This window comes from Myotis myotis, unplaced genomic scaffold (assembly GCF_014108235.1).
Source record: "Myotis myotis isolate mMyoMyo1 unplaced genomic scaffold, mMyoMyo1.p scaffold_m19_p_10, whole genome shotgun sequence".
NCBI lineage: Eukaryota > Metazoa > Chordata > Mammalia > Chiroptera > Vespertilionidae > Myotis > Myotis myotis.
The window spans coordinates 33,039,791-33,183,969 of NW_023416314.1; positions in this window are offsets into that span (position 1 = coordinate 33,039,791).

Genomic DNA, 144,179 nt, shown 5'->3' on the forward strand with positions numbered 1-144,179 from the left:
GACAACAAATAGGTAAATAATTAAAATGAATATTATGTTAGATAACTATGACTTTGAATGAAAACAATACATAAGAAAATAGTCATAGGAGATGTCATTGAGATGTTTAAATCACTGAGAAGGAGGCTTTTTAATTAAGACTGGAAGGAGGTGAGGGATGGAGCCTTGAGAATATCTGAAGGGGGACCATTTATTTATATTTTGAAGGGCAGAGAGAGTGCAGAGACCCTAAAGAGGATGGGGAGCATGCTAAGTGTTGTTGGAGGAAAAACAACTAGCCCAGAATGCCTGGAGCACATTAAATAAGGGGGAGGCCTAAGAGGTGAGGTGGGGAGGTAAAGGGGAGAAGGTCACCTACGATGTTGTGGGCCATAGGAGGACTCTGGCATGGAATTCAGCATTTACTTTAAATGAGACAGGAAGTTTTGAAGGGATGTGAGCAGATGAGACGTGAGCTGATTATAGGTTTTCCACCTCATTTAAGCTCAATATAAAAGCCTTTGTTGACTTTACAATGAGTCCTCTTATTGTGCTAGTATTTCACATCTACCCACTTACTTCTAACCTGAAAAACATTTTTTTTTAATAAAGAGAAGTAAAACTATTAAATAGATGAAGTATCTTCATGTGAAACTCATGTGTGGAACTGGCTATCTTCAGTTTCTACCTGACAGTTCAGTCTCTTCTTCAGCTACCTGCCAATCTCTATGTGTTTATTTTGAAGGCTATTATAATTTTTGTCATCATCACCATGATCATAATTGATTTATTTTCTTCTTTATTAATACTCACTTGAGGAAATGTTTTATTGATGACAGGAGAGAGAGAGAGAGAGAGAGAGAGAGAGAGAGAGAGAGAGAGAGAGAGAGAGAAGAAGAAGAAGAAGAAGAAGAAGAAGAAGAAGAAGAAGAAGAGAAGGAGGAGGAGGAGGAGGAGGAGGAGGAGGAGGAGGAGGAGGAGGAGGAGGAGGAGGAGGAGGAGGAGGAGGAAGGAGGAGGAGGAGGAGGAGGAGGAGGAGGAGGAGGAGGAGGAGGAGGAAGGAGGAGGAGGAGGAGGAGGAGGAGGAGGAGGAGGAGGAGGAGGAGGAGGAGGAGGAGGAGGAGGAGGAGGAGGAGGAGGAATGAGAAGAGAGGAGAGGAGAGGAGAGGAGAGGAGAGGAGAGGAGAGGAGAGGAGAGGAGAGAGGAGAGGAGGAGGGGAGGGGAGGGGAGGGGAGAGGAGGAGAGGAGGAGAGAAACATCAGCCAGTTGCCTCCCTAGGCAGCCCAACCAGGGAGCAAACCTACCCTGGGTATGTGCCTGACTGGGAATCAGACCCACAACCTTTCAGTGTGCTGATCTACCCTCCAACCAGCTGACCCACATTGGCTAGGGCTCAAATTATTTTAGTTAATCTAAAGGCTTGAGATAATTTGGGATGGGGTACAGTATGCTAAAAAATGAAGCTAAACTTCTATAACTGGGAAATACAACCTTAGCTGGTTTCCTCTCCTGTGTTTGGAATGATAAGCAATCTTAGAAATCTCCAAGTGAAAGAGAAAATAAGATGGAAGCACTAGTTTAAATATGATTATGGTGATTCAAATCCTCTGATATACTAGAGGATTATAGATATAGATATAGTAGCTACAGCTATAAATAGATCTGGACTAATACACAAGGTGATTTTTTTTCTTAATGAGGAAAGATATTAGTATTCAGTTTCTCTTACATGGAAGTCACTTGATATGTTTTATTATATTCCATTTCCCTACACATGTGTCAGATTTCAATTTGTTTTTCCATTTTATAAATGAGGAAAGAGGACCATGGAAACTAAATAAATTAACCAAGTGCTTTTACCACGTATGCTACCTGACTCTAAATGTAGTAGTATTCATTGCCTCTCACTTTCAGAAATATATGGCAGGTCTGCCAACCTGTGCTCCTTATTTCCTCTATTGAGTTTGCTAAATCTCAGCATTATTTCTATATATGCTGGATAGGGGTCTAGGATTTTTTCCATCTGTATTCTAGATGATGAATTATAGGTAGATGGAATCAGTCCATAGATGGAACCCATTTCCCAACTGTTCTTCTACTATCCCACACTGCTCTCCATTCTTATCTTTCAAATGGTGGGTAATTCCTCTATAAATAATTGTAGAATATAATATGATAGACCATCCTGTGGGTCATGACCCCTATGGGGGTCGAATGACCCTTTCACAGGGGTCGCCTAAATACACCCTGTATATCAGATATTTACATTACGATTCATAACAGTAGCAAAATTACAGTTATGAAGTAGCAACAAAAATAATTTTAAGGTTGGGGGCCACCACAACATGAGAAACTGTATTAAAGGGTTGCTGCATTAGGAAGGTTGAGAACTACTGTGATAAAGGCATAATATCACCTAGTAATTTCCTTAACGTCCATAAAAATGTGACCTTCTTTTTCAGGTAATTAACATCATCATCTACAATTTGCTAAAGCTAATAATTGAAGGATCCTCCTGGATTCCTTCCATTGCTTCATACAACATGTCCAATCCATAATAATGTTCTATCAGCTCTACTTCTAAAATATATTCTGAATGTGACCCGTCTCCCTGTCTCTCTGTTAATCCTATTTCAATATGGATATCTACCCTAGGTTAGTATCATATCTTGCTTAAATTACTTCATTAGTCCTATGCACCCATCTTTGCCTTTCTCTATAAAAGAAAGAAATAAAAGGAAAAGAGATTTGCATACCTAATAAGTAGATCAGTACATTTATAGACTGTGTAAGAGTACAAGAATATTGATTTCTATTTTATCAAGCAGAAATAATATTTCTTTTTACTGATATCAATTTTAGCAAGAAATTTCTATGTTCCAGGTCTTAGTTCACAGCCTAGAAGGGACTTTTGTATTTCAGTTATTTTAAGCTCTCTAACCTAATAGTCAATGAGCATCTTATTGACTATTTAATTGATTACGACTCTCAATATGACCGCTGTTTTATGGGCCCACTTTGGATAAAAATGCAACTGAATTATTTAGTAGAACAATAGTGGTTGATATTGAAATCAATATGGTTGAAGATGATGGTAATCAAGAAATTCCTGTTTCTACCTAAGGGTTTTTTTTTCCTTTTTATTTAAGGAAATTGCTTTCTGTTTAGATGCTACCTGTTTGTCTCATTGTTTAAAATTCTTTCTTTTGCAAAGTGCCTGACACATAGTGCTCATAAATATTTATTATTTTTGCCGTTGTTATTATTTCAAAGAAGGGTGACATATTTAAACAGAATAGTATTAAGAACCAGATGGCATTTTAAATTGTTTGAGCTGAAACGTGAAGGAAGATTGTTTGAGGATCATGAGAAATCCGGGCAGAAATGACAGTTACAGCAATGTTGGGAGCAATAGGAATAAAGGTAGAAATATTCAGGTGACTATTTAATAGATACAAGCAGAAAAGTTTAGCAAGGTTCAGATGAGTGAGTTTAATGTGACTCCTAGGTTTTCAGTTTGCACTACTGGCTTGGTAGGGGTAACTTTCACTTTAATGAACTGTAAGATGTGAAATAATAAGCTCAATTGTGTAGGTATTGGATTTGTGATATCTGTGGGACAGCCAGCTAAACATCTAATAGACAGCTACACATAAATATAAGCTAATAATGCAAATATAACTGGCAATTTGAGAAGTGGCTGCCTAATTCTGCAAAGGGAGGAATCATTGATATTTATAATGCCAGTAATGAGTAAGATAATGTTTATTTCCGTTAACTAAATTACTCAAGGTCATTCAGCTAGTAGGTTACAATCTTTCATTTAAAGTTAGGTCCATCTGACTACACCGCTCTTTCTGTAACAAGTTGTGGTCTCCCATTTGTAGCAGAGTGAAAGGAGATGACAGAGGAAATTTGACATCAGCAAGATTAGAGGACATAAGAGCCCATCCAACAAGCATGTTCTTAACATTTCACTAGTATATATGCCAGAGTGTGCTTAATGTTGGGATTATGGCAGCAAATGAGGCACAGTCTATTTGCCAGGGTGCATATATAGGTAACTTGCCAAGGTATGTAATCCTTAGAGGAGACTGTTAAAGTTTGAAAATAAGAATAAAAAAATGGAAAGAGTGTTTCCTGCCTTTTGTTTTTTTCTTTTGTTATACAGTGTCTTCCCTGCCTCTAGAACTGTTATCATCAATTCTTTCATTACTGAAGAAAATTACCAAACGGGAATGTTTCTTTGTCATATTCTGAAGATGTCGGGGAAATATAGTGTGCAGACTAGGAAGCTCTAGCAGTTCAATTCCCTCCAGATACTCCCTCTTGCAAGAGTGAACACCCAGATCTGTACTACTGTTCTGTATTTTGAGGTATTTTTACACTGAAATGTGTGAGCTATTTCACAGAAAGCTCTTTTACGCTTTTTTAAAAAATCTGTATTGTTGAAAGTATCCCATATGTCCCCTTCTTCCCTCCATTGACCTCTTCTAACCAGCCTCCACCCCCAGGACAGGCCTTCACCACCCTATTGTCTGTGTCCATGGGTTATACATATATGCATACAGGTTCTTTGATTGATCTCTTCCCACCCACCCACCCTCCCCTCCCGGCCTTCCCTCTGAGATCCATGGTCTTCTTTTATTCTTTTAATGACAGTTCAAAAATATATCTTCATTAGCTCTGAAGCTGAAGAAAAATAGGAAAAGAGGCATTTCAGAGCAAGGATTAGGAAGATTAAGTACAGAGTCAGTTCATAATTGAGTTTCTGCAATAGCCTCAACATAGTACTGGGTAATGGTAATAAAGAAGAACAAAAGAGGTATGTCCATTGAGTAACAGAACTATAGTAAATGCATTCATATTTTTAATGTACTCTAATCACAAGAGTCCCATAAAAAGGGCATTACTATCTCAATTTTAAAGATGAGGAAACTAAAATATTTGGAGATAGGTAAATTGCTTATCCTAGGTCATTCAAAATTTAGGCTGAGGGATGACCATATTTAATCTAAATAAAAAAAATGAAATATATTTGGGGAGTTGAAATGGCCACTCAAGCTGTTTCATGGCAAGTTGATAAATTATATGATTTATGATAAGTACTCTTAAAATAAAGGGAGGCCTAGGAGAGCACCAGGAATTAATGAGTGTTGGAGTCAGCAAATAAAGTATTGCTGACTTTTGAAAGTCAACATAGTATAGGAGGAAAAGGATATGGCAAGCATAGTATAGGTTATGTGCAGTGGTTGGGACATCAAGAGAGAATAAAGAGCATTGACCATGAGAATGGCATTATAGGTTGGAGAGATTTAGTCCTTTACTCAAGGTATTGACTCAAGAATCCAGGGTCATGATGAAATGAAGTTTCACATTGCTCTGTCCTTGAAAAACCTAGTTCTGTAGAGAAGAATGTTATGATGAGCTCCCTGATACAGACACCTTCTACCTCAACTATTGTCTGAGTCAATGTGTCTCTTAACCATTATCTAAACTAGGACTTTAAGGACTCCTGATCAATATGATTCTGTAGTATCATTAAACAACAAATTCAGTAGGAAACAGACCATTCTTTAAAGTAGAGAAAATTAGCTCTGCTTCCTGATGCATTACTATAATCATTCTTCAATAATTATTCATATATTTAGGAATGATTTAAAATGAACTTACCATTCCCATGTTAATTGTTGGCTATGGCAAAGCTCACTTTTTTTTTTTAATTATTGGGATCATACTGTGTTTATGGGTCCTGATGAGCTGTATTTTTTCCTAGATTAATGCATTGCAATTCTGCAAAAAGTTGCAAATTTTAATTGCAAATTGTTTTTAAGATAACATTAAAAAACCAAAATGCATTTTAGATAGTATAATGCTCTTGGGGAATAATATTGACTTGAAAGAAAGTGTCATAGAATATATATATATATATTTTCCATTTAACTGTAAATGCTAATGATGATGATTATTCACAAGTTAGTTATCTTCTAATTCTTACATACTATCTGCATTGTCAAATTAATTTTCAGAAATTGTTTTGATTCAAGATGTTATTGAACATTCATGTAATGCATTGTTAATGCTAAGAAAAACACCTCATAGATATGTGATGTTGAAAAAACAGTACATCTCTTCATATTTGTTTGACTATGTTTTCAGAATTGCCCTTTATTTGACTAGTTCTTCTGCTCTATTAAAATAAAGCAGAGGGGTGTAGCAATCAAATGAGAACTGGCTTCTGGCTTTCTATACTCATGGATAGATGTGCCAAATTAAGTTATATTCATTGACCTTGGTCAATGTTTCCAGGAGAATATGAAAGACTCCAGCTTTTTCAAAAATTGTACAAAAGCAGAAATCAACTTGAATCCAATACACAACATTCTTTCTCCTTCATGAAGGACTGTTAGTAATGGTTGTCAGGATGTTATCATGGAGAGAATTAGACCACTAAGTAAAAGAAATGTTACAACATTATTTTGCATCATCTTAGTTAATCATGTTGTTTAGGAGTCTCCTCCCTATTAATGCATATTTAACAAATACCTGAGATATGTAGCATGCATCTTCCTAGAGCTACAACACAAAATCACAACATGAAATCTGTGCCCAGTTGGTGTAGTTCAGTGTTTGTGTGTCAATGTTTCTCTCTTATCGATATTTCTATCTCTCTATCCCTCTCCCTTTATCCTCTAAAAATCAATAAAACATACTTTAAAAATTATTTAAAATATCTGAACTCTGCTTTCTGTGCCTTCAGATCATGCTGGCAATTGCTTATACTTGAGCTGGGATTTAAAATAAGAGTACTTTGGGGATGGGTAAAGAAATGGGCATGGTTATTGCAATAATTACAAGGGACTAGAGAAAGTAGTAAGAAAGATATTGATTGAAAATATTGCTTGTAGTCATACTTTACAGTATCTCAAATGTCATTTAAAGAATTTGGACTTGCCCTGACCGGTTTGGCTCAGTGGATAGAGTGTTGGCCTGCGGACTCAAGGGTTCCGGGTTCGATTCCAGTCAAGGGCATGTACCTTGGTTGCGGGCACATCCCCAATAAGGAGTGTGCAGGAGGCAGCTGATCGATGTTTCTCTCTCATCAATATTTCTAACTCCCTATGCCTCTCCCTTCCTCTCTGTAAAAAATCAATAAAATACATTTTTTTAAAAAGAATTTGGTCTTTATTTTCTAAAAATAGGGAGACAGAAATTTTTAAAGAGGTGAGGTAATTCTTCATAATAAATATCTTAAAAACTCAATATTTATGATCACCTATAATAAGTCAGGTCTGAGCTGGGCTCTGTCTGTATAAGATCCAAATCTTCAATGAGCTTATAATCTTATGTTGAAAGCATAGTATATACCAAATATTCAACCGCCCTCCATCTATATTTTCCCCTCCCCTAATTCCAAGATAGCACCATGTCCTATCGCTATTACAACCTCTTTCTGAATCTCTTTTCTTGTCATCTTTCTTGTCACCAATTTAATCATCACATAGCATTAATGTTATAAAACTATGATATTTATCTTGTGCTTAAACATATTGCCATGGCTTTATATTCCACTTTAAATTAAATTTAAATTTCTGGCCTACTTATGCGAGGTACCAAAATGTTTAGGACTTGTGAACTACTCCAGCCTCATAGTTTTAGCCACTATAACACTCACTCATGAGCTATAGCCTCACTGGCATCTCTCTCATTTCTCTAATAAATCAATCTATTTTCTGTCTTGACTTATTTGAACATGCTCCATTTCTGCATTGCCTTCTCTTTCCATTTTTTGCCCAGTTTTTACTTCTGTGTTCAGTATTAATTAAGAGCCACAGTTTCAGAGAACACTTCCTTACTTAACCCACAGATGTATTCCTACAGCGCTATTATTCTCTTTCTGAACCCGGTCCATTTCTGTGTGGTACCTATCCCCAGTGTATCCTTCTATATTTGTTTGTCTGATTGCTTAATGTTTACCTGCAACATAAACTTAATAAGATTCATAGTCATGAGCCTTTTCTCTTCGATTTTCCAATGTTTATCCAAAGTCAAGTACAATGGCAGAAAAATAGTAGATACTTAAATATTTGTTGAATTGATTATATAAAGTTGATGCCTTCATAAAAATGCCTTTTTACAGAATAAGAAAGCACAAGGCTCTGTTTGCTATATCAGCCAATTTATTCTCTTACTCCCATTTTCTTATTTTTCAACCTGAGGAAAAAAAACAGAGATCAGAAATGTATAAAGTTTGGGTCTTCCCTTTAACTAGATTTGAGAGAAGGGTCCAGGTAACACAGCATGTAGAACAGTGTTGCCTTATAGAAATATAACATTAGCAATATATGTAATTGTAATTTTTAATAGCCAGGTAAACAAAGGTAAAGTAAAATAGGATGAATTAATGTTAATAATATATTTAATTTATTGTTTACAAAATATAATTTTATCAGTATAAAATAACTAATGATATATTTTACATTTTTTCTCATTAAATCTTTCAAATCCTATATTTATTACATACTTATAATGCATTTCAATTTGTATGCTAAATTTTTATTGGGAAAACTTGATCTGCATCTAAATTTCATAAAATTTTCCATTAAAAAGTATATTTACATGTTCCAGTTGTTCCAAGTATGATTAAAATTTATTCAATAACTAATCAAGTATTAGACACATATGACTAACTACTTCCATATCTGGAAACAAGATTTGAGAGATAAAGGAGAGTGTGAATGTGTGTGTACATTTTTTTTCCCTGAATTTGTTGAGGGTGGGGCATTCTGATAAAAGATGTTTATCTTTTATACATTACAATAAAGGGGACAATTTTTTTTTTTTGGTAAATGCCCAGTGAAAGCAAACATGATGATGAGCCAGCATTCACTGAGTCATATTCATTTCAAACTAAGACGGCTCTCCTTGAAAAGACAATTGCATATTGATTGATTCCAACAAGATGCCTAAGCTTCTCAGAACCAGATGAGCATTGTCTGACTTACTGTTCCCTGAATGCTCTGCTGCTGTTGTCTGCTCAACTACCACTAAGTGTCACTGTGGGCTGAGAAGCCATCCAAAATCAACAAACAAGAGAGCTGCCTGAAATAAGTGAAGGGAAATGAATGATGATATATTGAATTCTCCTGGGTTTCTTTGCGTCTCTTTTCACTTCTGACACTAGTGCACTTCTAAATCCATAACAAGTACATGAGGAAAATCAAATCAAAGCATAAAGCCACTAACGAATAGCCCAGTAGATAAATATCACCTATCTTTGAGGAACCTGAAGTTGTCGTAATAGTCAATGCAGAGTTGATTAATGTCATGAAAATAAAATTTATTCTTGTGAGGCTATGTCATCAGCATCAAGGATAAAGCTTTGCCTTCGATGCCTTTTCTCCCATTAAATGGCTAATATTTTCATCTGTTTCCATTTAATTTGGTGGGATGGGAGTTTTTGTTTTTGCTTTTGTTGTTCTTTTTAAAATAATAATAATTTCTAAATAGCTTTTGGATAATATAAATTGAAGAGCATATATATTTTAAATACATCAAACAGAAGTTCAAGAAGTACTATAAATACTGGGAGGAATATATACATTTAATATAGGATAATATAAGAGTGAACATTATAATTCTGTAATTTATGCTAGTTTTGGTGACTATGAGAAAACAGAAATTTCTTAGTCAGCTGTTATTGGTAGACACCAATAACAAATATACACTAGTTTCAAAATAAATAATCATCTACTGGTAAGTTCAAACATGTTAGTAGTGGTATTTTTTAATGTGGGAACTTATATATTGAGCACATGGTCTTATAATGAAGAATGCCTGATAGTGGCTATAAGAAATATATGCTCCTCCAATGACATACTATTTAAAAGGCGAAAGATTTATGCGGTCTGAAGAGAAACCAGAGCATGATATACTATTTAAAATAAACCAAAATCATAACATTAAAATGAAGATCAGTTAAGGTGCTTCTGTGGGCACTGAAACCTGAAGGGTTTTTGTGTTTATTCATTTATTGTGTTTTATCAGAGTTTTGAATGTATACTTCTAGATGTTTTTAGGAATTACAAAATAAATAAATTAAAAAACATATATATATATATATATATATATATATATATATGTATATATATATATATATACAACATATGCCCTATCTAATAAAGAGGGAATGTGCTAATTGACTGCCCTGCCTTCAAAGATGGAGACACCCACAGCCAATAAGTAGGGAATGTGCTAATTGATTGTCACACCCTCAAAGATGGCGGCACCCACAGCCACTAGATGGCCGGCAGAGGAGGACAGTTGGGGGCAACCGGGCTGGCAGGGGAGGGCAGTTGGGAGCTACCGTGCCAGCAGGGGAGCAGTTAGGCATTGATCAGGCTGGCAGGGGAGTGGTTAGGGGGTGATCAGGCTGGCAGCCAGAAGTGGTTAGGGGCAATCAGGCAGGCAGGCAGATGAGTGGTTGGGAGCCAGCAGTCCCAGATTGTGGGAGGGACAACCAGCAGTCAGACATCCCCTGAGGGGTCCCAGATTAGAGAGAGTGCAGGCGGGGCTGAGGGACACGCCCCCCTGTGCACGAATTTCATGCACTGGGCCTCTAGTATATATATATATATATATATATATATATATAAAGCCCAGTGACCAGAACAGCAGAATAACCTGATCAACAGGAACAACTGGTGGCTGTGATGCACACTGCGGCAGCCTACCAGCCGGATCCGGGCCTCAGTCCCCTCTCCGTACCCCTGGCCAGCCTCACCCCCGATTGGTCCCAAACACCCTAATTGGGAGCAAGGCCAGCCAGCTAACCACCTACAGCCCCTCCCCACAGCAGGCCTAGCCCAATGGGCCCCCATCAGTGTGGGCCAGCCAGACCCCACCTGTGCATGAATTCGCGCACTGGGCTTCTAGTATTTACTTTATAAATATTGTAAAATTAAACTTACTATATAGAAAGCAACATCCAAGGTCTAACCATAAAGAGTTTTCAATAAAATTTATCATTGTTGTCTTAAACCACTTTTATTACATTGTCCTAAATTGACCTAATACTAAATACAAATACTTTAATTTAGATGTTACTAATCCATATCTAGTTTTATTTTACATTTAGAATGCAATAACTATATTTTGCTGAAAACATCTGTCTATTTATCTGTTTATCCATCATCCATCGTTCCCACCCCACCTACTTTTCTTTTTTTTTAATATATTTTTATTGATTTCAGAGATGAATGTAGAGAGTGAGATAGAAACATCAATGATGAGAGAGAATTATTGATCTGCTGCCTTCTGCACACCCCCTACTGGGTATCAAGCCTGAAATTAGGCATGTGCCCTTGACCAGAATCACATCCAGGACCCTTTAGTTGTTAGGCTGACACTCTATCCACTGAGCCAAACCAGCTAGGGTTTTGTTTTTTTCTTATTCTTTGTCTTCTTCTTTAGGATATTTTATAGGGTATTTCCTTTAGAGATTTAACAGTTTTCTAATAAAGGCTAGATTAGCTAAATTTGTTTATTTGTTTTTGTCTTAGGATTATGATTAAGAAAAAGCTAGAGCTGGTTGATGTATTGATGATAGCCATTCTGACAGGTGTGAGGTGATTTCCCAATAGAGTTTAAATTTGCATCTCTCTTTTTTTTAATTGTTTTATTGCTTAAAGTATTACAAAGGGTATTACATATGTGTCCTTTTTTTTTCCCCCGCCCTTGACAATCCCCTGGCCTCCCCTACCCCCCAGTGTCTTATGTCCATTGGTTATGCTTATATGCATGCATACAAGTCCTTTGGTTGATCTCTTACCCCCCTCCCTCCTGCCCTCCAACCCTCCCTGACCTTCCCGCTGCAGTTTGACAATCAGTTTGAGGCAGCTCTGCCTCTGTATCTATTATTGTTCATAAGTTTATAATGGTCTTTATTATCCATGAATGATTAGTGACCTTGAGTATTTTTTCAGATGACCATCTGTATCTTCTCTTTAGATATGTATCTATTCAGGTCCTTTGCCTATTTCTGGATTGGGTTGTTTATCTTCTTGGTGCTGAGTTTTATAAGTTCATTATAAATTTTGGATAGTAACTCCTTATCAGGTGTATCATTGATGAATATGTTCTCCCGTTTAGTGGGTTCCCTTTTTATTTTCTTGATGGTTTCTTTTGCTGTGCAAAAGATGGATGTGGGCAAAGGTATGGAGGGAGAAATAGGGATGGAAAGAGACTTCACTTAGGGCAGTGTGCAGATGATGTTTTGTTTAGTTGTACAATTGAAACTGGTATGATTTTGTGAACCAAAGTCATCCCAATAAATTCAATAAAAATAAAAATAAAAAGCTAGAGCTGATCATCTTTAAATATGGTGGAGATTAGAAGGAACTGGACAGTAATGAAGTGTCCATAGGATGCTGTGGAGTGCAGGAAATGGTGATTCTAAGATGAAATGGAGCGATTTTCCCACAGGGTTTTAGAGTGCTAGTGTTAAAATAACAAGACAATGAATGTCAAGGGATTAACAATGAAGTCCTCTCCATGAAAATGTTGAAGTTCTCATAGAACATGTTATATCATCTCAATGCTCAAGTTGCTTGTAATGTAGAACACATGGCAATGCAAATAAACATCAATCTGGATCAACAGTATACTGCAGTTTATATATTTAATATACATGGGGGGAGAAGGATGAAATATACTAGTAGATTTTGTTGAATAGTTTTCTGCAGAACCTGGTAATTAATATGGACTCTATAAATGTTAGTTCCCTTCCACTTACTACTCTGAATCACTCTACAAAATCAGCAGTACTAGCCTTGTTCTTTAGATGAGTGAACTAAAGATCAGAAAAATTAAAAGAACTTCAGATAGTCATATTAACTAGTATAAGGGTTAGAGTTTCAATATAGAGCTTTTCATTTATTTCTCTAGCATGTATTCTTTATATTCTACTAATGGTTTACAGATTTCTTTAGGTTCAGATACTTTTTATTTTTCAAATAAAAGCTTTCACAGAAGCCCACAGATAAAACAGGTTAAATCTGTGCTTCTCTGTTTGGTGCAGGTGTGAGGGTGACTATACTCTTAAACCCCTGTTTTCATCTCCACATGACTCCTGATACAAACTGTGGATATTCTTAGGCTTCTGTGGAGCACAGTTTGAAAACCAGAGCATCACACCATAGGTACTTGAGAACAGACCACAAATCCTGGAGTCCCTTTGCTTGCGTAGCCTGGTGGCATGAGATAATCATTTAATATCTTTACTATAAGAATTTCATTCTAAAAGACAATAATTTTTAAGTGGGAAAGAAGTAGCATAAATAATGAAAATCATCTTGCCTGATGGTGCACTTGAGATAAGGTAAAACTCGAGCTATCAGAGCTATCAAAGGCTTCTGGGTAGTTGTCTTTTGGGCCTAGTATAACAAAGTAATGAGCCTTTCTCTCTCTTTCATTAATAGTTCTTTTTACTTTAACAACTTTAAATAAACCTCCAAATATTTTTTCTAAAAATACATTTTTTAAAAAATGAGATATTTTTCCCTGTCCCCTCACAGCCCCCGTTTGAATCATGGAGACACCTAACATTACTTAATACTTTGATTTATAAAATGATACCTACTTTTTGCAAGTGGGTACATAGCTATTCTGTGAGGAGGAGAGCTGTGGCCCAGGCAGCTGCATCCCACTGCTCATCTCTGATCTGCACAGATTTCTTTTGCAGGCTGGAGAAAGGGAGAACTCTGGATGCCCTTTGTATCAAGAACAAAGGAGACAGCATGGGCATCTTCAAACAAGTTTCAAGTATAAATTTATGGGCTGCCCTTTCTCACCTCTGTCTTCTTCCCAGAGTGTTCAATGCTATTCCCAAAACATAAGCTCTGTTTGCTTCATTCTATTTGGCATATCATCTCTCTAATTACCAGGTACCCAAGAATGAATTGGGATCTGACTATACATGTCTCTTTAACAAAATATGTTTAAGTCAAAGGTTAACCAAATCACTTGCAGAAAGCATTCACTTTTTATTAAAATAACAAACAGTTATAATCTAACGAGGATCTCTGATACTTTTCTAGAGCAAATCAATTCTGGTCAGTGGAAGGAAAGTACAAGGATTGGTATATGTATTGATTAAAAAATAAACTATAAAGAGAGAGATAGAGGGGAAAAGAGAGAAAGCAAAGACCTAAACTATACTGAATGTCTATAATGCATTAAGCATTGTGCTGTAATAGCTCAAGAAAATGGAGAATGAGTTATGCCAATATGAGTACCATAAAATGTTGGACTTCTTATCCCCTATACTACCATAGGATCCCAGCCACATGTTTATGACAGCATCTAGTATGCTGAACCTTAAATTAATTCTTTCTATACATCTGAGACTATACTGTGATTTCTCAAGGACTTATCCACTTACATTAGCTAAAAACCTATCATTGTGCATTCTGTTAATCTAAGTGCTATCAGAAAGAAAATAGAGTTGTTTGAGTAACCTCCTTGCAGCATATCTTCTCCCATCACGAGCTACAAACCAGGTTAACATTTCATCACCATGATATGTCTAAATAATTTACATTTCAAATTAAGTCAACTGCACCCTTATCGACAATAGTGAATAGTCACTTTATATTAGTAATTAATAAGTTATTTCCTTAATTGGTCTAGATTTTCATCTGTAAAGTCAAATGTCTTGGTTCTTAACAAAAAATCTTATGGACACAAAATTATATAAAATTCTCTCTGTTTAAAATCATTCTACTATATTAAACTATACAATCATATTTGTAAATCCAGTTGTCAATAAAATGTTTTACATTTTAAAAATTATTTAGCTACTAGAGACCCGGTGCATGAAATTTATGCACTGGTGGGTGGGGGTTCCTCAGCCCAGTCTGCCCCCTCTCACAGTCCAAGAGCTCTCAGGGGATGTCCTACTGATGGCTGAGGCCTGCTCTCTAAGCCACAGTCTGGCCGTGGAGGCTCAGAGCAGGCACTGTGTGTGTGTGTGTGTGTGTGTGTGTGTGTGTGTGTGTGTCTGCTGGAGGCCTGCCCCCAGGTGTGTCAGAGGCTTGGAGCAGGTGCCCCTCTGTGTTGATCTCTCAGGCTCCAGGCCGTGTCTGTGTGTTGTTCTCTCAGGCTTGGGGCCACACCTGGCCCCTCCTCCTGAGCTGGCTGTGACCATTATGGAGTCCCAACCTCATTTGCATATTTCTTTATATATATATATATATATATATATATATATATATATATATATATATATATTATCAATTCAATAATAATTGGCTTTTAGTGCATAGTACTGTGATTCTGCTAAGCTTTAGGTGTGTGAGTAAAGTAAGCAAAGCCTAAAATCTTGATGAGTGAGTTATAGTCCAGTAAAATAACAATAACAAGATATCATGATAGTTTACAAAAACACTTGCTTTGGGGACACATAATAGAGGTGTCTAAATTAGACTAATAAATCTGGAAATGTCTTGAGTAGGTAAAACTTAAATTAAGCATAAGTTTTTAGTGGTAATTACATAGATGAATATAGTGAATAAAGGTGTCCTAACTAAATAAACTGTAATTTGTTTTGAATGGGTAGAACCAGGAATCATTGTTTTAGAGAAATGCTATTCTAATCATAAGGCTATACTTTCATAAAGATACTATTATCTTGGAATCGGATGTTATCAATTCTCCTTCAATAGCATATATTTTTAGTATTTGCCCCAAGAAATTAGAATGTAATACTCTTAGATAGTCAAACTCTTATCTGTTCACATACACATTTATCAGATATTCAGATAAAGATGTGTGATTTGGGACATGGGAGCACAGTTTGTTCTAGTTTGTTTTGCTTTAGTGCAAAGATGTCATGTTGATATGTAAATTCTGCAACGTATCTATGATCAAAGGATGTGTCTAACAAGGAGACAATCTCTTCAAATAAATTATATGGGTCTAACGCAAACAAACAAACAAACAAAAAACAATAACAGCATCTTAGCCAAAGTTCTTAAAATTTACAGAGAGTGTCTGGTCATTGTGGTTCATTAGTTGAGTGTCAACCTATGAACCAGAAGGTCTCGGTTTGATTCCCCATGAGAGCACATCACAGTAGGGGGCATGAAGGAGGCAGCCAATCAATGATTGTCTCTCATCACTCATGTTTCTATCCCATTCTCCCTCTCCCTCTCCCTTTCCCTTTGAAATCAATAATAATATATTAAAAATAAAAAAGAGGAAAAATGTAGAAAGAGAGACACCAATCAGCAATATGTAATTTCAAAAAAGAAAATGGCTTGTTTAGTTGCTTATAATTACTGTTTGTATTGTGTAATTGGCATGATATTGGGACCATGAAGACCAGTTTGTGACATCTGGTACAGCCCCTTACTCTCTTTGGGATCTCAGACTTATTACTTAACATCACTCAGCCTGTTTCCTCATCTGAATGATATCAAATATTTACATGAGCCACAGATTTATGAACATTAAATGCATGAGTCAATACTTAGTAAATCATAACGTGTAATTCAAATATTAGGTACCAAGGCATCAATGACTGTTCTGTTATTACAGTCAAGAAAGCAATTGTTTTACAGGTCCATCCACACTTGATATGGATAAAGTACATTAAAATTTTAAAAGATGATAATGATAATAATAATAACAATAATCACTACCCCTGCCACTATAGCAGACTCTCAATAAGTCATCTCGCAAATTAAAACTTATTCTCAGGGAAGTGTTATGTACTAGTTATAAGTTCATTACTCTTCAATATAAAGAAACTAATATGAATTTAATGTGCTCTGTGTAGCAACACAATTTTTGAGATCAGATTATGTTGGGAAATAATAATGCATCTCTTATTGCATACATATGTATATATGTATCAGAGAGAGCAAAGAAGAAGGAGCAGGACTGAAAAAGCTAATATAAATATGATTAACACAGCGCCAGCTAAATAGGACATGTTAAATACATGTTAGTTTCTGCCTATCCTCAGAAAATCTCAGTGTTGTCCAAGTCACCTTTCCTTGTTAAGAACAACTATATTTTAGTTGTCTAAGGCATGTTCCTTAAAATACTCCAAACTCTCTTATACAAGCTTAACCAAGACAGAAAAACAAATAAGCAATTTTTTGAGCCTTTGGAAGGATATAGAATATCTCTAAGACTGAGGGAGGACAGAAAGTCTCTCAGGATGGCTCCTGATTAACTTAGAATAATTTTGTTTCCAGGTGGCATCAGTATTGGTAGCCACTTCTCCAACCCAACCCAAGCAAATAATTGACATAAAAGATATATTGGCCCTAAAATTTTCTCCCAAATGCCTTTGTTTCAAAACATAGTCATTTATTTCAAGGAATTGGGAAAGAAATCCTGGTGTTTGTTTGTTTGTTTGCTTGCTTGTTGGTCTTGTTTGGTTAGTCCTCACTCGAGGATATTTTTCTATTGATTTTTAGAGAGAGTGGAGAGAAGAGACAGAGAAACATCTGAGAGAGAGAGAGAGAGAGAGAGAGAGAGAGAGAGAGAGAGAGAGAGAGAGAGAAATTGATTAGTTACCTCCTACACTGACCCTGACCAGGCCGGGGATGGAGCCTGCAACCAAGGTACATGCCCTTCAGTCCAAGGGAAGACACTCTATCCACCGAGCCAAACCAGCCAGGGCAAATGTCCTGTTTTTTTTACTTAAAAGACCCATCTTCAAGGGGCTTCCATACAAAGGCAAGAATGCCCACTTGGGCTCACTCACACCATCCCCTGAGCTGGCAGTCTTCCAGCCAGAACCCAAGTGCCTATAAGAACTGGATGGGTTGAACAGCTGATGTTTCTTTCCAGAGATCAATCTTAACTTTTATAGACTCCTTAGGCGAAGAGGTGCTCCTTTGCTTATTCTGAGTAAATGTCTGAAAGTTAAGATTTGGAAATTTAAAAACAGGGTCTTTAGAGTCAGTAGATTTAAGTTTAAATAAGGTTCTGCCATATCCTAGCTGTGTGTCCTAAAAGAAGTGATTCAAACCCTGTAAACTTTAATTTCTTTAGGTTTTAAATGGAAACAGTGTCTATCTCATGTGCCTCTAGAGAGAAATGACTGAATTTATGTAAAATATCTAGATGAATGCCTTGTATCTGGCAAAAAGTCAGAGCTCAAAAAGTTGTTTATTTTTTTAAAAAAATTATTAATAATAAAACTATGAAGTAACATTCAAACTCTTGGTATGTGCCAAAGACTGCGTTACCTACTTTCAGGTATAACTTACCTACTACTGTATTGGACTTCTACCACAGTGATTTCCAGCCTTTTTCATCTCATGGCACACATACCTAATTTCTTAAATTCTGCAGCAGACCAAAAATTCTATTTTTTGCCGATATGACAGAAAATAGGTATGATTTTGATTCATTCACACCGGATGGGAATTATGTCGGCTATTGTAATTTTTGTATTTGACAATCTAAGGGAAAAGAGGTCAGTGCCTCTGACTAAATGGTCAGGTATTTCACATTTTAAAAATTATTGTGGCCTACTTGTTGAAAATCGCTGTTGTTCTACAATGCAATACAGTGATTAAATACCCATCTCTGGAGGCTGGAAGCCTGGGTATGTATGGTATGTCTTCCTTTTGTACTTAATTTACCAAGTGATATAACCTGCCTAAATCTGTTCTCTCATCTATAAAATGAAAATGTTATCAGAACCAACTTCATACCATCGTTATAGACATTCAATATGATGGGTAAAGTGCTTGGCACATAACTGGCATGTGGCAAAGATTTAAACAATGGTGTTGTTATGTTATTATGATTGTAATGATTATTGTCATTGTCATGTTAAGTGATATGCTAAGATGCAGGCAGAGAAAGTGATTTATCTTCTATAATTATTCATTCCTATTAGGGAAAAAAGCAAAGTCCTGCTGTGAAACTGAGTTCTTCTGCATATCCTATTAGATCTTAGATAAATTTCTATTAATCATAAATTATTTGCTAAGCCTCAGAATCATCCTAGTAGTAACAAAATCTATTCATTTTATATGGCTGCTATAACCTGTTACCTCAAATCCAATTATTGAAAACAATACTTGCTTATGACCTCAACATTGCTATGGGTCACTTTTAAGGTCTGTGACCCAAATCCACAAAGGGCCATATAGCATAAGATATACACACTTTCTAAGGATGCTCACATAATTATCTTTGATGGACTATTCTGGCAACTATGGAATAATAGTTACCTTAAAGTGCACCATGATTAGTTAAGAGATACTATGTGTGAAATCATTTAACTCAATATCAATACAAAAATATTAATATTTAGCTTACTTTATGTTTACCTAGATTTCTAAAAAGATAGCTTCATGCTTCAACATGCAAGGTAACTTATATAAAAGTATTTTGAAGTTTTAGATCTATATGAATCAATATATTTATCATTATTGAACATATAAAGTCACATGCAACAATGACTGGATATTGCAAGATTCTGAGACAGACTAGTGCATGTAGATATTCTAAATGGAAAATTACCACTAGAAACCATAGATGGAGAGCTAGGTGACCTGGAGTTTATTTCACTATGTATTTGCCAATCATATCAACTAGAGGAGTATAGAGATGACTCAGTTTCTTTGTTTTTATGCTTTATTTTTTCCTTCCCCTATTAAACTGTACTTTTCAAATTTAGAACATTTTGACATATATTAGTTATTTTCTAAGAACAAAAAATATACTCACATTCATTAGGATTGTGCCTACATAGATAAATAAATAAGCAATAATTAATTGATGTATTTTATTAATTTCAGTATTAATATTAAGTACACAATATCTATATGACCAGAGTTAAATTTTTATCCATTCAGGGGGGGAAAAAAAGGAGTGTTTTTCTAAAAGTATTTTTTTATTTTAATGTCTTAAAGTAAGAGATAGTAAATGTATAATTTAAACTAAAAACTAAGGGAAACTAAAATTTACTATAATTTCTTCACCAAGGACAAAGATAGCCACACTTAACATGAGTTTATTTCATGGTTGTGATCACACTCTTTCACTTTCATACATAATTGTATTACTTTCTGCATATTCTCAAAATGTATGTGAATGAGCTTTGTATGCCTGCCCAATTTCCCACTGAACACATTTTATTTCAAAACTTTCAGCTAATAATCATTTCCTCAGTACCCGCGAAGTGCCTAGCACTGTGTCGAGACTGGGCTTAGGAAGATGGGAACGGTCTGTCCTCCAAAAGTGTTGTGTTTTGGGTAGGGGGAGCAGGAGAGAATTTACAAAGACCAAGAAAGAAGCACACTGTGGTCCATTTCCACATATCATTTAGGATAGCACTTTAAATGTATTTCTCTAACAAAATTCATATACATTTTGCAGATTGTCACTCTACACTCCAAATATGTTTCTAGCAGGCAAACCATTATTTTTCTTGAACTTGCAGCTTTATGGGCAATGCCAATAATTGTTATTAATTTAGCTGGGTTTATTATATTCAATTATCTTAGGACTTTCAAACAAGTCAAGAATTCTGAATCTTCAACCTGTTCTATATTGCCAGGGAGGTAATGACCATAAATAATAACCACCTTCTTTGTGGATACTATAATCTTAATTACATGTTTGCTTCATGCACTCATCTAACTAGAGTTATAATCCAAATGTGATTTACAGCTATATATTAAATAATTATCTGAGGGACTGCCAGGGCTACTAGGACTGGTGATGTGAAATCTGATTAATCTTGTGGAGTTTAATATCCCCTACCAATTGAAACCAGCTCAGAAATTCATAGCCTATTTTATTGTCTTCATTTAGATCAGGAAAGAAAAAAGAAAAAAGAAAGAAAGAAAGAAAGAAAATGTATTATCTGTCTCAAACCTGTGCCAACCAAGTGAAAAGATTTAGGAAGTCATAAAAATTACTCTAAAAAGAAGAGTATGGAAACAATTTGATCTGGGTGGTTTGGAAGAAATGGACCAGAATAACTCTTGTCCAGCAGCTCATGGAAATATCTGTATAGTATCGTACTTTTGCACAATTGCTGGGGAATCATATGTTACTTCAAATCTGTTAACAAATATTTTGAAATTCACTGTCCACTCCCACCCCCACTGCTCTCTCACCTTGTGCTTGAATTATTATAGTCATGGAGAGACAGAACAAATACTTTATATATATCCTATACTAAGAAAAGACAAAAATGCAAATTGACCATACATTTGCTACACCTTAAGCCAGGCCCACCAGCCAATCAGAGTGACTATATGCAAATTAACCCAACCACGATGGCTGCCGGCAGCCACGGAGCTGGAGCGAGCAGGAGACTTGCTCGCTCCAGTGATGGAGGAGCCAAGCTTCCCCTCTTGCCGCGGCCTGGCATTGAGCTCCACTGAAAGCAACAAAGTTTCAATTATAGAAGGTAAACAAATCCCAGATACCTGCTTTTAGCCAGCCGTAGCCACGGAGCTGGAGCGAGCAGGAGTGGGTTGCCCCTGGTGATGGAGGAAGCCAAGCTTTCCGCAGACCTCCACTAAAGGCAACAAAGTTTCAATTATAGAAGGTAAATAAATCCCAGAATTAAAAAAAAAAGAAAAGAAAAAAAGGAGAGGCTGGGAGTTTAGTTGCCAGGGTTCTTGGCCAGCCTGAAAACGGCCATCAGCCCCTCACCCAGGCTGGCCAAACCTCCATGGGGTGAGGGTCCCCACTGGGGTGGACATCCTCTGAGGGGTCCCATACTGCAAGAGGGCATAGGCCGGGCTGAGGGACCCCCTGAGTGCACAAATTTTTGTGCACCAGGCCTCTAATATATATATATATATATATATATATATATATTTTTTTTTTTTTTTCAAGAGCAAAGCAATGTGCTAACATTTTTTATAGAGACATGAGAGGTGCTTTAGGAACACAGAGGAAAGAGAATGCCATGTTGCTTAGGAGATCTTAGAGACTACCTATGGCCCAAATCCTCTCTTTTGAGAGTAAACCAAGGCTCAGTGTGATTGTGGCTTGCCCCAGGTGATTCTACTCAGGTGATGACACTTGACTATGCAACTGGATTCTGGATGCCATTTTCACTTGACTTTCTTTCTCCTCACTCTCTACCTCCCCTCTGCACCTTAGCTGAAAATTTACATATCTTCCCCTAAGAACATTTTGTCAACTGCCAATATCTATGCTCTGATCAAGAGAGAAGCTTGTCCTATATTACTTTTCCTATAATCATTCCTTACTTAATTTTTATATTGAAAATCCTATTAGAATATAGAGATGAACAAGAAGGTCAGCATTCTTTGTCCGATGAAACCAAGAACTACTTGGTAATACAATAATAATCAAATAAGTCATCAACTAAATGATTGCATAAGGTGATAAGTGCTGTGAATGAAACCAATTGGGGTTAAGGTTAGATAGTATGTAGGATATGCTTTAGAGAGTGGCCAGAGAAGGCCTCTGGTAGGAGGTGGCCTTGCAAGAGGTGGCAAGCAAGGCGAGACTTGGAGGATGAGGGGAAGGACTGGCCATATAGTAGTATACCCTTGTTTTTCAAACTTGCTGCAGTGCCTCTAGCATTCTCTGAAAATGGCATACTGTAGAAGCCCTGATGTGGGAGCCTTCACTGTATCCCAACACCAAAAGCTGCAGTAATCTTTTCCTTCTTCTATCATATGAAATAGGGGTCCTACCTGTTCTCTAACTATATCGCAGATGAAGGATAACATTGTTAACATATAAAAACGTGTTGATTTGTTATGTTCTGTCCTACTAAGTCTGATCTAACACAATGTTGACCACAATTCCATTGCTCGAGTACATGCCTATGTTGGCCTTCCACTTGTTCATCTATTCAGGAAACAGGATAAGCACCTACAGTGTGTCTGAGAATGTGTGGTATGAGGTACTTGAGATCCAATGATGAGAAAGACAGACAAAAGCCCTACCCTCTAGGAATTGCATCAATATAGTCATCCCTTTCAAGTTCTTCCCTTGTTTACTAAATGAAAGGTGACTCACTTAGCATAGGCTTTGTGCCAACTGCTTTTAAAACATTCAACTCATGTCTATAACAATTGGTGAGTCACTCTTCTGTCGACTTCAGTTTTCTCCTTGGTGTAAGTAAGAGGTAAATTGCAATATTCCTCTTTTAGAATTTTTGGAGAGGATTAAATAAGACCCATAAATGTGAGAGTGATGGTAAGCTAAAAATGGTTATCCAAAACCATATAACACTTCTGTACAATGCATTAAAATGTCAGTGACTAGCATTTTTTGTTCATACTCATTGGAAAGAATTGAACATGATCATAACTGCCAAACATTTACTTACAATACAAGCTTTGTGTGTGCTTTCCTTTTTGGTGGCTTGGAGAGAGTGTTTTTATAGACTGTATTACTCATATTCTTCAATGGAAACAGAATCATATATTTGAATAATTAGGACCACTAGAATTACAGAAATAGAACTTATGCTTTGTTTAAATGTTTATTTTATTATATCCTAGATGGACATATATTTTATGTTAGTTCCTATTTATGAATTGTTTCTGCAAAAGTAGATCATGAAGAACTGTCCATTTTTTTCTTTTCCTTTTCTCCCCATAGTGTTCTTGCAAAAATAAAAATAAAAATAAAAGATTCTTTTCATAAGAGGAAATGAGATTACACAGGGATGTATGTCAGTAAAGTTTAAACTTTATTGACAAGGATGCTATACATTGTGTACAATTCATGCTAACTTCTCCTAAAGATAAATCAAATGCAAAGTGGCATAAAGAAGTCTCCACATTTCAAGCATATCAAAAAGCTTATGATATGGCTTTTTCTTTCAGTATATTTTTTCACCATCAAATAACTTTACCAAGACTCAAAATTTTTCAGCCCTAGCTGGTTTGGCTTAGTGGATAGAGCATTGACCTGCAGACCTAAGGGGCCCAGGTTTGATTCCAGTCAAGGGCACATACTTTGGTTGCAGGCTTCTCCCCAGCCCAGGCCCTGGTCAGGATGCATGCAGGAGGCAACCAATTGATGTGTTTTTCTCTGTCTTTCCCTCTCTTCCACTCTCTCTTAAAATCAATGGAAAGATATCTTAGAGTGAGGATTAAAAAAAATAATAATGAAATAAATTCTTTAATTTTTTTTCACAAATAAAGACAGTTGATGAACTCACTGATCAATTAAAGATGAAAAATCTAGCATAAAATAAACAAATCTAATTTTCTGGAGCAAATTATATCTTCTAGTCCTTCCCCTGAGTTGATCACTATTAAATTCACAATTCAGCACCCTTATAAATCTCAGAAACACACATGGCAAACAAAATGTTCCTAGGTTGGGTAAAGTCAAAATCAAGAGTTAAGAAGCAGTTTATTATTCAGTGTAATGATTTCCACTAGGGTAAGGCTAATTAAATTGAAAGTAAAAGCTTTGCACATTTGATTTGTGTATGGATTAGCATGAAAATATTACATTGATTTAATTTAATTACTAGATTTTCCAAAGTGATTTGTTTTTTGCTTCTAATTAGTAATAATTGTGATAAATGTTTATGGATACCCTTGCTTATGTTCTTCTTGATAATCAAAACATCAGCCAAGAACAGACAAAAAAGAAATGACAAACCTTCTAACTGTAGATAACTGTAGATTTGCCACCAAAATATGATTCATATCTCCTCTCTGTTCTACTAGCCTAGTTCTGGTCTTTGAAAATCCCATATACACTCTTGTTATAACTCTTAACTTGTCTCCTCTGCTGGGCCTTCTGTCTTTTATTGTATCTACACAGAGTTACCACATCAATTTTAATAAAACACAGAACACAGTGTCAACTCAGCATGGTGGCAAGATCCTCAATAACCTAGTCCTCATTCAGTCCACTAATCTCCTTCATTCACCCATTCCTAGACTAACAAGGTACTCTACTGTTCACACATTCACATGTTCCTGTTTATGTGCCTTTGCTTGCATTGACTAGAATGATACCTACATCATCTCCATCTCTGATCTCCATCTTCATCTGTAATCTCTGATTATAGGCAATTAAATAGAAAGAGTGCTCTATGAATGCTGAATAATATTGCTAAGACCTTTTAGAATAAAATTCATATGATGTATAAATCACTATGTGAACTTGTCCTGCTTTTTTCTCATTGCTTATTCCTTGACAACATTCAAAATGCAAAGCCATGGACATCTTGCTTAATTTGATATCACACCTTTTTATGAAAATCTTTATTTTTGAAAGTATTATATATGTCCCCTTTCATTCCCATTAACCCTTTCTAGCCCACCACCATTCCTCACCCTAGGCCTTCACCAAATTATTGTTTATGTCCATGGGGTCTGCATACATGCATAGAAGGTTTTTGGTTGATCTCTTCCCTCCCACCCACCCACCCACTCCCCCCTTCCCTCTGAGATCTGTTCCATGCTTCATCAGTCTGTTCCATGCTTCTATGTTTATGGGTCTATTTTATTCATCAGTTTATTGTGTTCATTAGATTCCACATATGAGTGAGATCATGTGATATTTGTCTTTCTCTGCCTGGTTTATTTCACTTCATATAATACTCTCCAGGTCCCTCCATGCTATCTCAAAGGGTAAGAGATCCTTCATTTTATAGCTGCATAGTATTCCATGGTGTAAATATAACACAGTTTGTTTGTTTGTTTGTTTGTTTTGTGTGTTTTAATCCACTACTCTACTGATGGGCCCTTAGATTATTAAATAAAATAAATATTTCTGATTATATAAATAATATCTCATAAATAAATTCTTACTGAACACTGATAGTATATGTTGCAATTTATATTTATATTTTACATTGCTTAACAAAATTACATGATATATAATATGTGAAATAAATAAATATATATATATATATATATATATATATATATATATTCCCACTTATTTTGTTGTTACTGTTGTTCTGTTAAAAAAATAATTTTATGTTGATCCCTGACTATGAAGGAGTACCAAAAACACATGGGTGAAAGTATGCTGACTATAATTCACTAGTAGAATAAACCATATGTGGATAATTGAGGAACAGTTATATCAGACATGGTGGACATCTGTTGAAAGCACAGATGTTAGCTGCTATTTGGAGAAGACAGCATATTAATTCATAACAATTATTCCAAATGGTTGGAAGGCTTCAGGTTGACAAGACACATTTGTTTTATTTTACCTTCCTTTCTTTCTCTTTTTTAAAGTCTGTAGGTATTCCATGGAAATATGCAAGCAATTCACTGTAGAAAAGTGACAGGATCATCACTTAGAGCACTGACTTTGACATGTTGGTGATATGAAAGATCTGAGAGAAGCCTGTCTGCCTCAGCCAGACTTAGCCAGCCCTAAAGTACATGAATGTGAAATCACACACAATATGACAGAGAAACTAGCAATAATAATAATAATAATAATAATAATAATAATAGCTAACCCTTTTATAGTGCTTACTGTTGCTTTACATAGATTAGCACATTCTATCCTCTCAACATGTATAGAGGTAAGTTTTATAGTCTCTGCTTTAAAATTAAGGAACTCAGGCAGTGGGGTCTCAAGAGCCTGAGCTCTTAATTACTAAGTTTAAACTTGATGTACATAAATGAATACATGCATATGCAGTGGGTTATGTACACTTAGATATAATGTTTGTATGTTCATAAGTGGGCATAAGTCATGTACAAGTGTGATATGTATTCCTTTGCACATCTTCTTCGGAGTACTTTTCCTAAAATGTGACAACTGACTTTAATGAGTATGAATAATAATCAATTCATGTATTCAGTCATTTATGAATTATTTGAAAAATATGACTTGTATTGCTGGTAAATGAATGCATTAGTAAATCAATCAATCAATTGATAGATGCCAGAATATAAGAATTAAAAATATGAGTAAGTGAATAATTAAGAAATTATTTAATTTATATTTCAAGGAAAGTTTATTGCATATCACCTTTAGTTCAGAAGCAAAACAAAACAAAAAAAGACAAGGAGAGAGGCACATGAATTCATAAAGTTCAGCATAATAGTTGAAAGACAAAGAACAAGAACTACCCAGGTCCTGTAGCATATTACAGGACAAGCTGGGCTGAGAAGAAGAGATTTAATAATCCATAGTGGTACCTAAGTCTAGCTGCATATTAACATCAACTGGAAACTTTAAAAAAAAATCCATTGCCAGTATCCCATGATAAATAAAGTGAATCCAGATCTATAGGGCTAAAAGCTGGTCATGTAAATTGTACCTGATGATTCTAATGTGCAGCCCTTTTGGAGACCCACTGGTCAGTCAAAGGGTGCTCTCCAGAGAGCCTTTATAGAGGAGATAATTTTCTGGTTGAGTTTTGATCCATCACTGAGCTAGGTCAATGTGAGAAGCTATGGCTAAGTATGGGGACAGAACAACAGGAGAGAGGGCTTATGGGGAAAGAAAGGGGAGGCAGAGGATTGCTAGGTACAGAAAGACTTCTTGGCAGAAGACTTTTGTAGCTTATTCTGCTTCTGCAGCCTTCTGATCCCTGCGAGCTTTGTCTCAGTGCGACTGCCTTTGCTCCCTTGCCAGATAGGGATTAAAATACTCAGCCAGGCCTATGGTGCTCTGGACGTATTTAGGATAATGGCCTTTATCGATTGAGGTTCTTTGCCTGCAGGCCTCACAGGATGGTTCAGCTTCAACCTTGACTTCAGACTCATACTTCCCTGAATAGCTTCTAAATGGATTTTAAAATGCTCCATCTAAATTACTTAAAGGCTTACCTCAGCCACCCCATCAATTTTGAGAGAATGAGCTCTTTCCAACAATCAAGATTTTGTTGCACTTTGCAAGCCAAGTAAAAGCTACAGCCCTTGCCCTAAGGAGTTTACCTCCATGAAGTAGGTGTGACTGGGTACTTAAAAATACATAAATGCTATGGTTTGGAATTGAATCTAGAAATGTGGACTTTCTCCTTGTCGTTAAAGCTATTAACTACTTCACTGTGTATTTCATACCATTTCAGTCTGACAATACAGTCGCTATAATCTTATGTGCTAAGATTCTGTATAGTGTTTGTGAAATCTTAAGATCAATAGAAGTTTTGACTCTTGTCCCTTTTTAATAATAATAACTGTAGTTAATGATTCTAATAGCTAGCACTGTTGAACATATGCTATGTGTTTTCTTAGCACTTTGGCTGTATTAATTTATTAAATCCCCTCAACTCCCGTACGAGAGAAGCAATTTACAATTGCCAATTTATAGATGATTAATCCATATAACAGAGAAATTATGTAACTTGTCCAAGAGCTATAGGCTTTTAAGGGGCAGATCTGAAATGCAGATTCAAGGAAGTCAGGTTCCAAACCTCTATGCTTACTTTAACAGGCACTAGTTGTGTCATGGTTCTCACACTCTTAACATTTTGACATTATAAATAGAGTATTTTGCAGAGTGTTTACCAGATTCCCTTATATAAAGCAAATAATCAATACATATTAGGAATTATGTTTATAACACTATTTTTAGATATTTTAAAAAGAAGAGATTAAATTGACATTTGAGTAACCTACCATGTTTCATGTTGTTGGGTTCTACAATCCTATGCTCACAAAAACCCTGATTGGAATGTGCAACCAAACTAATTTTAATAGATATGGACTTGGAAACATAAAGCAGTTAAATGACTAGTCTCAAGTTACACAACCAAAAAGTGGTATAACCAGAGTTGGAACCATGGTTCATGTGGAATTTTTCCTAAGAAATGACCCTCCTTCTGACAGCTGGGTGTTGAGTCCCTCATCTTAGAAGGACACAGTTAAGAGGACTTTCTGATGCATAATTCAAATATGCCATTATGTCTACAACATACAACATAAAAGATTCACAGAATGTTTAATTAATACATGGTAGAGAAGCAATAGAAAAGATAACATCAAAATTAACTAAAATTAACAAAATACTTATAAATATTTACTATGGTTACCAAAGGAGCTCTGTGTGAGTGTAATTTTGAACCTAGGGAATTTAAAAATAAAATGTTACCCACAAATGAGGATGTCAATGACTCTCAGACACAGGCAGCTGAATTACATAGAATATAAAAAACAATGTGTCAGTAAAGATATGATTGAAAGGGGGAGTCTAGATGTGAGTGTGAGGGCTTAGATGCAGCAGAACCCATTGTCTGACAAGACATCTGCTTGCTGGCACTGGCTTGTTGTTGCTCCAGAGCTATAAATTGGTGAGACTGAATATACACTGAGTGGCTAGATTATTATGACCACCTGACGTTTGTAGGCAAATTAGCTGTACACTACATCGTATGGGATATAGAAGCCAAAGGCCTGTTCGAACAACTTTGCTGTCAGCAGTTACCAAGATAAAATGTCTTCAATTTGCACGAGAACACAAGGATTGGACAGTCAAGCATTGGAAAAAAGTCAGGTGGTCCGATGAATCATGTTTCCAGTTGCATCATGCAGATGGCAGAGTGAGAATTTGGCAGAAACAGCATAAAAACATGCACCCCACATGCATGAGTACAACCCTTCAAGCTGGTGGGGGCAGTGTTATGGTTTGGGGCATGTTTTCCTGGCATGATTTGGGCCCTTTAATTCGTGTGGAACAACGTCTGAATAGCAGTACAACATACCTAAGTATCGTTGCTGATCAAATTCATCCTATCATGTTGATGGTATATCTCAATGGAGATGGCTTCTTCCAACAAGACAATGTGCCATGCCACGGTGCTTGTATTTTGCAGGAGTGCTTTCAAGAACATAAGGGAGACTTTACCTTGCTTAGGTGGCCCCCACAATCACCAAATCTCAATCCAATTGAGCATTTCTGGGACAAAGTTAAAAGAACCATCAGGCAGCTGTTTCCACAACAATCAAATCTCACAGAACCAGACAGTGCTATTCATCAGGCATGGTGTCAGATTCCTCGCATCACCTTTCAACATCTAATAGAGTCAATGCCAAGAAGAATCACTGCAGTATTGAAGGCAGAAGGTGGCCCAACGAAGTACTGATGGGGTGGTCATAATAATCTGGCCACTCAGTGTGTATACACACATGCACATACATACATGCATAATACATATTCCATTAAATGCATAGAAATATGTAATATATATATATATATTACATATCTACATATATATATATATATATATATATATATTATATATATATATATTATATATATGTATATATAATTGGAATACTAGAGGTAGAGGCCCGGTACACAAAAATTTGTGCACTCGGGGGGTGGGGGGGGGTCCCTCAGCCCGGCCTGTGCCCTCTCGCAGTCTGGGACCCCTCAGGGGATGACCAACTGCTGGCTTAGGCCTGCTCCCAGGGGGATTGGGCCTAAGCTGGCAGTCAGACATCCCTCTGGCAGCCTGGGAGCCCTCAGGGGATGTCCACTTGCCAGCGGGGAGCAGGCCTAAACTGCAGTCGGACATCCTTAGCGCTGCTGAGGAGGCAGGAGAGGCTCCCACCACCACTGCTGTACTGGTAGCCATCAGCCTGGCTTGTGGCTGAGCAGAGCTCCCCCTGTGGGAGGGCCCTGACCACCAGGGAGCAGCTCCTGCATTGAGCATCTGCCCCCTGGTGGTCAGTGTGTGTCATAGTGACCAGTCATTCACAGTCATTCTGCTGTTAGGGTCAATTTGCATATTACCCTTTTATTATATAGGATGAACACATTCCAATAAAATACCTAAATAGCTTAATAAATGATTCCTTTTTATGTATGTGATTTTCACAGTAAACTTTGCATGTAGCCCCAACTAATAGTTCTCACTTTTTAACACATAAGCAGACACTGTTCAGGGTGCTTTTATTATATGATCTCTTTTAACCTTTACAACAATGCTCTTTTCTCCATTTTGCAACTAAAGAAGCTAACATTCTAATAGGTTATTACCTTTTTTGAACTGACATAACTGTAAGATGTGCACTCTCATCACCTGTTCATACTTCTTCTGAACAAATTTCATGCACTAGTCCTCTAGTATGTACAGAAAGTTTGGGAACCAACTCCAGACACAAGTTAATATTCTTTTTTCTTTCTTTTTTTTTACATTCAGGCTTTATGTTTTACTTGATATATTTTTTTAAGTTGTCCTTATTGTTGAAACTATTACAGATGTTTTCTTTTTTTTCCCATTGACCCCTTCCACCCAGCACCACCCCTCCCAGATCCTCACCATACTATTGACTGTGACCACGGGTTATGCATATCTATAATAATAAAAGTGTAGTATGCTAATTAGACCAGAGGTCCTTCTGGACATCCTTCTGGACAAAGCTGGGGCTGCGAGAGAAGCCCAGGTCCCGAGTGCCTGCTAGTAGCCAAAGGGAAGCCCAGATCCCTGGTGCCAGAGGGAAGCAGGTGCCAGCAGCCAGGGGAAAGAAGCCTACTTTTGCATGAATTTCATGCATTGGGCCTGTAGTCTTATATAATAAAAGGCCAATAGGCAAATTGACCCAACGGCAGAACGACCAGTCCCTATGAGATACACTGACCACCAGGGGGCAGATGCTCAATGTAGGAGCTGCCCCCTGGTGGTCAGTGTGATTCCACAGGGGGAGTGCTGCTCAGCCAGAAGCCATGAGGTGGGCTCATGGCTGGTGAGTCCAGCGGTGGGGGCAGGAGCCTCTCCCACATCTGTGGCAGTGTTAAGGAGCAGCAAGCCATGCAGTAAGGTGCTAGCAGGCAGGCAGTAAGGAGTGAGATGTCCTGGACTGTGAGAGGGCGCAGCCAGGCTGAGAGACACACCCCCCCAAGTGCATAAATTTCATGCACCAGTCTTCTAGTATGCATATAAATTCCCTGGTTAATCTCTCTCCACCCCTCATCCCCCAGATCCCTGCCTTCCCTGAAATTTGTCTGTCTGTTCCATGTTTCTATGTCTCTGGATCTATTTTGTTCATCAGTTTATTTTGACCATTAGATTCCACATATATAATACTTACCTTTCTCTGACTGGCTTATTTCACTTAGCATAATACTCTCCGGGCCCCCCACCCCACCCCATGCTGCCTCAAAGGGTAACAGATCCTTCTTTTTTCCAAGTTAATACTCTTTACTCCAAAATGCCATAAATGACTCTTCTCACCATGCCCTCTTGTTTATAGAGCTGTGTCTTCTTCCATTACACAACAAGCAATACAAACAAGAGGTTTCTGATACTCAGAAACTTCATTTCATACTTGCTCCTATAAAAGATGAGAGCAGTTACACAAAAATGGCTCAATCATTTTTAAAGTGTCAGGTCTTTGCTCTCTCAGGATCCTTTTCCACAGAAGAGCATTCATATTTCTTCTAGTTCCCCTAATAATAATAATACTAAAAATAAAATGAAATGAAATGAAAAAGAGTCTTTATGACTCTAGTTCATTGCCAACTTTAATTCATAACAGTCAGTATTAATTCAGGCCTAAGGCCCGGGGAAAGATGACAGATGCCTGGACTTGTGTTTTTCCCCACTGCATTTGATTTTTCTCATGTTCCATCAAAGTTTGCTAAATCTATTTAGTCCAGATTCCAGCCTCAGGCCTGTTTCAGTGTGTTAGTGTAATACTTTGTCATCTCTTCTTTGCATTCCTTATGGAGGGCAGATAGTTTTATATTAAGAAACCACAATAAACTGTTTCCTGACAAGGAAGAGATTGATTCTGGGAACCTCCATCAGACACACAATTTATTATCTTCATTTTGTCCTGAAATCGCAAAATGTTTGGAGAAATGTGCCTGCAGGGTCTTTCCCTTTGGGATGCTGGTATGAAAGGAATGTTTACAATACTTGCTTTCCTGTATCTCAACCTATGAGATAGAAAATATTATAAAAATCAGGAGATTGTCATGAATCCAGCATAGAAAGTCCTGGAAGATGGTACTAGAATCAGAACTGAGAACTAGGACTAACATCACTGAGCTATATGATCTCTGAGAAATCACAATTCCCAAACCTCAATATTTTTCTCTGTAAAATGGACATAGTAATATGTTATAGGTTATTGAAGAGGTCTATTGAGGTAAAGGATACGCTCAAATACAATTTTTAAATAGTTAAAAACAGACTTTTATACAAATATAGAATGAAAATGTGTTAACAACCTACTCATCATTTTTTCAAAAAATATTTTTTTTTATTGATTTCAGACAGAGGAAGGGAGAGGGAGAGAGGGAGAAAATCATCAATAATTGATCTGCTGCCTCCTACATGCTCCCTACTGGGGATCAAGCCTGCAACCTGGCATGTGCCCTGATTAGGAATTGAACCATGATCTCCTGGTTCATGAGTCGATGCTTAACTACTTAGACACACCAGCCTGGCAACAACTATTAAATCTTAATAAGGAAATTTGAAAGATGATATAACTAGTACCAAGACCAGTTGAAGAATGAAGAACTGTGTATTTCCATGAGTTTTTTGTTTGTTTGTTTGCTTGTTTGTTTTTAATAAACAATGTTAGAGTAAGGTTAGACACAAAACTTGTTAATGTAACTCAGGACCATAAAATTATACCCCTTGGATTACCCTTACTGATTGACTTAAATCTGCAAGTTAACATGTAGCTTCACAGTATCTGAGCTCAAATCTGGAAGTCATATTGATATAGAAGTTTTGGACTGAAACCCTGATTCTTTGTCCACTGGAGTTGAAGAATCAATCCACAGACAGAACGTGGTATAGCAAAGGTGGAAATTTATTGAAGAACAAGTACAGACTCTCACGTGGGGAGGGGGGAAGGGTCCTCTGAGTTCCTTTTTCCTTACAGCTTATAAAGGCTGCATATCTTAGTGCCTTGATATCCCCTTTGAATAGTCACCATTCCCTTAAACTGGTTACTATAGTAACTCCTGAGCTCAGAGGTCAAACCTCACACATGTGAGGTTCTCCTCCTCTCTTTCCTTATTGTTTTCCTATTCCTTTTGGCTTTCTTATTCTCCTTCTGGATGAAGGGCTTCTTCTCTTCATTTTGTAAATATAGACCTTTTGCTGTTCCCAGCTCCCTCATTCAATGGAAATGTACCTGTTGCAGTTTCTAAAATTTCCTAAAACCTGTATTTTTCACCCCCCAAAATTCCTGTTTCAATATGGAGCTATATTATCATAGAGCTATGCTTCTAAGAGTGGTCCCGGGACTTTTGGGCGTCCTCAGAGCCCTTTAAGGTCACAAAATCAAAATTATTTTCATCATAATACTGAGATTTTATTTGTCTTTTTCACTCTCATTCACTCATGAATGGAATTTTCCAGAGGCTACATAACACATTATACTGCAACAGATTGAATGTAGAAACAAAATGGGACTCCAGCAGTATTCTCTTCAGCCAGACATTGATGGGATTTGTAAAAATGTAAACCAATGCTACTGTTTTCACAAATTTTCATTTGTCTTGAAAAACATATACTTTGTCTGAGTAGAGTATATGGGGCGTTATCCAAGGCGTCCCTTGAGATAAACTTAACCATGCAGGTGTTCAAAAATTAAGAAGTTGCTAGTGAAGAGACTACTCTAAGCAAGCAGGATAAAGAGTAGGAATTATCATCTGACCTTAATACACGCACACACACACACACACACTTGTAGCCCGGTGCACGAATATTTGTGCACTCAGAGAGCATCCCTCAGCCCAGCCTGCCCCTTCTAACAGTCTTGGAGCCCTCACAGGATGTCCTACTGATGTCCCTGTGGGGAGCGGGCCTAAGCCGCAGTCTGGCCTCCCTCTGTGGAAGGCAACTGGCTGATCAGGTATATAGACACTTTCTGAAGGCAGCACAGACTCCTTCCTTATTTCTTTCCTCTGTGGTTGGAGAACAGGGGACTAAAAGGTGGAGATAGAACTGTGGCCAGGCCTGGGGCTCTTGTAGGCAGCAGAAAGAAGGAGAGGGCTGGGGAAAGTCTAGACACGGTTTTCTTCGATTGTCCTCCCGTCCTCCGGGCCCCTCGCTCTGTTCTTTCCTTGTCATGGCGGACGCTTGGGCCTCAGACTGACAGGAGCCCAGCGATGGTGGAGTTCAGCCCCCTCACTTCTCAGCTGAACATACAACCTCCTCACATTCCAAGTGGAGCTGTTTTCAAGTGGCTAAAGTGCTGGCAATTCATGCCTCCCTGCCTTTCCCCTCTCGGGTTTCCTCCTCGGGTCAGTTGCAAACTTCACTGAGACATCGAAGCAACTCTGCCCTGGTAGTTCTGCACCGGCCCCTGCCCAGGCCCAGCCAGACACGCTTCCTTGAGTTCTCTGGGTCCACAGTCTGAGCTCAGGGAGGTCACCCAGAGCCCGTTGCCCCAGACAGGTGGGGTAGGGGGGCTAGCTTAAAGAGCTGGAGGAAGATGGCAGAGTAAGAGTTGGTATGAACCAGCACCTGCTTAGCCAGACTTCCGAAGGTCCCCACTGGGCCCAGGCTGGGCCCCTTCTCCACACCAGGAGGATCCCAGCTGAGGTCCCCTCCCTGCACCCAATGCTCTCCTCCCTGTTCTACCACTGGGGGAAGGGAGCAGTTCACCTGCTCTGGACTTTACCAACCTGGCCGGCTGAGGCACAGGTAGTGCAGCCTAGGGTGTTGGGGGCTGCAAGCATTCTCCCTCTCCCTGAAGCATGGGGTGGGGTTGCAGCAGCTCATAGCCGCCCCTGGGCACCATGCATGGAGACACCACTCTCCACTGAGCAACCATCTGCCCAGGACCTGTGGGGGTTGGGGTGGCCTCAGGCTCCCACTGGCCCCACTGAAGCCACACTCGGCTTGGCCGGCCACCCCCGCCACCCGAGGGCTGCGCATGCCCCACAGGCCTCATCACGCTCATGAATCACCATGGTCTGGCCTTCCCATCTCAGGAAGTGGCCATCCCGATCGCCATGGCTCAGTCCCCGGTGCAGTTGGGCTGCCCAGCAATTGTGTAGGCAGGAGCTGGACCTCTGAGGGGAAGGAGGAGGTATGTGCAGGCCAGGGCAGAAGTGGGGAACCTGGCGGTGTAAACACAGCCCCCCCCCCTATGTCGTGCCGGCCCCTCGCGCTGCTTTCCCGAACCTCTGGGTGCCCCTGCCCAGCACTGTGCTCTCGGGCCTGGGGTAGGGGAGAGGGACCTGGAGCTGTGGCCTGAAGGCAGTCCTCCTGGCTTGGAATTGCAGTGGTCAATGAGGGAGGGATGTGGGATGCCAAATTCCACCTCTCTCTCTCTCTCTCTCTCTCTTTCTCTCTGGGAGAGGGCCCCGCATCCCTGGCGGGCAGGTGGGGGCTCAGGCGAAGGCAAGCGATGACAATCGCCTCGCCTGAGCCCCTGCCCGCCCCCGGGTCACACACAGGAGTGGGCCCCATGTCCCCGGAGTGCGGGTGGGGCTCAGGCAAAGCGATCAGCTTTCGCTTTGCCTGAGCCCCCACCCCCAGGTCGCACATGGGGGCCTGGATGGCGGCTCACACTGTCCTGCCCTGCCTGCAGTATGCAAATTAGCCACCATCATTGTTGACGGTTAATTTGCATATCGCTCTGATAAGCCAATGGCGAGTATAGCGAAGATATGATCAATTACCATGTTTGTCTATTATTAGTATACTAGAGTCCCGGTGCACAAATATTTGTGCACTTGGGGGGGAGGGGGGTCCCTCAGCCCGCTTGTGCCCTCTCGCAGTCTGGGACCCCTCAGGAGATAATGCCCTGCTGGCTTAGGCCTGCTCCTGGGTGGCAGAGGACAGGCCCAATCCCTAGGTGCAGCCCCTGGTAGGGCTAAGAGCAGGGCCGATTGGGGAGTTGGGGCGCCACCCTCTATCACCCACAGAGCAGGGCCGATCAGGGGGTTGGGGCGCTGCCACTGTCACACTCAGGGCAGGGCCGATGGGGGAGTTATAGTTCTACCCCATCACACAGAGAGCAGGGCCCGTGGGTGGGGGGGGGCGCCGCACCCTGTCACACACAGAGCAGGGCCGATCAGGGGGTTGGGGTGCTGCACCCTGTCACACACAGAGCCGCAGGGTGATCAGGGGGTTAGGGAGCTCCCCCATATCAGGCACAGAGCAGGGCTGATCAGGGGGTTGGGGCGCTGCCCCCTGTCACGCTGATCCCGGTGCCAGGAGGCCTCGCAGCTCCGCTGATCCCGGTGCTGGGAGGAATATTACCCTTTTACTATATAGCATAGAGGCCTTGTGCATGGGTGGGTGCTGGCTGGTTTGCCCTGAAGGGTGTCCTGGATCAGGGTGGGGGTCCCCACTGGGGTGCCTGGCCAGCCAGGGTGAGGGGATGATGGCTGTTTGCAGCTGGTCACACACCCTTCAGGGTGGGGGTCCCCACTGGGGTGCCTGGCAAGCCTGGGTGAGGGGCTTATGGCTGTTTTCAGCTGGTCATACACCCTTCAGGGTGGGGGTCCCCACTGGGATGCCTGGCCAGCCTGGGTGAGGGGATGATGGCTGTTTGCAGCTGGTCACACACCCTTCAGGGTGGGGGTCCCCACTGGGGTGCCTGGCCAGCCTGGGTGAGGGGATGATGGCTGTTTGCAGCTGGTCACACACCCTTCAGGGTGGGGGTCCCCACTGGGGTGCCTGTCCAGTCTGGGTGAGGGGCTGAGGGCTGTTTTCAGGCTGGGGGTGACTGAAGCTCCCAACTGCTCCTTTTCTTCTTTTGTTTTTTCTTTTTTATTCTGGGCCAGCTTTAGCTTTGAGGCTTGGCTCCAGCTCTTAGGCCTCTGCTGCTGAAAGTAGGTTTCTGGCCTTTGCTTACAATGTTGCAATCCTTGCCCTGACTGGTTTGACTCAGTGGATTGAGCGTTGGCCTGTGGACCCAAGGGTCCCAGGTCCGATTCCGGTTATGGGTGCCAGAAACAAATTAAAAAAAGAAAAGAAAAGAAAAGAAAAGAAAAGAAAAGAAAAGAAAAACAATGTTGCGATCCTGCTGGCTGAAGCCCGGCGGACTAAAACAGGTTTCTGGGGTTTTGTTTAGCTTCTATATTGCCGGGAGCCGGTCCATGCTTGCTGTTTCAAGGGACCTGGCATATATGGCATACTGTTCTTAATATGTTTGCTCACCTTCTTGGCACTATGTGTTTTACCCAAGGTCTCTGAGAAAGGTTGTTTCCCCAGGTAGGGATTTTCCCCTGAAGTTAGGGAGGGAATAAAACCTCTTAAGTAAGTGCCAGGTGGGTAATTAATCACTTTAACTACGAACAATCATGCTTAAGCTACATAATCTTTACTCCCTGGAATGGAGATAAGAAACGCCCTAACCTTCGTAATAGAGATTGATAGGATTGAATCAACTGGTATAAATACAGATGCGACAAGACAGCAAGAGACAGAACTTAGAGACAGAACTTAGAATACGGAACCAAGAGAGACGGAACCTAGGCACAGAACCTACACAGAACGTTCTCTAGAAACAGAAGAACTTCGCTGGAGAGAACATGGCAAAAGATCCTGGACAGAAACTGGCCTCAGAACCTAGAGACAGAACCTAGCGAGAGAACATGGCAAAAGATCCTGGACTGAACCTGACTACAGAAATTGGCAAGAGAACCTGACTAGAACCTGGTGACTGAACCTGGCTGGAGAACCTAGCGAGGGAACATGGCTACAGAACCTGGCTGGAGAATCTGGAGAACCTAGCAAGAGAACATGGACACAGACCCTGGCAGGAGATCCTAAGCAGAACCGCTCTGGAGATCCAGATCAGAACTTGGCTGGAGATCCTGGCTAGAGATCCTGGCTAGGCTGCTGATCAACTGAACGCTGCCTCTGTGTTTTTCCTTCTTCGCCGACTCCGTCCACACCTTTGGGGACCCCTGGACCTGCTGGGGTTGGACCCCGGCACTATATTTGTTACATAGTTGCTTAGAGTTGCAGCTCAGAGGCCTTCAGCAGCAGGTGGGGAACGTTGGAGTCCTCCATCACTGAAGCAAGCAAGCCTCATGTTAGGTTCAAGCTGCCTGGCTGCCGGCCGCCATCTTGGCTGGCAGTTAATTTGCATATTGCCCTGATTAGCCAATGGGAAGGGTAGCGGTCGTATGCCAATTACCATGTTTCTCTTTTATTAGATAGGACTAGAGGCCCAGTGCACAAAAATTTGTGCACTCGGGGGGGGGGGGGGCATCCCTCAGCCTAGCCAGTGCCCTCTCGCAGTCTGGGACCCCTCGGGGGATGTCCACCTGCTGGTTTAGGCCCGCTCCCCGGGGGATCGGGCCTAAGCTGGCAGTCAGACATCCCTCTGGCAGTCCGGGAGCCCTCGGGGGATGTCCACTTGCCAGTGGGGAACAGGCCTAAGCTACAGTCGGACATCTATAGTGCTGCTCAGGAGGTGGTAGAGGCTCCCGCCACCGCCGCTGTGCTGGCAACCATCAGCCTGGCTTGTGGCTGAGCAGAGCTCCCCCCTGTGGGAGCGCACTGACCACCAGGGGGCATCTCCTGTATTGAGCATCTGCCCCCTGGTGGTCAGTGTGTGTCATAATGACCAGTCATTCCCAGTCATTCCGCTGTTAGGGGCAATTTGCATATTACCCTTTTATTATATAGAATATATAAAGAGGTACTATGCTAATTGTCTGTTACTGCATCACAGTAACAACCATTCAACAGGCTGTGCATGCATGGAGCACCTCTAGGTCTCCGTCCCCCCAGCTCCTGTGTGAGGCGGCAGTGGCTCCCTCCGGCTCCCATGGAAGCAGCGTGGCTCCCTCCTGCCAGTTCCCGTTGAAGCAGCCTGGCTCCTGCCTGCTCCTGTGGAAACTGTGGGCGGCCTACCACGTCCAATATTGCGTGCTGGGCTACTAGTGTTGATATAGTTAAGACTGCCAAAGGAATTACACCACACAAGAATATGCAGTTGCAAATCACATGGTGCACTTTATTATTCACAAAGATCCTGGTGCTGTGGGCTCAGACTTAATGGGGTCCCCGGGGGAAGAGTGGCATCCTCTGTGGGCAGCGGCAGATCCATCTTTGGGTGGCTGGCCATCTGGTTGGGTCAAGTCAGCTGGAGGAGGGTGACCGAAGTCTCGCTATCAGAGGTTCGGCCGTTCTTCTGCCGTCAGGCATGGAGCAAGGCAGCATGGAGCGTGAATCAAGAGGATGATCAATGTCTGAAGTTGGGGACCCATTTTTAAGCCTGTTCTGACCCACAGCAGTCCAGTATCAGTAACATATGTCATCACACAAGTGTTAATCTGAGTACAAGCTGGTTATCTATTACAGTGTCACTCAGAAGGTGTCTTGCAGGTTTACATACATCATTCCTAAGGGTAGCATTCAGCTATGGTCTTATCTATATGGTGTAGCTACAGCTTGGCCAGAGTGGTCATTCCCTGTGCTCTTTAATATTTCACACAAGTATCTAACAAAAAATAATTTTTCTACATTTCCTATACTCTTTATTTTCTATTACTATAACATTGTAACCCTCTTACTCATTTCCTGTCATTATCACTATTACTCTGACATACTTTCTTTATAAAAAATATGTGATTTATATTAGCATTCAATGGGTTCATTATAGTTATGTTAAAGTTACTAAATAAGCATTTTAACATTTATTGTTTAGATTTCTAGTATGGTAAAATTCAGTACATGTAACATACCTAGCAGAAACTTTCTCTGGATTGGCAACGATTTCAAGAGTGTAAAAAGGTCTCAAGACTAAAATGCCTGAGAACTGCCATCCTAGAGAATTAAATAAAATTGGTTAAACTTGTTAAATAATGCACCAGTATAACATTCAAAGAGTTTGTTTCCATTATTCTGCCTGAATTCCACATTTTTGGAAAACATTTCTAAATAGAGTTAAGGGTATAACAAACTACTTGCTATAAGAGTAGAAGCTCAAAATTGTTTTCCTTTTTCTTCTACCTCTTCCTAGTGGAAGAGCCTATTTATAAATGGATCATAGTTTTGAGTCTAAAGTAGGATAATAGAGGTGAGAATCCTCCTTTGTTTAGAGTAATCCAGGTCTCCCCCAGTCATCTTGTGCGGATGGCTAAGTTTCAGGCTCCCAAGAAGAGAACCCCTGTGGCCTTTGCATCAGTGAAAATTATTCATGTAAGTTTTGCCTTAGTAATTCTTCTTTCTGTCAGTGATTTTGGAGGGCAGAAAATCTGGTTGGTTCACTACTGTAGCCTTCCATTCTGTATAAGTATGTGTTGAATAAGATACTCTGATTACAAAGAGAAAGTGGAAGTCAACACAATGGAGTGAGAGGAGAGAATAGGTTGGAGTGCTAAGAAAAATTAAATAATAAAAGGATATTAAGTGGCTTACATTTCCTGGAGCTTGGGGTATTTAATATAAGGAAAAGGTTAGGGATATAATATTCCATTTCATCCATCTGAAGTCATTAATTTCTTCCATTATGCATTTGCTTTCTCAATAATTAATTATTATTATCTGGTAGCCATTGCATGTGAAGGGTTTTTAAATAATAAAGGGATTTATCAGTTTTGATAAGTAAAAGTAAAACCTCTTGTAAATGTGAGTTGATATTTCAGTTAAGGCTATAAAATATGTGATTTTGAGTCCCAAATGGGTGGTTCAGTTGGTTAGAGTGTGGTTCCATATATTAAAAGGTGATGTGTTCAATTCTTGGTCAGGGCACATACCTAGGTTGTAGGTTTGCTCCCCAGTCAGGGTGTGAATGGGAGGCAACCCATTGACATTTATCTTTTTCTCTCTTGTTCCCTTCCTCTCTCCCTAAAAACCAATGAAAACATATCATCAAGTGAGGATTTAAAACAAATATATGTAATTTTGAAATAAGATAGCAATTACAATGTAAAAATATAAAACAGGGCTTAGAAATCTTATTATAGACTTTGTATAAATTTGAAAAATTTATATGGAAAACTAACAGTATTTCTGCTTAGCCAGGGTGATGTTTTGTTAGATTTCCATGCCTAACATCTAATACAATGCCTAGCATAAAGACAATGCTCATAAATGCTTCCATTTTCAAATTGTGTAATGAACAATTGAAATTCTAGAAAGGGATGATATTAGAACAAAGAAATTGTGTTGATATAGTCATCATAATCATAGTCATCATTATCATCATCATCTTTTTTACCTTCATTATCACATTGGCTATCTTTGTAGAATTTCACATGTGTGCTAAGTACCGAACATTGCTTGGTGTGGTTTGCATAAATTATCTCAAATTATCTCCACAATCCTTCAAGGTGGCAATACTTTCCCATTTTCAGACCAAGAAAGTGATGTTCAAGAAATTACTTTTTAAGGTTTACAGCAGGATTTGGAGTCTGTAACAGAACAGATTAATCTGATACCAATGACTGTCCTTCCTATATCCACTAAATCATGTTATATAAATTAAAAAACAACAACAGATGTTGTATCCCAGCTTTACAAGCTCATTATTGATTGAAAAGAAAAGCTATAAATGGATTAGATCAAGATATATATGCTAGTATATGTAAAGTGCAGATATAATCCTCAGATGTGCAAAACTCCATTGCTCTAGTGATACACAAATTGTTAATATTGTCAGAACATTGTAATGTAATTAAAGATGATAGGTAAGTTTAAGCACACATATGTCAACATGCGACCATTCTTAGGGAAATGCTTTATTTAGGGCATGTTAGATATCATAGACCAGATTATGATGATTTGAATAGGCTACCATATTTATAATTCACAATTTTTCAATATGCCAATCAATCAATTTTAAGAAAAGAAACAGCCATATTTCTTTATTGGACATTAAAACATCAAATGTAAATCTTCTACCATAGACTTTTACGTAATGAACATTAGCACTTGGGGTTATTTTTACTTATCATCTGTTTTTAATGAGATAAGTGGAACACTAATTTAACAAAGTGATCACACTCTAGCCTGTAAAGAGATATAAATACACTCCCTATTGTCATGTTAATGTGATGATTTATATTTCATTTATTAAACTACATAAAAATAGAGAATTAAAATAAATTCCTTTCTGTCCTATCACTAAATCCTCCTATACATGTCATTAAAATTAAGTATAGGATGAAATTCACAACTATATCAGAAATTGAGTTTAATGAAGGACTCATTATGAAGAAACAATGAAATTGATTTGCAACAGTCTCTTTTGGGGCTTATATTTTCTAATGTTAATAATTAAATTTTAAATCTGACAATGAGAGTCATTAAAGTACTTCATAGGAAGGGTTATTCATTACTTCAAAAGTGTATTATCTGGAACTAATTCCCTTTTGCTACCGAGATTTGTCATGTCTAAGAGATTAATGATATTGAATATAAACTAGTTGGCTGACATCAGTTACCATGATCCACATTCTCAGTAGATATATCTGTCATATATTATTCTTTTATGCCTTAAAAAGGTTATAAAAAGCAAGTATTACCTTTAGAAGATTTGTGGGTGCTGTATGTTGTGTAAACTGTATCCTATTGACAGCAATTGGTCTGATGTGATATCATAGTGAAAATAGCTCTGAAAATGACTGTACAAATTAGTGGTGCATATGCATGTACAATGTAGCACGCAATTCTGGTTAAATAATCAGTTGAGGGTGAAGATGTTCCTAGGGCAGTGATGGCAAACCTTTTGAGCTCAGTGTGTCAGCATTTTGAAAAACCCGTACTTAACTCTGGTACTGTGTCACATATAGAAATTTTTTGATATTTGAAACCATAGTAAAACAAAGACTTATATTTTTATATTTATTTTTATATTTATTTTATATATTTAAATGCCATTTAACAAAGAAAAATCAACCAAAAAAATGAGTTCGTGTGTCACCTCTGACATGCGTGTCATAGGTTCGCCATCACTGTCCTAGGGTAAGTTCAAAGAAAGGCAGGCAAAAGATGCCAGGCATCATAAGATTTTCAGCCAGCTGTCAAGATACAGATTCTATATTCAAAGTCGATGCTACTTTCTGCCCAGCCAGTGTGGCTCAGCTGGTTGAGGTCATCCCATGCACCAGGAGGTTGCCGTGTCGATTTCAGGTCAGAGCACATGCTCAATAGGAGACATGGCAGCTGATCTATGTTTTTCTCTCATCAATGTTTCTATCTCTCTCTTTCCCTCTCTTTCCCTCTCTCTGAAATCAGTAAGTAATATATATTTTTTTAAATCCATGCTACTTTCAAGGATTTTACTAAAGTGTAAATATATCCACCATCTCCATGTGTGTTAGTTTTCTCTTTTTATTACCAAAAAATTCAGGGCTTAAAAAGCTCCTGTTTATTATCTCAGAGTTCTGTATGTCAGAAGTCCTGCACAACATGGCTAGATTTCCCGCTTAAGGCCTCACAGAGCTGAAATCAGGTATCAGCAGAGCTGCAGTTATCTTCTGGGGCTCAGAGTCCTTTTCCAAGGTCAAGGCATTCTACTAATTGGCAGAATTCAATCTTTCTTATGCTTTTCACATAGCTCTCTCCATCTTCAAGTCAGCAATGTGCTATTGAGTCTTTCTCATAATCTCTCTGACTTCCCCTTCTGTCTTCCTCCTTTATTTTTTTTTAAAGATTTATATGGTTACTTTATGCTTACCTAGGCAACCCAGGATAATCTCCCTGTTTTAAAACTAGTTGATTAGTCATCTTAATTACATATGCAAAGTCTCCCTGGAAGTAACCGTAAGGTGGTAAAGATCTCAGATCAAAGTTCTGCCTCCTACAACCAGACTACAATTCGGAGTTTGAGACAAGTTAAATTTTTTTTTTAAAAGAATGTCACAATAATAATTTGAAAGATCTTTCCAGTACAATAATGCAGATAAATAAAATGTAACTACAGGAAAATTAATTAAAAATTGTGTAAGTTTGAAGAAGACACATATTAAATATTGTTTTTAATATATCAATATTAAATTGAAGATTTATGTTAAAAACATTTAGAGAACATGAAACTTGAATTCCTGTGGATAAATAAAAGGGGGACTGAATTAGATGCATTTGTGACATTTGAGGCTGATGTCCATTCACACTCATTGGCAGGATGCCTGGCTAGAAGCTGGCAGAATTGTATGAAATATCTAGCCAAGATTAGGCTCTTCATTATGCTAAGTGAAATAAGCCAGTCAATGAAGGAAAAATACCACATGATCTCACTCATTCATGGATAATAGAGACCATTATAAACTTTTGAACAATAATAGATACAGAGGCAGAGCTGCCTCAAACAGATTGTCAAACTGCAGCAGGAAGGCCAGGGAGGTTTGGGGGGCAGGAGGTAGGGGGGTAAGAGATCAACTAAAGGACTTGTATGCATGCATATAAGCATAACTAATGGACATAAGACACTGGGGGATAGGGGAGGCTAGGGGACTGTCTAGGGCGGGGGGATAAAATGGACACATATGTAATACCCTTTGTAATACTTTAAGCAATAAAAAAAAAAAAAAAAAAAAAAAGAATGGACCCCAACACACACACACACACACAAAAAAGATTAGGCTCTTATGCAGTATATGTTTTGTCTCTCTCAACTATTTGAAAAATAATGTTAACATTAACTTTTTAGTTCATGTAGGTCATATCACTAAAAAAAAGTAATTCAGAAGCTGAATATTTTCTTTAATATAGAAAATAACTGCTGAGTTTTACATCCATTTGCATTTTATTCAATCTGACAACTGCAAAAGGAGTAAGAGAATCTCTGAATTTCAATTAAAGTGTAAATGTATTCAAATTATTATTATCATCAATTGAGATTGTTGACGATGTAGTTAGTTCTCAATAATACACTGGAGACATTACTTCTGCCTACATTGTTTTATGCAGGCCATGTGAAATGTAATTCATTTAAACTTGACCGAATTTTTGCATTAAAATTATATTTATGGTATTGGGCAAAAAGGTACTTTCACTTTAAAGTAGTCCACAGTGTTCTATTAAAGCATGTTGGAAATAAAGTCCGTCTTCTTCCCATAAAGGGAAACTATTTTATAGACTGCAATCTTAATTTCATATGATATATTTTGAAGTATTTCCCTGTAGGAATAAAAGAATTATACATTAAACTAAGATAAAATACTAATACCTGCCATAATATTTAAAAATTATAGTCTGACTGTTTTATTTAATAATATAATAAATTTACTTGATTTGTTTTAATGTTTAATATTTATAAATATTTAATAGAATGCCATTTATATTTTAAAATATTCAATAAAATAAAATTTATTTCCTATGAATATTCAATATCTATATGTAGTATAAATATAAAAATTCAATAAAATAATAAATTCATATTGAACATTACCAAGTGGTGGTAAAGATGTAGAGCGATTGTAACTCACTTGTGTCATAGAGTGTAAAATGGTGCAGTCAATTTGGAAAAATTTTGACACTACAATCTGACCAACAGTTTTACTCTTAGGAATAGCTCTGTCCAACTGAAATGTATGTAGATACCAAAAGCATGGACATATTTGAACATAGCAGCACTATTCCCAATGGGCAAATACTAAAGCCACCCAATGCCCATCAGCATTGGAATTAATAACAAACTTTTAGTAGATTTATATATTACCTGAATTTAGGCAATAAGAATGAATGAACAAATATTTTTAAATTCAATAAGAATGAATGTCACAAGCATACATTTGAACAATAAAGTGAAACAAAATGATACATTTAGTATGATTTAATTTTCATAAAATTTAAATACAGGCAAAACTAATATATGGTTAAACAAATGTTGGAAGAGTTTTGACTAGCCGAGGGGATACAGATGTGCTTCTGAAAAACTACACACACACACACACACACACACAGTTTGTCCTGTGTACTCCTGAGTTTTGCAACAGTGAATTTAAGCAACCTTGCATCCAAAACAGTATTTTCCAATCTTCTGATGGAAATTAGCATATATGGGGGGCTGACAATATGCATTGTTCTACACCATTTTATAAAAGGGACAGGAGGACCCATGGATGTCAGTATCAAGTGGGAGCCCTGGTACAAATCCAACCCACTGTGGACACTGAGGGTTGCCTGTATAAATAAATATACCTGATGCTACATCTGACCCATAGATTAAAAAATAAAAGATGAGTGGATGTCAGGGGGATGTACAGTACAGCATAGGGAATATAGTCTATAATATTGTTAACTGTAAATATGTATGGTGTCAGATGGATACTAGACTTATCAGGATTATCACTTCATAATTTAGATAAATGGCTGATCACTATGTTGCACACCTGAAACTAATATAATAATTGCTTATCAACTGTGGTTAAAAAGAAGATGAGTGAATGTATGGAGAGTGGATGAACGGTTGAAGAAATTAAAATGTAGATATAGACACTATTAGGGCAGGGTTGGAAGAGGCTATGATTCAGAGATCTTAGAAATTTTTGAAACCAGTCTATTTATTCCATTTTTTCATTTGTTCATTCATCTATTTAATAAGTTTATCTGTCACTTAATCAAACATTTAAAATATATTTTTTATTGATTTCAGAGAGGAAGGGAGAGGAAAAGAGAGATAGAAACATCAACGATAAGAGAGAATCATTGATCAGCTGCCTCCTGCATGCCCCCTTCTGTGCCCTTGACCAGTATCAAACCCAGGACCCTTCAGTCCACAGGCAGATGCTCTATATACTGAGCCAAATTGGCTAGTGCACTGAAACATTGTATTGCTTCTATTGTGTGACAGACTTGGAGCTGGGATAAGTCATGGATAATACAAGCAAGAATCTGTCCTCATTGCCCGACCGGTTTGGCTCAGTGGATAGAGCGTCGGCCTGCAGACTGAGGGGTCCTGGGTTCGATTCCGGTCAAGGGCATGTACCTTGGTTGTGGGCACATCCCCAGTAGGGAGCGTACAGGAGGCAGCTGAATTGATGTTTCTCTCTCATCAATGTTTCTAACTCTCTATTCCTCTCCCTTCCTCTCTGTAAAAAAGTCAATAAAATATATTTAAAAAAAAAAGAATCTGTCCTCGTGAACTTTAAAATATAGTAAGTAAAATATACCAGGGAATACTAAATAAATAAATAAAGCATACAAGAAAACCACATTATTTATCATGCCAAAAATCAAAATAAAGTGATGATATAAAGTATAAGTGGGTAAGACCAATTGACAAAAGACTGTTTTGAAGAGATAACATCTGCACTAATATCCAAAGGATATGAATGAATCAGCACTCCCAGTCAAGAAAATCATAAGTAATTAAGGGCCATAAGGTGCACTTTCTATAAAACAGATAGAAGACAGAGTGGGTGATGCACAGTGAGTGAAGGAGAAGATGGTATGAGATATATTTGGAAATGTAAGCTGCTTATCCCTGGCCTTGTCTACCTTAATGAGAGGTCAGTATGTTAATCTATGAATAATGTAAAGTAATATGACAATTGTCTTCATCTGTTCAGACTATTATAACAAAATACCAGACCAGATGACTTATGAGCACCAGAGACTTATTCCTCACAGTTCTGGTGGCTGGAAGTCTGAGATCAGGTGGCAGGATGGTCTAGTAAGGGCCCTCATCTAGGGCACAGAATTCTTTTATTTTCATCTGGAAGGAGGATGCGAGATAACCCTTTCAAGGCTTTTCTGTTTTAGTTTCTGTTTTTAAAAAACAACAACTTTAAACTATTTTATTCATAGCATATATGGTATCTCTCTCTCTCTCTCTCTCTCTCTCTCTCTCTCTCTCTCTATATATATATATATATATATATATATATATATATAATTCTTAAAACTTAATTTATACATGTTCCTTAACAAAGTGTATCAAGTGCAGCCCTGGCCAGTTTGGCTCAGTGGAGGGTTCAATTCCAGTCAAGGGCATATGCCTCAGTTGCTCAGTTGCAGGCTCGTTCTCCAGCCTGTCAGGGAGCATGTGGGAGGCAACCAATCCATGTGTCTCTCTCACGTCGATGTTTCACTCCCTGTCTCTCCCCATCCCTTCCACTCTTTCTGAAACAACAGCAACAACAAAACAACAAAAACCAAAGTGCATCACATACCAGTCTGATAAAGACATTCATTCACTGAAATAGCTCTGTACCTACTCAATTCTTCAAAACACCTTTTATACATATGCTTTACAAATTGTATTACATATAGCACAATTTAATGAATACATTATTTCACTGTAATAATATTACCCAGATGCAATGAAATGCAAGATACTTAGAAATATATTTTATGTGTGTCACCTTCTATCATGAAATTCATGCATCATGTGCTGAATGTATTTTTATTGGTATAACATGTATTTATAAACATATTCAAATAGCATTTTTAGAAACTTATTTTATATGTGTGCATTTAGAGGTGTATTGCAGGTAACACAGTGTGGGGAACACATTTATTTACTTAAATAACACTATAAATAGTCACATATAACTACCACTTGTATAAGCATCTTTTATACTTGTGCCTTTCGGGAGTTCATTTATGCAGCACAGTGCGATGTGAATGCATTCACTAAAACAGCCTGGCATTGGCTCTCAGGCCTCTTACATAAGGACACTAATTCCATGCATGAGGGCTCTGCCCTCATCAACTAATTACCTCCAAAGGCTGCACCTCCTAATACCTAACCTTTGAGGTTAGGTTATGGCACATAATTTTTTGTTGGGGGGAGGACATAAACATTTAGACCACAGCAACAACAAAGATACTTCTAGGCTATATCAGCTGCTAAGCTGTGGCTTTTAATTTATGATTTGCCCTCCTTGTGATTGATTAACTCAGTCACTGGATGAATGAAAATAAGCCTGCACTTAGCAGGCCTCACTGACTCCAGCTCTAAATTAATAAAGTTGAAACAATATTTCTCAATCTTCACCGTTTATTAGAATCTCCTGGGGAGCTTTTAAAAATCCAGCTGCCCAGGCCTTACCCAAAGCCAATTAAATCATAATTCCTGGACCTGGGAAACAAGCATTTACATTTTTAATTTCCCCACGTGATTCCCATGTGTAGCAAGATTGAGAGCCACTGAGTGAAAGGTTGACAACCTTCACAAAGGCTGTTGAGAGGGTTCAATGAGGTAACCACTGTGAGACTTCTAAGCATTGGCTCTTCTAGGTGTAACTCTACTAACGACAGTACTGCAGTAAGAGCATTCTATACCTCTTGAAGGATTTTTCTGATTTTTATGCTAGACTTACATGCATACATCACCATTCAGAGGCCTGCCCTGATGGCTCCACTTTAGATCATGTTTCAAAGGTCTATTTTCTTAAAAATAATTTCCCAGATTTCTACTCCCTGGTGAAAAAAGAAAAGGAAGTTTCTTCTTATAAATGATAGCTAAGAAAATGTTCAATGTTAAATTCACACTAAACGTTTCAGAAGAAAATGTGTCTATGAAATTAAATAAGTAGTTGAAACTTCAGCTCTAAGGGACTGAGTCAGAATCATCAAGCTTGGGACTATAACCAAGAGAGGTATGACAAAATTAGTGAGAATTAGGTGTCAGTGAGTAATGGTTTTTACTTTGTATTCAAATACTGTGTTCTGTTTTAAAAGCTATACAATGCGCTTAAAGGGAAATTTAACTTTAAATGTAATTCAGAAACTTAAAATCCCTTTGTATGCCTTTGTCAAATCACTAACCCAACTTAATATTCCATTTGATAGCAGATTTGGTGATAACAATGAAACAGAGAGAAGCATGCCCATGGAAAATAAAAATATAATCCTAAAATATCATTCAATCATTTTTTCTCCTACAAGGTTAGAAAAAAAATACTTCAACAAAGGGTAAAAGGTATATTTTGATAAAGTGAGAATTTTTGCATTCAGATATGACAGGGTAGTTTTAGATCTTTCAACATAGTTTAGCTAAAGACAGATAATCAAAATTGTAGAATGACTCACAACTAGCCAGAAACTGAGCTATCATTCTCATGATGATAAAATGATAGAGGCATTTGTGAACATTTTGTCCAAATTCTTCTCCCCTTTTAAGGAAGGAAAATGACTACGTCTTCATTTGTTGGGGGCTACCACAGAGATGATGGGAGGCACTAAGAATAAGAAAAGAGGGGTAGACGTGAGCCCTGCAGGAACCTGAGGCCCAAATAGAAGAAAACAGGAATCATTCAATATCAACCGGTATTTAGGAAACATCAAAATATGTGTTGCAAACTGGGAGCAAATGGTGAATAAAAAAAAAACAGAAAAAAGGTCTTTGTCTTCCCATAATATATAATCTAGTAATGAATAAACCATTAAACAATGAATACAATGAAATATGAGATACTGCACACTGCTGGCGTGAACACACCTAAACCAGGTGGTCAGAGAAGGCTTCATGGGAAAGAGACTCTGTAAGGTGATATCTGAAAAGCAGGAAGGGAGTACTTATCCAGAAGGGGGAAAAGCTAGAGGGGTGTGTTTCAGATAAAGAGAAAATAGTGCATGCAGACTCAGTGATATGAGAGAAGACAGGCACTCCCCGAGGGACTGAACACACTTTGGAATGTCTGAAATAGGATTAAAAGAAACAGAAAGGGAGATTGTTTCAAGACATGTTGCAGAAGGAAAACTGAGAGAAGACTCTAACAGTACCTTGTCATGAAGTTTATGTTTGACTCATAATCAGATTTATATCTCACAACAAAAATATTCTGATTGTAATGTACAGAAAGAATCAGAGAGGGTGGGGTGTAAAGGAGGACTGAGATGAGACATTTTGAAGGGTCTAGGGGAGAGACAATGGTGGCTCAGATCAGAATAGAAAAAAAAAATCAACAAATATGAAGGATATTTTAAAGATGGCATTGATGACCCAGTGTCTAATTGGATGTACAGAGAAAGGAAGACATCAAGAGAAGAATTCCAGGACCTACCACTAATGCACTGAGTTTAGAGAGAATTCCTCATGAGTTAGTAAATCCTTGATATTCTGCCTTTCTCACTGATTTGTGTGGACTGAATAGAATAGTATATCCAAGAACTTATGAACTCTACCCCACTACCAAATGTAAGACATTATCTTAGTACTGGTATCCCTGCGCATGAATCCATGTAGCTCTCTGTGGGGCCTGGCCGCTCCGCGCTCGCTGCCCAGAGGCTCTCCTCAGCCCAGAGGCCCATCTGCAGCCAGCACGGAATGCTTGCCTTGTCACCGGCGCAATGACACAGTGTTCTGCACCCTGGCCTGGACAGAGGCCCATCCACAGCTGGGTGCAGAATGCTTGACTTGTCGCCAGGGTGATGACGCAAGGGTTTCCACTCCTCACCCCACCACCGCTCTGTGCCCGCTGCCCAGAGGCCCTTCCCCAGCAGGGGTGGAACACTTGCCTCCTCACCACGAAGTGATGGTTAATTTGCACATTACCCTTTTATTAGATAGGATTAGGCATATGGAGAGGATCTGTCTTGTTTGAATCAGGCCCTAGCTGATGAATAGAAATATAAGGCTGAGTTTTCTACTTCTCTAAGTCAGTTTGGGCTGCTATAACAGAATACTATAGACCACATGACTTAAAAACAGAAGACATGTATTTTTTCACAGTTCTGGAAGTTAAGAAGTTGAAGATCAAGGTGCTGGCAGATTTGGTGTTTGGTGGCAGTCTGGTTCATAGATAGCCTTTCTCTCCATGTATCCTCATATAGTGGAAGGCACCAGAGATCTCTTTGTGGTCCCTTTTATAAGGCCACTAATGCCATTCATGAGGACTCCACCCTTATGGCCCAATTTCCTCCCCAAATGCCATCACTCTGATGATTAGGTTTCAATATATGGATTTCAAGGGAGGGGTGTCACAAACATCCAGTGTCTAGTACCAATCCAGAGGAGAGAACTGAAAATCAGCTTGTGATTTTTTTTTTTTTTTTTTTTTACTCTAGTTCCATGTGAGAATATTGCATGAACTTGAAATAACTATAGCTTGGTAGATCTGTGGGTGTGGAGAGATCAAGAATGTTCATCTCAGCCTTAATAGCTATTGAGTTATGAGCAGCAACAGCCAACAGCCAGTGGGACCGGGCATGCTCAGAAATAACTTATACACTAGGCGAGACTGATTCTGCAGGCTGAAGGTCTTATGTTTCTGCAAGATATTAGGGCCAGGAATAACTGGACAGATAAAGGTAACACAAAACAATTTATGATACTAGCAAAGGGATGCTGTACAGAACAAGAAGAGAATGAAATATTCTGGAAACTTGGTAATGACCACTAATGTACCAGGGATAGCTAATAGCTTTGGAATTTATACTCGACGTTCATTAGGGAAATTACAGTGTCAAATTCAAACGTAGGAAGAGTAAGCATCCTAGCATCTTTACCAATAAAGAAAAATTTTAAAAAGTTATACAGGATTTCTCTCACAAAAGTTTTGGAAATTGATTTTGTCAGCCACATTCTCTATTCAAAGTAGGCATCATTGTGTTTCTAGAAAAGGTGATTTGGTGTGTCTTGTGATAGCAAATGAGGAAATGAACTGCAAGAATAAAAGGCATCAGTACTGGGGAGGTGCCCACTTTCTAAATGTACTCTGCTTCTGTGTTTAAAAATGCATAGAGCATTCACACATGAATTCAAGGAAAGTTTAATGCTCGCTCTGTGCTGGCAAATGGGACAAGCATGTCAGGGAAGAAAGGTGTTTGTCCTAAAGGAGCTCAGAGTTCTGTTGGAGCAATTACAACACAATGAGAAGAGTAAGTGGAGGTAAAATTAGCAACATATTGTGATATGCAAGCATCTAGCGATAGAGAACAGCAGGTTTATAAAAGAATGAGGAACTTGGTGTTCAGAGAGAGCTTGAGGCACACTCTAAAGGACCTTTTTTTTTTTTGTCTTGTTAAGAAATTTAAATATTTCTCTATAGAAAGTGAGAAATAATTAATGGAACATAAATGACCAATACTTTTTGGTAAAATTGCTGGTGTTGAGCAGGTGTGATTAGAGGGTAGAGATGATGCTGGAAGAGATGGGTTAGAAATTGTCAGAGCAGTCACGCTAAGAGAGAATAAGGGTCTATCCTAGCAGAATCAGTAACACAGAGAGAAAGCAGGCTGGAATACAATTACTGATACATGATTGACAGATGTGATTTATAAATATGTATATAGTCCACCATCCCTCATAAGCCATAATAATGGATTCAGTATCTTGGCCTGAAAGGCCAAAATTCCAACAAGAACTTGTACTCTGTTTGCTTAAGGAGGCCAAGCCTTTGATGTTTGGTATTTTAGTTAGGTATTTCACATACCTATTTGTTGCTGCTCCTACCCTGATTCCCAAGTTTTTGTCTGTGTTGCACAGAAGGACATTCTACATATAAAAAATGTATGGAATTATAAAGTAGATAAAAAATTCAGAACAACAAAAATAAAGAGCCTTACAGAACTAGAGTAGCATGGGGTTTATAAAATGAAAATTCATAGTAGACAAGCTGAGTCCTTTCCTTTGATAAATTCTAGAAATTAATGGATAGAAGAGAAAATGTGATCTATTTAGGCATTAGCAAAACATTTGATTCTATGTCTGATGATATTTTACTTGCAGATTTGTTTTAAATGAGCTCAGAAGACAAGAAAATCAGTCACATTAGAATTGAGGAAAGGCTTATAAACAGAAAGTAACAAATGCTAGGTCTGGTCTTATTTAACATTTTTATTAAAGATCCGGAATGGAAGAGTAAATAGCATATTAATAGAAATGCCAACTGACACCAAATTTACAGGATTACAAAGTGTGCAGATTTCCTTCTGGAGGAGAAGGAAAATTGACCCAAATATAATAAGGATTTAAATATGAGCAGGAAGAAAAATGAGAAAACTTTTCTTTCAATAATCAGTCACAAAAACATGTAAACTGGGGAAAATGGCAAGTGCAGTGGATGAAATGTTAGGGAAAATGAGTTCAGGTTTACATTTGGAGAATTAGGTGAATGGCCTTGAACAAGTGGCTCAACTCCTTTGTAACATCTGTTTCTCAAGTTTAATGTTGAGAAATCAGACAAGTAAGTGTACGTAGATCCTCCCATCCCTAACATTCTTTCTTCCGTTTCTCTATTTCTTCTCTTTTCTCCTACTTTTTTAAGGCTATCTTTCTTATAATGACCTGGTTATAAAAAATGTCTGAGGTTTCTCTGTCCAACTGGGGTCATTACCATTTTTAAGATGACACCGCCAGACACTGCCATGCTTGATTGCCTCCTATCAGAAGTGACTCTCTGGAAGGCCCCCTGCTGTCTGTCACCTGCAGATCTGCCCATCACAGACACCATTCAGTGGAATCCGAAACGAACATAGTGCTGTGTACTGTTCTAAAGGAGTAGAGTGGATGTCATCTTATATTGTGGGGGAGTGACAAATTGGGGGTTGTATAATATCTTTACATTTCAGGAAGATGTGAGTCATGCAATAATGTAAATTTTGACACATTGCTTTGAATGAATTTGTGTTTGTTTTGTTATGTTTATTTGTCCAAGGCTATTCATATGTAGACTCACTGATGTCCCTGGGAGGAAGGCAAAGTGGGTAACACTGCCCTTATTTTATGCCAAAGAAACCTGAGACACAATGGTTAATGGCTTGACAAGGGCTATAAAGATAGTGAGCACCAAAGTCTCTACTGGAACTTTTGCTTGTCTAGTAGTATTTTTATTCTACTTCATCATGTTGCACTTTGATTTAGAATACCTTATATGATTTTATAAAGTGATGTTTCTAAGCCCTCAATAACATGACCAAGCATAAGAAAATATTTATTTCAAGTGCTGAGATGATAAGCAGGTTGGAGATCAGCTACATGTAATGTATGAGGGTTAGGAGTATTAACAGCATTTCTTACTCCTGATATTATAGGAATGCTAATGAGGAATTCCAATGCAGCTTCCTTATAGACAACAGGTTTTCTTCATGAAAAAGTAGAAATGATTGGGACATTTCATTAGAGCAGAACATAAAGCATTTCTATCAACTCCACTCTGTCATGGCTTTCAAAATCCACTCTTATTTTACACTGCTCTTTCCTCAAACTTAGGCACTCGATCCCCCACTTTGAGTGAATCCCCTTTTTAGAAATGCTATGAAGATGGACGTTCTTTTACAGACATGGCATCAAGGACGTGGTCTAAGATCTTTCCTCTGTTTCGACTGCTAAAGACATCACCAGACACATAGAAGGCACTTGATAAATATGTTTTTAATGAATAAATGTCTCTAAGCTACCTCTTGCATGAAGTCTCCATTTAATTATCTCATAACATTTGGCATGGCCTCAAATACAATTTACAATAAGCACTGCTCTTTATTTTACAAACTTGTATTTATCTCCATTTAAATGTTAAGGTTTTCAGTGTCACTGATTGTAGTTTTATTTAGTACTTCCCTCGCAGGCTGTTGTGTATTATGGAAAACTATCATAGTGATTGATGCATAGTAGGCCAGTAATATGTCTCAGTTCTTTTCACTTGGTTTATTCTCATATCTACCACAGTGAATAATTGATTATAATTCAAGCGATATGCTTCTGAAACCATAAAAATGTCCTTAACATTTACTATTCTATTATCATATTATAAAAACCAGCATAGAAAGTCTGAACTCCTATAGATTTTAAACCTGATTAAAGACTATAAAGTTACGTTCAGGATAGGTTATTGGATAGTGACTTGATTCCTCCCTAACACGCCTTTTTAAAACAATTATTAAATGTGTTTTTATTGATTTTAGAGAGAAAGACAGAGAGAGGGATAGAGAGATAGAAACATGCCTCCTGCCCTAACTGATTTGGCTCAGTGGATAGAGCATCGGCCTGCGGTCCAAAGGGTTCCGATCTGATTCCAGTCAAGGTCACATGCCCAGGGTTGTGGGCTCGATCCCTAGTAGGGGTTGTGCAGCAGATCAATGATTCCCATCATTAGTGTTTCTATCTCTCGCCCTCTCCTTTCCTCTCTGAAATAAATAAATAAATAATATATATATATATATATATATATATATTTTTTTTTTTATATATTTTTTTTTTTTTTTTTTTTAAGAAAAGAAACATGCCTCTTGCACACCCCTACTGGGGACTGAGTCCACAACCCAGGCATGTGCCCTGACCAGGATTAGAACCAGGGACCTCTTAGTTCTTGGGCCGATGCTCAATCAATGACCCACACCAGCCGGACCCTAACATACCTGTTTTTGATATACACTGAGGCTTTAAGAAGCAAAGAATGTTAAATAATTTTGTTCTGAATGCATTCCCTTCCTCTTATCTTTGTCCTTAGCCTCTGTGTTTGCCTTTCAACCAGAAAGATTTTTGAGTTTTAATTAGCAAGGACATTTTGCCTGGGTGAGTATGCAGGGGTGGGCAAACTTTTTGACTCGAGGGCCACAATGGGTTCTTAAACTGGACCGGAGGGCCGGAACAAAAGCATGGATGGAGTGTTTGTGTGAACTAATATGAATTCAAAGTAAACATCATTACATAAAAGGGTACGGTCTTTGTTTTTTTTTTAGTTTTATTCATTTCAAACGGGCCGGATCCAGCCCGCGGGCCATAGTTTGCCCATGGCTGGTAGAGGAAATGATCTAAGTATGAATGATAAAGGAACTCTGCTATTGTAAAAGCTACTAAAATCCTTCCATGATTTTTTAGAATATTTTATTTGGCAGTAGGTTTTTATAAAGATAGCTTCTTGAAGCCTTCAGATTTAAGATGTTCCCTTTCATTTTGGAAGCCTATAAACCCTTTTATCATTGGACCCACTCCTTTTTTTGTTGTTAATCTTCACCCTAGAATATTTTTTTTCATTGATTGTTAAAGAGAGTGGAAAGGAGGGGGACAGAGAGAGAGAGAGAAACATTGATATGAGAGAGACACATAGATTAGTTGCCTTCCATACAAACCCTGACCAGAGCCAGGGATTGAGCCTGCAACCGAGGTATGTGCCCTTGACTGGAATCAAACCCCACACCTTTCAGTCTGTGGGCTGGTGCTCTAACCACTGAGAAAACTGGCCAAGACTGGACCCACTACTCTTTATCCCCATTCCTGAACCTGAGACACTCAGATAAGTAACAGCGTAATTCAGAACACAAGGCATCAAACTGCAATACAGTTCAGCCTTTATTGAGCATAACAATTAAGGACAGCTTAGAATAGTTTGACAATGAATAAAAACAGCTAACCAGAGCAAGGATCAAGTAGCCAGATTACAACAGAGAAGTAAGAAGATGGCGGTGGTATAGACTGGGAGTGAAAATGTCCCCAACAAAGAGGAAGGCATGTATTCTTGACAGAAGTCATCAGTACTCTAGTTTGGTCAGTTCTTATTTTTCTCAGTAGTAATTGCCTCCCTTCCCCATAGCTCCTATCATCTCCATCAGAAATATCTAATACCCCCAAACCTCCAGCATCATCCTACTCACTTTCTGAGTTAAACCTGACACATGATAATGATGAGAAAGTGAATGGAATTGGTAGTTAATAATATTTGCCAGCACCCACTGGCTTTGATATAAACAGTGATGTTTTCTCAGTTTTAAATAAAGTGCTATATATAGATAGCCTGAGAGATTGCTAATCCTAAACCTCCAGCATGCCTCAGATATTCCTCAGGACTTGTTCTTTTTCTACCCATAGTAGTCATCCAAATGATTTGCTATTATGATCCCTCTATTATTTTGAGGTTAGGATCATACCTCCCATGGTCCATTTAGCTCATTGGATTGATAAGCAAGTTCCAACTTTTTGTCCACATCTGGATTTGTTTCTTCAGAAAATGACTTCTAACCTTTCTCTCTGGCTGTAGGTTCTGTTATTACAGGAAGCCTTTCCTTGAACTACAAAGTCCATTGCAATCCCATAGCCCACATGTCTACAGATGCTCACAGAAAGGTCCCCACTCCAATATGAAATTATAGCCGAAACCGGTTTGGCTCGGTGGATAGAGCGTCGGCCTGTGGACTGAAAGGTCCCAGGTTCGATTCCGGTCAAGGGCATGTACCTTGGTTGCGGGCATATCCCCAGTAGTAGATGTGCAGGAGGCAGCTGATCGATGTTTCTCTCTAATCAATATTTCTGACTCTCTATCTCTCTCCCTTCCTCTCTGTAAAAAATCAATAAAATATATTTAAAAAGAAAGAAATTATATTTTATCTCATAGTATATTTCTTTATGGCAATCATTCACACTACTTCATTGTTCCAATGATTATTGGAAATTAAGGGTAAACATTTAATAACTAAAGACGTATAGAATATTTTGCTTTCTAGTCATTTGCATATAGTATTTTCCTGAATAATCCTGTTCAGTATATAATCCACTCATTATTTTCTTACCCATTTAAATCTATTATTTACTTGCTCTCATAATATTATTAGTTCTACTCAATTGTGAAGTGTCTAGAGCATTAGCCAGAAAGGAAAAGAGAGATACCTATGAATTGACTTTAGATTCAGTATCTGCCAGAGGTATCATGTGGCTAAAGTGCCCTTCCATAGCTCATCACCTTCAGAAAAGGTCTCTCATATCTATACTTAGATACGGTTTTGAATCTAATCAGCAGATTCTATTATAGGCCCTTAAGTTAAAAAAAAAAAAAAGTGATAGAGAGAAGGAGGAGGAAAAAATGCTGATGAAGGCCATAAAAATAAATGAGGCTTATTGCTTCTTGACATCTTTAGCACTTTCTGTGGCTTCCTGAGTGAACAGCAGTGGCAGACAATAGCTAAAAGATTGTGTGTAAGATAATGAGAAAAATAAATGCATCCTCAGGTGCAGCCAACAGGAACTGCTGTTAACATTCATTATCCAGGGCCTTGAATGCTCCCAAGAGGATGTTATTAATTTGCAAAATGAGCTAAGAGGTGTGAAAGAAAGCTGATGTTTGCTTATAAGCTTCTTGACCATCACTTTGAATATTAACCAAGGAGGTCAAAAGTATGATCACTTTGATACTGTATTTCTTTTTATGGCAGTGCTGCCAGCAGGCAATATTGTGTCAGCATATATCCTTAAAACCAATGGAGAAAAAAGAGCAAAAAATATACATAGATGTATACTTGTGTCCAACTTCAGCCAGAGATTCTGGCCTGCTGGGGCTGACAAGCAGCCCATGAAAGACGGATGAACAGATTACTCAGTTATAGTTTGACGGTGAAAGAGAGGGCTAAGGGGCTCCTGGCTCTAGCGGCCAGAGCAGCCTCAATTGCCTGCCTCATTAGCCTTTTATTGCAGTTTTTATCTTTAGGTACAGTCAATAGGGTGAGTAATCTTGGGAGGACATATGTGTTTACATTGTCCTCTAGGCAAGGGCATTCGGGGCTTAAGCATAAGAATTCCAGTAAACACCCAGGGGTCTACACATGCACTGACTTATTTGGAAAGGTCAAGGAATAATTAGGGGCACTGCCTTCAACACTCCCCTAAGTCTCCCCGAAGTCCAAATTCTGATAAACAGAGCAGGCAGCCTTCCACATACTTCCCTTTTATCAGAATGTCCTTCTTACAAACTATCTAACCAAGTCTTGTGTGCTCCCCAACACTGGCCAATGTCCAATGTGAAATTTATATATAAATCTTATAGGCTCTAGCCCCACTAGTGTGGCTCAGGGATTGAGCATTGACCCATGCACCAAGAAGTCAGAGTGTAATTCCTGGTCAGGGCACATGTCTGGGTTGCAGGCTCCATCCCCAGTAGGCGGGCATGCAGGAGGCATCCAATCAATGTTTCTCTCTCATCAATGTTTCTATCTCTCTCTTTATATCTCCCTTTCTCTCTAAAATCATTAATTAAGAAAAACAGGTTAAAAAATTTTATAGGCTCTAGCATCATCCTCAGTTTCACAGGTCCTTAAGTTAGCTACATGTATTCTTTTTTCGTTTTTAAATTTATCTTTATTGTTGAAAGTATTACAGATGTCTCTTTCTTTTTTCCTATTGACCCTTTTCACCTCACATCTACCCCTCCCAGGCTTTCACCGCACTATTTTCTGTGTCCATGGCTATGTATGTATGCATATACGTTCCCTGGTTAGTCACTCTTTAAGAACTTTAGAAAAATAACTTGATGGTGCTGATTGAACACTGGATTGACTGTCATTCAAAGCCTTACAAAAAGAAAATCTAAAACAGGAAACAAAAACTACAATAGTTTCTTTACATCTTGTTGCATCTTTAATTCTCTATAATCTATAATCATTTAAAATAAGACAACATTTGCTTTATTAAAACTGCTAAAACTTTTCCTGACATAACCCAAATAATTCAAATTTCTAGTTTTCCCTTTTTGTATTTCATGATAGCTTATAATTCATTTTAGATGTCAGAAATGAATGAAATTTGCAGTTCTATCAAAGTACAATTAAACCCACTTGTCTATGTAAAATAGAATAATAAGGATAGCCTATTGCTTTTTCAAAAAATTTCTAAAACTGTAGTGTGGGTATTCCTGAAGGTTTCTAAGACACTATCTGAGAATCCATTAGATTCAAAATTATTTTTATAATAATAGTAAGGTAATATTTGCTTTTTCACTCTCATTCTCTCATAAATTCAGAATGGGAGTTGTCCAGGGGCTATGTGACATGTAATATTGCAAAAGACTAAATGTGAGAGTAGATATAAAAATGTGGCTGTGTGTTTTAAAGATACATATTTTTAAAAATTTACAAAAATGTAAACTAGTGCCATTAACCAATATTAAGTATATCTTTTGAAATATAAAGTTATTTTTCATAAAATATTTTGTTTATATAAACATGTGATTATGTTAAATTATTTTTGACATTTTCCATATATATAAAAAGCCAGAGGTATGATGCCTGAAATGACCAAATAAGCAGTCCGGCTCTCATAAGTGGCAGGGCGGGGCCATGGAGGCTGAGGAGCCTCATGGGGCGGGGGCTGTGAGCACAGAGCTTTGCGGGGTGGCTGAGGTGGAGGAGCTTCCCGGGGTGACTGAGACAGAGAAGCGTTATGGGGCGGCAGAGGCAAGGCAGAGAAGCGGGGCGGGGGCTGTGAGCATGGAGCTTTGTGGGGTGGCTGAGGCGGAAGAGCATCATGGGGTGTGGGTGGCTGAGGTTGAGGAGCCTTGCTGAGTGAGGGCTGTGAGTGTGGCGCTTCATGGGGCAGGGGCCACAGAGGTAGAGGAGTGGCACTGGGCAGCAGACATGGCCCTGATTGCATCTAGGCGTAGAGACCCTAACCACACATGATTTTGTGTGCTGGGCCTCTAGTTATTTTATGAATGTATAGATTTGAAATTAAAATATGGAAAATACCAATAAATATAAACCATGTAAAAGAAGCTCTTTGGGAGCCTCAATAATTTTAAATTTGTAAAGGTATACTGACATCAAAAAGTTAAGAACCACTGGTTTTGATCAAAATCACAAAAAAGTCACCGTGTAATTGTGGCCATTGAGTGTCAGGGAAATGTAACCCTTCAAGCAGATTCTGGTGTAAACATAGAGAAATGAAGAAAATGTTTTGTCATTCAATCTAAATACTAGGATGCTTTATTGTGTTTCTGATTAAATATTGATCTTTTTAATTCCCATCAACACCAACTCCTTAATAAGTTACTCCATGTTCAAACTTTGAATGGACCATAGTTGCTTGAAAGGAATAGATTATTTAGGGTTTCAACTATTTGTGAGTAACCTCACAGTTTCGTTGCAGACAATAATTTATAATTATTCATAGCATACCCAAGAAAAGAGAAAACAACCCATCAGATGTCATAAAAAACACTAACTTTTAATTCCAGAATATCCATTGCTATCAAGTTTTGAGAGTTGGGAAGTCCCTTGACATTCCTGAGCTCAATTTCTATGTTGTAGTAATGATAATAATAATAATAATAATAATAATATCTTCTCCAAATTATATATGTGAAGTATTTGCATATAAAAATGACTCTTTGAGGGATAAAAAGATTACTATTGATATTCTAACTGACAAAAGCATATCCACTTAGCCCTCTTCTTAGAAAAGTGAAACAAGCGTGTAATTTACTAAACTTTTATTCCATTTGTGGACTTAGTTCTTAGAAACTATATAAAGTGGACAGAGGTTAAATGACTACTTGGAATAAAAACTCCCAGAATGTTCCTGTTTGCAGTTGAACACCGTCCTTCACATGATTAAATATATAATTATTTTTCACAATGAAAGTCACTGTGTTCATCAAAATTAATCAATGCTCAATGACATTTTATTTATTTATATATTTATTTATTTATTTATTTATTTATTTATTTATTTATTTTTGTTAATCCTCACCTGAAGATATTTTTCCCATTAATTTTTAGATAGAGTGGAAGGGAGAGGGAAAGGGAGAGGGAGAGGGAGAGGGAGAGAGAGAGAGAGGAAGAGAGAGAGAGAGAGAGAGAGAGAGAGAGAGAGAGAGAGAGAGAGAGAGAAACATCAGTGTGAGAGAGACACATCACATGGATTGGTTACCTCCAGCACGTTTCCTAACCAGGACCTGGGATGGAGCCTGCAACCAAAGGTATGAGGTATGTGTCCTTAACCAGAATCCAACCCACGACCCTTTAGTCTGCACCCTGATGCTTTATCCACTGAGCCAAATCGGGTAGGGTGAAATTTCTTTTTTAAAGAAATGGGTTTTTTTTTTTTTACAGATTTCAGAGAGAGGGAGAGATAGAGACATCAATGAGAGAGAAACATTGATTGGCTGCCTTCTGCAGGGAACTGAGCCAGCAACCCTTGCATATGCCCTGATTAGGAATCAAACTAGTGACCTTCTTCAGCCTGGCTCAATGGAATTTCTTACATCAGTTTCATTGATATTGATGGCATCATTCAAAAAAATAAATGATTGTGACCTCTAAGTAGAATATCCCCAGAGTTATCCTACAAATTTCTATTAATGTAGCTATAGAAGAAATTTAATCAGAATACTCATTGAGTAGCAGAATGGAGAATTCAGAAAACATTATGGGAGGAAAGAGCTTACTAAAAATTCAAGGGGAGTTGAAATTAAACACTTAAATTTTAACTTTATTCAGTTGATTTACCTGATATCTGATTATTTTAAAAGTTTGAATTTATTTGTAAGGGTGGATAATGCTTTTCAGAGATTAGAACTTTTTGAGTGAGTGGATACATGATAAAATTATTAATAAACTATTTAACAAGGAAAGGCAGATTCTTTCCCTGAAAAACTTCTTTCAGTTCCTATCATATTCAGGAATACTTCCTCCCTCAATATCTAGATGCATATTCATTTATTTATTTATTTATTTATTTATTTATTTATTTATTTATTTTTAAATATATTTTATTGATTTTTTTACAGAGAGGAAGGAAGAAGGATAGAGAGTTAGAAACATCGATAAGAGAGAAACATCGATCAGCTGCCTCCTGCACTGGGGATGCGCCCGCAACCAAGGTATATGCCCTTGACCAGAATCGAACCCGGGACTCTTGAGTCCGCAGGCTGACGCTCTATCCACTGAGCCAAACCGGCCAGGGCATGCACATATATATTTAACAACAATAAAAGGAATAAGTGATTTATTTAGGACAGAAGGTCAGGGAAGTCAGGACTCCTCAGAGGTTATAGTGAAGTCCAAGTTACATGGTGTGGGAATTATATTCGTGTTTAGAAAATCAGAAGTAGTAATGATACAAGATTAAGCCAGAAAATTTTTTTGAAACAAAAACAAAACAAACAAACAAACAAACAAAACCCACAGAAACCTATGAGCACCATACTAAGGAGGCTGAATTTAAGTATCTGAAGGAAAGTGTTCGTACTCACTTTTCCACAAATTTCCAACATTATATAGAAAAGACCACAGCTAAGAGATTTGACTTAAGCTTCAAAATATTGCTGATAATTAAGCTGTAGAAATCATATAAAAATTTGGAAGATAAAAAAATTAAGAAATGAATATTGAATGAAATTACTAAGCATTATCTGTAGAGGAAATTAAAATTTATTAACCTAACATGTTTTGGATGAATAAATTTATCTAGTGAGGAGCCTAGCTTTGATTTATTTTTGTTTTTCAGTAGCCCAATATCTACTACTAGTAATCAAGATAGTGTGATAATTATCAACAATAATAGCAAATATACAAAAATCAATAAATATCATTATGCCAGCAATTAGTTATAAATAAATTTAAAAATTTAAAGCATATATTCAATTATGAAAAACTCTATGAAATACAAGGGAATGAATGTAAAGAGATAGGAATGAGAGATATATAAATAAAACTATAAAATGTTGGGAACATAAAACAATAAAATATGATAAATATATATATCATTTCTGCTTCTCAATAAAAATAGTCAATACCATGTAATATGTTAATTGTCATACAATCCATTATGATTTAAGAGCCTCCACAGAATATAGGGGAACATAAAAAAAATTTCACTTTCTATGTGAAAATAATTGTTGGACTACTGCTAATTTTTTTTAATAAGATAAAATAGTAGAACAGAGGTAACAATCTAACTTCAAGGTGCCAAATTCTTCCCTCATTCTTTAGTATATTTGACCTATCGGAATAGGATCATTTGATACTGCCAGTCCTTCCTTCCTACTGCAGCACTTTCTTTAATTAGGTTTGGAACAGGTTTCTCTTTATCTTTTTTATACTGTTGACTGCTGCTCTAGGACAATCTTGTTCACTGGCTGCTCCTCATTTTCGTTTCAATGAGATATGAGAATGCCCTAGAACTTAGTCCCTAGACTTTTTCCCTCTGCCCTCATTGTCTGTGATATAATCTGGTCGTATGGATTGATATACTATCTATTCAATGATAACTCCCAAATATGCATTAGCATCCTGAACCTCCTTGTTAATCTCCAGACACACACACATCCAACTGCCTAGTTGACGTTTCCACCTACATCTTTAATAAACTCAGTTTTAACATGTCCCAAATAGACACTGATATTCCTTTAAAAAATCTCTATTGGCATAGAATTAGCAAGTGGAACTCCATTCTACCAGTTGCCCAGGTCAGAAATCTTGAAGCTATCCTAAATATTATCTTTTTCTTAAGTCTCACACTTATTACTTCAGTAACTTCTATCAATTCTATATTTAAAATACTTCCTAAATGTAACCTAATGTAACTGCTTTCATAGCTAGCACTGTGGTCTGTGCCAATCATCATTTCCTAGGTATTACTTTAAGAGCAAACTACTGGTTTCCTTGCTTATATCAATGACTGCCTAGAGCCATTATTCTAGAATGTGCTTCCTGGAGATAGCTGAGCGATTCACACTCTCCCAGTTTTCTAAGTTTTAGGAAAATATTAGTTTTTTTTGAGAACTCCATATTTAAAATTTTATTCAACCTTATATTTTCTGTATATGTTATGTATTCACTTATTTATTATTTACTTATTATCCAGCATCCTGTCTTTTCCACTAGAATGTGGGTTCCATAAGGGCAAGAATCTTTGTCCTTATTTTTGTTCCCCACTGTTGTATCTTCAGCTTCTAAACTATAGCACAGAGAAAGGAAGAGATAACTCTGTCTGGAGAAGAAATTTGGAAATTCATGATGATGATTGATAATGATCTGTAGATTCATGATGATGATGATAATGAGTGAACCTTCTGTTTACTGATCATTTATTAAATTTCAAGGATCATGTTCAGTGCTTTATAAACATTGCATCACTAAACCCTTACAAGTTTTAGGAAAAGACCAGCAGGAAAATTTCCAAGAAGATAAGTAAAGAAAATGCTTAATTGTCCAGTGCTTCTGAGAAGTCAAATAAATTGATGACTGAGGGATGGATATGGCACCTTAAAGTTAGTGAATTCTATTTCAATTTTATAAATTTTGAAACGAGATCTTACAAACATTAAAATGGAATCCCAGATAGGAAAGAGCAGAAATCGTCTAGAAAGCCAACACTCGTGAGTTAAAAGCCTGGACTTCTCACAAGTTGGCTTCAGTTAAATTGTCTCCTAGCCTAAATCCATTGTGACGCAACTAAGCAGTATTTGTCCTGAAATTAGCATGGATTTGGTCTCGAAGCTCAGCTCTCTCACTTGTCAGATGCTGGCGATATGTATAAAGTTTAGGTACAGGCAGAAGGTGACAAAAATATTAAGCATCTTGTTCCAGGTTCCACAGCTTGTAGATAGTTTGTATTAAAATTCAAATGAGATTCACTCTTAAAGCTTATATATCTCAAACCTTATATTTACTGATAACAGGGGAAGTGTTAATTATTGAACATATACTAGTCCAGGAAGAAAATTTGATCTATAGGTCAGGATCCTGAATGGTCTTATGCTAAACCTCCTCATTCTTTTATTCTATCTGTTTGGCCCCTAAAGATAGTCTAATTTGGAACCCCTATATCTGATAGCCTATAAGGAGCCTTTTGGTGCTAGAGTATCCTAGTGTTCTATGACAAGCACACACACCTTTTGGCTCAGAGAGAAAGGATCTGAGTCTGATCCAACAAGAGGGCAAGGCAGGGCCAAGCTCTAAATCCAGGATGTGTGTTTCATTATCTTGGTTTGTCCTACAAGAAGAAAGATTGTAAGATGAATAGAACCTTCACATAATTCTCCATTCAATTAAAATTTCCAGTGATATACCTGGTGTTTTTCTAAATCTCTCTAAAATTGGCCAAAACATTCACTGGAAGATTATCCTAAATCTTCACAACAAACTGCTTGGTTTGTTATATACAACACAGGATACAATTCATCCCTTTGGATGTTTTTTTTTTTAAATTTTCATTATTGATTAAGGTATTACATATATGTCCTTATCCCCTCCTTGCCCCTCCCCACTCATGCCCTCACCCTTCTCGTGTCTGTGTTCATTGGTTATGCTTATATGCATGCATACAAGTCCTTTGGTTGATCTCTCATCCTTACCCCCACCCTCCCCTACCTTCCCTCTGAGGTTTGATGGCCTGATTGATGCTTCTCTCTGTCTCTGGATCTACAGAGATCTGCAATTGCTCATTTGAAGTGTGATTTTCCAAAGAGCAGCCTTGACCTTTTACATTACACAGAATGGCTACTTTCTATGTTGTTGTTGGGTGGAGAAACAGGCTAAAGATAATTTCTGCAGCCTAAGCCTTCTGTTCTATTTCACAGGTAGCTTGCTCAATAAAAATGAAATTGACTCCCGTATGTAATAATGGAACATGTGGGCATAAATCATTCTGTGAGTGGACATGATTATTTATATTATCCCATTATTAACAAATGCCAGAATTAGGCCTACTTTTACTATTGAATTTTCATTATCCTTAATTGTTAAAAGACTGAGTTCAGGTAGACTATAAAGTCCTGTTAAGAAAAGAATTGGAATCCCCAGGTATTTCATTTGATTTTTTTTCATTCTATCTATCATCTATCTATCTATCTATCTATCTATCTATCTATCTATCTATCTATCTTTCTATCTATCTATCATCTACCTATCACCTATCTATTATCTACCTATCATCTATCTACCTATCTATTGTTTCCTTCTTAGAAATCAAAATGAAGATTTTAGTTATTATTTAATTAATTTTAAATCAATTATTAATTGAGTTTCAATTACATGCTATTACCTAGGATTCTATGAAGAAGTTTCAAGAAGACATTCATTTCCAGAAAATAAGTCAAACAACATCATCATAAATAAAATGCAGACACACTTAAATGTATACTACCTAGTATGATCCTATCTATCCTCTTAGAGAGACCCCACGCATATCAATCCCCAGTGGCCTACAACGATAATGTTCACTTTGGCTTGCCCTCATTTTCTCTTTCAGACCTTCATTCCAGCTCTTGAGGCCACAACAAACACTTACATAAGAGACATAGTCTAGGTAAGCTCTACTTGGAATAGTTTCTAAAGCCTTTTCTGTTGGCCACAGTGTCATGTAGAATTTACTACCTAAAATAGGAAGAAACTAAATTAATCTCAAGACTGTAATCTACTTTTACATAGTCCTAATTTAGATACAAAACCCCAACTTTGCCATATCACTAACTTCTAGCGAGCCCCAACCCTGGTTCTAAATTATGCTTCTCATTCTAACTTCCCCATACCTGGAAAACGGCAAACTTCAGAAGTACTGGGTGGTGTTCTTAGCCAATATATCTCTTTATATCTACCTTTTCATTTAATAACTTGGTCCCCTATTAGTCCAAGGTAAATATATTACAAATATACGGCAGGGAGCCCAAATATATAGTTGAGATGTTTAATATTGCTGCTGTGAGAACTTATTCATATGATAGCAGGCAGCAAGGAACAGGCTAGTGAGGTACAAAATTCCCTCTATAAATTTGTATGCAAGGGCATGAGGGAAGGAATCTCCCCATCCCATATTTGGTTCCTTTTCAGAAGCCTCGTATATTGGTGTTATATGAAAGGTTTATCGTGGGAGAGAATTGTTCTAATATTTAAAATTTTCAGAAATCTTTGACATAACTAAAAACTCACAGTGTGTAGAATTAAGCAGTGCTATTGTGTGATATTAATTATTTACCTTCATTAAATACCAGTTTATTAATGTATAAAATGGTAAAACGTAATATCGACTGCATTTCTGGGATTCTGTGAGGTGACCATTCAATCAGTCAAAAAATATATAGCTATATTAGTAGATTGGTGCCAAGCACTATGCTAAGTGCTGGTTAAAATGCTACGTGCATTACCCTAGCCAGTTTGGCCCAGTGGATAGAGCGTCAGCCTGTGAAACAAAAGGTCCCGGGATTGATTCCGGTCAAGGGCATGTACCTTGGTTGCAGGCTTCTCTCCGGCCCAGGCCCTGGTCAGGGACCCTGCAGGAGGCAACCAATCGAAGTGTTTCTCTCACATTGATACTTTTTCCTCTTTCTTTCACTCTCCCTAAAAATCAATGGAAAACTATCCTCGGGTGAGGATTAACAAGAAAACAAACAAACAAATAAAAATAACGACGTTCATTGATTTGGCACATGTCTGTGGTTCAATTAGTAGTAGTTATTATAATTGTTCATGCAACTTGTTCATTACTTTACAGGATCTAAAACTGTTTTTTATTTTAATTGCATTTTTATTAAGTTTATTGGGGTGATATAGTTAATAAGATCATATAGGTTTCTAGTGTACATTTCTATAATATGTGAAATACATGACCTGTATAGTAGTACATTATACTGCCACTCAAGTCAAATCATCTTTGGTCACCATATATTTGTCCTCATTTACCCTTTACTACCCTCCAACCCCCACTTTCCCTAACTGCCATATTGTTGTCTGTCTACTAGTTTTTGTTTGTTTGTTCATTTATACTTTCAGTTTTATATCCCACATATAAATGAAATCATATAATTCTTAACCTTTTCTGACTTATTTTGCTTAGGATGATGTTCTGAAGATCCATGCATGTTGTTACAAATGGCAGTATTTTATCTTTTTTATAGTTGAGTAGTATACCATTGTATATATGTACCACATCTTCTCTATCCAATCATCTATCAGAGAACACTTCAGTTGCTTCCATTGCTTGGCCACCATGGATAATGCTGCAGTAAACATGGGGGTAGATATATCTTTGCAAATAAATATTTCCAATTTTGGGGGTAGATACCCAGAAGAGGGATTGCTGGGTCATATGGAAACTCTATTTTTAATTTTTTGAGGAACCTCCATATTGTTTTCATAGTGGCCATACAGTTTACATTCTCACCAGCAGTGAATGAGGGTTCCTTTTTCTCCACAACTTCTCCAACATTTATTATTACTTGTCTTGTTAGTAGCCATCCTAACAAGTCTGAGGTGGTATCTCATTGTAGTTTTGAATTGCATTTCTCTAATAGCTAGTGAAGTTGAGCATCTTTTCATATGTAGAGGCCGTTTGTATGTCTTCTTGGGAGAAGTGTCTATTCAGGTCCTCTGCCCCTTTTCTAATGGATTGTTTGTTTGGTTTTTCGTTGTATGAGCTCTTTATACTAGTACATTGACACCTTGGTCACATAAATGAGCGCCTGGTTACTAGAAGATAGTCTTCATTTAATGGATAAAGAAACCATATCCTAAAGATGAACTATTTGACTTAAAGCACACAGCATGCAGTTGTGGAGGAATGTAGACTTTTAGATATGGACAGATAGAGTTCTAATCCAGCTATGTCTCATACAAATTATGTGGCTTTGAACAATACGGTTTACCTCCTTTATTTTAATGTATTAAAGTTTCTGAAAGTATTAAAACAAATGACACACAGCACTTCTCTCTTATTTATTTCTTGCAATAAACATTATTTCCTCTAAGCCAACATCCTTTCATAATGATGGGTAATATTAACTAACATTTACTGCATGTCAGGTGCAATTCTATTCTAAAACTTTATATCCCCCAGATCTATTAATTCATTTCATCTTTATTATATCTCTATGAGGTAAACACTATTCCTAAAAGTAAAATAAAATTTAATAATGAAATAAATTGAATTCTGCTCAGATAACATGTTGGCAATAATGTTCCACCACAATCCAATATATGGTGTATAGGAATCTGTAAAAATTACTTCCTGCTGCTATAAGCCCAAGCCCATGAATTATATGTTCCCCATCTCTGTGGTGGAGCTCTCAGCACAGCAGTTAGTCAAAGCCTCCTTCCCTGCCCTGAAACTCTATCAAGCCTGCTCTCAGTCACTGCTCTGGTCTCCTGCTGCTTGTCTAGATCAAATTTAAACTCTGCGCCCTTGACATCAAAGTCATAACACAGAATACTCTTACATTTTTCTCGTGTCTTATATCCTGCCTTCCCTTATAGCCAACACCTGTTTAAAAGTTTGACTGATCTCCAAGTGGACAAAATTATTCATTCTTTTCCATAGTGTATTTTAGAGTTCTCTAGATGGTGTTTCAACTTTATAATAGGCTGCATTCTGAAGTTGGAATAAGAGTGTAGTTTTGTATTGAAATTGTGGTTTGTGGATGAGCAGCATGGACATCACCTGCAAGATTTTTAGAAATACAATTAGAATTTGCATTTTTACAAGGACCCCCAAGTGATCATGTTCATGTTAATGATTGAGATGCACCATTCTAGAGGACTGTGAGGATGAAATTCTGGACTCACAGACAGTGGGATATCAGGAAAAGGGGTAAAATCTTCATACCAGGCAGGAGATGCCCATGACCCACATTTACGGAAGGCCTAGGGTGCTTGGATACTCATCACAACTTTTTATTTATTTTTTTATTTATTTAATCTTCACCCGAGGATATGTGTATTGATTTTCAGAGAGAGAAAAAAAAGAAAGAGAGGAGAGAAACACTGATGTAAGAGAGAAACATCTAATAATTGCCTCCTGCACTCGCCACAGGACTAGGTGAACAAATTGCAACCTAGGTATGTGCCTTAACCAGGAATTGGACCCCACAGCCTTTTTGGTTTATGAGATGGTACTCCAACTGAGTCACCAGATCAGGGCATCATCTTAGTTTTTGAGTGTATTGCTTTATTTTATTCTGACCACAACTTTAAAGTTATTTGATAATAATACATTATTAATAAAGATAAAAATCTGGGATTGTTTAACGATAAAGATGAGGAACCTGAGACCTTGAAGGTTCAGTAACTTCCCTAAGGTCACACAGTACATAGATGATAGGCCTGGATTCAAAACCAGGAGGCTTGGCTCCAAGCCCAAGTTCTTAGTTATTATCCTATACTGCCTCTTTTTTAACAACCTATGGCTGGCACTGTTCCTGGCCCTTAATAGGCAGGCATTCAGTAATTGCATATGAATGGAGTCCTACATGCAGGCAAATGAGTACTGCCACAGGTATACCCATTACTATTTATCTACTATAGTCTGTGAAGAAGCAGCCTGAGTAATAAGGAATCAGGAAACACATCAACACCTACAGTTTTGCTATGTTCATTTTACCACCTCCATTCCTCACAACCTTCTATCTACCCCCGAAGAAGGCAGTCTTCCCTGCTCTTAAGTTGCAGTTACTGCCTGTATCTTTAGCATACGTTAAAATGAACTGAATGAATACTGGATACCCACCCAGCTCCATATCAGATCTTTTAGATATGTTATTTGATTTAATACATACTGAAGGAGACATTACCTCTGTGTTACAGACAATGAGATCAGAGTTGGAAAGGTTGAGTAAAATCAGACAGGATTAGAAAATCATGTTTTAATTCAAATTCTTTCTGATTATAGTAGAGTTCTTTCAACCATCCAGGATAAACACTTACTGGCTGACAACAGTCCTGCAAGGTTCATGTCCATCTATTTATGGATGAAAACAATTGAAATAACAGAAGAGCTAATTGTTCATTTTCCTATAACTTCTAACTAGCAGATGCAAGATTGAAAACCAAGTATGTCTAAACCCAAATTCTAAGCATCTTTTACTACATTATGTTGTCTTTAATTCTAGGATTTTCTTGCTTATTTGTCAATTGTCTACTTATTTATTCATAACCTGTTTTGAAAATAAAGTCAGGCAGCAGAGAAGCTATAAAATGGATTTTTAAGTCCATGTAATTTAGGCAATTTTTATCTAGCAAGCTCTTTCATAAAATTTAAATTTTAAATCACTGAATTATTTTACATTTGATTAACACACAAACATTCAGTAGTACAGTTATTGGGCAAAATGATGGACACCCTTGCTACCAGGTTGTAATATGTGCCAACTTGACTGCATATGCCTGATTAGATCTGTAAGTTTAGCTAGAAAACTCAGCCAGTAACATAGTTTTCAATGAAATACTGTCATAAGGATAAAGAATTCTATGGTTATAAATTTATTAAGGAGACACTTCAAACAATTTTGATCGGTTTCTTTAGTGAAGTAATTCTTAGAACCTTCAAGATTCCAATAGCTCTTATTGTTTTTAGACATAATATATTATACTACTTGAAAATATATTTCATTTTGGAAATCCTGGATGGAAATTTTATAAGAGGAGTAGAACTTGGCATACATTTTTAGAAAGTATGCCTCAAAAAAATCTGGAGATTTTTTTAAGCTGAGAGAACCTTTAAAGAATTAACTAATTACTATATGTTCATACCTAAGCCTATGCTATTTCTGAAAGTATAAAATCATTTATTGTATATACTCTAGCTATGAGAATTCAGGATACTTTATTTAGTATTGTGTTTTCTTTTATTTATATTTCAACTTAAAATGTTTATATTATTTTGGAAGATAATATATTTACAAGATTCATTATTCACAACTAGAACTGTGATTTGATTTATTCACTTCAGCATAGATATTCATATAGGTTGTTTATGGTCAGAATCCAACCTCCAAACTGCTTGGCCTATAAACCAAAAGATTGGTTAATGCTCCCATCTGGAACATTAACTTACTTTTTTTTTTTTCTTGTATATCTTTCCATGTTTCCTAAAATTGAGACAAGTATTTATGAATATGTGTTAGTATAGTCTGCTCTTTTTTATTTCTAAAAGGTAGCACTGTATATACCCCATTATATATATATATATATATATATATATATATATATATATATATATATATATGTGTGTGTGTGTTTTAATTGAGAATCTAACCTAGAGTTTTAGAGTTTTTTCCCAAATATCAGTACATAGAAAGATTCTACCTTATTTTTAGATGAGCCCCATATTACACTGTGTGAATGCCCCTGGGTTTATTTAAACAGTTCTCTATTGATGGACATTTGTTTTGTGCCTAATATGTTTTTATTGTTGACACTATTATACATGCACCCATCTCCAGTCCCCCCCCCATTTTACCCTATTATGTTGTTATTAAAAGCAATGCTGCAATACAGTTTGTACATATGTCAAATATGGTGTATTTTTAAAAATATATTTTATTGATTTTTTTACAGAGAGGAAGGGAGAGGGATAGAGAGTTAAAAACATTGATGAGAGAGAAACATCGATCAGCCGCCTCCTGCACACCTCCTACTGGGGATGTGCCCTCAACCAAGGTACGTGCCCTTGACCAGAATTGAACCTGGGACCTTGCAGTCCGCAGGCCAACGCTCTATCCACTGAGCCAAACCAGTCAGGGCAAATATGATGTATTTTTAAAGAAAAATTTTAAGAAGTGGAATTGGTAGATCAAATGAAAAAGGCATTTGTGATTTTAATAGGTATTTACAAATTGCCTTTTATAAGCTTCACTATTTTGACATCACATGAACAGTTTGTGGGGTTTATTGTCAAACTTAGATTTTTGCCAACATGATGAATGAGAAATGGTTTGTCAGTGTGACTGTACTTTGTTTTCCTCTTAAAATAGGTGACATTGAGTATATTTTTTATGCTTAAGGGCTATCTTATTTCCTCACACTCTCAAGATCTATTTATATGAACAATGATAGGAAATTACTTAAAGATAAATTTCACCTAAACAAGAAAAATATAGGAAATGATTAGGAAAAGACAATAGAGTAAAATAACATAAAATATTAATAAGTACTTGTTAAAATAAAATAATATCAGTATATAGATGATTCAACAAATATAAAAATTATCAGTTATTTATATTAACAATTTTAAATATAAATGCAAAAGAAAAGACAGACAATATCAAAACACAAAACCCAAATATATCTGTAACAAAGATTCACTCTTGTGACAACATGATTCAGAAAAGTTAGAAATGCAAGTGACTAAGGAAATTGTTTTTATCATTTTTACTCATATCTATATAGAGTAAAGATATATTTTTAACTCATTAACTAATGAGGGAACCATTAATATATTATAATTCTTACAGAGGAGATTTCAAAAAGTACATACACACATACGCATAAAGAATATTGAAGTAAATGTGTATGCAGATGCAAAACTTTTTGGTATCTATAAAACAATCAATTGCATATTCATGAACATGATTTATCTTCATTTCTATGTAGATGTATTGTTTGCTTTGTGAACGTGTTTTTTAAATTTTAAAATAGCTCAAAGGCAATGAAAGGCATGAAAAGCAGGGATGAGTACACTTAACATAATATTCGATAACTTTATTTGGCCTATTTTTCTATACAAAAGAGTAAAAAATTTTATAGTAGACAAATGCAAACAAAAAGAAAAAAATAAAGCAAGAGTTGCAATCTTAATATTACACAAGTTGGGTTAGGAATAAAAAGCATTTAATGAGAAAAAAAAAACTAGGATATTTTATCATTCTAAAGGGCATGTCACCATTGGCAATTAGGATGTAATAGTTACAAATTTCTACATATTACATATTGTAGCAGCAACTTTCAGAAAATAGGAAATACAGAAGATACAAGGCAAAATATACAAAACATCCTGAAAATAGAAGACTTAAGTCAGCTCTTTCAGTTCAGGCCAAATCAAGATATTTAGTTTTCACTATTTGTACAAAAAAACAAACAAACAAACAAACAAAACCCCTTCTAATTCTTTATAGTTTCCTCTATGCAACTGCATCAGTCTTAATGTCCATCACCAATTCATCATCACCCCCACTGACTTCTGCTCCTATTAAGAAAAAATATCAGGTCCTAACCTGTTTGGCTAGGTGGATAGAGCGTCAGCCTGCGGACTCTGGGTCCCAGCTTCAATTCTGGCCAAGGGCATGTACCTTGGTTGCAGGCACATCCCCAGTGGGTGGTGGGGGCAATGCAGGAGGCAGCTAATTGATGTTTCTCTCTCATTGATGTCTCTAACTCTATCCCTCTCCCTTCCTCTCTGTAAAAAATCAATAAAATAAATTTTTAAAAAAGAAAGAAAAAAAAAATCAGACCTTACAGGAAATTCTAACAGATACAAAACATTAGAGATTAACACCTCAGAGATACCTGTCCCTATAAAATATTAAAATTAAAAGGATAGGTTGAAAGGGAGAACTTCAGAAATAATTTTGAAAAAATTTGACCACCAATTGTTTTATGTTATTATCATATTCTACTTTGTTCAGTTATTATTTTTAGTACCCATGGATTTTTATATAAATAAAGTTTTAGAACAAAAAGAAAGGGAAGTCTGTTGGTCAATATATTACTTCCTATGTGTGTCTCTTCATCTTATAAGTTCCAAAGTACTGTTGCATTTGATAATTCTTTTGGTTTTAACAATTACCATATCTCATACAAAAACGTATTGTATTCGATATAGTCCCAAAATATCATTGAAGTGTTACCAACAAACGTATTAGTAAAATGTTTTAATGATAGGATTTCTTCAGAGCTAGGTCAGAAAGCTGAGTTTCTGATTGCTAACATTTTTATCAAAATGGGGTCTTGTTTTGGTATATTAAAAAAAATATTTCTGTGAGAACTGACAAGTGGCCACATATTAGAAATAAAATATGCTACATAGCAGAGCATAGTAAAGAGTTTAAAATGGGGGTTAGCACAGCTGGAGTTGCTCAGTGGTTGAGCATCACCTATAAACTGGGAGGTCGTGGTTCAATTCTCAGTGAGGGCACATGCCCAGGTTGTGGGCTCTATCCCCAGTGTGGGGCATACAGGGGGCACCAATCAATGATTCTCTGTCTCCAAAATCAGATATTCCTGGGTTCCATTCCACTCTGCCACTCCTTTGTTATATGACAAGTTACTCCCTTTTAAAGCTCAATTTAATTGAAAGTTGTTATTGTAATAATAGCTGCTTTGCAGGATTTTTTTAAATATAAAATAATATAATACATTGAGTGTGCACCTGACATGATATCCTTGTGTTTCTCTCCTATATAACATGGTGACTTCCTAATACTGAGAGAAACAGAGTTATCTTGTCTTGTCCTTTTTTTGCCAATAATCTCCTAAAGGAAGAATAGAAAATCACCTTGGAAAAGAATTCAAGATGCTTTTAGAACCTGATTATTTTTAAAGATGGTGAGATAATGGCAGAAATGTTCATTAATTTTAATGGTGAGTGCATAACTACGTGCATAAGGATTTTTAACTCCTTATTTAACAAGTATTTAGCAAGAGTTTCCTTTCTATTTTCCTTAAGCCTATAAAACATGTTCATAAATTTTTATTTTATGATTACTTTTGACATTTTGTAGATACAATCTAAAAATTTTTGCCCAGCTGGTGTGGCTCAGTGGTTGAGCATTGATTTATGAACCAGAAGGTCAAGGTTCAATTCCCAGTCAGAGCATATGACTGGGATGCAAGCTCGATCTCCTGTGGGGATGTGCAGGAGGCAGCCAGCCAATGATTTTCTCTCATCATTGATGTTTCTATCTCTCTCTCCTTCTCCCTTCCTCTTTGAAATGATTAAAAATATATTTTAAAAAATAATAAAATTTTAGGTTTACCAAAGGCAAGACAAGTCATTAAAGATCTGGGAGATAATGTTAAAACACAATTTTTCCAATGTCTTTCCTTTTTTGTATTGTTTCTACTTGTTAGGAATTTCAGTATAATTTGAGTATTGCCCTGGGCCAGGAAACAAGAACTGTATTCAGTTCCCAATTGTGCCGATTTCTAGGTGTGTCACTGAGGTTGCTGGCTTCCAAGAGATATATTACATGTTTGACATTTGACATTTCCTAAGCATATCATATTGGTTGAGCCATTCACCTTACCAAGTTGTTTTTTTTTTTTCTGACCTAAAAAAGTGGCAATAATATTACCTACTTTGATTAATGATCTATTAAATGATCGAGCTGAACTAAGTAAGTAGACATGAAAGTACTTTGAAAATTGCAACTGCCATGTAAATATAAAGCATGATTATTATAAGTTAATGCATATTCACTGGCCATGGTTCTGCCTAATAAATAAAAGGATTGAAATTATTAATTGAGAAAGAATAAGAGTAGCAACCTTTCTCATAGGAGATAATCCAGATTTATGTTGTCGAATGCTGTGGTTAATTGATTGGGGTTGGATCTGGTGAGTAATTAGGTTTAGAAACAGTCTGCCAATGCAATTTCCTATTTCCTGTCACATTAAATCACTTACAATGAACTCATATTTAGGGAGTTTATGAACTATTGTATGAACTACAGCTATCCAAAGGAAAAAAAAATGCATGATAATTGTTGAAAATGAATGAGAAATGCAGATGTTGAAATCAAGCAAAATTTAAAAAGTTTAGAAAACAGTTCCTCTAGCCAAGACGTCCAAATAAAAGCTAATTATCTTGCTTTACTCAGTGTATAAAAGGAGCCTATTCACAATTTCCCCCATGCAAAACATAAAGGACATTTCTCTCTTCTTCTCCTTTTTCTCCAATTGGAGTTCTATCAATGTCTATTGATATAATTATTTTAAAAATTTTGATCTTATCGAATCTGCGTGTTGATTAAAAATAAAAAAAAAAACAAATATGATAATGTGGAAAGAATCTCAGGTATGGAAAGAGACAGACTTTGGGTTTAAATTCCCCCTCTATCATTAACAGGGTGAGTAAAATTTTGGAGCCTACATCTCCTCCTTCGTAAAGCTCACACTAACTCTTACTACCTTAAAATGCCTAAGCAGTGAAATCATCTAGAATAGTGTCTAATTATTTGCATCAGTTCAATGATATTATTTTTTGTTGTTGTTCCCTTCTTCAAGGCTTGGATCATAGCTTACTTGCTAAATAAATACCTGTTCAATGATCATTCCCTGTGTTTGTTTCTTTTCATTAGAGCATGCTGCCACCTTAGTGATTTCTTTGCCTTTTTGGTTGTTCACGGGGACATTTTCACCATCCACTTAAGAACTTGCCTATAAACTTTTAAATATAAAACTTGCTTACAAGACAGTTGGCCTAAGGTGCTTACTTCAGAAGTCATATACAAATATTGGATCAATAAAAAAAATTATCATAGCTCTTGAAGAAGAATGATGAAAGGTTTATAAAGTTATCCAGAATTTTAATGAAATGAGTAGGATATTCAGTCATTTTTATAATAAAATAAATGCCAAGAAAATAATAATGAGACACCTTTACTTTTCTTGACACACAGGCAAATATTAACACATTTGAGAAAAGGCAATGGTGACGGGGTTGTAGGTAAATCAGCTCTCAGAAGCATTGTTGGCAGAATTAAGACTTGGTTCAACACCTTTGGAGCAGGGGGATAAGGTGTGACAATCTGATTGGAAAGGGACTTGTGACTTATATGTGGAAGCTATGCTTGTCTGACAGCCATGATATTTTTACATATATATGTTTGTGTGGAGGTTGGGGACATTGGAGAAAAAAAGACTTGCCTAGTAAGCATTTGAACAGTAAACTTAAAAAAAATAAACTGATACTCTGTTTATTTAAAAGAAATTGGGGTGGAAGAATGATTAATGGCGAGTGTGAATTTTGGAATGGACTACCTGCAATACAGTTGTTTTAAAACTGTCACTGATTTGAGGATAATTTTTCAGTTTCTGTCAAATTGTAAAATACATAGACCTTTTAAATCAGCAACTTCACTTGGGTGACTCTGTCCTATAGATATGCACACATTAATGTTCCCAAGCAAGATTATGTATAACAGTGAAAATCAGAAACGATCTAAAGCCCTAATAATTGGGTAAGATTAAACACTATCATAATTCTGGAACACTAGGAAGCTCCTATATAGTCAAAGTGGATCTAAATATAAAGGGGCATCTCTAAGATAAAGGGAACACACATACCCATCAACAAAACAAAATTAAGGTTTGGAACAAAATACCTCTTATTCTTCTATCAACACATACATGCATATATATTTACATTTTCAAATATTAATTGTCTACTGTGTGCTGCAAAGGGGGAAAAGTATAGAAAATAATTCGAAGGACACGAAAACCTATTAGTTTGGTTACCAGAGAGGGGAAGAAAAGTGTGGGGGGGGGTAGTAAAGGGTAAAGGGGGCCAAACCTATGGTGACGGAAGATGACTTTAATTGGGTGGTGGATACACAATTCAATATACAGACCATGTGTTCTGGAGGTGTGAGCTAGAAGCTTGTATGATCCTATTGACCAATGTCAGCTCAATAAAAAACAACAACAAAAAAAGAAGTTTGTGGCAGAGGGTCTAAAGTGGAAGGAAAACATACTTTTCTCTGAACACCATTTGAAAGTTACTTTTTTATCTTTTTTTTTAATTAAATCTTTATTGTTCAGATTATTACATTTGTTCCTCTTTTTTCCCCCCATAACTCCCCTCCTCCCAGTTCCCGCCCCACCATCCGCCCTCACTCCCCACCCACTGTCCTCATCCATAGGTGCATGATTTTTGTCCAGTCTCTTCCCGCATCTCCCACACCCCCCCCCCAAGAATAGTCAGTCCATTCCCTTTCTATGTCCCTGATTCTATTATGATCACCAGATTATTTATTCACTTGATTCTTAGATTCACTTGTTGATAGATGCATGTTTGTTGTTCATAATTTGTATCTTTACCTTTTTCTTCTTCTTCCTCTTCTTAAAGGATACCTTTCAGCATTTCATATAATACTGGTTTGGTGGTGATGAACTCCTTTAGCTTTTCCTTATCTGTGAAGCTCTTTATCTGACCTTCAGTTCTGAATGATAGCTTTGCTGAATAAAGTAATCTTGGTTGTAGGTTCTTGGTATTCATCACTTTGAATATTTCTTGCCATTCCCTTCTGGCCTGCAAAGTTTCTGTTGAGAAATCAGCTGACAGTCATATGGGTACTCCCTTGTAGGTAACTGAGTTTCTTTCTCTTGCTGCTCTTAAGAGTCTCTCTTTGTCTTTTGCTCTTGGCATTTTAATTATGATGTGTCTTGGTGTGGTCCTTTTTGGATTCCTTTTGTTTGGGGTTCTCTGCACTTCCTGGACCTGTAAGTCTATTTCTTTCACCAGGTGGGGGAAGTTTTCTGTCATTATTTCTTCAAATAGGTTTTCAATATCTTGCTCTCTCTCATCTTCTGGCACCCCTATAATTCTGATGTTGGTACACTTGAAGCTGTCCCAGAGTCTCCTTACACTATCTTTGTATTTTCGGATTCTTTTTTCATTTTGCTTTTCTGGTTTGGTGTTTTTAGCTTCTTCGCATTTCAAATCTTTGCCTTGATTCTTGCGGTCCTCTGGTCGGCTGTTGGGAGTCTGTATAATATTTGTTATTTCAGTCCGTGTATGTTTAATTTCTAGTTGGTTCTTTATTATAACATTGAGGGTCTCATTAGATTTGTTGAGGATCGCATTAAGTTTATCAGCGGCTTCTAGACAGTTCTTGAGAGACCTTAAAAGTGTGGTTCTGAACTGAATATCCTCCATTGACAGTTTTATCCTGTTTTTTTGTCTCTGCATTTTTTATGCTTTCTTGGTGCACCCCCTAGTGGTCTTTGTGTGCAGTCCTCCTGTAGTTAAAGCCTTGATTGTTGTAGTTAATACTAGGGGGATTTGACCTCCAGGCCAGCTGGCTGTGAGAATCAGCTGTGTCTGCAGTGGGAAAACTTCTGTCCTCTAGGGAGGTGCTAATCTAGCCTTTGCCTGAGGCTATCTGGCAAATGGCTCTGCACAGGGCTTGGGCGGGGGGCGGGTGGGTCGCTCGGGCTCGGGATCAACAGGGTGGGCCGGAGAGAGCAGTTATGGCAGCTCTCAGTTCCGTCCCTAGGGGCTCTGCCTCACAGAGTCCCAGCAACCGCTGCAAACCTCGGAGAGAAAGCTGCCTTCGAGTTCCGACTGAAGCCAGACAGTCTTGCTTCTCCCGTTTGAGTCTGGGTCCCTAGAGACTCGCCCGGATCTGGAGCTCAGAATCTGAGACTCCCTCCCGATTGAAAGCACCAACCGCGCCCTCCGCCGCCAGCCCCCTCCGCGCGCACTCCGTACCTGAGCATTTCACTTCAGCACTGCGCCTCCTCTGAGTCTGGGTATGATATTCTCTTTCCTCCTAGTTGTAGAATATCCACTCAGCCAGCCTTCCTGTGGTTCTGGATGATGTCCGTTCCGTCTTTTAGGTGTGTTTTGATTTGGTTGTTCAAGGCAGCAATTTCTGGCGTTAACCTGTGCCGCCATCTTGGTTCTCTCACTTTTTTATCTTATACGAGAGAGACAGAGAGAGAGAGAGAGAGAGAGAGAGAGAGAGAGAGAGAGAGAATGAATATGAATATCAGTGAGAGCAAAAAACATCTATTGGTTGCCTAACACATGTCCCAATAAGGGATAAATCCGCAACCCATGGAATTGAACCCACAATCATTTTGGTGTAAGGGAGGAAACTCCAACTAACTAAGCCACTGGTGCTCGGGCTATCATATATTTTAAAAGGTCATTTAATAAGCAGTTTTCAATCAATCAATTTACAAATAAATGCATTAAGAAAATGAAAGCAAGATTCAACAAGTAGAACTGCATCAGTTTCTACATTACCACTCATCCTACTGTTGATAAATGTAACACTAACATGTATTGAAATCATACTATGTGTTGTACCATTATAAAAAAAACAAACACATCTATTTAGAGTCCACTAACTTTAAAATAATAGACCTACCAGGTCAGATTTAAATCAGTGAAATATTCAAAGAAAATTTGTGGTTCCATAAAGTTAAAGGTAATAAATAATTTTTTAAAGGATTTTTGTTGACTAATCAAACTAGTCTACAGATACATTTTAGATTCAATCTCACTTGTTTCCATATTAATATATCAGTTCTCTGTATGTGCACTTTGAGATCATGGAAGGCTGGTAGTTTACAAGTAATACAAATACAGATGGAGAATATAGTTATCTAATTAAATTTGAAATCCGGTTGCTCTTGAATGAGGAGAAACATGCTCATAGATGTTTCTCTATTCTCATTTCAACATGTAAAGTTGCCTTCAGTCAAATAGATTGATTTCACCAGAAAATGCCCATAGTTGCTTAGTTATATCCTGCTTCTTTCCCAGCAATTATTTTTCTCGGGCAGCTGTTGTTTTTATATAAACTAACTATAAAGAGAAAATATGGTGCACAGATACTTTAAATGCAGATAATTAGGAAAGATTAATTTTTAATCTTATATTTATAAATTGTTATGTTTATATTCATAAATGCATATGAACATAGAAACAACTTTTACATAATCATTTTTAAAGAGTTAACATGAACTAAATTGAAAGGATCAAAGATATGGAACTAAGATGATGTGTTTATATAGAAAAAAAATGACCCATTTATTGATATATGGTTTTGTGTACATGTTTCATTTAAAGTTTAGTTCCAGATAGGGTTAAAAATGTATCTTGTGCTGAAGAATTTTGAATCACAAATCATTTTCCACAGTTGACTAGATACCCTGCTTTGATTTATTATAGCATCCTGGATGACTCTGAGAAACTAAATCACCTTCTCAAGGTTGCACTTATAAGTGGGTAAAAGCAGGAGTTCCTTAGAGTTAGATATCAGTCTAAAACTAGGAATATTTAAATATAGGATAATCCATATGTAAGAGTCAGTTCTGAGTCACTTAAACAATTTTTAAATTCAATAATCACTTGAAAGAATTGGTATAAATATTTTCCCACAGCAGGTTGTGAGCACAAGGAGGAAGTATTTGTCCTAGAGTACACCAAATACATTCCAAACAGAAGTGAACATGCACACATAGAATTTCTTGTTAGAGAAGGTATAAGACAGTATTCTCATTATATACTTAGAAGTCATTGCCTGGGCTCCAGTCTCAATTTACAATTTCTCATTCAGTAGGTCTGAGTTTGGGTAAAAGCATTGGTATCTCCAAGAAGTGGTGCTGAGACTGCAGGTCCAAAGTACATGGCAAGTTGGAGTGAGTGTGTGCTGAATAATTTAAGTTAATTAAATAAGTTAATAATGTTTCTTCATTATACCTATCATATTTCTATTCTTCTATGTCAATGGTTGCCAAAAATTACATATGTCTATCCTATCTAATAAAAGAGAAACATGGTAATTAGCCGTACATCCGCTACCCTTCCCATTGGCTAATCAGGGCGATATGCAAATTAACTGCCAACAAAGATGGCAGTTAACCACCAACAAAGACGGTGGTTAATTTGCATATGTAGGCGCAATGCTGGGAGGTGAAAGGTGAAGAAGCCGCCTGCCACACGGTGATCGGAAACCCAAGTGGCAGCTAAGAGCCGGGTGGCAAGGCAAAAGTGGCCCTGGGGCTCAAACGGAAGGAGGCAATGGTGGGGCCCCGCCCCCTGTGCAGCCAGGCCATCGGTTTGGAGATCAGGCGGAACATGGGGATGGCAGGGGTCCCCACCCCGTGTGCAACCCGCTCTGTGTAAGGCCAGGCCATCGGCACGGAGCTCAGGGGGAAAGCAGCGAAGGCAGGGCCCCCGCCCCGTGTGCAGCCCGCTCCATGTGCGGCCAGGCCATCAGCGCGGAGCTCAGGCCGAACAAGGGGATGGCAGGGGTCCCCACCCCGTGTGCAGCCCGCTCTGTGTAAGGCCAGGCCATAGGCGCGGAGCTCAGGCGGAACATGGGGATGGCAGGGGCCCCCACCCTGTGTGCAGCCCGCTCTGTGTTCAGCCCTTCCTGAGTGCAGCCCCAGCCATCCGCAGGGCTCAGAGGGAACATGGAGATGGCGTTGGCCCCGCCCCCTGTGCGCCCAGGCCATGGGAGTTGGGCTCAGGAGGCTCCACCAGCAAAGCAGGACTGTGGATTGGGAATGGGCACAAGGCAGACCTCCTGGTCCTTTCCCCTCAGCTGGCAGGCTCCTATCAATCTTCAATTTCTACTGAAAGGAATGTGGCGCCTCCACTGTGCAGCCTCCCAGGACTCACAGGATCTGGAGTGGAGACTTCAACAAGGACTTCAGTACCGGCTCAGGGGAATAACCACCACCTCTCTACTCCACAGCTGCTTCTGTGTCTGCAAGAAGTGCACATGCTCCTTTCTGTGACATGGGCAGGGCGAGAGCCTGAGTTGAGGGGTTCCACCATAGCATAGCAGCTGGACTAGTGCAGGGATGCAGGGAGGGAGAGGAGGGAAGGAGCAAGGGGGAAGCCCTGGTTCCCTGCTCCTCCTCCCACAGGCATGGCCCTTGCTGCTGTTATGATAAAAGGAGTTGTGTTTTTCTAACTCTGTCTGGGTAAAGAAAACAAGTGTCTTTGGATTTCTGATCTTATTCTCAGAGCTGCAAGTTAATCCCTCTGGATGCATCATATCCAACCTCCATAGGATCCGAGGGGCAGGATCAACCTTCGTTCCATAGTTGAGGAAATGACCAATAAGCACATGTGTCTCATGCCTCAGTGTTAACTACCACAGAAATCTCCGGGTAATGACTCAGATTCTATATCTAAGGGTATATTTTCTTCTGTTTTCATATTTAATTCAGCCCCAAGAATCAAATAATACAATAAAGAATAAAATGAGTTCAGGGGGCTCAGCATTGTATTCCCAGGGCCGTTCGTCCCACACAAACCGCAGAGCTCAGTTATCCTGAGATGAATGGAAAGGAAAGAGAAACATGAATGGTTTCCCAGCTCAGTCACAGAGACATCTCATAACCACATATTAAGGACACAGCATTAACTTAGGGGTGGAAAGGACACAAATGGAATAGAATATGGAGCCACTTGGAGTGAGCAGGCCAGCAGGGGGACAGTTGGGAGCAAGCAGGCCAGCAGGGGGGGAGGGGGCAATTAGGGGCAAGCAGGCTGGCAGGGGGGGCAGTTGGGGTGAGCACACTGGTACAGGGGGCAGTTGGGGCTGATCAGGCTGGTGGGGGCGGCATTTGGGGGCAAGTAGGCTGGCGGCGGGGGGAAGTTGGGGGCAAGCAGGCTGGCAGGCAGGTGAGTGGTTAGGAGCCAGCAGTCCCAGATTGTGAGAGGGATGTCTGACTGCCAGTTTAGGCCCGATCCCTGTAAACCAGCAGTAGGACATCCTTCCAGGGGTCCCAGATTGGAGAGGGTGCAAGCCGGGCTGAGGAACACTCCCCCAGCCCCCGAGTGCACAAATTTTTGTGCACCGGGCCACTAGTATGTATATATTTGTGTATGTAAGGCTAATATGCAAATTGACCAAACTGCAGAACAATCAGTTGCTATGACACGCACTGACAACCAGGGGACAGGCACTCAATGCAGGATCTGCCCCCTGGTGGTCAGTGTGCTTCCACAAGGGGAACGCTACTCAGCCAGAAGCCGGGCTCACCGCTAGTGAGTGCAATGGCGGTGGTGGGAGCCTCTCCTGCCTCCACAGTAGAGCTAAGGATGTCCGACTGATGTCTTAGGCCCCTAAGCCGTCAGTTGGACATCCCCCAAGGGCTCCCAAACTGCGAGAGGGTGCAGGCTGCATTGAGGGATCTTCCCCCCAAGTGCATGAATCTCTTGCACTGGGCCTCTAGTCTATATATAAACATATATACAACCATATAATCCTATATAATAAAAGGCCAGTGACCATAAGCGTAGTGACTGGAATGACCACTTGACCAGTAGCTATGAGGTGGGGGAGGGGGGCAGCGAGGGGAACTGGGTGGCTGGCAGGGGCGGCAGGGTGGGACCGGGGATTGGCAAGTGAGTGGAAGATGGGCCTGATTGCAGGCTAGGCCTAGGGACTCTACCAATGCACAATTTTGTGTGCTGGGCCTCTAGTTTTATATAATTAAATATCTCAAGGTGAGATTTGCTGCATTCAAGTTCACATCAATATGTGCACTAATACCTGACTCCTATATTGAAATTCACATTAATGTTACTTACCTTTCCCATATTTTTGACTTTGTGAATCTCACCATAGATAAATGTATTTACTCTTATTGTTTGCATTACTATCTGTAACTTAATAACTTCTAAATCTCTTTCTTTGACCCAGAGGTCTCTCATTCAACATAAATATATTAAGTGCCTTCTATGTGTCAGACATTGTGCTAAGTGTTAGGAGCCTCCTAGGTACTCTTACTTAAGGAAAATATAGAGGCCAGTTGTATACATCATGGGTCACACACCATTAACCTTGGCCACTACTTAAGAGGTGAGTGCCTGTGGCCATCTTTTCTTTACTATACCCTGATCTAACTTACTTCTCCTTTAATAACTAACAGAACCTTTCCCCCTCTATTGTGTTGTATAGATAATCGGTGCTTAACTACCACAATCTTCTATATCTTTGAACTTTTCACTGAATATTTTCCATATCTTATATCTCAGCTAAAACATTGTTCTTTTGCTTTAATAGAAGCTCCTTATTTTCTCATATCTAATGTACTTTTGTATTCCAGAGTTCAGTGTTTTCCATTTCTTTCATTGCTATGACAAATAATCACTCCTTAATAGGTATCTGAAAAGCCTGGCTTCATTGAAACATTACCATCAACACCTACCTTCTATCACATTCTTGTTAATTCCTGGCCATGCCTTTTCTTCATTGAGGAAGTTAAGACCTTGGATTCTCCCCTCTTCACTATGTCCTATTATTTTGTGTCTTAATTCTCCTTGCATATGACTTGTTTAACATTCTGACTCTGATCATGGCATTTGGTAGCCTAAATTATAATTTCTTATTTACTTTTCTATAATCTTATAAAATTAGGGAACCTCCTTTGAAACTATATTTTTATCTCAGAACCAGTTGCTGTTTAGTGATGTTTCACAATTGTTGAACAAATGTTTAAATAAAGAGAAAATGCCACCTCGACGGTGAGGCATGGTCATCGAATAAAGGGTATTTTGTATGTTTATTTATAATGGAGGAGAATGAAAAGTGTAGAAAAAGAGAAAAGAACTATTAAAAAGGGAGAAATTGCACAAGAGGTGAGATTTCACTGAAGAAGCTAGTGAATGGTCAATGGAGTATTAGGACCTCCAAATAAATAAGATTGAAATAGATGGTGATAATAATGAGAATAAAGAGAAAAAATAGCAGAAGAAAGAATCTTTTTCCAAGGGGGTACATGGGAAGGAAGTATACTATTTGGGAATATTTACAAGTCCTGGAAAAAAGAAGTTGAACCAGTCCAAACATTGTCAACAAAGGAGTTTGTAAATGTATGAATTATATTGGTGCACACACACAAAAATAAACAAACAAACAAACAAACAAACAAACAAACAAACTGTAGTGGTATAAAACAATAACAATAAAATATGTGTTATCTATTAAAGTTTACAGAAGGCAGGGATTTAATAGCAGTTTAGCTGAGTAATTCTGAATTATATTATTTTAAAAGATTAAAGTGGAGATGTAGTCCAAGGTTAGAGTCATAAGAAGGCTTTTAGGGCTGTAGAATTCCACTCTCCAGGTAGCTCACTCACATGATTGACAAGTTGGAGCTGGCTGTTGTCAAGCTGCCTATTCCCCTCCAGGGGGTCCTCTCCACAGAGAATATTGAGGTCCTCCTGACATGGTGGCAAGATTTCACCAGAATGAGTATTTCAACAGGTCAAAGCAGAAGCCACATGTCTTTTAAGATCTAACCTTTGAAATTATACATCATTACTCTTCCATATTCTATTGCTATGATTTAACGAAAAAAAGTACATGAGTACCAGAAAATACGAATCATTGAAGGTCATCAGAGGCTTGCTACTATGGTAAGATTAAACAAACTAAGGTTTATACCTCTGAAACCCTGTATCTGCAAGTTCTGTGTGTAAGGTTGGTCTTTTACATTACTTTATAATAATTATCATTTTTTGAGTTTTATAAAAACTTGTTGAAGTCAGTTAAACATAAATAACTCTTTTTTACTTTTAAGATTAGTCTACTCAACTTTGGTGTCTTTGATAAACTCTTGGATAAAATCTGAATAAACCTCATACCACTATCAAATTATAAAAATACATTCCAATAGACATAGTTCCATGTTTCTAAATAGTAATGCTTATAGACCAAAATGTGCTAAGCATTGGGCTAATTACATAGATAAACAATTTTCAACCTTTTTCATGTCATGGCACACATAAACTAATTTGTGGCACACCAAAAATAATATTTATTGCCTGACAAAAACATAGGTATAATTCCAATTTCACACCAGATGGCTATTATTGTGTTGGCTATTGTCATTTTTTTTTAAAAAAATTGAAAATCTAAAGAAAATTAGGTCAATGCCCCTGACTCAATAGTCAGGTATTGCATGTTTTAAAATTCTTTCTGTGCACCAGGAGGCTTCAGTAATGAAAAGACTTGGAGTAGAGATAAGAATTGTTTGTGTATTCTCAGGGAACAGCGAGGTGCTGGTATCATGACATCGCCAGGCCATTTCATTCATATTTTCTGGGGAGGGCTCAAATTGTAAGAGATAGGAATGCTTAGACTGAGAACTGATTAACAGAGAAATTAAGAAGCTCTAGTCCCAGGCATGTAACTTCAATAAGTGTTCCTATATGATAAATATAACATTAAAATTGATTAAATGAATGGTAGACTTTGCATGCCAAATGCCAGACTAATGCTTGATACTTCATATGGATGAGGTAAAAAATAATATTTTCATAGCTACTGGTATTGTTGTTATTGTTATTGTGAATAGTATGAGAACACAGAGGACCTGGGGCATGGAGAGGAATTTACCTGATCCGAAAATGCCACTGCCATGATGAATAGTATGTTGATGAAAGCAGGACTAACTTTAGATCTTGGCCCACTGCCCACATAAAGCCCATTATTAGGAACTCCTTGACTTTGTCTGGATTGTTGCCTGAACAACAGTTTCTTCAGCCAAGTATTTGTTATACTGGCACTTAGACAAAAAAGGGAAATTGTCATGTATAAAGTCCAGAGAAGACAAAGACACAGGAGCCTACACTCAGGATATTACTTTACAACTGAAAATATGTCAGAGGAAAATATAACCATTCCATTATTTGGGAGTCTTCTTTTTCCATTAAGTGAAATGGTTTCAAATGTCTTTGAGCTGCTAAGATTTCAGGCTTTAAAAAAAATCAAAGTCTTGACTTATATTAAGAAAGATCACATGATATTTTTCACAAGTATAAGGAGTTGGCTCTCTGCCCACGTAAAGTTTAATTTCAGTAATTCCATCTTCTTTTTACTTTAAATCTACTTCTTCTGTGAATATTGGTGCAAGAGGTGTGCAACCAGAAACCTGGAGTGCAATCCATATTAGAGTCAACATTTTACATTGTGCAATCATCTTAATAATAAAATTATCTTGAGCACAATCTCAGGGAAATGTCCACTTAGAGTCCAGGTGTTCAGAAATATAACCTCAGTTGTGAATGAGACTTGGGATATTTTAGCTGGATAACTTTCAAACTCTTTAACTGGGGAAGTCAGAGTTGACAATTTTCTTTTTTTCCTTCCCACCATTTCAGCTATATCCCTTTTACTATAAATATGGGGTAATCTCTCTTCCTTAAATCAACAAATGGAGAAGAATAGCATTAAGTGATTTTTCATATTGTTTTGTTTCTTTATCATGGCAAAGAAGTATCTTTGTAGGAGTTGCTTGCAAATTTGAGATAATGATTTACTAATTACTTCAAAAGCAGGTTTTCTTAATTATTGCAATTTCCGAAGGAGAATCATAACTTCAAGATAAATTAATTGTTTTGAATTATTAAAGCTTTCAATTTTTCCTTAGTGAATATTAAATGATATTAATTTTGTAGGAGTCTTTTTTATTGAATTTATTGGAATTACATTGGTCTATAAAATTATATAGGTTTAAAGTGTACAATTCTGCAATACATGATCGGCACATTGCACGGTACATTCACCATCCAAATTCTTACACAGCTTACAATGACATAGTGCTTACAGCATATGAACCATATTTATACAGAGGCTTATTTCTCACAGAAACAATGTGAGTTTTCTCACACTGGATTCTTCTTTTATCTTTGAACTATTTTTTTTCATGATTATATTAACTTCTTATGAAAAAAATGGAGAATAAAGAGACAAAGTAATTTTTCTAAGATCATAGAAATTGTTTGGCTTAATTTTATATGTTCTGACTCCAAAGCTTATAAATTTGAAACCAATATCTGAAATTACTTGACTTTTAATTAAAAATGGGAGAACTTTGCTTAATATTGCTAATCCCTTCAAAATATCCTATCTAATAAAGAGGGAATATGCTAATTGACCCTCTTTCCATTGCAAAGATGGTGGCATACACAGCCAATAAGGAGAGAATATGCTAATTAACTGACCCACCCTCAAAAATGGCAGCTCCCACAACCAGTAAGGAGGGAATGTGCTAATTGACTGCCCCTCAAACTGCCCACAGCCACAAGATGACTGTCAGGGGAAGGCAGTTGTGGGTGATCAGGCCAGCAGGAGAGGGCAGTTAGGGGCAACCAGGCCAGCAGGGGGGGGAAGTTAGGGGTGACAGGGCCTGCAGGGGAGGGAGGGCAGTTGGGGGAACCAGGACTGCTGGGGAGAGCAGTTAGGGGTGACTGGACTGGCAGGGGAGGCAGTTGGGGGGGCAGGCCTGCAGGGGAGGGCAGTTAGGAGAGACTGGACCAGCAGGGGAGGGCAGTTGGGAGGAATTGGGCCAGCAGGGGAGCAGTTAGGCATTGATCAGGCTGGCAGTGGAATGGTTAGGGGGTGATCAGGCTGGCAGACAGAAGCAGTTAGGAAAAATCAGGCAGGCAGGCAGGTGAGTGGTTGGGAGCCAGCAGTCCTGGATTGTAAGAGGGATGTCTCAGATTGGAGAGGGTGCAGGCTGGGGGGAGGGACACCCTCTCCCCCGTGCATGAATTTCATGCACTAGGCCTCATATATATACTTCAACTGAAATTTCTTCTACATTTTGTTTTGGTTTAATATGTAATCATTTAGTTTTTTTAAACATCAGTCAACTTATTTTAAATTATTTCCAAAGAGATCAGGAACCTGTTCATTAGTTTTAAAAAAATTAAAATTTGTGCAACTCACTGCTGAATTCATCTGCATCTTCTGGGACATGTACTTTCACTGCTGTGAGACTTGCAAACAGGGGAGCAGAGGTCTGCGACAGCCAGTCCCGGGCTTACTCCTCATCCTGTCCCTAGGAACCCCTGTCCTGGCCTGTTTCTTTCTGCACCTAAATAAAATTTGCTTTCTAAATAAATAAACAAACATACAAACAAACAAACAAACACTATCCTATGTAATAAAAGCTAGAAACTCGTGCTTCAATCACCGGCCAGGCCTAGGGACTGTACCCTTGCACTAATTTCATGCACCAGGCCTCTAGTTACTAATAATACTATTATTTTACATTTAAAAACAGTGTAACTTCCAAAATATAAAAAGCTAAGGCTAGCTAAACATCTTCAGATGTATCTGAACTTTCTTTACATTGAAATTATTTATTTGACAATAGCCAATTGGAAAAAAGGGCATGCTAAATACAATTTTTATCTATACGTGTTTTACTCAAAGCTCATTTTCATATAAGGGAAAAATTATTCTGCATTTTACATTAACACTCAAATCTAGCTCTTCAACAACTATAAAACTTATGATAGCAACCTTGGCATAAAAAAATAAATATGTAAAAATCACTATTTTTAAATCTTTATGGTAAACAAAGGAGTAAGCTCAGATTTGCCATTACAACTTTGAAAATGGAACAAATCCAAGGAACGCAATATAGGGCAATTAAATTTATCAAAATATAAAATTATTGCTTTGTTAAAGAAAAAAACAATCTTTTCTCTATATAAAAGGCTAATATGCAAAGTGTCCCCTCAGGAGTTTGACTGGGAGACCAGGAGTTCAATTGCTCGCTATGACGTGTGCTGACCACCAGGGGGTGACACGGAACAAAAGAAGGCCTCGGCCAATACACAGATTTTGTGCACTGGGCCTCTAGTATTACATATAATGCTTTGATAGCACCTAAAGAGATACGTGGAATTAATATTATATTACTATTACCTTATTATGAGTAAACTATATTTTTTCAGTAAGTTGTCAGTTAAAATTTTGGCACCTGCAGGAAAAAAAATATTAATATAATACAAAAAATGTAGTATATGCATATACACATGTTGTACATAAATTTAGCTAAAGTACAATCCAAATTTTATGATATCCTAGGAAGACCCAAAGGTGGAATTAATACATACAGAGGGAAAGAGGAATGTTTTCATTGGACTCTTGGGGTCAAGATGATGCCTTAGAACTTCAGTGAATGACAAATTATGCCATAGATTCTGTTCACTAACAGCCCTGGCAGACCTTTCCCAGAATTAGTTCTAGGGCTCATTTTTGTGTTCAGCTGCGATAGTCCATCCTGAGACTTATCAGAATCTACTCTTGGAATGAGTGGCTGCAGACTATCCTTGTAACTCAGAAAGCTTCCGAGAGGCTCAGAAATAAATACATGAAAAATATTTCATGGTTTGGTCCATAAATATTCTTGTGAATTGCCTTGTGATCTCAAGCAAGGTCATTTGGGAGACATTTACTCTTAAACGTCAAGTTCTCTTTTATTATGAGTTAGCCTTTTATGAATTGCATTTTTGCATTCAAGCACATCCTGACCCTAGCAGAGAGTGTGCATTTTATGTATGGCTTTCCATGCAAAATTAACTTAATTTGGCTTTGCATTTTGGGGAAAAACATTACATCTTTATCCATGTGTAAAGAAGGTAATAGCATTTGCCTTGTCGAAATCACCAATTGTTTTAAATGTATTCTATAATGTTTAGTGTCTAGTACGTTAAAAGCAACAACAATGATATGTGAATTAGTAACTTTGAAACTAGAACTTAGCATGTAAAGTATTTGTCCAAAGTTTTGAAATGGATATATTTTAATAAAATTACTTGTTTCACACTGATTTACATATACAGACATGCACATGCATATAAACACTCACTAGGCATATTTCTATTTTAGGGAGGGAGTTCAATAAACAAATTGCTATGCAAGATGCTTTAAGGCATGTCTTTACTACAAAATACAGAAAATTAGTAACATCATGAATATACTACTAAATTATGTGCCAGCCCTAAGGTCTGGATTAAAGAATTTATTCAGTAGTTTCTCAGTTACTGGCATATAGTGAGTTCTCAAAACTATGTGTTGAGTAAAATGATGAATAAATGAAAATATAATAGATAGAATACAAAGCTTGTGTCAATTAAAAAATGCTACTGAAGTAATTTCTATGAAAACTACTGGCTCATAGTATTTCTTTTCAATTTATCTCAATGCTCATCTGAAAGATAAAAAGATAAAAAACTTTGAGAAGAAAATTCTTTAAAAATATTATATCAAATTTTAGTAACAAATAATGCTCATAATAGGTAACTTGGAAGATAAAAGTAACTAAAAGTGGAAACACAGATTTTTCATAACAGAATCTAACTATAATACTTTTAGAATTTAGATGTTTGTCTTTTCTCCCAAGCATATTCTTATCTGTATTTTATATCTGTATACATTTATATCTATATTTAAACTGATATAAATATTGAGACTTTTTCTTTAGAATTATTATCATTCTGTATCATTTTCTATACTCTCAAGATATAATTGGTATTCTTTTAAAGTTCAATTAGTTGGGGCATTTGAAGTTATGCATACATATTGTAAATAAATGGAGACTAAATAGTTCCCCTACATAGAGTGTAAGATAAGGTTTTATTACAGCACCTATTCATCATCCCTATAAGTCAGGTCAAAATTTGTACAAGGAGCTATTTCTCTTCAGGGAAAAATATTAAGTTTCTCAGTGAGAAATGTAGATTTGATAATTGGCAATGTAAGAAATGTCCAAACCTGTAGAGAATTTTTATACAAGTTTATTTGAGCCTAACTGACAACAAATGTTGGGGAGCAAGACCTCAAATACTTTGGAGAATGACAGTTTTGCAGTTTCTTTCATGAATTTGAAATTAAGGAAAGGACAAAGGAAGATTACATGGAGGTGGGAGAAAACAAGGTGGAGACTGGATTATAGGATAGTTGACAAGATTATGTACTTTCTAGAGGGTGGTTCTTCTTTCAAGGGGTCTAGAAAAGAGGATTACTTCTGCCATTCTAAAGGTGTGTTAACCAGATGTATATATAAAAAATGAACCTGGCTTGCTTAAACTTTTTACTAGTTTTGAGGCCTGACCAACCACCTGCCCAGTTATGTTATTTTCAATATAACCCTGTTTTTCCTCAGCATGATTGTATCATATATTATAGATTCCAGTATTAGGTGCAAATTTTGGTTATCACTTTCCTAAATTTAATATTTATACATAATATAACATTTCCATTTAAAATTTCCAGTACTCTTTATTCAAGGTTTTAAATAAGCTTAATTCAATTTACCAGACAAGTTGTTTGACTAAATATTTAGTAAAATTCACTAAAAGATTTTTTTTAATCATTCAATAATCATTAGTTGATAAGTACCACTCTTAACATTCTGTGGACTGATGAAATAATTATAAAATCTACAGTATATTAAATGTGATCTATATGTCAGGAACTAAATTGTGTGGTTATCTATCTTACCAGACTCCAGAGTAGGCCCAAGAGTTAGGAGAATAATATCATCCCTACTGCACAGATAAGAAAAAGGAAAGTTGTAAAGGTCAAGCAAACTCCCTGGGGCCATTTAGTTATGAAATCCAATTAGAATCAATAACAGCTAGAAATGATTCTAACTCACTCTAATTTCTTCTTAGAAAATAAAAGTAATCTAGGGAAATTAAAGGAACAACCAAGGTTTAATGAAAAGGTCAAAAGAAGCAATTCCCACATCTTTGGAAAGCTCTGCAGGCTAAGAATTTGTTCAGGCAATTCTGACAGTACTGATGGCAAGTCTGACAGTACGATTTGTTTCTGGTTTTTGTTTGATTTTTCCTCCCTTTCTTCCCTATGAGAAGATACAGATTTTGTGTCTCTTCATGGGAATATATGTCTATATTTCCTACATATTATTATTGTTACCACAGTGTTAACATAGGGATTCAATATAAAGGTAGTCTTGGTTCTTCACATGCTCTTCTCTCTGAATTCAGGGACCAGAGAATTACATCCCCATTGCTACTGCATCAAATTTTTAAAAAATCTTTATTGTTGAGAGTATTACAGATGTCCCTCTTTTTTTCCCATCATTGACCCCCTACACCTGGTTCCCATTCCGCCCCAGGCCTTCGACACCCTATTGTTTGTATCCATAGGAAATGCATATCTATCCTATATAATAAAAGCCTAATATGCTAAATGTCCGTTCATCCGTTCAACCAATCAAAGCATAATATGCTATGATATGCTAAGGCTGCTCAACCGCTCACTATGATGTGCACTGACCACCAGGGGACAGATAATCAGTTGGTCGACCAGTTGCTATGACGTGCACTGATCACCAAGGGGCAGACACTCGACCTATTGCTATGATGTGCACTGGCCACTAGTAGACAAATGCTCTGACAAGTAGGTTAGCTTACTGCTGGATCTGGCTGATCGGATTGAGTGCAACAGGTCAGCCACGCTCTGGAGCCCTCCAGGTGGCCAACCTCCTGCATCCCTCCCCAGCCCTGGTTGTACACCGGTGGGGTCCCTTGGCTTGGCCTGTGCCCTCTCACAATCTGGGACCCCTTAGGGGATGTCAGAGAGCTGGTTTCAGCCTGATCCCACAGGCCAGGCCGAGGGACCCCACTGGTGCACAAATTCATGTCTGCACCTCTAGTCCTATATAACAAAAGTCCTTGCACAACAGCCGCCACAGGATGGCTGCTACAAGATGGCCACCACAAGATGGCTATGCGCACAGTGGAGGAGGGGCCCGGCAGCCGCTTCGTGTGGTGAGGCCTAGTGTTCCTATGGCTCTGTGCGGCTCAGAGGCTGGTCGCAGCATCTCCTCTGCCTTGTGTGGAGGAGGCGGGTCCCAGTGGAGGAGGCGGGTCATGCAGGCGAGGGCAGTTGTGGGTGATAGGGCCTGCAGGGGAGGGGAGTTAGGAGCAAAAAGGCTGGCAGGGGAGGGCAGTTGGATGCAATCGGGCCAGCAGGGGAAGGCAGTAGGAGGTGATCAGGCCGACAGGGGAAGACAATTGGGATGGCATGGATGGGCAGGTGGGGGCAATCGGGCTGGCAGGGGAGCAGTTAGGCATCATCAGGTCGGCAGGGGAGTGGTTAGGAGGCAAACAGGCTGGCAGGCAGAAGCAGTTAGGGGCTATCAGGCAGGCAGGCAGGTGAATGGTTAGGATCCAGCAGTCCTGGATTTTGAGAGGGATGTCCAACTGCCAGTTTAGGCCTGATCCCACAAGGGTCCCAGATTGGAGAGGGTGCAGTCCAGGTGGGGGACACCTCTCCCTGCTGTGCACGAATTTTGTGAACTAGTCATCTTGTCCTATCTAATAAAAGAGAAACATGGTAATTAGCGTACGACTGCTACCCTTCCCATTGGCTAATCAGGGCGATATGCAAATTAACTGCCAGCCAATATGGCGGCCGGCAGCCAGGCAGCTGGAAGGGAACATGAGGCTTGCTTGCTTCAGTGACGGAGGACTCCAACGTTCCCCACCTGCCTTGCCGGCCTCTGAGCTTAAAGTTTAAGAAACATTGTAACAAATATAGAAGCTAAACAAAACCCCAGAAACTTGCTTTCAGCCGGCCAGGATCTCAGAGCTGGAGTTATACATTGTTTTGATTATAGAACACAAACAAACCAGATACCTGCTTTCAGCACCAGAGGCCTCAGAGCTGGAGCCAGAGCTAAACCTGGCCCAGAATAAAAAATAAATAAAAAAAGGAGCGGTTGGGAGCTTCAGTCAGCCTGAAAACAGCCCTCAGCCCCTCACCCAGACTGGCCAGGCACCCTAGTGGGGACCCCCACCCTGAATGGTGTGTGACCAGCTGCAAACAGCCATCATCCCCTCATCCAGGCTGGCCAGGAACCCCAGTGGGGACCCCCACCCTGATCCAGGACACCCTTCAGGGCAAACCAGCCAGCCCCACCCATGTACCAGTCCTATATCCTATATAGTAAAAGGGTAATATGCCTCCCAGCACCCGGATCAGAGGAGCCGCTAGGCCTCCCAGCACTGGGATCAGCGGAGCCGAGAGGCTTCCCGGCACTGGGATCAGCGTGACAAGGGGCAGCGCCCAAACCCACTGATCGCCCTGTGGCTCTGTGTGTGACAAGGGGCGGGCCACAACCTCCCTATCCGCCCTGCTCTGTTTGTGACAGGGGAAGGCGCCCCACCCCCCTGATCGCCCTGAGACTCTGTGTGACAGGGTGCGGCACCTCAACCCCCTGATCGGCCCTGCTCTGTGGGTGATAGAGGGCGGTGCCCCCCTCCCCCCCACACACACACACGTGGGCCCTGCTCTGTGTGTGATGGGGTAGAGCCATAACCTCCTCATTGGCCCTGCCCTGAGTGTGACAGGGGGCAGTGCCCCAACTCCCCTATCGGCCCTACTCTGTGAGTGACGGGGGGAGCTCCCCAACCCCCTGATTGACCCTGCTCTGTGCGTGACCTAGCCCCAATCCCCTGATTGGGCCCTGCTCTGTGCGTGACAGGGGGCAGCGCCCCAACCCCCGGATTGGCCCTGCTCTGTGCATGACAAGGTACGGAGCCCCAACCCCCATGATGGGCCCTGCTCTGTGCATGACAGGGGGTGGTGCTGAAACCTCCCCATTGACCCTGCCTTGAGTGTGACAGGGGGTGGTGCCCCAACCCCACAATCGGCCCTACCCTGAGCGTGACTGAGGGTGGCATCGCAACCTCCCAATCTGCCCTGCTCTGTGCATGACAGGGGAAGGCGCCCCAACTCCCCAATCGGCCCTGCTATGAGCCCAACCAGGGGCTGCACCTAAGGATAGGGCCTGCCCTCTGCCACCCAGGAGCAGGCCTAAGCCAGCAGGTTGTTATCTCCCAAGGGTTCCCAGACTGCGAGAGGGCACAGGCTGGGCTGAGGGACCCCCCTCACCCCCCCCCCCCTGAGTGCACAAATTTTTGTGTATCGGGCCTCTAGTATTTATATAAAAGGTTAAGCAACAGGCTAACCAGTTGGTAGTTATGATGTGTACTAACCACCAGGGGGAAGATGCTCAATGCAGGAACTTCTGAGTGACAGCAACTTTGCAGAGTGCCCTCTCACACTCTGGGACCCCTCAAGGAATGTTGACTGCTGCTTTTGGCCCAATCCCTGGAGGCCAGGCTGAGGGAACCCATCTGCAGGAGGGACCCTGCTCACTCCTCAGACACCCTTGGAGCCCCAGCACTGCCCCATGTGTGGCTGGGGAGGAACCACAGGAGGTTGGTTCCAGGACATATCCAGCCAGCTCACCCAGTCCCACCCTTCTGGCCTCCTTCTAATTAATTTCCTTTCAATGTGTATGAATCTGTGCACCAGGACTCTAGTATGTATATAAAATCTTTGTTTAATTTCTCCCTACCCCTCCCCAATCCCCCTTCCTTCTGAGAATTGTCTGTCTGTTCTATTTCCGTGCCCCTGGTTCTATTTTATTCACTGGTTGTTCTGTTCATTAGATTTCTTATTTGTTTATTTTGATTTTTAGATTTAATTGTTGATAGGTATGTATCAGTTGCTATTTTGTTGTTCATATTTTTTATCTTTTTATTCTTCCTCTTCTTAAAGAATACCCTTCAACATTTCATATAATGCTAGTTTGTTGGTGATGAGCTCCTTTAGCTTTATATGTGAAGTTCTTTATCTGACCTTCAATTCTAAATGATAACTTTGCTGGGTAGAGCAATCTTGGTTGTAGGTCCTTGCTATTCATCACTTTGACTATTTCTTGCCACTCCCTTTTGACATGCATGGTTTCTGTTGAGAAACCAGCTGACAGTCCTATGGGCATTCCCTTGTAGGTAAATGCTTTTCTCTTGCTGCTTTTAAGATTCTCTCTTTGTGTTCAGCCTTTGGAATTTTAATGATCGTGTGTCTTGGTGTGGTCCTCTTTGGGTTCCTCTTGTTTGGGACTCTCTGTGCTTCCTGGACTTGTAAGTCTATTTCTTTCACCAGGTTTTCTGTCATTATTTCTTCAAATAGGTTTTCAATAGTTTGGTCTCTCTTTTCTTCTGGCACCCTCATAATTCAGATATTGGTATGCTTGAAGTTGTCCCAGAGGCTCCTTACACTAGCTTCATATTTTTGGATTCTTATTTCTTTTTGCTCTTCTGGTTGGGTGTTTTTTGCTTTCTCATATTTCAAATCATTGATTTAGTTCTCAGAATCCTCTACTCTATTGTTGAATCCCTGTGTATTATTCTTTATTTCAGTCAGTGTATGCTTAATTTGTGACTGGTTCTTTTCCTTTTTTTTTTTTCCATTCTCACTAAGATCCTTGAAAGTCTCACTAGGTCTCTTGGAGATTTCTAAAAGATTCTTGAGTAAACTTATAACCGTGGTTTTGAACTCTATATCCAGTAGTTTGCTTTTTCCCATTTCTTTTGTTTGTGACATGTTTCTTTGTCTCCGCATTTTGACTGATTCCCTGTGTTTGTTTCTATGTATTGGGTAGAGCTGCAGTGTATCCTTGAGTTGGTAGAGTGGCCTTGTGTAGCAGATGTCCTATAGGGCCCAATGGCTCAGCCTCCCTAGTCACCTGAGCTGGCCCTCTAGGTGCAACCCTTTGTGGACTGTGAGCACAGTCTTATTGCAGTTGATACTTGATTGCTATTGTGTCACTGGGAGGAATTAACCTCCAGGCCAATTGGCTGTGAGGACCAGCTGCAACTACAATGGGAGAGCTACAGTGCAGGAGATACCCCTATGGAGCAGGACTTGCGTAAGTGGAGCTTTGGTGCTTTCTGAGCCTCCCCTTGAGTGTGTCTCTTATGCCTGTGTAGAGTTATAATCTGGTATGGTCTGAAACTGACCATACACAGGCAGGCTGGTGCTGGTGATGGGTCTTGGGCCTTTTATTGATAGATTTAGGGCTCTCTGACCCAGGTGCAGGTTGTTTGATTTTAGCCTGAGCAGGGACATTCATATGCAAAAGCCGCTCTACACAGATTGGGTGTGATTGTAAATTGGATGAGGTGGGGTCTTAGGGAATCATCAGAGTAGAGCAAACAGAAATGGCTTATGGTCAGCTCTGTGTCCTGGCAGGTCCCAGCATAGGAACAATGATCCCTGAGAGGACCTCCGTCTGAGAGAAAGCCACCCTCAAGTTCCTTCCCCAATGCCAGACAGTCCTTTTCCTCCTCATATGTGTCTGTGTTCCCCAGAGCCTCGGCCCTGGTGCTGCAGCTCAGGGGAAGTGGGAAGAATCAGGATTTTGTAAGTTCCTGCACTGGCTTTTTAAGAGGAACTGGATCTCCAGTAGCCTCTGTGTCACTGAGTCCCAGTCTGCACTGATTTTTACACCCGTAGTTATGGGGACTTCCCTTCCCAGCTCTGGAACCCAGGGATGGGCTTCTGGTATCCTTGAGACCCCTTGCTCCTCACAGGCGGCCTCTGCAGACACGATGTCCCTCCCGATTAAAAAAGTGGCATAGGTGGCTGCTGGACCAGCCCATTCTGAGCCTCCGCACCTCCTACCGGTCTCAGTGTGCTTTCTTATTTACTTCTCTAGTTGTAGGACTTCCATTCAGCCAGCTTTCCAGTGGCTCTGGATGATGGTTGTTCTGTATTTTAGTTGTAATTTTGATGTGGTTGTGGGAGGTGGTGAGTACAGACATTCACCTATGCCTCCATTTTGGTTCCTTTTTTTTTTTTCTGCATTAGTTTTTATGTCATAAAGACTCAGCTTAACTAAACCCCCCAGCACCATCACATCACACTTTGCTGCACTGTTTTAGAAAAGGCCTTAATGTAATTTCCATTTTAGAAGGTGGTTTTCTAGCTTGGGAGGCCTTAGCATGTTTTGATAACACAGCTATGCTCCTTGAGGTAAGATCCTCTACCCAATTACAGGTAACTGGCTTGAGAGAGGAAATGTGTGTTTACCTTGCTGTCTCAGCTAGGAGAAAAGTTTGCAAATGCCATGAGAAACATTTTAAGAACAAGCTACCTTCTAGGCATTGCATGACTGCTGCCACTCATGTTGATGGCTGGGGAATTTAAAAAAAAAAAATGGCAACTCTTCTTTAGAGTTGGCTGTTTAGTTTTATAGAGCACACTCTATAATGATTCTTAGACTCTGGCCACATATCTGTATTCAGGCAAAGAGATGAGATATATACATGTGCTTAAAAGGTGTAAAGCAAGACAGAAATCTCGTGTTGTTTCTATTAATAATTAAAATCATAACAAAGTAACAATTGTATAAAATCTGTCATAGAGGTGGCAGACAGATCTAAGATCTTGGTTCTGTAGTCCCAGTATTGCTGCTTGAATCTGGAGTTAAAAAATGATTAAATATTGAGTATCTCTGTTGCACAATGTGTGGGAGCTCAGGCTATCTGGACAGTCCTGTGTTAAAACCCCTGCTCTGACACTTAGGGCCTCTGTGCTTCCTTTTTCTATTCATAAATTTTGGTTAGTATTAATAATAATTATTATTGTTAACAATGATAAGACCTAATTATTGTTTTGTGTGTTTAAATGAGCTAACCCATGAAAACAACTTAGATGAGTGTGTTTTCTGTCCTGTACCTCTCACTTTTCAGTGAGAACACCACCTTTGGACAAAGAGATGATGTACACTCAAAGGAGGTCATGGTAACTGTGTCCAGAAAACAAGGCATGCGGGGCTTGAGATAGCCTGCAACAGGCTGGGATGTGCAACAAAGTCCTAACTAAACAAGAAAAGGACTGCAGGGGCTAGCTTAGCTCCAGAGGAACAGGAATGTTGAGGGACTGTGTTCACATTGGTGAGCCAGCCGGACATGAGCAAGGCATATAGCTAGAGATAAAATGACTGGATAGGGCCTTAATCCCAGAAACAACTGAATTATTTTTAGTAGTGTAAACAGTATTATGTTAGTATTTTTTATATAAAACTAGAGGCCCAGTGCATGAAATTCATCCGGGGTGGGGGGGGGGTTCCCTCAGCCCAGCCTGCTCCCTCTTCATTCCGGAACCCCTCAGGGGATGTCCGACTGCCAGTTGAGGCCTGATCCCGTAAAGCAGCAGCCGGACATCCCTCTCATAACCTGGGACCGCTGGCTCCTAATCACTCACCTATCTGCCTGCCTGGTTGCCCCCAACTACCCTCATCTGCTGGCCTGGTTGCCCCTAACCACCTCTGCCTCAGCCCCTGCCACCGTGGCTTTTTCCGGAAGGATGTCTGGAATGATGTCCAGAAGATGTCTGGTCTAATTAGCATATTACCCTTTTATTAGTACAGATAAGTATTTATCATATTATTCTCTACTTTTCTATATGTATTTAAAATACTCCAGAATATTTTAAGTGAATAAAAAGTGGTCAAGTTTCAGAAAAATAAAAGTTTTGAAATACAACCTGGTAGGCTTGAAAGCAACAATATTTGTGTAAAAGGACATAAGTTGCAGTTGGCAACAAAACTTGTTGTTAGGATAGCTGGTTGGAAAGGCGTGGTTTGGGCAAAGGAGAAAAGGAAACCAGCCAATAAAAGGGAATGTCTGATTGGGCTGTTGCCACAGCACAGAGGGGCAGGTGCAGCAAAGGTTCAGGCTGTCCCACAGGCAAGGATGTCTGTGTGTATGGGACACCAAAGGACACCTGTCACACCTGAACACAATTTGCTAACACAATTGCAGAGCTCAGGAAGAGTCACTGTTTTTAAAACTATTATTTCCCTGACATAAAATATACATACATATGAATATACATGCACTCTTCTGAGCTTCCCTTACCCTCCACTTAATAGTTGGCTATGGCCTTCTTTTCATGTCAACAAATTGGATGTACAGACAGAATTTTTAATGCTACAGTGTTATGCCTGACTGTGTGACATTACTATAGTTTACTTCACTAACCCTTTATTGTGGGGCAGGTTGTTTAGGTTTCCCCTGGCATCAACAACTACAGTAAACATAACTGCTTATTTCACTGTTTACTTAGGACACATTCACAGGCAGGGAACCCCTGGCCCAAAGCTAATTCACTTGAATTGTGATCCGCATTTCTAAATTGACTTTCTAGAAAGCGCTTCTGTTTGTTTAATCCATTGGTTGTAAATCAGGTTACACTCCCACAAACGGGTTAAGAGAAAACTGTTCAACGCACCTTCAGAAAATCACAAACTCTTGCTGAACTAGAGAGACCCCGGGGCGTGGGACCTGGAGGATCTGGGCTGGAGGGTGAAGTCCAAGGAGGCGCTGGTAGCGCGGATGAGGGCCCTGTGTTTGTGCGGGCATGTGACTGTGTGTCGCTTGGGTCCAGCTCATACACACACCCACACGCCCGCACTCCCGCTCTGCACCTTCGGCCACCAGGAACCTCTTGAAGTTCAGCTGGCTCGCCAGTCCCCGCCCACTTGGTCAAGCCTTTGGTGGTTAGGGACCCTGTTTCTTTATACAAATAGACACAGATCCCAGGAACAACTTTTCTGCTGTACTTCTGAGTAGCTTCCTGTCCCCCCAGAGGTGGAAATCCAAGATTTTTAACATGACATGCATGACACATAATAATCAGGCTATGCTTTATCTCTTTAGATGTTTGCCCTATCACTTCCCACATCACACCTTATGCTCCAACAGCAGATAAACACTTGAAGTCCTCCTGATTTTTGCCTCCGTAATAATAATTCATTCTATATCCTTTGTCACTCTCCCCCTTACCTGCCACTTACAATTTTTTTTTTCTCTTTACCCCACACTCACTTTCAATATAAACGTCAGGCACCCCTATTCCAGGAATCACCTTCATCTAGTTCTAGATTGGATTAGATGTCTTCTCTTTCTTCCTGTAGTGCCCCCATCTTTACTTCCTGCATTGCTTAATGATCATCTGCTTATCGATTATATCAGCAGACCATGAATGTTTAGCAGGGAGGGATCAGGTCTTCCCCAGTTAGATGGGCCTTGTGGGAATCTTCAAGTTCAGTATATAGGAGGGTTCTCATTGGCATTTTTTTTAAAAATACAGGAATGACAGCTTCCAATGCATCCTTGAAGGGTGTATACCAGCTTTCTCTAGATGCCATTCCAGGTACATGGCAAGAGCGAGGGTTGGAGAAGATGCCTTACTCCGCAAGGCATCCAGGTTAAGACACAAAGATTCTAGTTGGGGAGATATTTTATCTGCATTTTGTTTAGGGCAACAACAGGACAAGGCAGATACACTATACAAAATACCTAGAGCTGGAGGACCCATTGTTGTGGTTTATTCGCAAATGGGAACACACATTTTGTGGTCAAACTTGCATTCCAATCGCATTCGTTCCATGGAGCTGCAGAACCGCCCAATAGCTTCATCTCCTGTTTTCCAAATTCAGTATTTTGAGAGGGAAGATAGAGTACTTACGTGGCAGAGTTTTTGTGAGGTTAAACTAAATGATGTTAGTACACAGTGTAATAGGGATTTAAAACTGATGGTGTTATCACATGGATAGTTTGGTATCAAAAGAGAAAACGTGGCCTGGGAAAATAGTTTCAACTTGCTTTTCCCCAGTTATCTAGCTCCAATATCAAATGCCACCTGAAGTCTTTTCCTGAACCAACTTATATTTTAAAACACATGCAACTTCATTTTTGCAATCAATGCCAGTCAAGGGCCTATTTTTAAAAAAAGTCAAATATGCTTGTATTCAGTGTCAATGTATTTGCCACGTGTTCAAATTCATTTATTCTTCACAAGTGTAAAAGCTTAATATTAATACTCACATTTTTATAGTCATTTGGGCAGTATTGAAACCTGAGTTTGAAAAGGTCCAGATGGTTCAAAACTTTAGTTTAAAACAGCCCAGCTGCTTAAGGCAAAATTATAGGAGAGTGTAGAACCTGTTTCAGAAACGGTTACTGTGCTGCCCACTCAGACCTTCCCTGGAGTTCCATCTCTCCTCATCACAGGTTTGTCTTTACCCAATCCTAGTGCCCATTTATCTCCTAGCGCACAGTGTAGGTCAGCCAGCCTGGAGGCACGTGCTTCAGAAAAATACCTGCATCCAGCCTCCACAGTCCTAATGGTCCACACATAATCCTGGCACTCTCAGTTAATGCATAGCTGTTGCATAGCTACTCAGTGCAAGCACTAATTTTCAAGGAGATCCCAAACATCTCTCCTCCTGGCTCCTCACTGCTTAGCCTGTTCACTAGTCAACAGCTCATCGTTCCAACCACCAGCACCACCGTCCCCTTCAGCATCCCTGGTATTGCTATGTCTGCCACATATCAAGTACTCTACATATTTTATTTTTACTATTTTAACCACTTTTTAAAATATGTTTTTATTGATTTTCAGAGAGAGAGGAAGGGAGAGGGATAGTGACATAGAAACATCCTTGAAAAACATCAATCAGCTGCCTTCTGCATGACCCCCTCTTGGGATAAAGTCAGGCATGTGCCCTGACCTGCAATTGAACCAGTGACCTCTTGTTTCCTGGGTCTATGCTTAACCCTTGAGCCACACTAGCTGGACTTAACCTTTTTTTTTTTTAAGGTATTACCACTTTACATTTTACTTGCTTGACCTCTTGAAGCTTCAGTTTTCTCATTTGAAACTAAATGTAATAATATTTTCTACCTCTTAGAGTTGTTTAGAGGATCAAATAATATAATATTAGTCAAGTTCTTAATAGTACAAGGCTGGAATATGACAAGGCTGGTGAACCAAGTGTATGTATTGTTTTTAGAATGAACCAACCAGTGCTCAAAGGTATGAAATAATTTTCCCAGGGTGGCCCAGAGAATAGCAGAAATAAAGACTAAAGTTCATTTTGTCTTATGTCAAAACATGTTCTCTCTCTTTTGACTACCTTTTAGGGTTAGCCCTGTGATTAGGAAGCTGCTCTTACTAGAGTCTACTGAGTCTTATGCTCTGCTTTCTTTTCCTCAAATGGATTAAATTATAAATGTGATTTTTGGAAGATTTTTTAAAAATGTCCCATGACTAAAGAGAGGATTCCTCAGGTTCCTCTCAAAACCCAGAAGCCATGGGCAGTCCAGCAGAGTTTGGAGTTGATGAGAGAGATGCACTGGAAATACACTAATTTCTGATGCTGTAGCTTTCTCAGTTGTGCTTTACCCCTGGACATGTCCCATTCTCCTGCCCTTTAACTACCTTTGACCTCTGCTACCCTTGACCTTAGTTGTCTGAGAATGCTATTTCACCCAAACTCAGAAAACTCACAAGGTTTCAACATATCCACCACATATTTTCTCCCCCAAACAACAGTGGCACTTTCAGGGATTTTACAGGGAACTCATAGGGATTGATTCTAAACCCCCATGTTCCCAGAGGTTCCTGAAAAATAGTAGAAGAAAAAGTATTTTGTTTAGCTGGCATGCAAAGTGTGTGGTTTCTTCATCAAATAGAAAGCTCAGAGCCAACCCTGAAAACAGAAAAATTTGGCTTTGAAAATGTGAGTTTCTCCCTAAAATCTGCTTTAATTAGAACAGGATATAAAGGAAAGAAAGAGAAGAGAAGAAACCTATTCAAAGGAAAACGCTTTTCTGACAAGGGCTAGTGGCTTTTGAACAAAACTCCTTTATGTCAAAGCTGTTTCCCTAGTGTGAGGATAAATCTAAAAATAGGGGCTCAAGCTACAGGACAGATACCAAATGTCCTGCTGGGGTAGGATTTGTTTTGATTATCGATTCTGGGAGCAGGCTATGTGCCTCTGTCCACCCCAGGGACGCGCAATGACTTGGTGTTCTAAATTAACCACCTAATCTCAAAAGTACATTGTTAGTTTTCTCTTTTTAGAACATCAAGACTTTTATTGAAAATATCTCACACAAGCACAAATCTTCCTAGAAAATGAAAGCCAAACCATTGTATTTTAAAACAAACCTGTCTTATTATCCTGGACACATTGGAAGGTCACAAACAAGGGAAGATTCATCCTTCAAGGTGTTCTGCCTATTCTTCAGAGCAGTTTGTGGGAAGGCAACCTGCCCATATCATGTCCTTTACTGGGGAATTCTTCTCTACATGACAGGCTGTTTGAGACTGGAGCACAGACTAGACGATTAAACATGCAGAAACATATCCCTCTGTACATGTTCACACCAAAGTCTGCATGGCACATGAAGAGCCACATGTATGTTCATTCAATTTTCTTCCATCCCTCTGAGTGCAGAGACCTGCACTTGCTCAAATTTGTGTTCTTGATTTGCCCAGTATATATTATGTGCTCAATAAATGCTTTGGGAATTGGTTGTACTGAATCATCTCTGAGGAGAAACAAAAATCAATCCTTAGTCAATTCCAGTTATGTCAATTACATGGACATGCTTAGGCAAGGTCTCAGCATGACTGGATAAAGAATCAGTCACCAACAGCAGAATCTGTTCCAGCATTGCACAAGAGTATTCCTTTAAATCATTTTTATCTTTCTTTTTTTCTTTGTATTTTAGGAAAGACTAACGGTAATGAGAATTTCAAACCATCTGCTTGAATATAAAATGTAAGACAAAAGGCATTACAACTCAGGTGATGATGTGGATATTTAGGTACAAATTTACCAAAGCCTGATCAATTGTAATCTTACCCCTTTTTCCATGGATTCTTAGATAAGGTCTTGATAAGCATCTATTATATGCCAATTATTTTTCTAGATGCAGATGATTCAGAGATGAGTGAAGCAAAAATCATTTTTAATGAGGGAAATACTATGCCATTTCAAGAAATAAAATGTGATGAAAGATACAAACAGAAAGGTCAACCTTACTCCATCCAGAAGCCATAGAGGATTCCAGGAGGAGATGGTGTTTAAGTCTTGAAGGAGAAGTGCACAGGCACAAGGAAAATGTGAACAGTGATAATGTACTAGTATATATTATGTATTTATGTATGTGTATGTGTATAAGAGATAGTGAATGGTGTTATAATGTGTAATGCAACTGACATGAAATAAGAAGTCCTGGGGGGAAAAATCAATGCAGACTAATGCCTTCTTTGTATAATAATAGAAATTCAGATATGAAAAGGACTCTGCATTCTCTCCTAAGCCTATCAGATCACTGCCCTGCCAGTTTTCTCTGGGATTTAAGGATGCTTTCACTGAATATTCCATTTGATATGGATTGTAATAATCCAGCAAAGTCACATTTCATTAATGCAGATTTGAAATACTGGATGAAATTTGAGTAATGATCAGTTTTGTCTAGGACTCTTGTTATTGAATTCCATTACACTGTTACCTTCTTTGATCAACCTGCTATCCAGGTGACATCTGTCTAAGAAAGACAAATCTGTCTCCTTTAACACTGGAAACAGTGGATCTGAAAGTGGTTCCTTAAGAAATGCACTTGAGCTCACCTGGCTCAGTGGTTGAGTGTTGACTTAGGAACCAAGAGCTTATGGTTGGATTCTTGGTCAGGGCACATGCCTGGGTTGAGGGCTCAATCCCCAGTGTGGGTCATGCAGGAGGCAGCCAACCAATGATTCTCTCTCATTATTGATGATTTTATCTCTCTCTCCTTCTCTTTTCCTCTCTGAAATTAATAAATATATATATATATATTTAAAAAATGCACTTGTGTCAAAATATACAAGATTTGATAAATACTAGGAAATGATCAATTCCAAATAGATGAGTATCTATTTATCCTATTTAATAAAAGAGAAACATGGTAATTAGTGTACGACCGCTACCCTTCCCATTGGATAATCGGGGCGATATGCAAATTAACGGCCAGCCAAGATGGCGACCAGCAGCCAGGCAGCTTAAACTGAACATGAGGCTTGCTTGCTTCAGTGACAGAGGAAACCAACGTTCCCCGCCTGCCTTGCCAGCCTCTGAGCCAGCAGTTTGAACATTGTAACAAATATAGAAGCTAAACAGAACCCCAGAAACCTGCTTTCAGCTAGCTGGGATCTCAGAGCTGGAGTTGATACAGAGTTTCGATTATAGAACCTAAACAAACCAGATACCTACTTTCAGCAGAATGAGGCCTCAGAGCTGGCACCAAGCCTCAGAGCTAAAGCTGGCCCAAAATAAAAAAAGAAAAAGAAAAAAGGAGCAGTTGGGAGCTTCAGTCCCAGCCTGAAAAGAGCCCTCAGCCCCTCACCCAGACTGGCCAGGCACCCCAGTGGGGACCCCCACCCTGAAGGGTGTGTGACCAGCTTCAAACAGCCATCATCCCCTCATCCAGGCTGGCCAGGCACCCCAGTGGGGACCCCCACCTGATCCAGGACACCCTTCAGGGCAAACCAGCCAGCCCAACCCATGCACCAGGCCTCTATTCTATATAGTAAAAGGGTAATATGCCTCCTAGCACCGGGATAAGCAGAGCCGAGAGGCCTCCCGGCACCGGGATCAGCATGACAGGGGGCAGCGCCCAAACCCCCTGATCGCCCTGCGGCTCTGTGTGTGACAGGGGGCGGGGCCACAACCTCCCTATTGGCCCTGCTCTGTTCCTGACAGGGGAAAATGCCCCAACCCCCTGATCGGCCCTTCTCTGTGCCTGATAGGGGGGAGCTCCCCAACCCCCTGATCGCCCTGCGGCTCTGTGTGTGACAGGGTGTGGCGCCCCAACCCCCCCACCCCACGGGCCCTACTCTGTGTGTGACCAGGTAGAGCCATAACCTCCCCATTGGCCCTGCCCTGAGTGTGAGAGTGGCGGCGCCCCAACCACCAGATCGGCCCTGATCTCTGGGTGATAGAGGGCGGCGCCCCAACCGCCCCCCCCCCCCAGGCCCTGCTCTGTGTGTGATGGGGTAGAGCCATAACCTCCCCATCGGCCCTGCCCTGAGTGTGACAGTGGCGGCTCCCCAACCCCCTGATCAGCCCTGCTCTGTGCGTGACAGGGGGGACTCCCCAACCCCCTGATGGGCCCTGCTCTGTGTGTGACAGGGGGGAGCTCCCCAACCCCCTGATGGGCCCTGCTCTGTGCGTGACAGGGGGGAGCTCCCCAACCCCCTGATGGGCACTGCTCTGTGCGTGACAGGGGGTGGCGCCGCAACCTCCCCATCGACCCTGCCTTGAGTGTGACAGGGGGCAGTGCCCCAACCCCCCAATCGGCCCTACCCTGAGCATGACTGAGGGTGGCATCGCAACCTCCCAATCCGCCCTGCTCTGTGCATGACAGGGGGCTGCGCCCCAACTCCCCAATTGGCCCTGCTCTGAGCCCGACCAGGGGATGCACCTAGGGATTGGGCCTGCCCTCTGCCACCCGGGAGCAGGCCTAAGCCAGCAGGTCGTTATCTCCCGAGGGGTCCCAGACTGCAAGAGGGCACCGGCTGGGCTGAGGGACTCCCCCCCCCCTCCTCCCTGAGTGCACAAATTTTTGTGCACTGGGCCTCTAGTATATATATAAAAGCCTAAGCAACTGTTACAACTGAATTACCAGAATGACTGGAATGGCTGGTTAACCAGTAGCTATGATGGGCGCTGACCACCAGGGGGCAGACAGAGCTGCCTCCTGGTGGTCAGTGTACTCCCACAGCCAACCTCCCACAGTCAGCCAACTTCCCCTAGTCCCTCCCCCGAGCCGACAAATCTTCTGCAGTCCCTCCCCACGTCCAGCAGGCCATGTCTGGCAGACCCCATCCGGCGGCCAGCAGCTGGCAGGCCTGGGCCTGCCCAGCCTCGATTGGGACTGGGCAAGGTGGCCCCAATTGGCCCTGATTGCTGGCCAGCCCTAGGGACCCCACCTGTCCACAAATTTCATGCACTGGTGCTCTAGTTGTATTATAATGTTACAATAATGTATTCACTGAGTTTATTAATATCCCCAAATATTAACATGCATCAGCAATGCCAATCTTTCCATTTGGATTTAGTACAAGATTTATATTTGGTTATAAAATATATTATGAGGTAGACTTAACCATAAGGCTAATAAAAAATGGACACTTGTGCCGAAACCGGTTTGGCTCAGTGGATAGAGCGTCGGCCTGCGGACTGAGAGGTCCCAGGTTCGATTCCGGTCAGGGCATGTACCTGGGTTGCGGGCATATCCCCAGTAGGAGATGTGCAGGAGGCAGCTGATCGATGATTCTCTCTCATCGATGTTTCTAACTCTCTATCTCTCTTCCTTCCGCTCTGTAAAAAATCAATAAAATATATTAAAAAAAAATGGACACTTGAACTCTATCAGTGACCCCCCAAACACTGATGGTATTTTCTCCAAAATAGCTCTGTTAAAACTGCACTTACTTTTGGGAAATGTAGCACACCTAAGTGCTTCCAATAATTTTCGTATAAATGTGAGCAACTAAAGTTATCTTTAAAGTGTTTTAAGGGGATTTACAGTTGACCTGCCTGTCTATCCAGAGAAGTTTCAGTAAAACTCAAGCATTTCTTCATTTATTCGGGATGCCATTTGTGAGGATTGCATGCACTGAGTACCAAACTAGACATATGCAGTCCCCAGAACGGAGGAGAAGCCAGCCTTGAGATGCCCCCCACTTAATGAGGGAAATATAAATGTGAACAAATAAGACTTAAGAGTATAATAAATGACTAAGTGCTATCTTTGTGAATGCATATAGAATTTTGTTGGGCAGAGCAAGAAATTTTGCCTGAAAGCTTGAGAGAAATCTTCATAGATGAAATAGTGATGAGAGCAAGTCTTGAGAATGTGTAGAATTTTGCCAAGAAGAGAGATCTTGGATGACCTTTCTAGCCAAAATATCTGGAAAGAGAAGGAGAAATGAAAATCATTAACATTAAACAAAGATTCATGGGAGTTTCATATTGATAGGACTCCAGCTCCATAATTTGACACATAAAAGTCTTAGCCCCGTTCCACAAATCTCTTCAGAACTTGTCACTTATCACATCGGAGTGTAATGGTTGCTATACCTGTGTCTCTTTCCCATTAGATGGTGAGCGCCTTTGATATTGAGCTCTGCCACATTCCAGTGTCACTAGCATCTGATATAGTTTCCAAGGAATGTCAAATGTTCAATACGCATTAGCCGAACAAGTGAATGAGTCAATCCATCAAAAACGAATGACTGGTTTTATAGTCCCTTGGTTATATGGCTTTCTCCCTTACTGGAGTGAGGGCCTCATGAGAGGAGGGGCCATTTTAGTATTGCTTAGGAGGCCTTTAAGCAGAAGTGTTTTTTGATTTTGAAGGAGTTCAAACAAGAAATCCTGAATTTTTTTTTTAAAGTAATGTTATCAATTATTTTATGCTTTTCCCCTTTTGTCTTGAGAAGCAGCTAAATTTTGGAACTGCCTCTACCCTCCCCCAACAGTTCACTTAGGGCAGTGATTAGCAACCTTTTTCATCTCATAGCATACATAAATTAATTACTAACATGCTGTGGCACACCAAAAAATATATTACCTATCTTACTGATCTGACAAAAGTACAGTTATGATTCATTTACACTGAATGACTATTATTGTATTGGCTGTCATTTTTTTTTATTTTAATTTAACAATCTAAGGGAAAAGAGGTCCATGCCCCTGACTAAATAGTCAGGTGTTGCTTGTCCTAAAAATTCTTGCAGCACATCAGTTGAAAATTGCTGACTTAGGGCGAAGATGTATTCCCAGGATTTGTTTCAATAACTCTAGGAAGCTTCAGTTTACAAGTAAAAGGTTTTGATCAAAGTAAATCAAATACAAGTGCTGCTCACTTAGCAAGCATAAGCATACTAATTATGCCCAATACAACATTACTTCAAAATGGAGGAGGGATAGTTGAGACAAACAACATCACCAATATAGACAGCTATTGATTTCAAACATTCACTATTAACTAGTTCCCATCGTTTGCCTCCTTGCAGAAGAGTCCAGATACCAAAGTCAACATGAGGGAGCAGAAATTTTTGCTGAGAGATGTGAAATGTTTTGTCTCAGACTGCTCATCCCCTGAAGGGCATATCAATGTACCTTACTTAAAAGCCTGTTACTTTCCCCACAGTCCTACTGATAATAAGGTAGTAAGAGGAGGAGGCAAGAGTGTCTATAGGGAATTCTTTCCCAGATATCACTGCACTTTTGAGCTTCCCCCAACATGAAGCATTGCCACTCTAGGTGGTTTGATTGAAAAGACCTGCTATTAGACTGCTGGTGAGATCACTGGCTCTGCAATGTACAGGTTTTTGAGCTGATTTGCAGAAGTGTTTTTTGTGGGATGACTGAACTGGGCATTGACTGGCAAGATTTCTACCCCACTTGCTTGCCTCTATTGGGGCTCCTTTGGGCAGGGCATAGTCTAAATGTCCATGTTTAGGAAGATCTTTGTTAAAAAATATCAACTATCCATCACCCCGCAGGTGTTCATGGTCATGCGAATTTTACCACCCAGGTTGATAGGAATACTAAACACTATGTAACTTCATACCTGGTTGCCAAAGCCATGGACATTTCAGGTGATGACTCCTTATAAAGAATATCTGACTTTCTTTTGTAGGTGGCATTTATAGAAATACCTACTATGCTAAACCAGGTAGTGCTTTCATTCCCTTTCAGGATAATGTCTGCAAATTCTCTTGGCAAAGAGTCATATTGATGCATAGCATAACTATTTAGGACATAGCTATACAGATGGCAATAATACAGTTCTCCATCCTGATCTCAGTGTCTGGTTGATATTATGGCCAAGTTTTGTTGTTGTTTTACCACTCAACCTTTATAACATATTCTACTTGCTTCTCATCTCAGCCACAATAGAATGCAATGATATTCTCAAAATTCTATATTCTTCAGTGCAGCCACAGTTGCCTGTTCTGAATCCTGTGAAATGTAGGGAGAGTCATTGGCAGTGAAAAAAAAAAAAAAAATAGACAGGAAAAAAAAAAAAAAAACACAAAAAACAGTTCTTCTCTTGCCTTCACATTTTTCTTGCAGGCTTGCCACTAACTTCCCTTTTCCCTACAGATTTTTTTTTTTCCTGTGGTGACAGCTAATTCTGACTTCTGGGCATGGGGAGAGGAATTTTTTTTTCCCATCAATACATATATCTTCTTTTCTGTACTGCTTTGGAGTCATACTGGGTCCTTTGCTTAGCTGTCAGCTCTCTATGCCATAACTAATTACCAGGATGCTACATGTGTTTTGTGGGTAAACACAATTTCTAGTTTAGTTGCATAATCTAATTGTGTCAAACCCAGGTTTCTAAATAGCCAATTACTTTGAAATGAAATAACACTGATTTGCTTTTGTTCAGGGACTCCCTAAGTAAAGTCATTTTCTGCCTGTCATCTCACTTTCCCTGTACTCGGAGGGGAGCACTCAGGAGCAGAACTAGCATACACTCCCATCTGGCTGACTCCGAAATGGCATCAAGCAACCCAACCATGAAGAGTTAATTTGGAGAACTTTTTGCTTCTGGGTATTTGGTCCCTCCCAATGGGAGATTAGGCTTTTCTCTTAATATCAAATCTTACTCAGATAAATTGTGGCTGATTGGTGACGGGGCTGCAAACAGTAATCTTGAGACTTTATGTTTTCTGTGACATTTCTCAGCACAGCAGATAAAATGCACTTCACACAGCCGTCCCTGAGCAATTAGTGCCATTAACGCCTTCAGCGAGCATATGCTCACAGTGGAGAGGAAATTAGCCCCATGCCACATTTCCATTGCTATTTGTATACTTTTGGGCACAGTTCATTAGTGTGTCTTTCCTTCAAATTTATCTCCCTTAAAGAGGTTGTGCTATATGTTATCTTAATAGTCAATTATTTAGTAACCCCCAGCAACTACCTTTCCAAGGATGATTGCCCTCCTGTATACTTCCCCCTTTAACACCTTCTATTTATAATTATTGTGTCCCTAGATTTACTAATGCCTCTCATCCTCAACCAATCTAAAACAGAACTCCTATTTTATAGAAAATATCAGAAAATGTCTTTTTATTTTATTTTTATTATATTTCCAGAAAATTTTACCACAAAGTTAATGAAGAGTATGTTTTTAGACCCCTCACTTGCTTACTTCATAAGTCTCTTTGCAGGCTTGTTATCTAGATAACAAGCACATCCTATATAATAAAAGCCTAATATATTGTGTCCAGTCATCTAGTCAGCCGTTCAACCAATCAAAGCATACTATGCTAATGATATGCTAAGGCCACTCAACCACTTGCTATGATGTGCACTGACCACCAGAGGGCAGACAGTAGACCGGTCGATCAGTCGCTATGATGTGCACTGACCACCAGGGGGCAGATGCTCCAACCAGTAGGTTAGCTCGCTGCTGGTGTTTGTCTGATTGGGACTGAGCAAGATGGGCCAGACGTGCCCTGGAGGCCTCCCATGGTCCCTCCCCAGCTGGCCAACCTCCTGTGTCCCTCCCTGGCCCTGATCGTGCACCAGTGGGGTCCCTTGGCCTGGCCTGTGCCCTCTTGCAATTCGGGACCCCTCAGGGGATGTCGGAGTGCCGGTTTTAGCCTGATCCCTCAGGCCAGACTACAGGACCACACTGGTGCACGAATTTGTGAACCGGACCTCTAGTAGGTAATAACGTATATAGAAATTCGTTGAAATACAATTTATTGGATAACCTTTCTCTTTCTACTCCATATTCCTTTCTGTAATACTTCCTTTCTTTGCAAATGGTATTGAAATCATGAAGAATAATTTTGGGATGTGTTAAGGTAGAGTTAGAAATTCATTCACTTTGTGTATAGTGGGATATGCTTATATAGTTCACAGTCACATTCATAGGTAAAATTATTGGGATCCTTTCCAGTGCCAGAAAACTTCCCAGGAATCCTCCTATTGCCTGCAAGGTAGACTTAAAGGAAAAGAGATCAAATATCCAAGCCATCTTCTGTTTCTTTCTTTTGCTTTTACACAAAATACTTTTATGAATAACAATAACAGCACATATATAACTGTCACTGTTATTATTTTTAACTTTTAATTTCTGAATTTTATGTCAAGTCCTCACAATTCAACCTGCTAAGAAATGTTCACATCTGTACCCTTTCTTTCTTCATACCACTATCTCATACCCATGGCTCATTTGCTCACATCTGGACCTTTTCAATATCCTATCAAAGGAATTCCCTACCATTAGTTTTTTGTCTGTTTTAAGTTTTATTCTTATCATGTCACTTTTCTGTTCAAAATCCTCTTGTAATTTCAAACTGCCTACTGGTAACAGTCAACATCTTTAGTGTTGCATGTAAGAATTTATACAAATTTAAATTTCCCCAGGATCCCAGAATCTCTGCCCACCAACCCTCCCTTTTACCACCACCTCCAATGGACTTGTCATTTCTCAGGGTAGGTGAGTTCTCTCAGGCTTATAACAGTGTTCCATTTGCTTCCTTCTGTACTTGTTACTTCTTCACCTACACACACAGATATTAAAATGACTCTTCTTTTACAAATCTTTCTATGTACTCCCCCATCTACTACTCATACCCCTGTATTAGGAAGTGATTTATTCTCCTCTTCTTTTGTCCTGAAATTTGCCTTTTAAGCTTTGCATGTTTTGCTGTTTATTACTCTTTTTTTGTATGCACAATTGGTTTTTCTCTTTTGATTTTTAATTTCTCTTTGGTAAAGTTCATAATAATCACATTGTATAGCTTTAGCTTTATACTAATTATAGATGCCCAGGAATTGTCTTCAGAGGGAAAGCATACTTCTTAATCAATTGGATATATACTCTATAACAACTTAGTATGGAAATTAGCAAAAAAATAGTGTCGTGCCCTGACCGGTTTGGCTCAGTGGATAGAGCATCGGCCTGCAGACTGAAAGGTCACAGGTTTGATTCCAGTCAAGGGCATGTACCTTAGTTGAGGGCACATCCCCAGTAAAAGGTGTGCAGGAGGCAGCTGATTGATGTTTCTCTCTTATCAATGTTTCTAATTCTCTATCTCTCTTCCTTCCTCTCTGTAAAAAATCAATAAAATATATGTTAAAAAAATAGTGTCGTTTTGAATCCCATAGGAAGTGACTTTCTCCCACCCTCAATTTTATTGAGTTATAACTGATAAATTAATATTAGACTTCCCACCCAGCCACATTGAAGTAAAATTGACACATATTATATACTAGAGGCCCGGGTTCGTGCACATTGAGAGTAAACAACTAGTAATTAGAAGGTGGCCAGTGGAGCATGACTGGGCGAGATGGGCCAGACATACCCTGGAGCTAACCTCCCGCAGTCTCTCTTTGGCCAGCCGCACCTGAGGCATCGCCAGGGCTCAAAGGGCATCTGCAAAGTGAGCAGGATCCCTCCAGCAGGTGGAGTCCCTTGGCCTGGCCTTCAGAGATTGGGCAGAAACCACCAGTCCGACATCCCCCGAGGGGTCCCGGAGTGCAAGAGGGCACTCTGCAAAGTTGCTGTTGCTTGGCATCTTCTGTGTTAAGCGTCTGCCCCCTGGTGGTCAGTGCACATCGTAGCTACCAGCTGGTCGGCCAGTCAGCAGGTCAGCCGGTCACTTAGGCTTTTATATTTAGAGATATGTTAGGATGTAAAATGTGATATTTAATATATATTGAGAAATGATTACCATGATTAATTTAATTAACACATCCATCATTTTACAGCTATCGCTTTTTGTGTGTATACTTAATACACAATATCTTAGCCAATTTCAAGAGTACAATACAACATTATACCGGTAAACTACTAGAGGCCCAGTGCACAGATTTGTGCACCGATGGGATCCTTCAGCCTGGCTTGCACCCTCTTGCAATCAGGATCTGTGGGGATTGGCCTGAAACCGGCAGTCTGACATTCCCCCAAGGGATGTAGTGTGCAAAGCAGCAGGTGGCTGGGGAGGAGCCCAGGCCAGGGTGCTGCGCTGCTCCTGCTCATCTCAGTTCTGCTACATCTGCTGCCACTGCCGCTCAGTAGCGCTGCTACAGCGACCGGTTGACCAGTCGTTCAGTCATATGGTCATTCAATCGCTTAGGCTTTTATATATTTATAGATTATTACTATGCTATACATTTGATCTCTAAACTTATTCATTTTGTAACTGAAGGTTTGTACCCTTTGATCAATATCCCCCACCCTCCCAGTTCCTGGCAACCACTGTTTTATTCTCTGCTTCTATGAGTTTGACTCTACTTACATCCAAAATATCAATGAGGTCAATACAGTATTTGTCATTCTATGTCTGGCATATTTCACTTAAATATGTCCTCTAGGTTCATCCATGTTGTTCCACATGACAGGATTTTCATTTTTAAGGCAAAATAATATTCCACATTATATTCATGTGTGTGTGTGTACATATGTGTGTACATTTTCTTTATCCATTCATCTATTGACCGATATTTAGATTGTTTCCATGTTTTGGCTAATGTGACTAGTGCTTCGATGATAGTGCTGATATCACTTAGATATTCTGATTTAATTTGTTTTGAATACATAGCAGAAATGGAATTGTTAGTTCATATGAAAACTATTAGACATTGAATAAATCAATTGAAAAAGATACACATAATTAGAAAGTACTCTGTGTTCATGAATTGGAAGAGTGAATATTATTAAAATGTTCATACAGCCAAAGAGATCCAGTGATGCTTGAATCAAAATTCTAACTTGAATTTTTCACAGAAATAGGAACAAATAATCTTAAAATTTACATGGAACCAAAAAACCCTGAATCCTAAGCAATCTTAAGAAAGAAGAACAAAACTGGAGAAATCACACTTTTTGATTCCAAACTATTTCACAAATCTATAGTAATTAAGATAGCATAGTACTGGCATAACAAGAAAAACAGAGGGATGGAGCAAATAGCCCAGAAATAAACCCTTACATATAAAGTCAACCAATCTTTGAGAAGGGTGCTAAGAATATACAATATGAAAAGATGGTTTCTTAAATAAATGGAGTTGATGAAAATGGATATCCACATGCCAAATAACAAAATCATATCCTTTTACCATACACAAGAATGGACTCATAGTATATTAAACTTAAATGTAAGACCTGAAAGCATAAAAGTGTTGGAAAATAATATAGGGGAGAAGTTCCTTGACATGAATCTTGGCAATGATTTTTGGTTAGGACAACAAAAGTACAGGCAACAAAAATAAACAAGTGGGACTATATCCTACCAAATAGCTTCCTTAACTCAATCAAGGTTTATATCAAAACAGCAAAGATGGCAACAAAATGAAAATGAAGCCTATGAAATAGGATAAAATATTTGCAAACTGCACATCTCACCTGATAAGGGCTTAATATCCAAAATACATATGGAACTTATACAATTCAATAGCAGAAAACCCTAAATAACCCAAATAATAAATGGACAAAGGATTTTAGACATTTTTCCAAAGAAGACATATAATTAGCCAACAGGCATAGGGAAGGTGCTCAACATCACTACTCATCAGAAAAATGCAAATCAAAACCATGAGATATCACCTCACACGTGTTAGGATGGCTATTATCAAGAAGAAAGAGATAACAAGTGTTGGCCAGGTTGTGGAGAAAAAGGGAGTCCTGGTACTCTGATGGTGAGAAGATCAATTGGTATGTCCTCCAAGAGTCTAATGTGTTAAAGTAATTTTCAATTTTATATATGGGAGGTTTAGAGATTTAACTAATATAAAAGAAATAGTAAGAATCCGTCAGGATCCAAAAAAACCATCTTCTGGCATCAGATCCAGGTTTCTTCTACTTCACTACAGTTGCCATTATCATCAGAGTTCTCTTTTTGCCATTTTTATGTAAAACGATTATTTATTTTTTTCCTTCCTCTAACTATCCTAATAATTACTTGTAATTTGCAAAATACTCACATATTCAGTACATTTAATCCTATGATGACCCTGTGTGAAGGAATTTTATGCTGAAGAAATAGTTTTCTTGATTTTAGGCAATGTGGGTAAAGACACTCATGAGGATTGTAATCTCTTCTTGGATCTGGATCTCTTAACTTTAAATAATATGCTTTTTATACAAAATTTATTGTCACTTTCAAGTCCTTGAAAGGTAGAAAAATAAGGTAGAAAAATAACTCTTTAATCCATTATTTCAGTATTTATGATCAACCATGAACGTGACAATGATGGTTGTGAAATTTACATGAATATGCATGTCAGTTCATAAATACAAAAGCTTTCCTTTGTAAATGGAAGTGAATTTAAAAAAATAATGTTAAAATACATAAAATATAGACTAAAAAGTGGAAGTGACAGAACAGAAATTTAAATGTAATCCTATATAATAAGATTGGGATATGCTAATTAGCACTGATATACTAATTAGGCACGAGCAGTATGCAAATTGACCATCACTCCAACACACAAGATGGCCACCCCCAATGTGGTCAAACATGGACACCCCCATGTGGCCACAAGATGGCCTGCAGGGGAGGGCAGTTGGGGGCAATCAGGTCAGCAGGGGAGGGCAGTTAGGGGCAATCGGGCTGGCAGGGGAGCAGTTAGGCATTGATCAGGTTGGCAGGGGAGTGGTTAAGGGGTGATCAGGCTGGCAGGCAGAAGCGGTTAAGGGCAATCAGGCAGACAGGCAGGCCAGCAGTTGGGAGCCAGCAGTCCTGGATTGTGAGAGGGGTCCAAGATTGGAGAGGGTTCAGGTTGGGCTGAGGGACACCCCCCCTACCCTGTGCATGAATTTTGTGCACAGGGCCTCTAGTTTAATAATAATAATGTAAACATATAAACAATATATAATTTGATATTCAAAATTTGAATTTGAAAAGCCTAGATAAAATAAAAAATAATTTCAAATTTGAAAGACTAGATAAAATGGATAAATTAAAAAATATATATTTAGAAAACATACGTTAAATATATATATGTTAAATATATGATAAAACTGGCACAGATACAAATTCAAAACTTGAATAGACCAATAACCATTAAAAACTTGGAAAATGCCCTAACTGGTTTGGCTCAGTGGATAGAGCGTCGGCCTGCAGACTCAAGGGTCCCAGGTTCGATTCCGGTCAAGGGTATGTACCTTGGTTGTGGGCACATCCCCAGTGGGGGTTGTGCAGGAGGCAGCTGATTGATGTTCCTCTCTCATTGATGTTTCTAACTCTCTATCCCTCTCCCTTCTTCTCTGTAAAAAATCAATAAAATGTATTAAAAAAAAAAAAACTTGGAAAATATCCTGAACCATCTCAAGAATCCCTACCTTGAAGGAAAATAAAAGACAGTTTCAGTAACATCACGTGTGTTCTCAGAAAAATTTTAAAGAGATAATTTTTTCCAATAAGTTTCATACTATAACAATTATGGAAAGTCCATTGTTTTTATTTTTATTCATCTAGTATAAAGATTGGTTCCAAATTAAAATAAAAGTAGTAAATAAAATAGTATACAAAAGAAATGTATGGTCTCATTTTATTTAAATATTATACTACTATAATGACCTTGTTCTCCAGAAGTGCAAGACATTTTAATATCACAAAATCTATCAATATGAATTACCATTTTAATTTAGTACTAGTAAAAGAGAAAAATCACATGAAGATAACAATAGATGTAGCAAAAGTATTTGATCCAGTTTATTATCTGTTTATATGGAAAATGCTTTTACTGATGATAATAGAAGATAGCTTCCTTAACTAAGGTTATGTATAAAAAAATACAGTAAATATTAAATTCAATAAACGAAGTTTGACTCATTCCCTTTAAGACTGTTATGGAGGAAAGAAGCCTGCTCTCAATGCTGGAAGTTTTTATCACTATAATAAGAAAAGAGAATTAAGAGGCATAAGGATGGGTGGTAAGGACAAACCCTCTATTGTGGAAAATATTATCATTTGTTTAAAAAAATGAAACAGAATCTACTTATATTCATTACCACTAATAATTGGGTTAAATAATATGTCCAAGTACATTAAAAAAATGCATATCTTTCTCCTCTCCAGATATACATGGTTTAAAACAAATATGTAAGAGAAAAAAGATATGGCTCATAATAACAATAAAACTATAGATTATCTGAGCATTATTCTGGCAAAGACTGCATATTTGGAGTAATAATCAGGTGTAGATAGTCTAGGTGTCTTGCTTTGAGGGAAGGAATAAGTGTAGAAGAGGTTCACTATGTAATTATATGATAACAGTAAGAAACTATGCCCTAACCAGTTTGGCTCAGTGGATAGAACGTCGGCCTGCGGACTCAAGGGTCCCAGGTTCGATTCTGGTCAAGGGCATGTACCTTGGTTGCGGGCACATACCCAATAGGGAGTGTGCAGGAGGCAGCTGATTGATGTTTCTCTCTCATCTATGTTTCTAACTCTCTATCTCTCTCCCTTACTTTCTGTAAAAAATCAATAAAATATATTTTTTAAAAAAGAAACCATGAACTAGAGAGACAAATAGTTACACAGTGTTAAGAAACAAAAGTAACAAAATAAAATGTAGCAAAATGCTCTTTTTGTAATGAAAAAGATTATCTAACATATAAAATTATCCAAAAACATGTATCAAATTTATTTGGCCGTCCAGTTCCCAGCTGTGCTCTCTTGTCTTCACTGGGTAACCTTTCTGCTTGAGAAAACCCTGTTTACCTAGAATAGAGATAATTGGAATAGGATTGAATATCAGAGATGATAGGAAAAAAGAGAAACAAAGATGGAAACAAAAATAAATAAATAACTGAACTTGTATAAATGAGTTAATGATTAACTCCATTCACTGCATCTGAGTTTCAAAAAAAGAAAAACAAAAAATCCTGGAAAGTTTCTCTCCATGTTTTATGGCTAGAACTCTATCAGGAACATCATAGCTCGTCAAATACACCATCTTCTTATTTAACAGATGAGAGGACTTCACCCAAGAGAGACTCCATCAATTGTCAAGGCCATGCATCATTAATGGTTGGCCGTCCAGTTCCCAGCTGTGCTCTCTTGTCTTCACTGGGTAACCTTTCTGCTTGAGGAAACCCTGTTTTCCTAAGCTCTTCCCATGAAAGTTTCATCCCTTGGTGCCCTTAACGAATTTACACATTTACATTTTCAGCTTCATTAAATAAAATGCCACCCACCAGAGAAGGATTACTGAGTTAGCTAATTCTTTCATTGCACTTCAGAGGATTCAGTTAAAAAGTGCATTTAAAAAAAAAAAAATGTCTGAAACAAAAAGAATGCCTGAGGAAGCAAGTGAAGGGCCAGCTATTTATTGAAAACAACTGGTTTAATCACTCTAATGGAAAACAATTAAAATTTTGAAAATGAGTTATCTTTTTCTGAATTGAGTCTCAAGGTGGAGTGGTTTTACTCTGTGCAGGACCTTGGCAGCCAAATCCCAATTGATTTTGAATTAAAATCCTTTTTTCTTTCTTTATTTGTATTGTTGACACTATTACAGATATCCCCATTCCACCCCCCTTTGCACACCTCCACTCAGCCCTGCCCTGCACGTCTCTCTGGCCATCACTACCCAGTTGTCTATGTGCTATGGTTTATACACATATGCACTTTGGCTAATTCCTTCACCTTCTTTCATCCAGTTCCTCCTTCCCTGACCCCTCTGACAGCTATCAGTCTGTTCCATGTATCCATGCCTCTGTTTCACTTTATTTTGTTCATTAGATTCCACGTATTAGTGAAATCATATGGAATCTGTCTTTCTCTGACTGGCTTATTTTACTTAGCATAATAATCTCTACATCTGTCCATGAATACTCCATGCGTCTTGAGGCCAGTATCTAGATCATCATCTCATCTTGTTACCTATTGCAGTTTCTAAACCATTATTGGCTACCTTCTTTCACTGAGACAAAACCAAAAAAGTATTAATTACTCACTGATTAGTAGAGGCCATTACAATTGATGTTAATGAGAGCTACAAGTTACACAGCATTTAGGCTATCTCAGGCATTTTAACAGACATGATATGTATTCATACTAACCATTGGACAAATGAGGAAAAAATGAGCCTCAGGGCAGTTGAGTAACTTGTCCATCACCAGATAAATTAGTGATGGAGTTAGAACATCAAACGCAAACCCAAAGCCTTATTGTATACCACAATAGAATACATATTCGAATATTGACCAGTTACTTTGAGATGCATATAAAACACGTCTGGCTTTTTCTGCCGCAGTATTGGAAGCGCAGCCTCTAGATCTAAAGAGTATGTTTAAAATGTGACTGAATTCACCCCTGAGAAGAGAAGTGCAATGCTATGCCGCCACTTTGGCAGAGGAGCCTCACTGGTGCACACAGAGCTGCTGATCTGTGTGAAATGATGCTCTGATGTTTCTAGCACCAGTGGGATAGTGTAAGATATTCAAGAGGCAATAATAATGATTAAGCAGGTACCAGGAAACTTCTTGTGAGTCCTAAGGGATGACATTTATCTAAGAGAATATGAAGGGCCATAAACCTAAGGTCACAGCTGAAGTATTCAGCCCGTGGGATACGCGGCCAAAAAAGAGGGCTGGTTCGACTGCAAACAGACATCTATCAAGTAGAAAAACAAATGGACGTTTTATGAAGAGGGACTGATGGATAGTGTCTGGTTCACCTTGGTGCTTTTCACGTCTTTCAACTTTCTGTCATTGGAGATGGCGAAGGCCATTTTAAAAAGTGGCTACAATGAAAATTATGTTCAGTGTTTGGAGAGCACACAGTCTAATTCCAGAAGCCATAGACTTTGGCTCAGTCATTTTTTTAATTGTTAGACCCTGGGAGATGTGGGCTTTTTTAAAAAAAATTCTCTGAACCTCAGCTTTCTCCTCAGTAAAAATGAAATAATAAGTAATATTTCTTAATGTCATAGTGTCATGCATCTCAAATGAAGCAATGAATGTAAACTTTCATGATTGTATTTTAAAGTTAGCCTCTGTTACGATTGGCAGTATCACTAATGCCAATATGATATGATAAAGAGGGAATAGAAAGAATAGAAAATAACTCTGGCAAAATATTTAAACAGAATAAACTTTAGAAAATTCTGTGTTAGATTTACAACACTATATTTTTGAAACAGCAGAAACTGGTGAAGAAAGCTTTGTGAAGTAATTAAGAAGATAATTAAAAATGATATAGCAGCATATCTTGACTGAGATGGAGGTTAAGTTCTTCTAAGTTGGCATATCAATTTGACCTTTAAGCTGACCCCCTTTCTAATAGTCAAAGTATATTCTAGAAAGTTAACTCATAAAAATTTAGGGGACACTTGAATGGGTTCTGGGTGACTAATGGGAAAGCATTTGGACCATATCTAAAAGTGTGGTGCAAATATGTACCGCTATGTTGGACACATGGGATGATAGGCACATGGCTGAAGGGCCACTAACTAAAATCACCTCCTGAAAGGTAGAAATTCATGATGAATTGCATGGCCCAAGTACTAGGATCTGGGAGTCAGAGATAAAAGGTGAGACCAGATAATTTTTCCATCTGGACATTGCCCTGCTATTATCTCCATTGAGAAATAATTGCATGCTCAGGGATGAAAGTCTGTAGATTCATAAAAACCACCAATGGGCCTTAAAGCATTGCTGTGAGTTGAGAGAATATAATGAATATAAAATAGATTGACACTGCCCACCTCTACGGGGTAGATGAGAGTAGGTAGCATTGTCTGCTTCTGGGGATCCGTAGAGGGAAGGTGACCTCATCTGTTAGCTTCCTCAGAACAGTCTCAGTTTTCATGTGCTACTACTATATCATCTAGATAGAGCCTCCTCTTACTCTCAAAAGTATTCAAGTTTGCCCTAGCCAATTTGACTCAGTGGCCCATGGACAGAAGCATCCTGCATTCAATTCTGGTCAAGCCCACTTAACTCAGTTGCAGGCTCAATCTCCAACCCTGGGAGGAAATCTATCAATGTGTCTCTTTCACATTGGTGTTTCTCTCTCTTTGTCTCTTCCATTCCCTTCCACTCTCTCTAAACATCAATGGAAAAATATTCTTGGGTGAGGATTAACAAAAAATAAAATAAAATAAAAAGTCTCCAAGTTTGAGTAATATATTACAGAGTGACTACATCAAAAGAAAAATTATCTGACACAAGATGTATAAAGTGATAGAACTTAAGGAACATTTGAGATAGAAAGTTTATTTGTTCTTGGGAATCTCAGAAATAGTTGAAAATACAGGGCTTCCTGTTGATCAGAATGTATGAGGTCAATTATTATAAACACTAGAGGCCCGGTGCATGAAAATTCATTCACTGGAGTGGGGGTCCCTCAGGCTGGCCTGCCCCCTCTCACAGTCCAGGAGCCCTCATGGGTGGGAGGTGACCTGACAATCAGGGGAAGGTGATGCCCCATCACACCTTTGCTGCTGCCACTGCCAGCAGCACAAGTCTTGCTGGCCCTGGTTACCTGAGCCTTGGGTGGCCCTCAGCAGCTGGGCAGCCACCATCTGAGGCTTGCCTGTGCCTCAGGTATAGGCTGTGCAGTACCATCTGAGGCTTGCCTGCACCTTGGGCCAGCCCTGGGCATCTGGGGGGTTGAGGAGACTGGGGGACTCCAGAGGCAGGCGCACGGAGCGGCAGGACCCCCCTGGGTGCGGGCCCGGCCATGCTGTGAGCCTGCTGCCCTGGTGGGGCTGAGGGGACTGGGCACCATCATCTTGTGGTTGTGGGCACTGCCATCTTTTAGGGTGTGGCAGTCAATTAGTATATTCCCTCTTTATTGGCTGTGGGCACCACCATTTGTGAGGGTATAATGGTCAATTAGCATATTCCCTTTTTATTAGATAGGATGATTTATAAACAGTGAGGTGAGACCTGGGTTGTCGAAATTACAAGTGCTATAGATATTCAGAGAGAAATAATTATTAAGTGTGCAATGTCATCTTCAAAGCAAACTTTATCCAAAGTTGGGCAAAGCCTTAATTATTTGGTCAGACTCGAGGAAGGAATTGTGGGAAGGGAACAAATAAGGGAGGAAACTCTATTTGAACATAGAATAGAAGATGATCCTCAATTCTGAAACTCTAGGAAGCATTGCTTATTCTAGTCCAGTCTGAGGACCCTTCAGAATGTGGACAGCCAAGAGTTGATGTCAAGTAGTATATGTCTCCCTCATCTCCACCTTATTGCCCATTCAGTACAGAGTAAAAAAGTATTTCATTGCAGTTACTTCTGGGTACACTGAACTAAGCATACTGTTCCTAAATTATTGGTGTCCAACTCTAAGGCCTCTGGTTATGAAAATATATGAATACTAGATCTTGACATTTTGTAATTTTGAAGCATCACAGAAATTAAATTCTGATTGAAGGTTGAATAAGTAAATAAATATTAAGATGATTTCTTAACTATTATGTCAATGTGGTGGAGCTGGCTATGGCAGACTGATCAGAGTATTGACTGGCATTATTTTGATTTATTAATACATAAAAAAATCACGTTAATTTTGGCTCAGTATTTACTTGCACTCATGTACATAAAAATAAAGTTGTTTTTTTTTAAAAAAAACATAGACATATTCCTTTCATATCATGCTGTCATTTTGGATGTTATTTTGATTGTGATTTTTATTTTATACTTTCTAATTGGTTTTACTAATATTTACGAAAGCTATGGGTATTAAATCTAACCACATTGCTAAAAAAAATCAATACATAATAAATTCAGTTTTCCTAGATGACAAATCTTCCATACTCTATGGTTCATGATGTATCAGGGGATCAGGAAAAGGTATCATTAGTTGAGTAGAGTTGGATAGACTGGTTTTCATCATAGCTTCACTGTTCTCTGTGGTGTTTGACATCATTCCGGGTCTCTACACTTTGATTTCTCTGTCTGAACCTTCTGAGAAAATGATTTGGGAGGAATAAATCATATAACAACCCACACTGTAATAGCATATAGTAAGCATTCAATAAATGGATTAGAACATATTTCCATTACATTAATTAATATAAATTCAGATGAATAAATATGGATTGCCTTGTATTCTATATCCATTCATAAGAAAAAAAGGAAATAATATATCACCTTGTGATTTAGCATCTACTGTTGCATAAAATATCACTAAGTCCCCTGGGCTGGATGAAAGAGTCACTGAGGTTTAATGCTCTAACTAATGCCATTAGAGATGTGTGTGCCAGATGCATTGTTCATGACTAACATTCAGGGAATTGCTTACATTCAGATAGAAACCAATGGATTCATTATTTGTAAGAACATATATATATATATATATATATATATATATATATATATATATATATATATATATATTATTGATTTCTTACAGAGAGGAAGGGAGAGAGTTAGAGAGCCGGAAAATGGATGAGAGAGAAACATCGATCAGCTGCCTTCTGCACATCTCCCACTGGGGATGTGCCTGCAACCAAGGTATATGCCCTTTACAGGAATCGAACCTGGGACCTTTCAGTCCACAGGCCGACGCTCTATCCACTGAGCCAAACCGGTTTCGGCATGTAAGAACTTTAAAATATTAAAACATGTAATGGCTTTTAGCAAGAGTGGTGATTTTTTTAATATTATGAATATGGGCACAGAAGAAAAATATTGATAAAGATAATAGGAAAAAATGTTTTAATGCCAACTATTTATTCCTGAAAATGTAACCGGGTGACAATTTAGATGAAAGCAGGCCTGCAGATCTGGTTATAATACTCTGAATCCACCATTTGAGGCAGGCTCATTTGCTGATGGAAGCAAGCAGCATTTCTATATAAAACTTACCTTCAATTACATATATCAGTTTACCATTTACAAAGCACATTTTCCCCTTGATCCTTTATGCATCCTCTTGGTAGGAAAACTCACAATAATAGGCCCCTTTTTTGGATGAGGAAACTGACCCAATAGTGAAATTAAATTATGATTACTTTGTGTACAATTTATATGACCCTGAAACCCTTGGTGACAAGTAATAATAATAAAACCAATATTATTATTTGGAAAAGTTCTTTAAAAAAGGCAACAGATGTGTCCTGTGTATGATCAATACATGTTTTATTCTACTTCACAACATAATGAATTTCAAGCATCAAAGATAGGCTTAAAGGAGTCACAATTTGAACAAGTTTTTATCCTGGAACTTTTCAAAGAGATGTTAAAATGCTTTATCCTTGGTAAAGACAACCCTATTTGTTATAATAATATCCGTTATCCCTGGTATCTTTCTTTTTAAATGGATTTTTTTTTTCTGAAGGAGTCCTGCCAACTGTCCTTTTGCATAGCTGACAAAACTGTGGGGTTTTGTTGTTGGTGGTGGTTTTTTTTGTTTTTTTTTTAGGAGTGTCTTTGTATTGATCTGAAATGGCTCTTGGGTACAATTAAGAGGGTATTGAATTTAGAAAGAGAGTTCCAGTCCCTAATATCTAAACTATTAGAAGCTTAATGTGTGCTTTAGAAAGAGAGCTCCAACTCTGCAACACTCAGCTTTTCCTGTGGGTGCCCACCTTTGCATCACCAAATACCTACTAGAATATTTTGTTCAGTCTAGTGAGGAATATGGAGAAAGTAGCCCAGACAGACTAAAGAGCTTTAACTAGGTGTTCTGAGGAAAAGGTTAAACAAGGGAGGGTAAACTAGCCAACACGGTCAAAGTAGTATATAGATACCTATCAATTTATAGTTTATATACTTATCTATTTAATTTTGTAATATTTCCAGGAAAGACTAGGATTTTGTTTGACTAACTAGGGAGCTAGATGACATGATTAAAATTTCTTTTCTGCTCTTCAGTAATTCTATATGGTTAGATAGGTCAAATCATTAGTCATGGACTCAAACTATCAATCTGAAATAAGAATAATAATATTAAATACCACAGACCAATTTTATATCTATATCTGTAAGCCCCTAGAACTATGCCTATCACATAGTAAGCCCCAAGTGAGTTTCTGCGTGAATAAAATGATCAGTGAGTCAATGGTAGAGTAAATAAATTAATTAATGGATGAACAGATGAATACATGAATGCCTTTCCTACTGTCTTCATGATAGGGTTGTGAAGTTGATATAAGACAATATTTGGTAAAAGGGTGCCTTAATAGGTGCAGGTTTCACATCAGTCTTTTTAACACTAGGCTAGCTTTAAATGCTCAATGGGGACAGATAGACTGCTTGCTTGGTTTGGTATGAGACCCAGCATTGTGCCTGACAGACTTGATATGGTCTCCTTACTTTTTTCTAATTTCTAGCCAGTCTCCAAGGTCTTCCTTCCAGGCCATTTCCATCCCCGTGACTCCATTTCTTCTCTAAATCCCTATTACTGTTTGCCCCATGCCACTTAGTGCTGTTCTTAGTTTCATGACTGTAAGTTCTTCCTTGGAAAAATTCATAAACGCATAATTCAAATGGGTTCTAAAAACAGCGCAGTTTATACCTTTAAATGATTTCATTGATAATGTTTTAAATATAAATTTTTTATTGCTTAACTTCTCTACTACACAACAGAAATACACGAGGGTCTGCCTTGGAGAAAGAGATACCAGAGGTGAATCGCGGCTCTGGCACTCCCTGCCCATATGACTTTGGACAAAGAGTATCTTTCTCTTAGTAGTATGTTTCTAATCTTATTCCTAAATAATAAAAGTAATGATACAGACTTATAGGGTTCTGAATATTAACTGAGAACATGTATATAGCACCTAGTATATGCTAATACCTTAAATATGTTTGTTCCCTTTTCTTATCCATTGATTGACTACTTCTATTTTCATAAACCTTACTTATTTGCCAGTGATGCAGATACTTGTTGAGTATATACAATATAGTAGACAGTGTAGCAGATACTGTAAAGTTCAGTAATGAATTAGAGAAGAGTCTCTCAATGGACCTCAGAGTTAAGTGAGAGGTGATAAACATGTGAATAACTTATTGAAATGTAAGGCATAAAAATGACAAGCAAAGGAATATGATCATTGCTATGAAATGTAGAAAAAGGGAGCCATTAACTCTGCCTTGTGTAATTAGAAAGCTTTTGTGAAAGACACTGCATTTAAATTGGACCTTAAGGAGGATAGCATCTTTTTGATAGAATGAATGGAAAGAAACATTTGAGACAGAAAATAAATCATAAAACAAAAAACATAAAAGTTATAAATATTTTAAGGAAATGGTGGTTGGTTCGCTTTGACTGGGATATAGAGTGCTGTAAAAAATATTGTACAAAGTAAGGACAATTTGCAATATGAAAAAAACATGTATAGAAAGATTAGTTCACATTTTTGGGAATTTATGCTCACAATAACCTGCTATATAGATAAGTTGATGCATTACTTTTGTCACTCTACCCATCAATTTGCTGGTACATGCATTGTCACTCTTCCCAATAATTTAAGGATACATACATTAAGCCCTCTGACTATGACAGGGCTCACAAAGTTCACAGAAGTTTTGGGGTATCCAGCTTTGGAATTCCTTTTTATCCCTTTCCATAAGACCCAATGGAGTTACCATGAAGCCACATTTCTCTTAGATGTTTCTTCTATCTCTTAGTCTGTTTTAAAAGAATCCAGTGAACAGAATACATTAAGGACATTCTCCTCTTCGATCTGATGGTAACAGCTTCTCCCTAAGAATATCCTATGATTATTGCAGAAGATCATCCAACTTAATACCTAGGATACAGGAAGGTTACATTTTCTAATTAAATCTCTGGTATTCTTCTATTTAGTCATCTTGGGGCAGCTAATTATTTTGGGGTAAATAGATCTCTACCTTATAGTCTGTAGCAAAACAATCCATAATTTAGAATATCAAGTATATACAAAAAAGAAACATAAAATGTATTTCCTTTTAAATTGTAAATTTCAAGGATATCACATACAAAACTGAGAAACAATGAATAAGTGGGCCTGTATACTACAGTTTTCATCTTTAACATATAAAAATGGTTTTATATTGTCAATAAAAAATATAACCATCTCAATAGTAATATAGGCAAAAAAGAATAAGGGTAATAAAGGAAGACATTGAAACTAATAATAAAAGTGTACAAATATATATCACCAACAATCAAATGAATTAAAAACAAAAAGGTAAAATGAGCATTTTCCCCTCAAATGGGAGACTATTATTTTTAAGTGATGATATCCAACATTGTTTATGATTTAGAGAAGGTATATTAATCCACTCCTAGCAGGAGTATATTTCATTACAATTATTTGGAGGACATTTGCCAATGTGTATCTGAGCCTTTATTTTATTCATACACTTATAACTGGTAGTTCATAGTTAAATAACTAATTCATAACTTATGTAGAACTCAACAATAAGGGAAAGTATTTATCATAACATAGGAAAACTTGACAAAACATTAATCTTTATACATTAGAGATGTGTATAAATATGCTAGAATACACTTTTAATATGCAATACTGTGCAGTTCTTTAAAAAAGATGTCACTACAGGACTATATCATAATATATTAAAACCATTTTATTAGGCAAAAGTATCTTATAAAACAATATTATATTATTTTACTAAAATATAATATATGTAACCATACACACACACACACACACACACACACACACACACACACACACAGAAACCAAAAGGAAAAAAAATAGTGAAAGTAGATACAATAACATTTTATCTTTACATGTTGAAATTATTTTTTGCTATTTTATTTTTACTTCTACATATAAATTTTCAAATTTTAATAATAATTACAATTTATATTATAATAAGAAAAGGACCTTAAAGTTTATCTTTGCATTTAAATTCCTATCCCAATTGCTAGAACATAATGGTTTGTATAAAAAATACTATGCATTCTTGCTACTCAACATAGAGGTTCCTATACCACTTGTCTTCTTTGGTATGAGGACTGAGGGCACAGTATCAGTGTCCTTGGCTTCAGAAATCACCTGGAAACACATGTGAATTCTTGGAGATGTCCTTTATTTTTTATTTACTCAGATTATACATCAGTAGTGAAATGATTCACTATTTAATGAATAATTTTTGGCAACTGGTGACTTCTGCTTCCGTGCCCCAGACACTCAATCCGGCTTTCAGAGTGCTAGCTGCCAGGTCGCTGAAGGAGGCCAGATTAGGAATGTATTGGATTATCTGCACACTAGGTGGCTGAGCCTGGATGGCTCCAGCACCAAGTGGCAGGAGTCAGCAGCTTTTAAAAAACTTTTGGCGGAACTTTTCTGGGCGGAGACTTCTGTATGCATACCAGGAGGGGAGATGATGGAATGTGGTCACCACAAGTGAAATGTGGTCTTCAGCAAAGGGAATGTCCATAGTGAAATGACCTGAAAAGTCAGTTTCCAGGGGAAGGGTGTCAATTCAATTGCTCCATCAAACCTAACACTTGCCACTTGGGGGAAATAAGTTCAACATATGAAGGGGCAAGATAGAATAGGAGGGAGATAATTATATATGCCAGGAATAGAATAGTAGTGTAAAAATGTAAAACTAGAGTGAGAGAAAAACCTTTCCTATTTTATATTTTTTATAAAATAGATGATTATATGTTCTAAAGAGAAATACAAAGTCATCAAGATATACAAGGTGAATCAAGGTGGGGTCCCCCATTTTGAATGTGGTTACTGAAAAGTTGTTGTTTGAGTAGAAAGCTGAAGGAGGGGAGGAAGTCATGCAAATATCTCAGGGAACAGCACGTTAGTTAGGGAAAATAGGAGGACAGATTCTTCAAACACGAGTAGGCCTATTGTATTTGATGAACAGCAAGGAGTTCAATGTAACTATAGGCGAGTGGGCAGGAGAAGGGCAGCAGGAAATCTGAGAGTAGAGAGGATCATGCTAGTCCTTTGTAGGAATCTGGCTGCTACTCTGAATACTATGGGAAGTCACTGGAGGGTTCCTGGCAAAAAACTTGACAAGATGTGACAGGAGAGCTCTGACTGCTGTCCTTTAAACAGCAGGGGGCAGGGAAAAAGGCAGAAGCAAAAACATTCTGAAAGATTATTACAGTAATACAGGTAAGAGAAATGGCTGCTTCAAGCAGAATGTTAACAACAGCGGTAGGAAAAAGGGAAATTATACAACATGTGACTTTTTTATGTCTAGCTTCTTTCACTTTGCATAATGTTTTTAAGGTTTATCCACATTGTACCATGTGTCAGACTTCATTACTTTTATGGCTGAATAATTTGTTATTGTCAAGAACATACCATATTCACTTATCCATTCATTCATTGATGCATATTTGGGTTGTTTACACTTTTTGAGTATTGCAAATAATGCTGCTATGAACACTCATGTGCAAACATTTGTATGAATGACTGTTTGCAGTTCTCTTGGGTGTATGCCTACTAATTTAAGCTTGGCAATCAATTTTGTCCTTTTTATCTTACCTGAATATTAAATGTGATGTGAGCTGTGGAGTTTTAAATCAGAGGAAGTGTCTTCTGAAGATACCTAACAATAGCTTTAAGGAACTCAGTGCTTCCATCATTAGTAAATTTGAGCTTAGGAAGGGTTACTTTAAAAAAAAAGGGGGGGGGGGGCACGCGTCAGTCCTGATGCATAGCCTCTCTTGTGGCCAGGAAGCCACTGTCAGGACAGAATATGGAGAGACAGAATATTTTCTTATAGAAAAAGGTGTCAGACACAATGCATTATTTCTCCCTATTTGTTTAATCTGTATGCAGAGCATATCATACTAAAAACTGGGCAAGACTCAGTGGTAAGAGAAATAAAAATTGGTTGAAGAAATATAAAAAATTAACATATGCAGATGACATCATCTTTCTGACAGAAAGTAGCAATGATTTCAAATGACTTCTGATGAAAATAAAAAAAAAAAAAACAGGACTGCATTTGAACATCAAGGAGACAGAAATCATGACCAGAGAATACACAACTTAGATCAACCAAAGGCCTTGTATTCATACATATAAGCCTAACCAATGGACACAGACACCAGGGGGATGAGGGCATGAGTGGTAGGGTGGGGGGAGGCAATGGAGGGGATAAGGGCACATATGTAATACCTTAATCGATAAAGAAAAAAAACACATAAATTTATTAAAGATTTTGCTTACCTTGGTTCAGTTATCAATTTAAATGGAAAGTGCAGCCAAGAAATCAAGGAAAGGCTAAGACTCAGAAGGGCAGCAATAGAAGAAGTAGGAAAGATCACCAAGAGCAAAGTAGTGTCATTGTAGACCACGGCTGAGATCCTCCACACCCTTGCATTCCCAATTACTATGTATAGATGTGAACGTTAGATAGTGACAAAAGCTTATATGGGGGTAAAAGACAATATGAATTGTGGTGTTGGAGGGAATTCCTATGGATATCCTGAACCACCAAAAACATATGTGAGCCTTAGAGCAAATTAAGCCTGAAACATTACTAAAGAAAAAACTGAAAAAAAAACAAAAAAACAAAAACAAACAAACAAAAAACACTGAAGCGGTCCTCCTTCAGCACACCATGAGAAGGTAGGATTCTTTAGAAAAGACAATCATGCTGGGAAAAATAGGAGGTGACAGAAAAAAGAAAAAATGAGATGGGTTAACTCCACAAAAGAAGCCATAGACATGAGTCTATAGGAGCTGAGCAGGGCAGTTGAGGACATTATATGTGAAAAAGCCTCATCCGTAATCTTTTTAAAAAAACATATTTTATTGATTTTTTACAGCGAGGAAGGGAGAGGGATAGAGAGTTAGAAACATCGATCAGAGAGAAACATCGATCAGCTACCTCCTGTACACCCCCTACTGGGGATGTGTCCGCAACCACGGTACATACTCTTGACTGTAATCAAACCTGGGACCCTTCAGGCTGCAGGCGGACGCTCAATCTACTGAACCAAACCGGTCAGGGCCTCATCCCTAATCTTAACAGGAGTTGGAGCCCACTCAAAGGCACATAACACCTAGGAATAAAAGTCATGCAATCAGTTTTTGTTGTTGTACTATTAAAGTAGTTATCAAACAAGACAAAGCTTTATTCTCTCTTGAGACTAACTATGCAATAACCTAAACAAATTCATAGCCTATTTCTGGGGAAATTGTATAAAATCCATTTGTATGCAATCAAAGGGCCATCAAAATTTCAGCTTCAGTCCCTGCCACACCTTTAAAATGTTGTCAATGTTGTGTGACAGGCAAGTGGGAATTGTACTAGATACCTCCTTGGCTATATATTAAAAGTTTCCCCATCAGTTAGTTTAATATCACATCCAATTTATCTCTGGGATGGTGGTAAGATGAACAGACATCTATAGCTAATTTATTATCTTACCGGGCAGAATTAGAATGGAGGCAAGTGCAATATTCTCTGTGGTATAACATAGAGTTAATTCATAAGGGCTTAGTTAATGATTAGTGGGAATGAGAACATATTACAAATAGTAAAAACCTTGCAAACTTTCACAGCTTTTTTATTTATTCCATAAATTATGCTGATTGTCCTGGCTGAAGAGCGGGAACATCTAGACACAATGTCATTTGGAAACAATTATTGTACCAGACTTTATACTTAAGAATGATAATGTTTCTTTAAATGTAAGTAATAATTATTGATTCATATTTATATTGTTTTAATTATACCTTATTCAGTTAGAAGTATTGAATTGGTCTTTTGATGTGCCACATATTACTTTATCCAATGCTTGTAAATAAAAAGAGTCCTCACAATACTTTCTAAATAATAAATTTTGGAAAATGACAAATAAATCCTAATTATTTCTATTGTCATTTCTTTATAAGTAAAAAGGAAATCTTTGTATTGCCAAAGATATTTTAGGCATAAAATACATAGTAACCATTTTATTATTCTGAGTTTAGCCTTTCTCAAAGGAGACAAGATCATTAGTATTTAAAGGCAAGATATAGTTACAGGCAATATTTAAAAAAAAATAGATAACATAGAGAAAACATTATCTTTGTGTACTTTTAATGTTCTTAGAGTAAATATTTTTGATGTTACTCTTAGAATGATTCAGGACTGTGCCAAAAATACAGAAATATAATGTGATACAGTGTGTGGCATTACTGTAATCTAAGTAAAACAAATTGTCATTATATAGAAAAAAATCTAATTTTACTCCATTTGAATATTATCTATTTAACAATATAGAACAAGACATTCATTAGTATATTTTATATGTATATATTTAGATGGCTATGGACCAAATTGTGCCTCCCCCTGACCCTGACTAATATATTAAAACCCTAATTACCGATGTGACTGTATTTGGAGTAAGGAAGTGATTAAGGTTAAATGGGTTAAAAGGGGGAGGGGGCTAATCTGATAGGATTTATGTCTTTATAAGAAGAGACATAAGAATACTCATTTCCTATGGCTACCATGCAGGCAGTGGTCTTCAAGCCAAGAAAAGAGCTCTAATCAGAAACTGAACCCTACTGGAACCTCCATTGTATATTTCCTAGACTCCTGAAGTGTGAGGAAATAAATTTCTGTTGTTTAATCCATGTAGCCTATGGTGCTTTGTTATGGCATCCCCGACAGACTAATATGCACAGATACACACACACACACGCACACACACACACACACACCCCTATACATATATATACACATGCATACAAATGGATGACACATCTAAAGATTTAAACTTTAGAATTAAAATTAATTGTACCAGTGTACCAAATAAAAAAACACATATATTTATCATTTTACTTTTTTATTTTACCACTTTAATAAATCATAACAATTCCTTTAATAAACAAGTGGACAGATCATACACACTAGTTTGTACTTTCAGTAACTATTTTACAGAGCTTTGATTTAGTCATTCATATTAATTACCACCTTTAAATCATTAAATGCCTATATAGTGTATTAACTAAAAGATTTTGCTAATCCAATTTGTATATGTTAGTTTCTAAACCAAATTAAATCACTATAATTGGTTGACAAATTAACCTATTGTCAGGAAATAACATAAACTCTTTGAATAACAAACTCTTTTCAATATAATTTATAAATATTTTTATTCATAAACAAAACCTTAAAAGATTCTTAAAATAATACCCAAGAACTCTAAGCTTCTAGTTTTTCTTCTTATCAGTAGCTAGGAACAAAGCTTATTACTAAAATTTATAGTTAAAAATTATCTTCTGAGTTATCATCATTTGGTGGAATACTATCATTGTAAAAGGTTCATTTTCTTCTGTAGGGAAATGAAAAAACTTAAATGTAAGAAAACACATATTAACACACATACACAAAAGAGAGAGAGTTTCTAGGGCTGGTTTAAATAACTTAGGCCCTTGCTTAGTACATTAAGTCATTAAATCAACAAGCTGATATTGATTAATTTCTGAAGTATGTAAATGAAAGAGGGTGGTATGGCATATCATACAAATATTTGGCTGATAAGACAGTGAATCTCTACATGATATTTTTCCCTTTTTTAAAATTTTTTTCTTATCAAGTATGTCTCAAATGAATAATCTCATTTATGCAAAAATTTTCAAAATTGGTCATGGTAATTCCAAAAGTACAAATTAATACTTGAAAGAATGAGGCATTTGGACTGAATGGGATTCAGTTGATAGAGCCTGAGAGGATCCCATGAGAACTAAACCTGTATCTTCAGAGCCAGGCAATAGGCAAGTCATCACTAACTGCTGGACTTAGGTCTTATGTACCTCAATACAATCAGCATCTACCCTGTTTACCACAATATATATATTTTTTAATTTATAGATAAATGAAGAACAATAGAAGATACACACAAACACTTCCTAATTACCGTGGACCAGAATTGATACACATAAATTTGTGTATAGCCTTTTAGCAAGAAGAAATTGATGACCCATCCTCAATACAAAGTTCATCAGGAATATAGGTCTTCATTGGACAGCTGCTCCTGGGGTGGGGAGGGGAGTTGTACTCTGTAGAAGGGAACACAGATCTTTGATAGATAGTTTGTCATCTCTACTAAGAGCTGTCCCTCTGATTATCAAATTTCCTTGTGCATCCTTTTTCTTAAGCATAGAGAGTATTCATTACCTTTCTCCACATAAACCCCACCAAGAAGCCGAAGCAGAAGGAGAAGCAGAAACAGAAGAAGCAGAAGAAGCAGAAGCAGAAGCAGAAGAAGAAGAAGAAGAAGAAGAAGAAGAAGAAGAAGAAGAACAACAACAACAACAACAACAACAAGAACAAGAAGAAGAAGAACAAGAAGAAGAAGAAGAACAACAACAACAGCAGCAAAAACAACAACAGCAGCAGCAGTAGCAACAACAGCAACAACGACTTAAATTCTCTACTCATCTCAAAGACTAAATCTCTGGTAACCCCGGTCCTCTCCATCAGGGCAAATAGAACTCTTCACTACTTGTAAAACTATAGACCTAAAGACACGTTTTCTGTTTATTCATCACACAATGTACAATACAAAATAAGGGACAGAATAACTAAATGAAATACTTCTATTTGGAAAAGAAAGAAGTAAGAGACACATAACAGTCTCTAGTCTAGTCTATAGCAAAAAGAGAGTCTCCAGAATTGGCATCATAAGAAACCCTGTGGCTCTTAGGAACAATTCTTTTACCTATTGTTATGAACTGTTCCTGGATTCACTATCTCAGAGTTCCTTCCTCTTCTGTTATCTTTCATGGCATATCTGACATTTTCACAGCCTATTCTGTGCCTGTGGAGGCTTAGAGAACCAAGTGCTATTTTAAAAACTGAATGTTAGAAGATATTTTAAATCTGGACTATGGTATCTTTAGCAATGCAATTTGCTCAAATTTGAAATGTTTTTAAATAACTGTGTGTTTTAATCTATTCTATGGGCCAATAATCACAGCTGAAGTTGTTTCCTAGAGAAATCTACTTTATTTCTTGACTTTCTCATCTACATTTCTCTATCTCTAAATTTAATAGTAAGTAGCTATCTTGAATTATCTAAAGCAATGTACTTAAATGGGTTGTACTGCTCTTAATGTGCTTGCAACTGAGCTCAGAGACTTTATTTAGTTTGAAGACATTTAGTTATTGTTGCCAAAAGTCTTTTACAAAATTTTATCTTGTGTAGTAAACTTTTAAAGTATGCAATGTCCTTATTCTCTAGATTTTCTCTAATCCCTTTGATCTCTGCTTAAAAAATCATTCAGATCTTGCTTGAGTTTATTTCTTTTTAGAATACTCTGAACAGGCAATAGTAGCCACAGAAGCAGCATTCTGACTTAATCTAACCATTTTCTCTAAAAGCATAGGACCACTAGGCACATTGTTTTTCCAAGTATTTTGTTACAGTGAAACAGAATTCTGCATCTTTCCAAAATGGTCTGTTTCCTTAAGGCCCACCACCACCTAGCCACTGAGCAAAATATCAATGTATTTAAGGTTGTTGAGGTAGTATTTCTTCTCACATCACAGTTAAGCTAGTTAGAGAAAAATAAAACTACTATTATAATTTCAAGGTTTAATATAAAGAAATGTTTCTTACCTTATTGAGCGCTCTGGAAATTGTAAAGTTCATTTAATCCCATCTTGATATTAAGGAGGTCGGACGGACATGCAGTTCTTGTTTGGGAAGGTAAATCCCAGAACATCTCTACACAATAGAAAAGGCACATGAATCTTTGGGGTCAGTTAGCCATTTCTGCTCTATGTAATCATTCAGTGATCCAGAATAATGGAGGTTATACTATCTTCCTTTGCAAATAGTAGTTTTGAAGGTTGACAATGACATTGATATTAGGCTCACAGACAGACAGATAAAATGTAGAGAAAATCAGATCTGCATCTTAAACACCAAGGCCTGGCAGAGACACATATCACTTCCATTCACACTTTATTAGCAAAAAAAAATTGTAATGTTCTCTTAACCCCACCTTGATATAAAGGAAGTAGGAACTGCAGTTCATATAAATATAAAATTGATTTCAGAGAGGAAGGGAGAGAGAGAGAAAGAATCATCAATGATGAGAGAGAATCATTGATTGGCTGCCTCCTGCACACCCTATACTGGGGGAGTTCGAGCCCACAACCCGGGCATGTGCCCTTGGCCAGAATCAAACCTGGGACCGTTTAGTCCGAAGGACGACACGCTATCCACTGAGCCAAACTGGCTAGGACAAGACCTGCAGTTCTTGTTTGAGCAGGTAAATCCCAGAACATCTCCACGTTGTAAAAAAGGAGCATGGATCTTTGGGGTCACTTAGCCATTTCTTCTCCCAATATTAATTTAACAATTAGGTTTACTGTAAGGTGGTAATTTATTTCATTTAATTCTTATAATAAAGTCTAATATAGGCACAATAAATTTTACCTCCCCTATTTAATCAAATTGAGGCTTAGAAATATTAAGTTATTAAACACAGTAACCTTGAAAATTTTGGGGTCAGAGTTCTTAACAATGAGTCAATGAATTTTATTGTTTCCTTTTATTCTTGACATCTTAGAGGAATGACAGTTTTAATTATTTAAATAATATTTTCTTTAAAAAATTTGGTAGTTCCTGAATGGTTAAAAAAATTCTCCTGAGCTTTACAGCCACAGTTATCATTCACATACTATATTAATAAGGGCCTACACTATGCCAGGCACTGTGCCACTCATAGTCCTTAAGGCATTTATTAATAGATCCAACTTATCTTAAGATATAAAAATCAAGGAATACAGCTCTGAAAAGAGACTGCCATATTGAAGAAGGTCAGCTAGACCAACAATACCTGAGTATGTTCTCATGGAGTTCTTCCAGCTCAGGGTTCTTCTCATGTGTCACAGAAGCAAAGCCTTTCCATTTTGGAATCATATAGCCCAAGGTTCATTTTAGAGCTGAGATAATCTGTACCTTTCAAATGTTATTACCAAAAATTTAAGGGTAAAATTAGGAACATTGGCAAAAATTAAGAGAAAATCATTGCCATACACATATATATTTGTGTTTCCTACCATGTTTAAGATTGTTTCCAATGCTCATGAGGCCTTAACTTTCTACCCTTACTCCAAAAAAAGGAGGTAAACTGCATTTCCAGATTCCTTCACTTCCTAGTATGACATTATTTCCCCAAGACTAGCAAAGTATTGACAAAATAAGCACAGACCACAACCTCAAGAGTTCTGATTAGTTCTCTTGGCTCTTCCAGAATCCTGTCTAAAGGTGGGAGGGAGAGGGAGTCAGAGAGAGACTCCATTTTTATTCTACTTGGGCCCTTCACTTCTGTTCTTTCTAGTCATAGAGACCATCATTTGCTCTAGGCACAATCTCACCCTGCAGCTTCAAAAAACCTTTTTTTGCACAGTATTAGCTCCATTCTGATAGCTCCCTCAATATTATAACAATAGCTTAATGCTCTACCAGACAATAAAAATACAGAGACATTATTTTACAGGAATTATCTCTCTGAAGTTTTTCTGTTCATCTTTCTAGTAATTTGCTCTTATATTCACTCATCGATTAACTTGTCAATTCACTCATTGATAGGAATTGAATGTGTGTCTATAAAAATTTAAATGTTTAAACCTAATTTTCCAATGTATTGGTATTTGGAAATGGTATCTTTTGGAAGATGATGTGGTTTGGATGGGGTAAAGAGGATGGACCCCCCACGATGAGATTGGTACCATTATAAGAATATAAGTAGTGGGGAAAGGACACAGTAAGAAGATTGCTATCTATAAACCAAGAAGCAGTCTCTCACTAGATACCAATTCTGTTGGCTCCTTGATCTCAGACTTCCCAGCCTTTAAAACTGTGAGAAATAAATGTGTCT